Here is a 144,179-nt window from a genome sequence, read left to right on the forward strand (position 1 = left end):
TGGGTAGGAAGGCTGCGCTTGCTCTCCGTGTTTTGATCTTCCTGAATTGGCCCCAAGCTTTGGTTTTGAACCTCGCAGCCGCGCCGCAGTCATATTAACGACCCCAAAGGGTTTGCGAGGTAGTGCGGGGAAACGTTGGGTCTCAGAACGGATCCGAATTAATCATTCCGCCGGATTGTTTGATTCCTCTGCAGCCTCCTGGGAGCGCCGGCGTGGGGTGCGATGAGGAGTTACTCTTGGGGTGGATGTGCTAAAATTAATCAAACACATCAATGGCTTGTTTTTGTTAAAAACCGTCTTGTCTACTTTCTAACCTCCTTCTCTCCGACTGCTCTCCGACTGGGTGGCGCCGGTGAAGATGAAACAGAAAAATCGCGTTTCCAGATCACACCTCCACGCAGTAACAGCGAAAGCCAACACGGATTCTGTAAACACACAGCTGAATTTATTTACTAAAAAAAAAAAAAAAACCACCTCCAAAATCACTCATGTTACAAATGATCTGTAACAAACAGCTGAATTTATTTACTAAAAAAAAAAAAAAAAAAAAACACCTCCAAAATCACTCACGTTACAAATGATCTGTTCAATAATGAAAATAGACGGGATGTACAAACTTTTGAACCATCGTATGTAAGTGCCAGCATCTCCATCTCAGAGGCACTGAAACTCACAATATCTTATTTTTTTTTTTTTTTATTTAACAAGTCTATTCTGAATCACTGACATCAAAGTTTTCCTGCATTCCATATTAATATTCATATGTGAAGAAGAAGAAGAAGGAAAAAAAAAAAAAAACCCTCATAAAATAAGACATGAAATGCAGATTAGCCTCTTGTGAGAAGATATGCAAATGGGAAAAAAGCCCAGACACTCGGAAAGCTTTTCTTCTTTGCACACGAGCAGACACTCATTTGCTCACACAGACTGTATGTGCTCCTGTATTCTACCTACACGTCATTTAAATAGTTTTAAAAATGCATAAAGTCACAACCGTCTAAGGACACCGTTATACTTCTGTAAGGCCAAATATAGAAAACAAGAAAAAAGAAACGGCGAGCGTGTCTAGACAGCCACAAATCACACAGACGTATCGAATTGTAAGAGCAGACTGGCTTTGAATTAAGGGTATTTTTGGCGGTAGTCTATGAGGTAATACAGAGTCAACAGGCAGCTATAAATAAACGAGGGTCTGACGTGGAAAACTCTCCCAAAAACTTCACATCCACCCTCAGAATCGTGTTGGATATTGAAATGCACACAGCCTGGGAATCACTCGGCAACAAGAATAACTGTAAATTTGAGGGCTGCTCATGACCCAGGGTGAGAATCGCAGTTCCAAATGTTTTCAACAGTTCTACAAACATGGTCTTTGGCGTCTTAAATAATGGGAAGACCATGTTGTGCTGAAAAAGGATGTCATTATTTTTTTTTTTACTTCTTAAAACCGATTTGGCCCCCCAAAAAATCCCTCAGTTCAAGACCGTCCGCACATATGCACGTCATTGTGCTGGAATACCGTTCTGCAGGACTCAGCATTAAAAGGAGCATTAATTCATAGTTGAAATCCAGTGTTTGTGCCTCTTAAATGGGCGAGGAGGAAATTCAAACTCGTAATTATAACATTTGCAATATTAACGAGGTAATGATACAAACTCAGAAACATTTATTTTATCCATAACTGAATAAACAAGCTGTTTGCAGAGGGTCCGCCACATATAATCAAAGTGAAACACTATTGTATTGTGTCGTCCTTTAAGGTCAGTTTGTTCATTCAGTCTACTCAGTCAATAAAATAAAGAGAGTTTGTTTATTGAGGTCGTTCAGACACGAATAAATCAGTCAATGATTCAAATTCCTTCCCCACAACTACATAGTGCACCTTTAAGAAAGGAACATTATACGTCTCTGCGTCTGGGTCTCAAAAAGCTCAAGAGAAAGCTCCTTTCTTGCGACAAATAAAAAATACATTCCCCTTCGAAACCTAAATAAATATGACACTGGTGGACGAAAGCACGAGTGAGCCTCAGATAATTTAGGGGTCTCGTTCCACTAAAAGATGAGAATAAAGCAGACATAAAGCTTATCTTAATAAAATATTCTCTCACTAGCTTTAAATCGTCTTAATTCATTTTAAATATCATATTCGGGTAAAGACTTCCGTTCCACATATAATGTTAATTATCTATGTAAACTGTATTTACAACTTTTTAGATCAGACTCTGCTTTAAATGTCGGCGTTTCAAGCGTCACATCTTACAACTCGGCTCAAACGGAAAACACGTCCCTCCGCAATGATTTGGCTTTGATGGGAGCAATCGCGAGCGAGCATCGCTTTGTTCGCGTGATGGCTATCTCAACGCGGGAACAAGAGTCGCGTGTGAACTTACAGCGAGATAATTAATTGAAAATGGGTTAATTCCTCCCACTGTGCAAGTCCACATTAATGGGAAAAGAGATAAGAACAGTCTTAATAGTTGGTCAGACCCTCTTGGTGAAGTGTAGCCAGAGCAAGCTTATCTAAATCCTCTTGGCAGAGCTCTGTGGATGGTGAGAGAAGAGGGCAGAGGAGTGCTTAAATTTGCCTGAAAAGCAGCTCTTATAAATAAAGCAGCAGCAGGAAAGTTCTTCTGATAGCGCTCAAATTCACTTCCCACTTTTATTTCAACAACAAGCACATATTAAGCCACAGAAGCGACGTCACTTCATGATCTATTTGAAAATCTAAAAAACAGTGTTCTTTTTGAGCCTCTTTCTCCGTCCTTTGCCTCTGGATTCCTCTCTTGCTGGCTCGCCAGGTGGTGGTGAAGTCGAGGGGGGGTACGAACCGTGTCCCTCATTTTTGCGTTTTCGACGTCACCGCAAAGCACCGGGTGACCTGAGTTTGGGTTACGATGCGCCCTCTGCCAAAGTGCCTTCGCCGCCGCTCTGCCTCGGCGACTGCCCGCTGGAGCCTCTGTCCGCCTCATCTTCTTCATCAGATCTGCCAAGACCCAGGTGTCTACGGCAAGCGGGAGGGCTGCAGGGGTCAACACACACACAGACAAACCATTATATCATTACTTGGCAAGTTACAGTAGAAAAAAAAAAAAAAACAGAAAGGTGGGGGCTGGAAAAAAAGGTTGGTGTAAAAAAAGATGGCACGGGGACGCATGAGCAATTTAGGCTGCAGAATGACACTCTTCCCTAGGCAGGAAACAACGCATCCCCCCTCGAGGTGTGCATAGCATATGTGCGCATATATTTTTTTAATGGCATATAGAAAAGATGCATTGTGTATATTCTTGCTCCATCATCCTAGACACAGTTCTACCAATCTACCGAGATGAAAACACACAAAAAACTCTTATATAAATATTCACACTTTCCATGCACGAGCAACGTTCACACGCGGTATTAGTAGACATTGTGTGGAGTTAGTGAGGTAAAAAAAAGCCAAAGGGTCGAGGTTTCTTCGGCGCTGATGAGCTCAGGAAGAATTCAGGTAGAATTAGTGTGTCCGTTATTCTGCCTTGGCTCTACCCCACCACCGCATTCATTAAAAAGGTCATTTAAAACTCAGGTTCTTTACATCCCTTAGATTATGTTGTCATGACAACACATGGCATGGCAGTCACTTAATGCTTTTTTTGCTTGACTGGCAACTTGATTGTCACGCATGCAGAATGTAATACAAACCCTGAGGATGAGAAGAAAAAAAAATTGCAATATGTACTCAACATGTCATTGAATTCCGCCCCACAAACGGCCGACGTGCTTTTGAAATATCAGACACAAGGACGTCACTTTGTGTTGAGCAGTGGTGAGGACATGATGACTCAGAGGAAAGAGTGTTTTGGGAACAGTCTCCAACATGCAGTACGTGATTTCAGCCGATGTAATTGGAGGATGGTGTTGTGTTGGAGGTTGGAGTAGATGTTCATGGCAGGAATAAATCACATGTTAGCTAAAGATAATAAATCTATGTTATTTTAAAGTCGTTAAAGGTGTGATATGTAAGAAATGGCCACCTGTTGGGGACAGCATATCACCAGAGTAACCGCTAACCGTAGCTGCTATTAGCTGGTTAGCTCGGATGGCCTTACATCTAGGGAGGTGTTCTAGCTAGCAAGCTAATCAGTCCATCTAATGTATTACATTCTGAGTTTACAGGAAAAAAAAAACGATCACGTATTCATCCAATGAAAAAGGGTTTTACTGCACATGTCGTCGGCTGTAGCTTAGCATCAGTCTGCATCAGAACCGCCAGCACCCAGTTTTGACTGGAGGTGCCGATGGAGAGCAGCAAAGTATTTTGATTTTTCAGAACATTTCTAACAAATGATGCTTTCCAAGAGGTGATAGGAACAAAACTTGCCATTTCAAAAAAGTGGTTGAGACGTACTGTATTGGGGTCCTTACGTCAACCTCGTTTCCTGAGTGCCTATAATTTCACATCAAAACAAGTGCTGGGGATGAGAACTGAAGTGTCCTGATACTCAACTACGGGCACGCTTATGACAGTTGAAGTGACACTTTGTTCGAAACAAGTATTTCAATTAATTTTTCAAGTTTAGCTGTTGTTGTAACTATGCATGAGAAAACAGTGCTCTTGACAAACTGGAAGCCTGGAGGCTCTGTGAGCATTGTGGTGTTGGTGAGATGGGATTTCAAACACAGAGTGCTTAATCTCCAAACTAAAACACTGTTTTGGCAAACTGTCATTGAGTACTGTTATGAAAACTGTTCTATCATCAACTTGGCCACGTGATGCAACAAACCGGCACGTTTTGATCCTCAGTCCGTTCAGCCTGGCTCTCCAGTTTAAAACTAGTAGGGCAAACACGTTCAAGGACAATTGAAAAAACAATGAAAGAGAAAAACTCGAGCGCGCTGTCTTGCAATGTTTTTTTTTTAAATCACAGAGGAGGCAGAGATGCTCAAACTGTCAGATAAATTACTTTCAAAATAGATGGGCTTTTGAAGCTTAGAGCTAATCTCAGCGTTTTTAATTATGATGCAAAGTATTCTCATATCAGCAGTCGCGTCACTCCTCTTTAAACTCATGTTAAAGCAAAAAATGGCGTAATTGCGTTTTTGCCTAATTGCCAACATCTGTTTGTGCTTGAAGAACAGCCACAGTCAGAAAACCCTCTCGCAAAACACTATGTACTTACAACAGCATCAAACGCAACATTAGGAGAAACGCTCTCGTCTTGGAGTTGTGTAATTCATCTCTGCAGAGTGGAGACAGTGGAAGTGACGCCACTTTACAACGCTGGCATGTCTGATGACTGGTGTTTCGGTGCGCTGCCTCTGATGGGACGAATACGCGTCGGAGCAACAAAGAGAAAAGTCATCTTCACTGGATTGCGATGATGAATTACACCATACTTCTCGATAAGAGGTATCCATTGCCATTTAGAAATAAAACTGAAGCGACTGGAGTGTGCCGGTAATGCAGACCAGAGGTATAACTACAGCGTACGGCGGTAAATTGATCAGCTTTTAAATGAAGACAAATGTTGACAGGAGCGAAAGAAGAAAATCATTGGTGGCATGCATTAAGTGGCCAACGTGACTTTTTGAAAATGGTTGCCAGTGCTTATCGTAGTCGACGCAAGTGTTTCACAAAGGTCATTCATGAATTCAAAACATTCACACGCAGCAAACGTAGTTAGTAGAGTAAGGACGGGGTTCCGTCTGTCTCGGTCTCAGTTGCAGTTATTTCAGGCTCCTGAGTTATTATCACACCAGGCGTCACCTTTCACTGCGGGCATCAGTCACTGTCAGGCCTGTAGAGGTACTTCATCACCATGTTATCCATCTTCTTCTGCTTCTTCTTGGTGTCCTTCTTGCTTGATGGCCGATGACCTGCAGGCTCCTTGTCATCGTCATCTGACGGATGCTTCGGGCTCCTTTTAACACTGCTGGAGCTGCGGTAGGAGATGGTCGAGCCAGATGACGAGGAGTCGGACGTCTTGGACGAGGAGGAGGAATCCTCGGACTCACTTTGCTTCTTCTTGGATCTCTTTTTGGGCTTCTTGTCCTTCTTCCCCCTTGAGCTCCTCTTGCTGCGGCGATCGTCCGAGGAGGAGTCGTCGGACAGAGAGACTTTGCTTTTTTTATCCCTGCGACTGCGGGAGCTGCTGGAACTCATGGTGCTGGACGGCCGATTGCCGTAGTCCAGAGCAGAGCCTGACGAAGACCGAAGCAGACTGGATGTGCCGAGGCCCTCGTCTTCTCCCCTCCTCCTGCTGTCTTCGCTTCCCGGCCCCTTCTTCTCATCCTCTTCCTCGCCGCTGGACTCGTCGAGTTTGCTGCGCTTGAACTTAATAGGTTTGAAGCTCAGCACCTCGTTGATTGCAGCCTCCAAGTCAGGGTCCAGGTAGTTGCGGTGGGAGATCGTCTTAATGTCGGACGAATCCGGCAGAGCGCTGTCCGAGGAGCGTGTTTGGCCCGGGTTAGAAAAGCTGCGGCTGAGGGAGCGGGGACTGTAAGCTGACGTTCCCCCTTCACTAAAAGCCACGCTCTTGCCGCCATCATCATCGTCGTCGTCATCATCTACATTGAGGCCGAACTCACTGAGGCCACAGCTACGGGCGAGGGACAGGCGCGAGCTACTGCGTCTGTCGTCTTTCCAAGAGGTGCTGCGATGCAATGCTCGGGGGCTGGAGCGGCTCACGCTGCTGATCGTCGACTTGTTGTCGTCATCCATGTCCAACATGCCCCGCCTGGTGGACATCCTGCTGGGGGCCACGGAGGACACCATGGAGTCTCTATCAAACTCAGGGCTACTACGGGAGGCCCAGCGGGACTCCAAACCCTTCCTGGCTCTGCTGGTGGCTTCAGAATAGGCCTGGGAGATGACAGAGCCTTTGTCGTCGTAGTCTTCTTGTGCGTCTCCAGACTTGGACTTGGCTTTGCGGATGCTGGCGTGGTCCGGTGTGTCGGGCTGTTCTTTGAGGGTACTAAACAGGGAGCTCTCATCGCCTTTTCCACCGATGGAGTCCTTCAGGTTGGAGCGCTTCCTGTAGCTCAGGGTGCTCATGACGGACACCGATCTGAGCTGATCAACCTCTTTCCCATCTTTACTGCCGTCGCTCAACTTCTCCTTACCTTCTTTCACATCCTTGACATCTGCATTTGCTGCGTTTCTAGAAAGGTTACGTGATAAAATCAACACCAGAGGCGACCGACAGAACACAAAAAGAAAAACAAGCAGAAACACTGGGAACTCAAAGGAGTATATTAAAGGTATAGCATGTAATTTCTGCCACTAGGGGTCTCTCAATCAGAGCAAAACAAAAGACATGGGCAGCATGGAATCATCGTTTTCAGTGTTAAAACCAACACCATTGCAGATAAAAAATCTGACATGACTCGGACAAACTTGTTCACAGATGAGGTTATTTTCTCAAAGTTCTATTCATGTTACATTTAGTCACATTATTTCCCTCAGCGGATGTTTCCCTGGATGCTATAGCAACAGGTAACCATAGAATCACACTGTTACCTTGAATAAATGATTTGTTGGGGGTTGACCACTGTTGGAAACATTTAGGATAATGTTAATGAAGGTTCTCAGTCATCAAGGTCACGGTAAATCTAGGTGCTGTATCATTGGCAACTGGACTTGTTTCAGTTTCTTGATTTGGGATAATGTAAGTACAACATCCCAAGAAGATAAATAACCAAGGTCCAGTTGTTTTGCCGCATTATAATGCACAAATGTTACATACTTTATCTTTAAACCTCACCTCATGAGGTAACTGAGACCCTTTGGTTTTGGTACCTTGACTCATCTCTCTCATGTCAGACCGCTACAGAATAAATGAGTCATTTTCATTTTTGTCCTTGGGACCAGTCATGAGTCAGGGAACATATACAATACCTCTGGCTATCGCCGCTATGTACAGTACACGCTGTAGAAAGTGAGGCAATCAACCAGTGAGAAGATCTATCTAGCTGTGGCAGAGGCGTCATTTAGCAGGCGTGCCAACTGGCCATGGGCCACTTCAATAAATTTGACAGCAGCCGCTTCCCCGTTCCGCCTTCTGTCATTAGACAGATTACAGGGAGAGAGAGATGACACCTAATCACATGAAATACCCATCCTTCTGTTACAATCTGCCCCAGGTAATCCTAGGGCCTTTTCAAGGCTGGGATTGTGGGTAGTTTTATCTCTACCTTACCACGGGCATGTACATGGTTATCTGTCACAATGGGAAAGGATGTGAGCACTAACCTGGTGCTCTTCAGGCTTCCCTCCTCTGACAGGGTCTTGCTGGAGCCTTTGTTCCTCGAGAGCCAGGACTTAACTCCATCCACACGGTCCTCCACCTCTGAATCCGTCTCTGTCTCATCCCCACTGGGAAGACAAAAAAAAAAGCAGTTAAGAGTGGATAAGAAGCGCCTGGGACTCCAACACCACTCAAACTAAAAATCTTCATCTTCACAAGTCATTTTGAACATCTTCAGTGCAAAAGTGCAGAAATCTTGCAATCAAGTGAGACACTCGCTCTTGTCTCTAATACGATTCTTTGAGCAATTTTCCCAAATCCTCACTCAGCTTCCTCTCAGAATCAATTTACACAGAATCTCAAGCAAGACATTTGACTAAATGACAACTTGTCATGTGAATAATTTTATACAGTGTCACATCACAGGCAAAATAACGGTTAGCTTTCACATGCCAGAAGCTTTTGTTAGCAATCACACAGTTGCATTAATTGTTTTATAGCCAAATGGGTCAGTACGATGCAAGGCAATACAGACAGTGTGAATCAATAGCATCAACGAAGTCGAGATGCTTCTCGGCAGAACGTGCAGCGGACGTGGATGAGTGAAGCCGATGCATTATGTAGGCAGCATGTAGATGAAGCTGTCGGAGGCATAATTAACTTGTTTGGCTGCTTCTGGGCTGCGAGCATCTGTGTGGCGTGTCACCTGCTGCCTGGTGATTGTTATTGGAGTGGAGCCATGAGACAGCGCCGCGGCCCTACGCCTGACATAACAATCAATAGACAGAGACCTGTGGATCCAGATGAAAAAGCTCAGTGGATCCCATCTGAATAAGGTCACTTCTCATTCATTTAAAAATCCGCGGAGAATTTTCTGAATTATTCATCCCCGTTGTCCAAGGTTAATGTGACAGGAAACAGTGGAGGCAGAGGAGAATGGAGTGACACAGCCTCTAAGCCTGACCTGCCATCATGGCTGAATGCGGCACTGAATGCTTTATTTGAGAAATTCCTCCACTTGTTTTGAGGACTGCGTGTCTGATATCGCTGCGTTCCGTGTTGATCTGACAACATCGTAACTCATGTAGTCTCAGGACCAGGAATATAGTGGTGTAGTGATCACTTCATATTTACACTAATTCACTTGTTATCTCTGGCTGAGAGGTTGTGTATTTTACCTGCGTCCATTGTTTTTTTGGTTTGTTGGTTGGTTTGTTGGTTGGTTGGTTGGTTGGTTGGTTGGTTGGTTGGTTGATTCACTTCCTACAGGATTCCACGTAACTTGGACGTAAATTTGGGGAACCCTTTTTTTTTTCCCTCACTTTCTTTACCATGACAAGATAAGGCGTTTTCGAGATTTTTGTTAATTTCTTGTGATGGAAATTTTGTACCGACATATAGGGACATTTGAATTGAAGTCTTGCACCTCTTAATGTAACTTGTTTTGCTACCCTGGTTTAAGGAAATGAGTACTCACCCCTCTCTGAACTTTCACGACTTCCTCTTTGCATGCAGACTCAGTAGCAGTCGCAGAATTAGAGTTTTAAGACACACCCACAGAGACGGATATATATACCAAGCTTTCCTCCTCGCAATCTGAAACTTTCCTCTGTAACAAACCTTTGTTGTTGCTCTGTGATTGCTCCTCTTGTAAATTAAACTTTGTTAGCTTTGAGCTGGCTCCGATCTCCTTCCTCCAGTTCTAAATGATCTTAGAGTTATTTTAGCAGAAATACGCATGGATCTTGCTATACAGAAATTTGGCCTATTTAACTGGATGGTATATGGTTTAGCATTCATGGGTGGTTTCAATTTTGTTGAATCCGCCTGTGTTCATTATTGAATTAGGCTTGCTTGAATTAAAGGAGACTGTTGCGCCTTGGCAGAAGTACTGCTCCACTTTTTTTCAGGTTTCTCACGCAGTTTGCTTAGGGTTTAGCAAAAGACGGTGTGAAACAGTTTCCAAACAGACTCTTTCGCAACATTAACCATGTGTTTGAGACGATAACTCCTCTCATGTGTGTTCTATTTCCATCTTCTCCTCGTCCCTCGAGTTGAAGAAGCGACGACATTACACAAACGTTGCCCAGTTGCCGTGATAGTCCTGAAGCAAAGCACCAAATCGGTGATATCGTCGGAGTCCTACTTCGGTGCGAGATACACAGTCCTCCTTGGCTACGCAATGTGTGAAAATGTATTTGCACATTTCACAGGAGACAGTTCAGACAAATCATATTTTCCATTATAGAGTTTTTGTTCCAGAGCAGGGTGACGTACTGTATATTAAACACACTGTGGCGGTGGGTTGTTGTAGGGGAGCTGCAATTTTCCATTCCTCTTGATGTATAACGGCCTTTGAGTTTCATCTCGACTATTATTCATAGCCTTACCTACCCATCAATCTAGAATATTTGCCGTGTTTATCACTGCGCTGTACACATATTTCATCCGGCGTCTACAGACAGCTGACTATCGCTACAAATGAGGAACAGCGACGCAGGTAACAGATCCCAATTCTTGGACAAGCTTATCTACCTGAGTCCTGGAACACGTTGCGAAAAAATGCTCTTAAGGAGCAAAGACTATATTCAAAGGGGTGTGAGATGACAGGCAGGCTGCCGAGCTCTGTCATTTGTCCACATAACACGTATCCATCTTGTGTAGGTGTGCCTGCAGAAAGTGTGCGAGCTCTTTGTCATCGAGCTCTGTGTCGCACATTCAGTCATGTTTTTCTCAGAGAACAAAGTGTCCTCTCTGCTCCCTTCTTTTTTTTTTTGTTTGGTGGTCTGCCTAAAAAGCCATTTTTTTCACACACAAAAAAGGTGGTGGCGGTGCTGCTGGTGGTGTTTCGAGTATTGTGAGGGAGCGAACACAGGGAAAAAAAGAGACGCCTCGGATTCTTGGACTGAATGGTAGCCAGGCTTTCAAGCTTTTCCAAGAGCATGAACATATTTAACTTTCTCATCATCGACCTTAATACCAGGCTTTTTTAGGGGGGGGGACGGTAATGATGATCTCAGAAAAGACTAAATGGCCTGATTATATTATTTTCCACTGGAAAAACCTGCTCATTCTAGAGTTTGAGAGGTGCTTCATGAGGCAGCGAGCAAAAATTGTGAGCCCAAGTTCAGCTATTATGTGTCATCCCTTTTTTTTTCTCCCACCACCTCTCTTCTCCACCGCATGCTAAGTACAACTGATAAAAGCCCAGACGGAAAAAAAAAAGGTTCGTTAATACTCGAAAGTTGATTACGCGCGCTGCCCATTTGTCATCTCCGTGATACTTTGACTCCTTCACATGATACATTACACAACAAAATACTGAAACCAGCCCACAGCAAAATCATCCCCCTCTTCCCTCTTTCCCTAACACACACGCAGACACACACACACATTCGAAATAGAAGGTGGCTTGCAATAGAGTGCTGTGCAAATGGTGTCACAAACGATTTGTCCTTGGCCCCACAGTACTAGCTAACCAGTCCTGAGGCTCGCAGATACAAACAAGCCCCGAGAATTTAGAGGCGAACGTTAATAGCTTCTGACAATCGGCCCGCGCTGGTTGTAAATCTATGTCACAAATACTTACAGTCAGCATCAAATCTCGTATGGCTCGGTTCTATCAGTTTAGCACGTGCGGTACCGACACCTTACTTTGATGATGTCTGCTAATTTGTAATGGTACAAAAAATCACATAGGGCATCGAAATTTTATACAAAAATAAGTATACTTTATAGTGATTCACACCTTCCGCTGGAGGTGAAATGGACGGGTACAGACGGAGGCATTAACCATCCGAAGGACATCCTGTTAAAATAGAATCAAGTATCTGATATTAAATGTATTAAAAGTATCACGTAAAAGTAAACTATAAGTATATCAACATGAATGTAAACACTGTATATCGACCATGCCGATTGTTGGATCCATTACTCAGTGTGTTTATTACCACTGTTATATTAATTATTATTAGTGGAATCAGCCTAAAATAAATTGCTTTTAAAGAGACCTATCGTGCTTTTTTTTCGTTCAGGCTCTTATATGTCAGTAGTCCCGACTTGAATTCTGTGACTTCCTGACACAAACCGCATCACCATGTCTCACAGAGACATTTTAATTGATGCTACAGAAAAAGGGGGCTGTAGCATTCCCTTTAACTCAAACCTAAAAACACCCGAGTGCAGGCGAAAAACAGAGAGAAGTCTACAATTGTCCATTTGCATTCACTCCCACGTCGTAGTTCTACAAAGCTGGCGGAAAATTGTCAAAGTTCACGTCTTAGTATTGGAATAAATGTACTTATTTACATTCCATTGCCGGCATTTACATACTTTGCAATTCACAGTCCTGTATTATACGCAACCCCCTATACTTAAATAAGGCCTGCTGCAGTCTGCAGGGAGGTCCAGCTTGAAAACCAGTCATTTAACCTTATTATCTCCTCCCACAATAACGAGAACTCAGCCGGCGTAACCTCTGTTTTGAAGCGCCGAGTGCGAAATATCGAATAGTAATGTAAATCATCTGGAAAATCCACCTCATAATTAGAAGGAAAAAAATCACCTCATCCATTACTGTTCATCGGTGCCGCTAATGCAATGATGTCGAAGGAGGGGAAAACGCAATTAAGTAAACATGGGAAAATCATTGCTCCTTTCCTCGAGTTGCACAAACAGAAAAAAGCGGCGCGCTCGCCACACGTGGCTGGTTTGATGAGAAATGGATAACAAAAAAAAAAGGCAACGTGATAAAGAGCGTGACGCCACGTCTCCTTTTGAAGAAGCAATCAGAGGTTAAAGCGGGAAAAATTATGGATCGGCTGCAAAGTGAGGACTACGTTTCTCTTTCATACGCTCTGGTGAAGGTTTAAATTATCGAACATGCCACAAAAACTCCTTTCACTGCGTAAAGACTGCAAGAAAATGAGGATTCACTTGAGTCGGTCAAAAGAAAGAGTGTTTAACATTCACAAGCAATGACTACACATTTTAGAAAGCCAGACAAGGTGAACGTTTGTGTGTAAAGTTAAACGTTTCACAGCGCCGCCTGATGGGATTGGATGAGCGGAGTGGTTGCATGCGCGGGAAAAACGAATGATTGGTGCGCGGCGCCGACACTGTCAGCTCGTTGACGGTCGCATGCATCACTCACGCAGTTGTGTTTGAGGCTCTTCCAGGTCACATGCGAGTCAGTCCCCACCGTGCCAAGTTTGTGTGAAGGGAACATGAGATGACTTACATGTTTCTGATGTTTATTGCGTTAAATCATTTACTATAGTACTGTACAACCATATTTCTAGGATATAGCTTTGTTTGTTTTCAGGTCTTACCGTCATTGGAGTATGTCAAATAATTGCATCAAACATTTTCTTATTTCTTTAACATAATAGAACAGAAAAAAACACATTAAAGTGTGTTTACAGGTCCTGGGGAGTGACTGCTTGTGTGGCTCCAGAGGAAGCTGCATGTAATCTGATAAATTGCCTTTCAAACTTATACTGAAAATTACTTTTGATTGCACGTAGAGCTATCATTAAAGGAAAAAATAATGAGGAGTATATTCCCAATACAAACTCAGTGAGAGTGAGACTCCTTGCATGTGCTTTGGAGAAGCCACAGAGGAACAGACGATGGGTAAAAAAATCAGTGGAACAGCTTTAACCCCTCGATCCAAACAAATGCACGATGAAGGTGTCTAATGATGCTGCAAATTTAGGAGGGGGGGGGAAAAATGGCGTCGGATAGATATTCATGGAGACAATGATGCAGTATCACCGCAGGTCTGTTTCATATACACTCTGCTACTCTTGAGTCATATTTTGGGAAAGTATGAGCAGCAAGACTCCAGTTTACAGTCTCTCTAAAGTATCCCGGGTGCCATCAAGTGTTCCAAATAACTCGTTGTTGCTCTGGAAGTAGAGAAAAACAAGCCCCTGCAAACGTCAGACGAGGCCGACTGTGCGCAGACACCTGCAGACACTTGGTACAAAATGAAACGAAACTAAATGAAACACCCGGGCCGGTCCATTAAGCTTTTATCAGAGATGCACAGCACAGACGGCAGCTTTACATTCGATTTTAAAATTACCTCTCCTCTCAGTGTTATTCGGAACAACACTGGCTGAAGGGGGATGAAGGAATACTGCATGATTCTCTCCTGCTCTTGAAATCGGCGAGTGAAAAAACACACACAAGCAACTCCCCCCAAACAAAAACAACCATGACGACAAACAAAGCATGCGTTTTTTTTTGTTTTTTTTCTTCCATTCTCACGTTTTGTTCTTTCTTTTCTGATATTTTGTCACCATGTCTTGCAAACTGGAACGCACCGAAAGGGGAACAAGGGAAAGGAAAAGAGAAACAGAGGAGGTGAGATACACAAACAATAGCGTGAAAAGAGGACAAAACGAGATAACAGTAAATAAATAGTTTTAACGCTAGCACATAAAACAACTCTCCGTTGTAAAGCAGTGACTCTGTAAAAAAACAACTCCCCCCCCTCTCTCACGCGGAGCTGCTGTGTGTAATGCCTTCCCCTTTTTTTTTGTAGAGGTCTGTATTATTTCAGGCTGTGTTTACCTCAGCGGGCTCGGAGCTAGCATAACCCCTCAACCCCTCCGCAAAGAGCGTTGGAGTAACCAAACAGGGCAGGCTGCACCGAGACAATAGATCAGAAGGTGGGGAGTTGAATTAAACCAAGTGAGAGGTATTTGGAGAACAAAGTGCATTATGACTCGCAGAGTACAAAAGACGTGCTCTGTGGGAAGACGTGGAAGGCTCAGAATCAAAATAAACAGGTTGTGACTGACAGGCTACGAAGAAAAAAAAAACTGCAGTTCTCTTTTACTGGGTTTCTTGCAGTGTCTTGGTAAGGCCTCCCCCTGATGTACCAGGCGGACAGTACAGTGAAGCAGAGGCAATTACATCTTCATCTGTAGGAGATTAAAGGTGCGCTGTACCTGTTGATCAAGTCGTCATTGTCATCGCTCTCCATCTCGTCCTCTATGGCGGCCTGCAGGTCGCCTATCCTCTTGAAGGCCAGCTTGAGGTCCACTTGTAAGCTCTGATTTGCCGCCTCCAAGCTCTCAATGTCCATTTCCTGGTGAATGGATCACAGCACAGAAGAAGCACGTTTACCTCCCCCGGTGCAAACTCCAGCCGATCGTATCAACTCTCCCAGCACCCCTGCGAAACCTACCAGTTCGTGTTTCTTGCGGCTCGCCTCGCCCTCTTTCTTGGACAGCTCTCCCATTTCTTCTTTCATGTCCCTTATCTGCCGCTGCATTCGCTTATTCTGCTCCTTCTCCCTGTTTTCTGCAGCGATGCGCTGGTTTCTCTCCTCCGTCATCTTTTCGAGGTTCTCCTTCAGGCGACCCACCAGGCTCTGCGGAAGGATCACACGCATGTCATATCAGGATTAACCTATGAAATATCCAAAATGTTGTCAAATTTTTTATTATGATCTGCTTGCTTTGTCCAACCAACAGTCCAAAACCCACAAACTTCATTTACTATCATATACGACAAAGAACAGGAGAATTATTTACATTTAAGAAGCTGGAGCCATCAAGTTTGGGCCATTTTTGCTAAAAATCTATTATCAAATTAGTCTGCAGTTCTAGAGTATCAGTTGTATCTGATGTTGTGAGGATAAACAGCAGCCCAGGTTGTGAGCTCGAGGCATCGGGGATGTGTTTGTGTTAGCACAGGAACCATGGACTGGTACAGGCTAGGGTTAGCTGGTTAGCATGCTAACTTCAGTAGATATCGCTGCAACACAACACGTAGAAATCGTAATGGCAAAACTGTCGTTTCCTCAAATTATATTAATAATTTTAGTTAATTTTGTAACGTTTTCAACTAAAAGTCTAACATGCACCTTGTCTGGTATCATAACGTACAAGCTGCAGTAAGTATCAGTGTGATCCATCAGGGGCCCTGATGCAAGAGCAACATATTCTTAGCCTCAACTGTGAAACTCTCTTAACTGTACAAGTTGGCATGAATCATTCATTTCAGTCCGATGAGTGCTGCCTGTCGGTGCAAATTTCACGAGATTTCATCATTAGCTTAATTAACGCCACCTAAAAGTGCTATATACAGTGAACTGCTCACATTTGTTGGTATGTTTCATTCTGTAAATGTTATCGGAGTGTAAAAAAAAAAACAAGAATTCCACACCGTGGAGCTTCGAGTACTGCTCTCAGAGATCAGCGTATTGAAATGTAATGTTACTATTACAGCTGTCACGTAATCAAAGGATCCACGGAGTGAAAAGAGGGGAGGGTTCAGGCTACACGAGGTCAGACACGTCTCTCCAAAGCGAAGCAGTCGGTGAATAAAATAAGAGATATCAGACAGAATGATTTTGTAGACAATGATAGAGGATGTTGGACAAAGACCTGCATGAAGACCCCAAGGCAGCTGAGGGAGAGAACTTTACCCTTAAAACGTAAATTAATTCCCACTTAAGCATTGTGATTTCAGGTCAGTGGACAGGTCAGGAATAATGTTCATACCTCTGAAAGAAATAACAGAACGTCAATGACAGGAATTCTTACTCACTATGCTGCCACTTCAGAATAAATGGTTGTTTGTACAAGTGGTTCTTGAATGAGGCCCCATTGACTTTGATTAGAGTTTATAATGTTCACAGCCGAACCTGTAACAGTAATGCCTGCTATAAATTCAAGTCATAGTCGGAGATGATTGAATGCATTTAATAGTCCCGTTCAGCAGCACACTGTTATTTTTTTTTTTTTTTTCATTTATACTGTACAGTAAATCATCAGCTTCCCCTGAGTTGAAAATTACGAACTCGACCTTTCAAGCATGTAGAAATCACAACAGTACTGGACATGGTTCTTTTCTCAATTACGAATAAAAATGCATTTATTCCCCACTGGATCGCTTTTCTTTACCTCAAAGATACAGAGCAAGGGGAGACTGTAACCCTCCCCCTTTATATCGCCTCTACCTCTTGATAAATGTGAAATGAAATGTCAAATTTTGCAATTATCGCTTCACAAAGCACGTCTTTCCCATTTAGGAGACACAGAGGATTATCTCACCTCCAAGCGTTTGATCTGTGTCCTTTCATACTCCAGCTTGGTCTCCAGCTCGCGGATCTTTGCCTCCTGACGGCACACGAGAGACTTTTCCACCATGGACTGTTCCTGGAACTCCAGCTGGCTCTGCAGCGAGTGGAGCTGGAGGAGGGGACACACACACACGTGCATACAAACATATGCATGAGCACACACGTACATGCCTTGAGGAGCGGCGCACCTCTACGCTGACCTCTGCGTTTCCACTTCCTCTGTGAAACTTAAGAGGGGCTGCTGATGTTTCAGTGTATGTACTAAAACTGAGTAAATGTTCGCTTTTTCACCCTCGTTTCTGTGTATAGTTAATCCATCTTGGTGCATGTAAATATTGTGCATCCAGTCAAAGTAATGAGGTCTAGATAAGCCCCCCCCCCAAAACCCCTCAATCTACCATAAATGTTCAAGAGAAGAGCTTGTGGTTCAGCTTGAGTAACGTCGAGTCGCAGTAATTTCACAGGCTTTGGGAAAGAGCCGAGCTTCATGCAAAGCACGTTTGTTCCATCTGAATCATTTTCTCATGACTGATAAAAGGAAGAAAGATACGTCACAACAAAACCGGCCCAAAGGGCAGCGTGGCACCTAATGAGGGACTTTGCATCTGAGACAAGGCGGATTTGGAGTTCTCCTTTGATATTACTAAAGAAGCCAGACTTCCCTCCTACTGGGGATGTGAGATAACCACTTCAAGGTCAGATGCTTTTGATGGCTATCGCTGCGTTCCGTGGCAGGTTTTAACAATGCCTTGCAGCCTGCTGTGTGTCTCAAGTGTAGCCAAAGATATTCTGATGGGTGGGCCCTGCATAAAATTGACCAGAGATTTGGCACAGGTATGGCCTAATCTAATCAGAAACGGCGTCTGCTGTCGGAGGGTGGCAAGGGCTCCGCTCTGTCATCTAGCGAAATTATATTTGCAACGCATTCTGTTCCAGGCAGATGCTTTTGTTTGTTTCGTCTACCGCGTGTCAACATTTCGGAGTCCAGTTATTCCGAGTAATGTGCATGCAAACAAACACTTAAGATTGACAAATGCCGGCAACTCTGAGCCTGCCCGCGGCCCCCGGGAGATTCACTTTGAAAACAAATGCATCAACAAGTTATAGGCTTGCATTAATACACGACACACATGACATGTCAAGAGGTTATCCTCTGAACAAACACGGCTCCGTCGGGAAAAAAAACACTATTATTAGAAAAGCACTATTATCGGCGCAGAGACAAATCAGGCGCATTAACCTTTTTGCCACGTGGATCCACATTTATGCCGCGCCTCAATCACTTAGCTGACAACTCAAGCCCAGTTTGCAGCAACTAAAGGAATCAGCTCAGAAATTGGCTAAATCAAGTGAGGATCACTTTATCACCCTTAAGTTAGGGACAACAATGTGCTAATGCTAACATGCTAACAAGCTCACCATGGTAATCTTAGCAAAGTATACTGTTTCCCAAGTTGTTCTATCTTAGTCATTCACTACAGGCATGCTAACCCTTGCTAACTGACACTACTTAGCACAATGTACAGCTGAGGCTAGCAGGTCGTGAATAAAAGTACTGAACATAACAAAAAGTTATGATCTGATGATTGTGCTACTGTAGATAAATCTCGTGTTACAGTTCATTCTGAGGGGAATATATGAATGTGCATGTAATGTCAATCCAACCGTTGGTTATTGGAAAAACTCCACCCAGAACCTCAAATGTCAACCACGAAATAAGGAAACTCAGGTGATCGTGAAAGTAAAACGATTCATCCTCTGGGGACCATGAATATTTGTACAAACTTTCGCTTTCATCCATCCAGTACTTAAGGCATTTGGACTAAGTGGTGGACCGGCAAGCCAATATATTTATGGGACTATCTAGAATAGAAAGAACCAATAGCTATAGGCCGACAGGTTAGAATGACACAAAAATGGCTTTCCATTTCCTGTCTTTGTATTTTTCTCACATCCCAGCCTTTGTTCCCCGAGTTTCATCATGGTTGGTGCTTGATTTAGTTTCGTATTCCTCTTTAGTTTGTTGGACTGGCCCCAGGGTTGTGAGATAAAGTCATCTTCAAAACATATCTTTATCAAATTTTCCTCGCTAATGGTTTATGACTAGCTAGTTAATGCAGTCTTCTTGTTCTTCCTTACAACAAAGTAAGGAGGCATGCATGTATTGGCAAGCCTGCAAAAAACTGACCTATGAGCTAAAATTCTTTCTTTGGCACACAGACAATTAATTCTCACATCGTTTGTGACTGTTTATAAATATAAAAACGCAGCTACAGTCATTACTCATGCCAGAGCTAACCTTAGCTTGAGCACAAAATCTACATTCTAAGAAACACTGATATTTATCAAAACAATTATTCATATTTATTCAACATCAACATACAACATACCACTGCCTTCAAGCAAAAGCTCCAGAAGGCCATTTACCTATATAATACACGCAGCAAATATTCTGCGGTGGTGATGACATCTGACTGACATGTCTCCATGGTAGTGGAGTTTGACATTTTCAATAAGACTCTGCTGTTAGCATCAGTCATGAGGACATTTTTTCATGTGTGAGAGTAAAGCGGCGCTTTTCAATTGATTGCAGTAATCATGTGAATCACGCATGAGATGGGCAGTGCGCAGTGACTGTTATGTCCAATTACCACACTTTTTCACAAGCCCTATCATTATTTTAATACTTGTCTTCTATTACCAACCTTCTCATTTCGCTGAGAATTTTCTGATATTTCGAAATAAAATAATGCATTGGCATTGGCGATGACAAAAAAAAAAGACCCAACTGAGATAAATCCCTGAGATAGAAGCTGCTGCATCACGCTGAACGATAAGTGCTGAAAGGAAAAGAAGGAATAATTCAATTCTAATTTATGAAACCTCTGAAACAAGGCATTGACTTTATGTACATGACCCTTCCTTTAAATACGAGCGCTGAGAGACGAAAAGAACAATTTCTCCCCTTGACTCTAAATCTTTGCTGATTCCTACTATTTAAATGCAAATTGCGTTGCAATTTTCGAGAAGAACGCTTCCACGGAAATGAAGCTTTTTTTTTTTTTGTGGTTACTATAATCACAGAACCTCTGCGAAAAGCTGCGGTCTAATCAGAGAGGAGTGTTGAGGCAGCGGGCAGGTTGCTGGCAGGCAGCTGCAGTGCTTTTTGAACGCTTCCTTGTACCTTTTCCTGGATCTCCTGCTTCTCCTTTGTGGCCTCTTCCAGCTGGGCCTGCAGGTCACTGATCTGGCTCAAGTCCCTGGCAGACTAGTGCAAAGACACACACACACACACAATTTAGCTGGAAAATTATTTTTTATGTATATGTAAGACAGAGGATATGCAAGTGTCAAGGTTTGTGTCAAATATCAGTAAATGACATTGACAAATAAACATGACACATCCATGCCAGATAATTTGTCATGTGATCTGCAGCAGAACAGATTGCATCTCCCTGATTGCAGAGCACACACTGTGTTTAAAGGGGAACATGTCCTCCAAACCTCAAAGCCGCCCGACTTGAATATGCAGAAAAATAAAATGTGAATGCCAGGGTTAGAAAAATGGCACCCCACAACTAAATATCATTGAATCAATACAAACAATCGAAAGGAATCACGCAAGTTTTCTATCTCTGTCATGGTCAGTTTCACTTCTTTTCAGCGTTGGATCCTGCATAGAGGAGTAAGTCTGAGTATTAATAACAAAGGGATTCTGAAAATAGTGTTCTCGAAGGTTTTTTCGAGCTGCCCACCGAGGCGTCAGGCAGGTTGTTACCTGGGCAACCGCGGCTTTGTGTTTCTTCATCAGCTCGTTCATGTCCTCCTGATCCTCCTCCATCCGGGACTGCAGGTCATTCTTCTCCCTCTGCAGACGGCTGACCTGCTCCTCCAACTGAAGCATTGAGAGGAACAGGATTTACACACACTTCAGAAGAAAATGACAGGATTTTATTCATGAGCTATTGAATATGATAAATGGTCATTAGCTGGCCGGGCCGTGGCAGTCCTGGAATCTCATCTAATGGCAATGAAACACAATCTGGACGGAGGTTCTGGCTGGAGGATGAGACCAATTGGAGATAATCAATTGGCTCATTTAGGCGGGAGAAGAGTGCAGCCAGTGCAGCATACTGGTGATGTCCTATTTAGAGTTCATTCGCCGTGTTCAGTGGGGGGAGACTCGGGGGGCCCCTCAATATGCATTCTCTAATCTGAGACATTTACAAGACCTTCCCTCGCCATAAATGCGGCAATTAACAAGCAAAGCAAAGGCACACAACACTCTGTGTGTCATCCCCAGAGACACAAACATCCTCAGTCTACGAGTGTGAAATGCAGACAGTGCTCTCCTGAGACAGCCATTAATGAGCAGATGGAGGGAGAAAAAAAACATTCGACAAAGCTTATTTATCCATTAGAGCAAAATGTTGGAATCAGATATATGCCAAAGGGCATTTATTATTTTAATGTCCCACTATGGCTTGATGATGTGCGCATATTAATTCTAGAGCCCTGCTGCACTTTAAAGAGTGCAAATTTGATAGGCAAAAGCCCTCCATTAATTAAACACTGTTTGTTGTTTGTTGTTGTCGCCTTTTTAATTTGCGCATGAAAGGAAGGGTGCGGAAAACACTTCCTCCAACAACTCCTCTTTTGTTGCAAAAATCTGTTTCTCCACTGAGATTAAAAAAAAGGGGTTGGAATATTGTACTCAGGCCTCGATGCGTGATGCCATATTAATGATTGATTATGAACAAAAACATCTGCAGCACTGATTGGCATTCAATTTAGTGACTGAAAGACAATTAGTGAAGTTCTGCTCTATTATTATTTTTATTCTATTCTAATTTCAAATCTGCTTCGGTGAGAGAGGGTTATAAAACAGTCTCAGTTTAATGACAACTCTATATGAGCTCCATAAGCAAACGAGACCGTCAGCACAAGGAAAGGCTATTTCTGAAGGCCTCTCTTAAGGGACAAGTTCAACATCGAGTCCTCATCTACTCAATGTCGTGCTGATGGAAACTCGGGTTACCATGGTGAGCTTCACGGTCAACGAAACATTTCTGGAGCTTCGCAGCAAAACAGCGATGCAGCATTCTCCTAAACAACTGGCTGTAGATGGGGGCTTGTTTTAAAACGTGAAAAAAAAAAAACGACTGAGTTGAATTCCGACTCAGCTTGGTCGGATAAGTCACACAATTTTAATGATTTTTTCATGGTGGAGTGCTGAGGATGAACTGAGGAGTCTCACAGCCTGAGGAAAGAAGCTGGTTGTCTATTTTGTTTCACGGCTGGAAATGATAGAAGCGAAAGGTCCTTGTAGCAGCTTTAGATATTTTTATACATTTGACATTTCATCGTGCAGTCCCGTGTTGTTAAATGACATGTTGTGCACTCAGGCATCGTAGCTGAAAGATTAAAAAAAAAACTCACTGATATCTTGTTTTTGGCCACGTCCTCCATTTGGATGTGCAGGTCCTCTATTTCAATCTCCATGCCCTTTCGGGCCTTCACTGCCGCAGCACAGGTGAACTCTGACTCCTCCAGCTGTGAGAAACAGGAAGGAAGGAGAAGGTACCGGATAGGAGGCGAGGGACAAACATTAGTGGGACAAGATTAAGGACTCTCTCCTTCATGCAGAGGAATGAGGATTAATCAACCTGTGAAAGTGTTATTTAAATGTGGTTTCAAAGCACCATCTCCTGAGACACAGTGAAGCGTTCAGTAGAGTGGCATACTTGATTTTTGAGCTGGGCGATCTCCCTCTTGCTGGGAGCGTTGCTCTTCAGGTGGTCCAGCATAATCTGTGCATCAGCCAGAAGGACTTTGGTCCTCCTCAGGTCTTTCTTCAGCCTCTTCTCCGTCTCCACATCCCTCTGGCTCACCTGAACGGCAAAGCACCGCTGTTAACGCACACGCTCTGCTTTTCCCCATCCTCCTTCAGAAAAGCCGCCGCAGCTCTCGAATTCCGAAAAAGGCAGTTTCTTTCCAATCAAAAGAAGTGCCACACACTAAATCGCACACACTTAGCCGCACTGACAGAAACCGGAGGGCAAGAGTGATGGAAAAGTACCTGGTCCTGGGTGCTGAGCAGTTTGGACTCCAGCTCTCTTCTCTCGCGCAACACTTTCTGCTTGTCTTCATACTCCTCCTCCAGCTGCACCTCCATCTGTTTCAGCTGCAGGACGCACAGGCAAGCGTGTCAGGATGCGGGAGCAGATGATGGGCGATAAACAAAGTCAGACATAACACACCGTGGAACCATCCCGTTCCACATGGCTGCTCTCACACATCAAAGACACGAGAATCGCCCCCCTGAGCAGATCTGCCGGCCCCCACGCGGCTTTTCAAAATAAAATATTCTATTCTAGCAATTTGCTGTTTTCTTCACCTATGATACAGATACAAATACAAATATTTGGATTTTAATTTGTATCCAGTTTTGTGATCAATATGCATGTACCGTTTCGGATTAATGTATGATTTTGAGGAATATTTAGCGCTTGTTGTTCCTCATACATAATACTATGATAAGCAGCCTCTGCAGGGTTTTTTATTTATACTTTTTTCTGGCGAATACAGCAAATTTGTGTATCACATGGGACGCACTCCTAAATCCAACATGAACTTGAAATGAGAAATTCAAGAACTAAATAAATGAACTAGCTATGCATGAATCTCTAAGTACAATGAACTTTAACACACACTGTGAATACAAATGTTGTTTCTCCTCAGTTCCTTCCTCGACCGGGCCTGAGCAACTGCTTTAAGTTAAAGACGGAGAGCTGTTCAGACCCGCCGTCACCATGCTGCTCTGAGTGATCCGATCACAGGTGGACAGTTCTAGGCACAGGTGTGAACGCCACCGAGACGCACTGAGGACGCAAGGAGAGGAAGGCAACCACAACAGTAGACAGAATGGATTACACTCTGTCTGATTTCCACGCGGTTCGGTGAAATACAAACTACTTGTCCGGGCTCTCTTACCCTGCCAGTGTTTATATGCTGACTGAAATCGAAATACATCCCCAGACTCCCTTATACACTGCGCTATTTCGAGAGCTGTTGAGTGAGAAGAGAAATTAAGAAAAAACTTCGCTAACCCGCTCCTGCAAAGTGTAAATTTGTCACTCAGGCCTTCTTGTAAATCCTTGCCGTTAAATTGTTTTTCTATTCTTGTCAAAAGTGTCAGTTTGCTGTCAACTTCTGTGTCTAAGATGCATCTTACACTTGCTGACAGACGCACTTTCAACTTATTACATAATATATCACTACATTACGAATGATGACAACCTTCTGTTGATGTTAGACATGTCAGATGTAAAAAAAAAAAATACAGGAAATATAGGCAACTTTCTTTGACGTCCAAAGAGCAAGTTCCCTTTAAATATCTCTCGATTTTATAGGTTGGTGAGTGAGGAGAAACTTTATACACTTTGTGAAACGCCATCTACAACAAATGTTTTACTTATGGCAAACGTTATACGGGAAGTTCTTTCCCCCTTAGAGTAAAAACTTTGTGTTTGTCTGCGATGTTAATGAGGGGCTTGGAGCTGTCCACTTGTGGTCACATCACTGAGGACGGATCTTAATAACCATGTCTGAAAAACTTTGCACGGATGTAACAGTGAATATGAGCAGCACCCACCTTCTTACTGCAGGACCGTCTGATCTCGTCAACCTCCTCATCCTTGCTCTCAATCTCTTTAGAGTGGGTCTGCCGGCGGCTCTCCATCTCCATCTCAAGCCGCAGCTTAGCCTGAGTACGTGCACAACGGCACAACGGCACAAAAATATAACAGGATGTTAAAAAAAGGCACAAACAAATTTGAGAGACAGACATAATATGATGGTACCTTTCAAGAAAAAACGTTTTCTTTGAGTTTGCGCAATTAAAGTTTACCTGCTCTAGCATCTGGATGGTTCCCGCCTGTTCGTCCAGCTCCTCCTCCTGGTCTTTCACCTTGGCCTCCAGGTCGCGAAACTGCTTCTTGACCTTTGCAAGCGACGCTTCGTCCTTAGACTCCTGGGAGGACAGATCCTGTAGCTCTGCCTCCAGCTGCTGCACCTTCATATTCACGTTGCACAGTTCGCTCTCCTTGTCCTGCGGGCGGAAGAGAAGACAGTCAAGCAGCCCCCCATCTGGACCCAGCCCAGTTATGTCAAGCAGAGAACAGGGAGACCAGACATGTGGTCCCTAAGAGAGGACATCAGAGAACATCTGTGGTGCGTGCTTTAAAGTAGCTTACCTGAATCTGCTGGCGAAGGTTGAAAATCTCGCCGGTCATTAAGTCTTTGTCTCGAGCCAGCTTCTCCCTCTGGCTCCTTTCTCTTTGTACCTCGGCCTGAGCCTGGTTCTGCTCCAGGTCAAACCTGGAACAAACACACACGAATACACACACACATACACAGCTCAGCAAAACGTTGCTTGAACATAGAAGAAGGACAGTTGAGTGCCACTCCGTGCCAATTTCAAAGAAGGCCGTGCTTATGTGGCTTTCCTCGATGCTGTTCAGCACTATCTCTGTTTCAGCGCTCCCCTGTTCTCCCCTTCCATTAGCCATCAATTTACAATTGGGTTGCAATAATGTGCAAAATGTTTTCTTCAGTTGTCTGGGGCAGAAACACTTATGGTTAGTGAACTTAACAGCTAAGTGTTTCATGCTGTCAGCCCGCTGTAATTCCCTGTTTTTCTCTCTGAAGCGCGGCTGAAAATAATTTCACCCACAGAGCATCTTCAATTAGCCACAAGGGAGAGATCACATTCTGCCACAGCGATAGCTTCTCAAGTGCTTAAAGTCTGAGTCATTTTCTCGGCTAATGCAATTCCACAGATTACAGAACATTTCAGTCACTATTCAAATGAAAGAAAACGTTAGTGTTCTGCCGAGTGGGTCAGAGTGGCCTTTTCGGAAGAGAGGGGGAAGCAATATGTTCTCTGTGAGAAAAAGGACAGACAGAAAACGGAGAGAGAACTGGAACTGACTTCCTCTGTTTCTTCTCCAGATCGTGGTTGCGGCTCTGCAGGCCCTCCAGGTGGAGCTTGGTGTCCTGCAGCTCCGCCGTCATTTTCTGGCACTTCTTCTTCAGCTGCTGCACAGAGCGCTGCACATCCTCGTTATCTGTCTGCAGATCAGCCATCTGCAGCGTGCAAACAAACACACGCGCTTTTCTATTATTCCTCCATGACAGCTCAATGCATATCATTAGATTTGTATACCTAAGTGTGGCAGCCAAACAACTTGATTTAAAAAGTGCAATATGTAAGAACTGGCCACCTTTTTTCGAATTCATACTGCCGACTGCCACTTACTATAGACGCTGTTAGCTAGTAAGTTCAGATAACTGAGCATTTGGTGGTCGACTTAACTGACTGTGTCACCCTTTCAGGTACAGAGTGGATGGGGGCTTGCTGGTTAGCCTGCTCACTCCAATTAATATCTCGGCAACATAGTACAAAGATGCTTTGACACCACGTCAGCACTGTCATTTCCTCACATTGTGTTGATAATTTGAGTTCATTTTTGACTGTTTTCAACCAAAATCCTGACACATTGCACCCTTAATGATTCAGTATCGTAGGAAAAAGCTTCTTGCCCTTCTCTCCAGATGTCTTTTGGCCTGCTGCTCCGTCTCCAGCTTGTCATCAAACTCCTGCTGCAGTTTCTTTTTGGTGAAGTCCATTTCACGAATGGCTCGGTTGTACTTTATCCGCCACTCGCCGCCTGGAGGAAAAGTGTACAATTTAGAAAAAAATGTCCGAGTGACATTTGGCTGTCTCCCGCGTCTAATGCAGGCCTGGCACCGCATACGGACGGGAAAAGGGCTCAAAAGCTCGGAAATGATGGATGCTGTGGATTACGGAGTGCAGTGTACTGCCTGTGATGGTTATCGCATTCAAGGGCTGAAAAATAATAGAATCTTTCAGGAAATAAAAACTATTTTTAATCAAATCCCGACCTTCTAGGGTCAAAGCAATGGACAGGAAACTAGAAAAGGAGGCTTTTGCATTTCAGTTCTAATCTTGGATAAACCTGGGGTAGGGATTCAGAGCACGCCACAATAGTAGTTAGAGAAGGACATGTCTAAGTGGCACTTTCCACAGTTCTTAGCCGGGCCTAATTCTGGAGCTGTCAGAGGCTATCAGAACTATAACAGCGGCCGGGCAGACATTCAGGTTCAGGTTCATTTCCAAGCCTTATCATTTTAGAGGCTGTCCATTTCTCCTCCACACAGCAACACCGGCTCCTCCATCAGTGCTGCTCATTAGCATATATATAGCATAATGACAACTTGCAGGGCCACCGGCTCTGATCCCAACGATTATTTTCTCATTCATCTAAGAATTCTGATATGCTGTGTAATGGCTTGTCTGCTGAGGTGGGTTGAAGGGGGTGTAGGAAAGCAGCGGAAAAAAAAAGAAAAAAGAAGTCTCGCGGACAATATGCTCTCAGCGGGAGCTCTCTTACCCAGCAGGTGGAGACCAATCAGCAACAGGCATTAGTTGTATGCCTGGGAGGGAACATCTTAATCCCCTAGCGGTAAATCCCAAACTTGGAAAATATACTTAATAGCATAATGCAAGATGGGACCGAGTCTCACTGCCATGTCTCCTGCCGAAGCAGTCGAACAAAGCCACTAATTCCCGCAGCCACAATTAGTCTAAGAGAGATTTTTCAAACTGTGCACATAATGCCGGTATGAGCGGTTCAGTAAATTATGCCTCTGACCTGAGCTGACATGCCCATTAGGCAGGCGAAGGCATGCCGCAGCCACATGTCACACAGCACAATTAATGAGGGAGTTGAAAACAAATGTTTAAAAACAGTGATGGAGAAAAGAGAAAGGGCATATACACAGAGTTCCTCAGATTTTGAGCTTAGAATTGAATTCATCGGTAAGATCACAGTCTGCACGATCATCAGAACTAAGTGACAACTGGCTCGACTGACCGGCATCGTCGTCGTCGTCGTCCAGCTCCCCATTGAGCTCCGATGTTTTCATGAGCCGAGCTTCTATCACCTCCATCTCCTGTGACTCCAGCTGTTTCTTCATGGCATCACTCTTTGCCTGTTTGCAGATTCAAACAAAAATCCAAAAAAAGAGCTTGTCAGCACTGATGGAATGAAACTAAGTACATTTTCTTAAGTACTGCTCTTAAAGGGTAAATCCACCAATTTTACACATAAGTGTGATTACAGGTGTTGTGCGACAGCATATGTGGCAAGAGTAGTTCAAAGCCTTCTGTGGCTCCAATTGCCTCCGGTGATGTAACCCACTGACATCCATCCTGGATCTGACATTTTCTGCTTAAATCAGTCGCTACACATGTCACCGCGGCATGCACGCATGCTTGCATGCCACTCGAGATTAAGAGATGAATTGATAAGTTATCACAAGAAAATAATCTTTGTTTCTCAAGATAACGTAATGAATTAATTTGTGATCTCGAGATAGTGGCATTAAACAAAATAATGAGTTGGTCCATCAAAAAAAGAGAATACTTAAACCCTTCATTGGTCCACCAAGGGTTTATAGTGTATATATACATGAAAATACATCTATAATTTACTGTATTTTTACTTGAACCTTAAATACTAGTAGTAGTCTAGTCCAGTATGATTTTTGGGTAACTCTTACAACACTGCTTGTCAGTCAGATTAGAATCTGAATCTTTTCAAATATTGTGTTGTCACAGCGGGTGTGTCAGTTGTTATTAGTGTGTTCATATGTGCCTGTAGATCCTTCAGGTCCTTCTCCAGGCGGAGTCTCTCCGAAGTCTCGGTCTCCAGCATCTGGGACGCTGACTCACTGGTGCTTCTCTCATCAGCCAGTTCTACCAACAAGTCTGCGATCTGGACACAAACACACAGAGAGAGAGAGAAATACACAAGGTGTTAATGCTTTAACTGAACTGAAAGAGTGCCACTCCGCCACCGATCTCAAATGCCGTCCTCCCAGCATGCGAGGTAAACCCACCCTGCTCTCCAATCGATCCGTGTTCAGTCTCAGCTCATTTCGCTCCTTCTCCACCCTCTCCAGCTTCGATTTCTGCAGCTGGATCTCCTCCTGGAGCACAGAGCGTAGCAACATAGGTCACGTGTAATATTACAGGTACAAACTGTGATGTATTAAGTATTACAAGAATTATTAAAAATGAATAACACGAAGTTCCCCTCTCTGCAGTGGCAGACTGAGAGGAATCTATAACGCCCGGGTGCACCACACTGAAAGGTCTGCTCACGTCTTTGCTTCGCATCTGATCCTCGGTGAGCTGGACCTTAATGAGGGGCTGGACTGTGGTGAAGAGCTTCCACCATGGCCAGTCCTTCACGCCGCGGTTCTTGTTGATGTTTTTCTGGATGCAGCGGATGGCCAGATCCTGAATCTTAACACACATGAGGAGAAATTGTCACTCCAGAGAAACATGCACAGAAATGCAGGGAAGAGACACACGGGCTGCATCTTGATCTAAAAAAAACGGAGATAATAATATATTTATTGTGGCTTCATGTCCATGGTGTTGAATTTAATATAAACCAACAGATGGTTTGAAATGCAACACAGATACTTCATCATACGAGGGCAATGTCCACAGGTCCGTAAAGCAATGCCAGAAAATCAGAAACATTTTAATTACTCGCTGGAATAAATGCTTTACAGAGCTCATCCACTGTGACTATATCATCCGCGGCACCACTAAACAATATTTGAAAAACATTTCACTCCTCATTCTCATGTTTTATTGCCTGTGCATGGGCTAGCAGCTATCCCAGGACTTGCCAGCCTCCTCTGGAGAGCTTCTGCAGCCTGCGTTCCAAGGCTGGAAGCTAATTTTTGATTAATTAAATCAAACATGTTGGCAGCTAATTCCAAGTATTACACATTTTCCATGCTGCTTATGCATGAGGCTCTCTAGCAGCAGCAGATTACAGGCAAACCCAATTAGAGCAACACAATTCTCAGCATCAGGTACATTTCGCCCTGAAGGTACGCTCTATGACCAATTAGGATTTGTCACACAGTGAAAGCCTTAACGTGGAGCAGAATGCAAGCAAATCTCTGACGGAAGATTTAAACAGGTCTCACTTGTCATATTTAGTCGAGAATGAATAGAAAACAAACAAAAGATTAGACGACGTGAAGACCGTAGATAAACATTTTAGGTATTCGCGTCACATTACCCGAATGTGACAAGTGGAAAAACTGTGGGATGTGAATGAGGGATTGCGTGCCAAGATTTAGACTGGAACATGTTTTCCCATTCTTTTCCTCGCGCATTAAATCTACGTGGAGTGAGCTTTTAGCGTGCGTGCATGTATATAAGGACGCAGGCATGTCTGCTCCCATGTAAGATACCTATGGTGGGCTCCATGTGGTGGATTTGGATGGATGGATGGATGGATATTGCGATTGGGTTATAATTCATGATTTGTGGGAACTCTCTTTTTCTGCATCAGTTATTTTTGTGAAAGCAGTTAGTTAATAACTGGATATTTCTTTAACACATGTCCAGGAAACTTCCAACCACGTTCTGTCCAACGCCCCTTCAGCAGGCCAAAAAAACTGTGAGTGGTCGCAGCTTGCGTGCCAACTTGCTCCAACTTCTTCAGGTCAGTAAATTAAAGTACATTTTTAAACCATTTTCAGCTGGTATTAATAATTTCGTCAGGTCAGTCCAATTTAGGAAACATTTTCATTGCCAAATACTGACAATTACAACTTCATAATCTAGAACCAAGTGACCTAATTCTCATTTTAAAAGTTTTTTATTCCTTAATTGCCTATGTAGTGGCTGATTGTTAAATTGGTGAGAATTGTTGCAGACGTTAAACTGAAGTCAGCTTCTATTTATTAGCTGCTTGTTAAAAAACAGCAGAATACTATCATGAAACAATATCAGGCTCATTTTTAATACATTTGGAGGTAATTATTGTTGTTATTCGGAGGTAAATCCAAGGAAACTTCATATATGTTGTGTTGCTTGTCAAGTACCACCGCACCATAAAATTGTAGGCCCAAACAAGCATGTTTTCTTACACGTGGATGACAAGATTTGTCGGCGAATGCACCTCTGCAGCACTACAGTACTTTATTACAATGCTTATATGTCACACGTCTCACCTTTACCATTAAAATTCAGTTTCAATAATATTTTGATTAATCGTGGAGCCCTGAAAACACCTGAGAGCTGCGATATCTGATCATCTGATGCTACGTTCATTCGACTGCAACCTGCAGAAAATGTTAAAGACAGCCACTCTGATTTGTCATAACATAACATAATCCTATCAAATTTGATTTGATTTCAGCTACAGTCCTAGCTGCAGCCTTCCAAATTGACAAGGGTTCACACTATACAAAGAAACGTATCTCATACCGATGCAGAGCACATCCACGCCTTCGCAGCGGAGGTATTCATGTTTATTCGATATGGAACGATGGGATTGCATGTTCCAAATGAATGAAAATCCCCTGTCTGATAAAAGTGCGTCTTAACATTCAGTGAGCGCGGTTGCAATGAGGGGAAAAGGTTCAAATGAATAGGTATAGTACCACCAAGTCAAAGCGAGCTACACGCATGCTGCTTTACATTGATCTCAATGCAAATAACTGAAAAAAGAAACGCATGTAGGGTACCTGAAGGACAAAACTCCCAAAGCGGTGAGTGCCCGCTGAGGCAAAATAACAGACTTTTAAAATGTCAGGTTGTCCCCTTGAGCAGACAGTTGAAAGAGGGGGGAGAAAAAAACAAGAGAAATTGTGGCTTTGTCATTTAATGTCACATGGGGCTTGGCACAGCTTCACAAGGGTAAAAAATGCCAGGGAATATCAATCCAGGGAACTTGTGACTTTCTGTCACATCCGTATACATCAACCAACAAGAGTCTCAGAGGCTTTACCAGAATTCTACCGCACTGTTCACATTATCATCTACTGTGGCTGCTAAGGACTGGATACTTCAAACAATGTGGAAGGCAACTGAGCCCATCAATTGTCGTGAAGGGGATTGCAGGGGAAACAGCAAGGGCGCAATTGGCTGTTATTATACGCTGATTATTCGAAGATTGAACAGCAACACACTCTGTAAATCTTCTGCAGGGAGAGAGACGGGGAGATGGAAATCACTCATCACAGCCCTGCTTCTGTTCCATTACTCTGGTGTCAACTAATTGAATCAGGAATAACATTTAAAAAAAAGAAAAAAAAAAGAAAGGAATGAGATTCAGCTGGAATAAATGCCTCTCAGGTGATCAGATGTGGCGCTACACATTTCCACATCTTGATTTGACACTGCGGATACTGACCTCATAATGAGAAAAGCTCAGGTTTACATTTTGACGATTTTAAAGATCGCCCTCCGGACATGTTTTAAGATTTAAATAAAGTTTCAGAGGTTTTGCCCACAAAAAAAGTTGTATAAACTTATTAAATCGCTTAATAGTGCATGTACTCCTTCTCCCTCAATAAAAAACCTGAATATTAAAAAAAGGTTTTACTGCCTCACAGGCGATGTCTCCTACTTTACGAAATAAAAAAGTTAATTTTCAGTGTTAGTGCCCCGGTTGGTTTTACAAGCTGCACCTGACACTGGGCTCTGTACTGTATGTTTAGACACAGCTCAGCCTGAATGGCTTTTCTTTTAATCCAATTATCTTATCAGTGGTCTGTCATCCTCTGATATTATCACAAGTTATTTTAATTACACCGTGGTAATGAAAAGAAAAAAGGCCTGGAAATTAATTAATGAGAGGAAATTGTTGCTCAGACATAATCGCTTCAGTGACTCACCACTATTTTTTGAGAATGATAGATATATACATGGTGGCCATTTTTCCTCTGACATCAAGCTCAGATGCTATTATTTAGAGGAAAAATTATATTCTTCTGTCTTCCGAGGTGGCAAATCGTATAAACACAGAGATTCTGAACGATTCCTAATCATTTCAACGCTTCTTAATTGATCCGCAACTGTTAGCAACATTAGCATTCGACCAATTCCCAGCTAACATTACCAGTTTCGTTATGTCCAAGATGTGCGTTGATATTTCAGAAATGATTTACATCTTTCCAATCACACTGTGTAACACTAGCAAAACAGCAAATTAGCAATACAAAAGCTGAATGCTAACATTAACTGTTGTCTAACGGTAGCTATTTGGTTATCAAATGCGATGCAACACCTTGAAATAAAGCCTGACGTATCCCCAGATTTACACTATCCAGTGTTGTTTCAGTTTCTGATTAATCATGGCACAATGAAATAACAATATGTCAGATTTGCTGTGTTTATAGTCTCTGACTTGTAACACAGCAGAACAACATAATCCGTTTGAGCTCCCAAAGTCAAGGAAAAATGGTCGCCATGTCCATATCTATAAATATTGGGCTACAGTTAGCAGTAAAATTAGCTTAGCTTAGATTAGTTTAGTTCAGCTCATTGACAGCAAACAGGAGAAAAGAGCTAGCGGCTGGCTGTAGCTTCACATCACCATTCAGGCAGAACACTGGCATTAATCTTCATTTGACTGTCTGCACAATATTGTTTATCTAACAATTCTATTTTATAGAATACTCTCTATTTTGTGTTTTATTGAAAAGTGTGCGGTTGTGCGCCCTGCTGTATATACTTGTTAATTGCTCTGCTGGGGATAAACTGTTTTTTTCTTTTTTTTTTATAGAACTTTTTTTAGGGGTAAACTTTGTACAACAATGCAAGTAATGTGCACAGTCATGTTTAGATAACACCGCTACACAGATCCTCCTGCGGCCCTGAGCTGATACTATCTATTAGAAGCCGCAGCTCTCATCACTGTCATAATTACACGTTACATCTTACCTTAGCAACCTAAACTGACTTTAAGTGCAATGAAATTACTTGATAAAATAAATATACGTCTTATCTTTCTATTACAGCTACATTTGCGGGAGATGGGTGATATGTGGGGGCAGAGGGAAAAAAGGGGCCCTCTTCGCTAATGGATTTTGTAATTGCATGGCTGCCAGGCAATTCTGAATAGTTTTTCTCGCTGTTGATTTTCTTCAAGTTCAAGCGGATTATGAAGCACCAAGCTCTTAGCCTTCTTCGCTGTGTGACGACCTTTGAACTTGATAATGAAAATAAACCCCGGCCTCTATTGGTTCCTCATTTTCACCCAACGTTCCATTACTCAAACAGTCAATACGGTCTTATGGTATAAACATTAATAGCAGACGAGGAGTCGCAGTAACATAAAAGGTCATATTGATTTACCTTATTGCAAGGATTTAATTGTTTTGGTGGATTCAAATACAAGTGAACAAGATATTTACTCTCTAACAGCGTGTCATGCTGCTGTGCAGCGGTGATGTTGACTCTGCTGTTTCATCACTGGCCAGCTGAAGCGGCACATTCACTTAAATAGTAATCACAGAGCTGGAGAGGGACTGCAGGGCCCCATACATCACAGGGGGACACGTATGAGGTCCAGAGAGATGGACCCATCGCAAGCCGGGAGAAAAATGGAAGATGGGTGGAGGAGACGGGGAGTGTGAGTCAGCAGCACGTCTGATGAGGCTGCATTTAAGGGGGAACAGTTTGATGAAATGCAACGTAAATGGACGTGTCACCATCAAACATCCCCCCCCCCCCCCCCGAGGGGAGCCGATTGGATGGATTTGAGTAGAGGAGGGAGGGGTGAGGGCCGATAGATTTAGAGAACACATTTATAATTAGTTGAAGATTTACAGCAGAGTTGGTTAGATCTACCCTCGAGTGCAGAGCAAACACGCGATAAAATTAGCTCTGGGAAAGAAAATCTCTGCTCCTGGCGGACTCCACGGCAACAAGGCCTCTTGAACTCACATTCCTCACCCGCTGTTTGCTCGAAAAAGGAGACAAATAGACTTTGAAACGTGCTTTGTTCGCTTTAGCAAAGTATCACATTGTACTTGATTTGCATGAAATGTGTGATAAATAAATACGGTATCTCCTTTTTGAATTTGGATGAATATACCCTTTGTGTGTTTAGGGTTTGGACAGCTCACACTGCAAAGCAAAACAACATATTCGTTCTGTTCCCTGTCGTGCTGTTTATCCATCTAGACTGTTTCAGTGTGAGTTGTTAAGTTTGGGAGGTATCCGCCATACAGATGTGCTGCCTTCTATAGAAAATAATGGAACTAGATGAAGCGCCAAAAAATCATGACCCAATTACTCAAGATTATCCAAAGACCTTTGTTGTTAGCGCTTTCATCTCAGAGCTTTCCTTTCTATTCCTTTCCATATCACCGTAAAAGAAGGAAGTAAGCGATTAATAATACATTTAACGGGCAGTAGACAAGATTTTTGGTTTAATGAATCAGTTAATGTCAAATGTTGATAATGTAGGTTAGCATCATAAGAACAACGGTTGTGTTGTTGTTAAATATATATTCTTCAAGTAAATTTCATGTCTTAGAAATCGCAACCAATTTTTTTGTCAGATGACCCCGATAACACAGACGCTGCTCTCTGTCTCTGTGTAATCTGACAAAGATATATTGGATTTTTGGGGGGTTAACTGTCCCTTTAAGACAATGCCGTCCCTCCCGATGTGACCTGTCTCCCACCTTTCTCTTCTTGAAGGCCTGTCGTGCCAGGTAGCCTCTGCAGGAGGCTTGGAACAGGCTCAGGTTCCGCTTGGTCTGCTCATCCCTCTGCTCCTCCAGCTTAGCCAAGGTGCCAGCTCTGAAGAACAACTGGAGCAAAAAAAACAAAACAAAAAAAAGAAGAGAAAAAGACAAACACACACAGAGCAGCAAATTAGCTTATTAGCAAAGGATACAATTATTGAGAGATCATGCAATGCTTATTTTAGCCGATTATATTTAGAGACAGGCCTTTTAGTGTGGAGCACGAGAGCAAAAATAAATAAATAAATAAAAAAACAGGGCTGAGTTAAAAAAAAAAATGCACCGGAGCAGCAAATCAATAAGAAGCAGTGTAATCCATGGACAAGTGAGTGTTATCTAAGTGAGGGAAGCGGTGATTACGTTATTATCTCTATTATCTCAGCCCTGTCTGTATCTAATCTGGGCCAAAGGTAAAACACAGGTAAACAGCCAGCAGAGAGCAGATCACGTCACCGGCTCTCTGCACTTCAGAGGGATTAGTGGGCTGTGTATGCGTGCCAGATATGATGGCGGCGAGCTATTAAAATGGATGGACGATGAAGTATCTCTCCACCCAAGGTCTCTCTTGACAAGTCCCAGTGATTTATTAATCACCAGATCCATATGTGATCGAGCGGCTCCAAGCAGGAGGAATGTGCAAAGCGGTCGGGAAGGTGTGACGCGTTCACCGAGATGAGGGGAGTATTGCTTTTTTTCTTTTTAATCGCATCATCTGGCTCGAGCAGGCGTTGTTTTGTCTCTCATCGTGATCAGATGCATGTAGCGCTTTCCGCTTTCATATGTGTAAAGCGGTGCTTGCTTTTTGTTTTGCAAAACGTTGCTGTCTAATGGCAGATTTTTGTTCCTGTCGAGAGCTGTGTCATTTCCACCGCTATAGGGTTATTCGGGGCTGGTGTAATTGGCATGCAAGTGAGGCAGGTTGCTAGGGAGCCACTGGAATGCTTTGTGAATGGCCAACTGTGCTTGTCTACTTCTGAGCCCATTTCACACTCCTAAGTGTGGCACCATGCTAAACTGCCTCCGAACCCATTCTTGTGCCGTGTGTTTTTTTTTTAAAAAGCCGGCCCTGAGCGACGGCGCACGTATCTGGGAGCATAAGTTGCACTGTTTTGTACATTATTGTCTCCTTTGATTTCCTTCTTGGCTGATGGCCACTTTTCCCGGCTGATAGGATTAGACCTCCGTGTGCCAGGCAGTGTTTACTGTGATTACTTTACAACGGTCTCGCTGAAAAACAAAGAGGGCCATCAGTTGCGAGAATTTGCTCCGATGACCTGAAAAAGGAAAGAGGGAGTCGCGGTCACACACTCGGGCAGGGTAGAGACATGCCTCTCGGGTAGCCGCTGGCTAAAAAGAGTGGAAGGAGGGGTAAGGGGCTTGGCCAGCGTCCAAAAAAAAAAAAGGATGGCAAAAACAAACCTCAAAGAGGGACAGGTGTAATGAGACACACACTCCCCCCAGACAGCGGAGAAAAAAAAGGGATAAAACGAGCCGTGTACTGAGCTTCACGGGGAGGGAAACTGGCGGCGAATCACAGCGACGGTTTATTCAGTCATTTTTAAAGCTGTCAATTTCTTTGAGGTGTTGTGGTTGCACTCACCCTACTCAGACCCATGTGGTAGCTGCTCTTCTCCAAATCCAAGGACTCCAGGAGCTCCTCCACAGCCTGCGTAAAGGCACACATGTACACAAACACACGCACACGCACACACACACACACACACACACACACACACTTTAGTCTTTCAACGGCTGGATCCGGTGGGAACTTCTACTGACACCGCAACACTTCAGTAGTCCACAGCTCCCCTAAGTTGCCATGCTGAACTAATGGTACAGTGCAGCTTCCTCTCTTCTATCACATCCATTCCCCGGCTGGATTTTTTTTTTGTTTCTGAAAGGAAGTCGCTGAGCACGGGAGAAAGTTTGGCTCCCTCTGAACCAATTACAAACTTGTCCCCAAGAATCCACCTGCTCCTGGCTTGTTCCTCGTGACCCCTCCGCCCCCCGGTGGTCTTGGCCCTGAACACATAAAGCCTATGCAGAGAGGAACCATTAGCCTGCCGGGAGCCTCTCCCCGCGCATCGACCAGCCTCTGCGTACTGTAGGTGTATTATTGCCTCGGCCTCTTCTCTCTACTTGAGCCTCCAGCATGAAAGACCACATCTAGATTACACCAGGAGAGGTTTGCCACGAACACTGAGGGGCTTTTGTTTGCCGGTGTTTCCACAGAAACTCAGCGCCCAGCGCACAGACACAGGGGAAAAGAGCTTTTCTCTTTCTTAACCCCATTCTTTCACTCTCTCTCTCCCTCCCTCCCACATTTCTCCCCAGAAACAAACTTCTGTGTTTTTTTTTTTCCTCTCCACTACACTTCAACCGTTTCCTGTCTCGCAGAGGACCAATGCACTAATGCACAACACGTCCTCACTGATAGTTAACTTTTAAGAATAAAACTTTCTCCTCAAGGTTTCTTGTTTCTACGATCATTGTTCATAAATTAAAAAACAAAGCCCTGAAGAGGGAACACACCCACGCTGTCAAAGCAACGGGGGGAAAAAAACCTAGGCAGGCTCGTCTGCTATTTCAACATTATAAAAGATGATAAACACATCCACTCAGGGTGGTTATTTGTAGCTTTGAATGCATTTAAGAACATCCCCAGCCACATTAACGCTCTGCGTTTTTAGCAGGCGTGATACTGATAAGGTTAAGTTGATTAGATCATTACAATGGCTCTGATGAATGAGGGTTTACTTCTCCGTCAGTTGGCTGCTGACAAATCAGGGGCAGATGTAATGAAGCTGCCTCCTCACAACATTAATCTTGGCCGTGCTCGGGCACAGGCGGAGCCGCACCTCCGCATTCCTCTCTCGCTGATTGACTTACTCTCTTCTCGTCCTTCACAATGTAATTCCTCCCGTGCTTCTTGGTGAGGTGCGGCGCCAGCACATCAAAGCGTCGTCGGAACTCAGAGAACACCATGTGATCGGGGTAACCTGTGAAGGTCAGCGTTGGATAAAAGCATTATGTTCTGGGGACTGCTCCAAGAGTGTAATAGATATTTTGGGAAGAAGAAAATAGATTTTGGTGAGGTTTCTTTCTCAGACAAGGAGGTCTGTGTCCCTATTGCCTGTCCTCAGTCTTTGATTTAAGCAGCTGCCTCACCTTGCCTGTAGATCCGGAGAGCGTCAAGCAGCTTGGAGCCACGCAGCTGAGCACGGAGCAAGGCTACATCCAGCTGCATTAAGCAGGGATCTCCAGTCTCCCCCTGGGCCTCACATTCCCCCCCTTTGAACAGGGATCCACTCAGAGCCTTGAGGGCATCCGCCTTGGGCAATATGCAGTGAACAAAGTGAATCCTGGACCTCCGCACCATATCAAGGAGGGCATCCTGGAAAAAGACAGAGCACGCTAAGGGACTCTGGTAGGGAACAGGCCAGCACCAAGTATAATATATTTCACCATATGTAACACGTAGCATTAATTATTTACTTTAAGGACATTTATCATGGTCATTTTCAGGGTTCATAATCTTATCCTGGGTTACTAGTAGAATGGATTTACATGCTTTAGTGCTCAAAACAAACATCCATTTTCTCACACTGGATGAAAATACTGTCAACAGACCAAAAATATTTTCACCATGTTTTTAGGGATTAAATGTAAAATGAATCAGGCTATGAATGATACATGAACAAACCGCTCTGTAAAAAAAAACCTTCAGAATGTAGACAGGAATAAAAAAAAAAGTTTGGTATGTGTGAGCATAGTTTTAGCCAAGTTTTCCAAAGTTTTATGCTGAAATATGCAAATGAGATTTATCCATTAAAAAAGTTCAGAACAGATATCTGAACTAAAATCACAAAATGTGCTTTATTTTTTTTACCATTTTGGACTTAAAAAGAAGACGTGTTACGGAAGCAAAATAGCCCCAGATCTCAAAAGTCGTGTAGCGTCTCCCCTAAAATACACCATCTTAATTCTGTATGATGCTGCTAACTCTATGACAACACCGGGGGTAAGTTAATAAAACACTATTATGTCTATGTTTTGGTGTATGTGCTTCCTCCTCATACTATATTCAGTAAAAGCTTAATGTGGATCTTCCAGTTTTTTACCAATTTGTGTTTTCATGTCGATTTTATATCCCTTCTCTTCCAAGGTTGTGTTCCGCTGCAAGAGAGAATTCCTTATTTTATTTCGGCTGTTGCTACTACTATTTTATGAAGCATCCGGTTTTCGGGAGCAAACAGCCCCCGTATTTCTAGGAATTTTAAATCCACGCCTCGCAGCTAACATCCCCTGACCGTATCTCGATAACTGATTGGTCGGAGCAATTCCAATGCGCATAAATTGTAGAAGGCGAGAATTGTTTTTAAAAAATGGCACAGCATTGGACTTGAAAAGCAACAGCTGCAAACGTAATCCAGGGTTTTGCGGAGTCCAGTAACAGCGTTTTTTGGTCAGGCAACCGGGGTTGGAGGCAACATAGCTGCAGACCGGTACTCACAGCATGTCAACACCAGGCCTGATATTATATTCAAATCCATCTCTGGCCGTCATTTTTATCCATTTTCCTTAAATGTGCACTAAGCAATTGTGCCCAAGTACACTACAATACGATTCCAGAACTGTGAGCCTCGATACACTCATCACATCAACCTGTTCCCCTGGAAACTGTTGGCAAACCAAACAGGAACCCGTTTGAACTGTTAGACTGTTAGACACTTAGTTCCATCCTCCCCTCTCACCACTTGAAGCTTTATCTGGATGCACAACGACTTCTTCTTGATCGCAGCCACCCCCGTTGTGAAAGTCTTCCTCATGCTCGTGGCCCGTCGCAACGACAGCTGGGAAACACCCTCGAGGCCTGCGATGGAACCGGACAGAGCGTTGGTTCCGCCCGGTCGGCCCATGAACAGTGAGCTGATGATCTTCCTGTAAGAGACACTCTGTGTCAGTCTCAAATTTCATGCCACAAGCACCCTGAGATAGACTCTTCCTGTGTGATTCTTACTTTTGGGATTCCTGCAGGAGATATATAGCATTGATGGAGGCAGGATTCTGCTTGGCGTAGTTGAGCCATCCGCAGGCGTCATACTCCACCCAGTCAGTTCCGTGACTGTGGCCCAGCAGGAAGTGTTTATCCTTCTCACTCTTCAAGAGGAAAGTGTGACCTGGTAAAAATACAGGAGGCAGTGTGAGATTCCCTGGCTCATTACAAATGCAGAATGACGACAAATATGAGCAGTCTCCTTCGGGGGAGTTCAGGGAAGTATTTATACAGGCTGCATGAAGGGTTTAGAGCGGGCTGATTCATCTTTTCGTATGTACAGTCACAAAGCTTCATAAAATTTAAAGGTACAGTGATGATAATAAAAGGCAATCTGTTCCCAACCCAGTGGGTAATGGCTCCGTGTGCCTGTCCACGCAGATTTAGTGAGAGGCGTTTAAATCCATCGCACTGTGCTGTCATACATTTATTCATGAATTTATTTTTTATTGTGCAGCTCAAACACAAATGCTGCCATTTGACACACTGCGCCAGATTGTAGCTTCAAGCTAATTCACATCAATAGTCAAACGGCAGGTCAAAGCAAAGAAACAGCACAATAAGAGACAGCATAGAGAAAAAAAACAACAACAATAAAAAAATGCACTTTTTTCTAATCAATCACTTTTTTCTTTTCAGCTCGGCAACCGAGTGAAACGTTGACTCTTTGAATCTCTGACCCCAACCTTACTGAATATTAACTGTGGCACATAAAGCACCCTTATGTAGCTGTTGTCAGTGTCTTCTGACGCTTTGTCAAGGCCGCCATCAATCGTAACTTCAGTGAGAGGGTCGGATCACGGCGTTACGTATGTGTTCACTTCAACATACAAGTTCAACATAACATTGTAATGATTTAATACGTTTTGTTTGTAGTTAGCGCCTACATTACGTCTGACAAGCTGTTACAGAGCTGCGATTTGTATTTGCGACAGTGATGTAGCACTCAAAAACTGTGCGTGTGTGTGTGTGTGTGCCAGTTTCTATATAATGTTGCTTTGAAGCCAAGCATTGTTTGACATTACAAGACGCTTTTATGGAACACTGTCAAATCATGCTGGGATAACATGAGTCACCGGGTTGTGCACAAACCTGTGGAGCTGTTATTGTGGAAGGCTACAATGACACTGTGGCTGATATTCTCTTCTATTAGTTCTGTTTAAGCTAAATGTAAAAAAGCAGTTACCTTGGCAAGTAACAGTCGTCGAGGTTGACAACAATATACATATAAAGTGCTCTTGTGACACTGGTTCATCTGTTAGATAGTGCTTTGTGCACAAATTGATACAGAGATATGAGGAGCTCATTCTCAATGATACAACATAGACGACAATGGCAAAAAAAAATGTTTTCTTGGATGGCACTCTGTAGAGCGCCCTAACCCCAACCCTAGTCCTCTTTTGTGCTCACTCATATAGCAGCCATCGAAATATTATTGAACTTTATTTGTCAGCATGATCCATGCATCATTGCCCTGAGAAATGAATGTAAACGTCGCCCTACACGCACTTACTCGCAATGTTTAAAAGAAAGTGAGATACAAATCTGCGAGCCGTCCCTTTACTTGGATCCCCACCAAAAGTTAATGGGGTCGATTCTGGATCCTCTGACCCATTCTCCGTCCAGGTATTGTTGAAATCAGTTCATTGGCTTTTGCGCAGTCCTGCTCACAACTCGACTGAAAGACGGACACGGTTGAAAAAACAGAACAACTTAACTGCCGAAAAAAGAGAGTTAAGAAGGATTCTGCTGCACACAAATTGCACATTGTTTTTCTTTAATAATTCAATAGTTATGATTATTTCAACAACAGAGATAAAAGCATGTTTGTTTACACCATCTTAATTGGTTTGGCAACATCATCAATATTAACGTGATGTCAAGTATATTTGTATTCTAATATTCATATTGGGAGTTTTTAAGTCTTTTTCAAAAGATACACTGACATTTTCTAAACGAGAATTTTCAGACCGTTTCTTTAAATGCTATGCTACGATGGGGGTCAAGTAGAAAAGCTTGTCATTTGTGTGTGTGTGTGTGTGTGTGTGTGTGTGTGTGTTTGTGTGTGTCCCCTCCCCTTGCCTTTACTCTCTCCCTCAGCAGGTCCGTAGTAGCTGAAGAGACGTCCCAACAGGGTTTCCTCGGATCCCCCTGGCTGCAGCGCCTCCTCCTCCATCAGCCACAGCAGGCCTCGCGCCTCATCTGTTCGCACTGTCCGTACCTGTCACACACACACACACACACACACACACACACACACACACACACACACACACACACACACACATACACATACACAGACACACACATGCAGAAAGGTCATGGGTCCTTAGCGCAATCCTTTCTTTTTGCTCCTCTTTACTTATATGTCTGCCTCTGAAAAGATTGCCTTTTACCAATAGCCCACCATACATGAGTAACAAGCCGCAAGGACGTTCAGCTCTAGCTATTTAATGAGAACACATTGATGAATCAGAGGATATTTCAGCCTTTATGTGTAATCCACCTCCTGGGTACAGGAAGAAAAACACATATTGCTACAAAAGATCATGAAAAAGTATCTTGAGTGCTGCCCTATATACTCAGTGTTCCCTTAAAACAGTGTGCTGAGCAATATGTTTTCCCCAGTCTGAGCTGGCTGTCGCAGGGCCTGATAGAAATACAGACGTCAGGAATTAAAGTTTCAAAAGCATTTTAGGTCTGTGCACCCTCCAGCAGTGCTGCGATAATGGCATCATCAATTAGGCTTTTCCGTCTAATCGAAATGGAAACAAAAAGGAGTTCATGAATACGGAAAGTGGCGGGGGATAAGGGATTAAAAAGTAATACAATTAGTGACACAATTAGAGTGAAAATGGAGACGAAAATAAAACCCAGCACTGGTGAACATAGAATAAGTACACGGGGGGAGGTTTTCTGCAGTTTTCAAACAGGTAAATGTGACTTTCCTGGGATTTACTTACTTCAAGATCATACTTCAAGATCGAAAAGCTCCCCAGAGTCCTGGGTTCAAATGATGCCCTTTTTATCAAAAGACATCTGGAATAAGCCACTTTTGTTTTTGTGGACAACAATGAGCTCTACACTGAGGTAGGCAGTTCGGCTAGCATGGCTAATGCCTGAATCCACCCTGGGAGCAAGAAAACCCCGAAAACAGTTTTTCCAAGCTATCAGGAAGTTACACTGGAGACATCCTTATCTGCAGTGCACACTACACTGCCTTCAAATGCAACACAGACTATCGGTTTGGAGGAGACGTACGACAACTAAGGCGTCCGAGACTTGTTTGTGATAGCGGACATCAGAGCTCCAGCAGGAGAAAAGAAATACGTGAGAGAAGAAACATCCGTCTTTGATCAGAATGCAGCAAATCTTCAGAGCTGACTTTAGAAATGACTTTGAAGAATCAGTGTTTTCTTTCCCCTTTGGTTTTTAGCGTGATGTACTACAGTTCAGCGCTTCCGATGACATTCCCATTAGAGCGCGGACCCTTTAGAAAGTAAAGCACTCAAACCAAACACATTTGAATTATACCAAAGTGATCTATGACTCTGAACTCCACCATTTATGTTTCCATGGTGCGGTTCACGGGGCTGCAAAGGCCACACATCGATTTTCTTTCTTGAAGTCAATTCTCTAACCTTTCTTTCCCTGCTGCTACCCTCTCTCTCTCTCTCTCTCTCTCTCGATCCTCCGCTAAACACCTTTCAATATTCAAAAAAGAAAACCTCTCACGACAAAAGATGATATTCACTGTTGTGAGAATAGATCATTAAATGGATTCAAGCTATGACACAAACGGCAGATTCCTGCGTGAAACTACGAACACATTCGAGACAGAAATGAAGACATCAGACACATTAAAACATCGAACTTACCAGGGCTTGGCTGGAGGCTTGGTCGACCACTGCTACAGACAGAGATGCGCTGGGCTCTGAGTCATCTAAAGCGAGCTCTATGTTCTCCTGAGGGAAGACAGGCAGATGGACAGACTCTTTTATGACTTGTGAGGATGCTAAATCAAAGAAAAACACAGCAAATGTCCAGAGGTGTTGTTTTTTGGAGAGGAATGGAAAAAAAAAAAAAAAAGAACAAAAGAATCTGCCTAATTTATATTTGGAATCCGATTTTTACAAGCTATTTAGTTGATTTAAAAAGCTAAACTTTGTATGGACACAGATTGTTTTATAAAGAGGGACCTGATAGTCCTGAAATGGTAAATAAAAAGGAATAAAACAGCTCTTTCAGTGTGCAGTCAGAGACCACTCATGCTTTTTAATTTTGTCCTCTCCTTCAGTCTTCTTCAACACCAACGGAAGCTCCTCTTTCCCACAGAAAAAGACAGCTCCTGAAACGCCTCGTCTGTATGTCACCATGTCACACATTCGCGTAATTCATGCCTGGCAGCTCGTTAGGCACGTTCGATTTGATTTAGCATGCATTTGATTTGGCTCAGGCATGTGTGCGCCGTCCAATCAGAGCAGACATGGTATTTTGGAGGCGGGGCCTTAAAGAGACAGGAGTTAAAAGAGAGCATTTAAGACATTATGAGAAAACTGATGTGTTTTTTGAGTATTAAGGCTTCTATACCTATTCTAACAGCAACTGAATATTAGCAAAATATGTCTTCTTTAATACACACAAGTTCTATGCTTGCTTAGTTTTGTGAGCTCTTATTATTCTATATGCTTTTTATCATCTTTGTGCTTATTTCTTTCAAAAAAGGCTGATCTTGTTTTATCTTATCTTCAGTACGCTGTCCCTTTTTCCATGAACCCAGGAGTCTATGGAAACACAGTTTGACCACAAAAGCCTGTTTTCGGCTGTAGTTCATGTCCCTTAAAAAAAAAAAAAAATCCACGGTTTTAGATAGCAGTGTCAGATTAGGTACTGTGGAGACCGCATGACTGGACACTGCTGACTGGTCCCACACAACCCCTTATCCCTGAGCCCTGAGACATAGCTGATTAATCCTTTGGTCTACAACATGTCAAAAAATTGTAAAAAAATGACCAACATCATTTTCAAGAGCCCAAAGTGATCCGAAGTGAACTATCAATGGATTAGCTGATCAACAGAAAACTGATCTGTGTGGTTATTTTGAAAACGGATTCATGTTATGAATGCCAAATATTGATTTAGTCTTTGTGACATATGATAAAGTTGATGAATATCTTTGGTTTTTGTCCCAAATTAAGACATGTGAACACATCACCTTGGGTTGAAGTAGTTAAACATACATATAATTGCAAATACTTTGAGACGTTCTAACAAAAAATTGCGTAAAAAATAACTGTTAGATGATTTAATAATAAAACCTAGTGGTGCAGTAGCTGCAGCAGTTGGAGGGTTTCACTCCCTATTTGTTACTGCATAGCAGCTGAAAAACTCCCCTCTAAGAAAACACATTTAAATCTGCTAGATCTGGGTTTTTTATTATATCTCACAATGTTACAGTAAGTGATAAAGAAATCCCTGGATCTGTCCCTTTACCCAGCTCTGCACTAAAAAGTTAATGGGGTCTATTACAAGAGACCCGTCCTCCATCCAAGTGTCGTGGAAATGTGTTCAGCAGTTTTTCTGTGTAATCCTGCTGACGAACCAACAAACCAAACAAGAAAAGGGCTGGTTTTGAAAAAAACATCACCTGCTTGGCGGAGATGATAATATCATCATCAAAGTAATCGAAAATGTTTATTTCAATTTATCATGGTAAATGTAGTGGCGGTGCGAGAGCGACTGTTACGGATGCTGAAATGAAAACAATAATAATGGCACATTAGACGTAAAGAAGCTACAACAAATCCATTATAATAACAAGAACACTTGGCCTTTACGAAAGACTGTTTTTCCTTATAGGTAAATGGAAACTCTAAAAATTTCATTACTGTTGCAGATAATAGCATTTCTGGGGATGAAGTGGAAAAAAATATACTAAATTACCTTCACCAGAGCAAAACAGGCATGCAGCAGCTTGCAGTGCAGGCTGCACTGGAAATGTGGGAAAATGTTGGCAGTGCTAATAGTGTGGCCCTGACAGATGCCAGTGTTCGAGTTGACTGTGTGTGTCTGTGAAGTAGCCTAAATGATTTTTGTTCTCTGCAGTGCAAAAACAGAAAAAAAAACATCCACACGGCACTCGCTGCATTTAATTTTAACAAAAATCTAAAGCACACGCCTGTTGTGTCAGTTTAACCTGCCTGTCGCTGCCATTGTTGATACGGTGTGCCGTTAAATGAGTTTGACCCAGTTTTCAATGACAGCCTCACAGATCCTTATATCTTTCGAGATGCACCGACAACAGAGAATTACACCACACAGATTTTATGCAACGCTTCATTTTGCTCCAATTCCCCTTCTCCCAGGCAGGGGATGTGGGTGGAGATGTGGGTGGGAAATCCCAGGATCCTTGTTCACAGTATTAAAAGTAATATGGCGAGGATTTGTGCTTAACTTTAGTGCGCCATCAGCCGAGTTTTGAATAAGGGGGATATTTTCTGAGATTAGAGCTGGGACGGCAGTAATGGGTGGATATATTGATGTAAGTAATCTCTGATATTTAGCTTCAAACATTTTTTAAATTCTCCGGGATGACTGTGCCTGGTTGTGGTCCAGCTCTGTTAGACAGAAATCAAAGGAGGGCAGAAGAAAAATAGTTCCCTCATCAGGGAGCAACGCCGCGGCGGCGCAGCTGGGCGTGTCTCCCAAAGGCAGTTGTGAGTGACTTCACTTTGATCTCGGCAGAAGAGGCGAAGACAGGCATCGCTAATGAGAAGGTCTAACACGTGAGCTTGGCTTGTCATGGCCTGTGACAGGTGGAAGGGATAGTGCATCTGATGTGTGAGCACAGCGCACACACGATTGGAGCTGATACATCAGAGAGGAAGTGGCGGTCAAAGTGAGAAGGGGGAGGATAACGACACAACGAGGCCCCACGAGTGCACGGTGCAGAGCGCTTCCCGTGACCTCACCTCTTTGTATCTCTCCAGCTCCTGAACGAAGGTCCGCTGATAGAAGAGGCCGTGCAGACGCTCCTGCGTGTAGTTGTGGCACAGGTCCTCGAAGGTTGCGCTGCACTCGCGTTTAGCCAGCCTGGGGTTTTGAAAGCCTGGTGTGTCCACAACGAGCAGAGAGCACAGGGAATGCTGGCTGGATTTCAAGGCCCTGAAGCGCACAGTGCAAAGACACACACATATACACACAAGAATAATGTTAGCACTGTGATACAGAGGCAGCACTATATTGATTACATTCAGTGCATATAACCTCTAGCTTTAACCTTAGCTCTGCACCACATGCCTAACTTTATCCCTCACTACGCAGAGGCTGAAGTGCAGAGACTTGGACTCCAGTGGATTCCAGATATTGTGACTTGGACTTGATGATGGCTTGACAGAAAATAAATTACTTGAGCCCCGATTTGGACGCGGAGGTTAAAGACTTGTGACTTGTCTCAAGACATGATGACTGGAATGTCTTGTCAGTGTCATTTTATGTTTTCAGCTTTAATTTTAAAAGTACTTTAATGCCTCAATACAACCTACCGTTGTTATAGTTTTCCTTAATACCTGTCACTAGGTCGAATTCTGACTTATCGGGGTCTGGTAAGGTAAGACACAACCCCACAAACCTGTGACTTGACTTGACTTGATCTGACTAGGCCAAGAAAAACAAATGTCTGCATTATTTGCCCCCGGACTTTACCCTGTCAGCTCCCTGGTCCTAAGTCTGGGACAGCCACATGTGTGAATAGATATAACGCTGTGCATGATTGACACGTAACTGGAAGAATACAAGTATCCAAGGAGGAGACACTGACAAAGGAAGAGAAAATGTCTGCGAAATTGAGGGATGACTAGGTTAAATTCTGGCAGCTCAGGCCGATGCCAAAATCGTCTGTCAGATCCAGTCGACAGCGAGAGACTTGTTGTAAACACTGAGGATTCCTGCAGTGTGTGTTTTGTGTCATATCCTGCCTCCTGCATGCAGGTGGTGCCCCTCACCCAGACAATAAGCGGTATTTCCGACGTGTGTATGAACACATCTGACATGGACAATCTCCTGATGTGTGCCGCATGTGTGAACATTCAAAGATAGACAAGATCCTGATCTGATTTATTGGATATTGTCCGGCGTTCATACATGAAAAGGGGCTTTAGTGTGAGGATTCTGAAACCTAAACCCCAGCTCTAAATTCGAAACAGCCTCTTTTTACCCCTCAACTACTAAAGGAAATTATGGTAATCAAAATTGGTGCCAAGGATTTTTAAAAGATATCAAATATCTCCAGCTGAAGGTATTAAAGGTATTTATTAAACAATGTTTGAGGCAATTAAATAAAGGTGCAGCCAAAAATCTCCAATTCAACACAGCGGAGCTTTAGCACTGGTATCAGAAGCACTGACCGGTTTATCAAAGAAATGAGGATGGTGAAGAGTTCCGAGTAGAGCCCAGATGCCAGGGCCTCTAAACACTCCCCGGCTGTGGCCTTGGATCCTGGTATGAGAAGGGTTCGCATAGAGAGCAAATGAGAAACAGCTAGTAACATCTCTATCAATAAAAATTAAATACTGGAACAAGTTGAATTGGAAGCAGAGCTGCTAGACTAAAAAATATGGCCACGACATTTGCCAGTAGAAGGACGTACAACAGCATCATATTTTATGCATATTAGGCCCAGAAGTATTCAAACTGGGCCTGAAATTGTGTCATCCGGGACTCAGGTGTTTCCGAACCAGTCAGATCAAAACAGAGCACACTCGTGTCTGTGCCTAGCGGCGATGGCCACCTGTTAAGCTCTCCTAATTCGTCCCACTATCAGACAAAGTAACGGGTTTATTGTGCCTGAGGGGTATTTAAATGCGTGCATACACATCTACGACTGTATGCTGCAGTCTCGTGTGCGTGTGTGTGTGTTGGGGGGGGATACAGGAAAGGTGAAACGGAGGTGAGTTCCGTCCATCCCTGCTGTGGCAGACTTTTAACTGTAACCCCGTGCCCTTCAAAGTGTGTGGCAGTCTTAATGGAAGACCGAGGACGCGTATGTGTGAAAAATCAATGTGAGGCAATTATGATTTCAAGGACAATGAATGAAGAGAAGATCCAAAATTGCTTGTCCCGACATAGCGTGTGTACTTATCTGTCAATAGCCATTGTTAAGCTCTGGTATTCATTACTAAGATAAGCTTTACTTTCTCCACAGCATGCAATTTCCCTCAGGTGACGAGCAGAGGCGTATGTGTGTGTGTCTGTCTGTGTGTGTTTGTGGAAACAGAGTGACAAAGAGAAAGAGGGGAGGAGGGAGGGAGGGAGGTTCAGGAATGTAGAGGCGAGACTCGGCGGGTAAATGTGCTGTGTGGAGTACCTGCATCTGCTGTGCCATTTTCGTCAGAAGCCTGGCGAACGGAGCTGGCTCTGGGCAGGGTGCCCTTGGCCTGGTGCTTGAAGATGGAGGAGGAGAGCTCCTCCAGGGTGCAGCCCAGCAGGTAGGCCGCCTTCTGGGCCCACTCGTGACGTGCAAATTGTTTCCTGCCAGCTGAGACACGTGCATGAAAACCTCCATTAGCCCTTCTGCCAGCAACCCCGGGCACACGGCTAGCCGGGTAGCTTTGTGACAATCCTGTCTCTGACAGGGTAGGATTATGTCTGTGGTCAAGCTGACACAGACACAGCTGGGGAGAACATGCACTAAAAGCATACTCAGAACGTTGGCTTGAATACGTTTAACTACAGTTGAAGCGAAAGATATTTCCACTGGCTTCGGCAACTCATGTTCATAAAAGTCTATGAAGTTGAAGTGATAATTGCCCCTTTTATCGTCCGGGGAATGACAGCAAAACTTATCATTCGGGGACACAATTCATTTATTTATATAAAGACCTCTGTTGGGAGACACAAGTTTCTCTTTAATCTAGCGGCTGAGTGATGGAAACACGCAGATATGAGCGCAAACATCAGTTTTAATCCGCCGTGAAGTGGTATCTTCTAAGACTTAAGAGAGAAACTGGGGGATTTCACACAGAGTAGTGGGCCCTATCTGTTTCATCAGCGCTGCAGAGGCCCTGCATGCTCCCGCTGACGATAAGCAGGATGGCTGTGGAGGCAAGTGAAGACATTTAAATATTTGCTTTGATAGATTTTCACCACCACAGTTATTTAAATTGCGGTCAGACATCAGAAAGAGGAAATTGGATTTGCCAATATTACTGAATCAAACATTAAGGAGTGTATGACTCTTAAAGATTGCAAAAAAAAAACATAGGTTTAATATTTGCTCTTAAAAAGCAGACTCACAGCCTTTTTCTTCTATCTTGTCAGATATAACTGTAGACAGTACACTATATGGGGATAAGTTCATGTCATGCTGTCCTTTTTAATTTGGGTTTGGTGGATTAGAGACCAGTGCTGCCCTCTTGTGTTGCACCGCGAAGCTGCACAGTCACTAAACAGAGTCATTAATACAGTTTATATTCTGTGTGACAGTCCAGTACACAAACCAAGTCAGGCGAGCAGGGCAAGCTTTTTTGTAATTAGAGTATGATTATGAAAAAATATATATAAGTGCCATGAATGTGTCATGACTTTCATCCCATGATGCATTGTCGCTTCATGAGAACCACTTGGGTTTTATGGGAGGTCAGCAGGCGCTAAATCCATAAGTCACCAAGTAAGTGGTTTATGATCTGTATTCCAAATAGCAGATTCTATGTGGGGATGGATATCATATAAAACTGTTCCTGGATGGTGTTATAGTGCCATTAAAAAAAAAAGACTGTCAGCCAGCTGGAGAGGATCACCGAAAATAATTTGGCAAGTAAGTCTGATTATGTGACTGGCAAGTGTGGAAAAAGAGTGAAAAAGTGAACAAACTAAGTATGGAGTCACTGCTGCTACTCCTTCCTTGTGAACTCTATGTTGACTTATATTCTGGTACATCATAGTTTGTTAGAAATTGAGTTAATTGATGCGGTATCCTCGGTTTGACTTCTGAGGTGCCGTAAATACAGTTCCAACGCATGATATACAGAGTTCAGTGTGTAAAGTATAAGCAAGAAGTCAATCTCTTTATTTGAAAAGACATGCATAATTCTATCCTCCGGGCAAGGGCGCCTTCATACAGAAAGTAATCTGAGTAATCGCAGCTCACCGATAATAGAAACTCTTTTCGACACCCTCAACCTTTTCAAATGGCAGACATCCAATTTTTTTAAATAAGAGCAAGAATGTTGCAGGGAGGCAGATCTATTACTTTAAAAGCAAAAACCAGTCAAACTCTCTTACGTTAGGTGTCATCATACAAACAGCTTCAAAGACGCGAACAAATCCTCATGTTTAAGAGGACTGCTCCCTTCCCATTAGTCCTCTGATGCATTCTTATGACAAGATAAAAGGTTTGTCACGGTTTAAGGCCAGAATCAAAATGATGTTTTCTTTTTGTCCCTGAGCTGGCAACAGTGTTTCCTCACAATTATGAACTCTGGGATTTTGCCAGTAGTACGAGCTGCTGCAGCATAAACAGCGTTTGGTTTATTCAGTCTGATCGTTCAGGAAGGATTAACAAGGTCAAACCTGACAGAGGTCCAGATCTAAGGAGATAAAACACAGTGTAGTCCCCAGAATAAAATGTTGGTAATTCATTCTTGCAAACCACTGATGCGTCACATTCGTACATGTCATATGTACCATAATGACATCTCATTTCACGTTCATATTACATGTTTATAACCTGACTTTCACATCAGGAGGTGGAGGGGATGGTAGTTGAAGAGGTACCTAGGCCAGTGACTGTTGATCGAGACTGTGTTTCAACATTTTTAAGTGCGAAACCGGTGGATAGTTTTAAAGCGACCCAGTGACCATCTCCAACTGTGCTTGTGAGAGCTAAAATATGATATTATGGAGACAAAAACAGTTATTCTAAGCCAAAACATCATCTTCTTCTGCGTTACCACAACACAAAATTGAAAACTGAACCTGAAGGGACGTAAGGTTGCAACGTAAATAAATAAAAAGCTTCAACATATCCATGTTTTCTTTGCAGAAACGTACATTGCCAACATTTATTCTGCCGATCCGGGTACCCAAACAATGAAGACGAGATCCAGCAGAAAAAATACATCTGTGGCAAGGGGTCTGTGGATATTGTAAGTCACTGAATGCTTTCCTGCCTGTTTTTTTTTTTTTAGGTACAGATCAGTGCAGTAGAGCAGTTTAACAACCTGTGCACTGTGCAACATCTTCTAAAGTGCAAATGCATTATTGAGCTCTCTGGATTACAGCAGTGTTGCATCACACTGAAGCTGTTACCTGCAGTGAGATAATGCAGGTTTGACATTTTTGAGATTACGCCACGTTTCATTAAAACGGTATCAGCTAACTTTCGGCCATTTTGGCTGTTTCACCGTTCACTGTCGGGTGAACAAATCCAGGATGATCCTTTGCATGCAAATAAAAGATGCAGCTACGAAATGAAAAATTATTCTGGGGGTACTCTTACCCTTAGTGGCTCCTGCAGCCCCGAGATGGTAGATGGCCCCGAGGACAAGCCAGAAGGCTCTCTGCTCATCAGCACTGATCCCCAGAACCTTCATGGCTGCTTGCAGCTTGGAAAACTGCTGCGAGGCCCGCTGCTTATCCTCAGTCTGGCAGATAGCACACATCAAAAGTAAAATTCATTTTTGAACTTTTTACCGATGAAAACTTCTCTTTTTATGAGTTAAAATAGGATTAGAACAAGCTGACTCCATCTGCCGTGGTTCAGCGAGGTTATTGATAAATATCACTGATTGCTCTGCCAGTTGTTGAGATTGCACCATCTTTCAAAAACACGCTCTCTGGCCCGCTCTCGTTTCTATTGAGAAAATTCTTTTGAATTATTTGTCTGTTATAAGGGCACCACATGTATTGAGCAAAGGACTGATGACTTATTGCTCTTCTGAGTGACGACAACGTAGAGTCTATAATATTCAGCGTATCTTGGTGTTTTGTTAACTCCTATAATCCATCATAGGACATCATGCCTCTGTGTGAGAACAGGTGAGTAGCACTGTGCACAGTGTATTGAAAGGATAATAAAACATTTCAGTTTTACCCTTGGAGTGCTGGTGCACAACACACAGGGATTTGTTTTCAGCCACGCTCACCAGAAATAGCTGCATTCGTATAAATCAAATCAAATCAGTTTTTATTCAAATAGCAATTAGCAATCACATCGCCTGAGTGGGCTTTACAATCTGTTCGGTGAACGACATCCTCTGTCCTTAGACCCTAAATTCAAGCGAGGAAAAACTTGGCATGAATATGCATATGAAGTGCATAAACATTCAGCTTTATAAAAGGTAAAAGTGAGCCAGTCTTCCATTAACAAAAGATATTTACCTTAGCCTGAGGCATGATTGTGAATGCATGGTTTTCAGCAAAGTGGTTCAGATGCAGCTCGGTCCTGATGAAAAAATTAGAACACATAAGACATAAACATCACTCATGTCTGCTAATAACTACATGTGTAGAGTTACAGAAGCAGTATTATGTCATAGCGACATATAAACATGCATGTATAAAATCCTGACCTAAGAGAGCTGTCTACCCCAGCCATCAGGTAGTAAAAGACATTAAATGTCGACTCTCCGTCTGGTCTTCTTGTCACCCTCATCTTCTCAAGGAGCATCGTCTGCAGGGCCACAGCAGAACAGGATATTAGCAGGATAAACAATAGCATTTATTATAGGCAGTGCGAGTAAACATAATAACAAAACCCGCTGGAGTTTGGTGAGAAATCTATGCTACTTTATGACACACTGTCTGAGATCATAGCAGATATTGTACGCATGAGTAGGAAACTCAGAAGCTGAGCACCAGTGACTTGAGAGATGAATACATGAATCTCTTTATTCCGCCCAGTCACCAGAATAAAAATGTTGGCATTTTATGTTTATGCAAACCCACGGATATGTTCCAACTTGTACGTGTCTTTCGTATCATATTAACATTTCTACAATATGTGTCACATCCACATTTCATGTGTGAGCGAACTTTCACGTCAGGAGGTGTAGTGGGATTGTGGCGCCATGACAGCTGGCCGAGGCGGCTTCCAAGCCAGGGAACAATGTTTGAGTAGACATTTGTGGATAATTTTAACAAGAGAACACTGTTCGGAGCAGCCTTTCAAGATGTGTAAGCACAAAAACCACAAAATATTTTTAACAAGAAGTCAGAACATTTTTTAAGTTGCGTTAGAGGCAACAAAACTGGCTATTTTTGACAAGACGTCGGGACAATTTGTCAGTGTTTGTGGTGACACAACTTTGTAAGCCCAAAAAATTTTAGTTTCCAAACTCTAACCAAGTAGTTCACATAAACATAAAAATGAACACTGAACCTAAAGGAACGTAGAGTTGTAATATCATTAATCTGTAGTTTGCAGAAACATTACATTTAGTCTGGTGGACGGGTTAGCTTGTTTGTACCTGGATAGAGGCTGAGGTCACCAGGCCCGCCTGGTCAAAGTCCAAGGAAACAATGTGAGAGAAGCGACTGGCATTCCCATTCATACAGGTAGAGGCATTCCCAAATGCCTCCAACACTGTGTAGACCGCCTGCCATTTCTCTGCTACAGACAACAAAGAAAATAAAGTCATTTGGTGGGTTAAAAACATTAACAACAACTTTATACAACACCATGTTTACATTCCCTTTAGAGTTTGGATCCTTTCCCAACCTACTGGAGAATGTTTTGTTGGTGCTGCCAGCAATGGTGAGCAGGTATTGGATGATGTGTTGACAGTTGGTGGTCTTGCCACAACCACTCTTGCCCAGCAAGACAATGGATTGATCCTGGCGAGTGGTCAGGAGGTTCCTATAGGCAGCCTGGGCCATGCTGTAAATGTGCGGGGCTGTGTCCTCCCTCCTGCAGCCCTTGAACATTTGCATCACCTGGAAAGAAGGCAAAGAAGCAGTCAAGCAGAGGACCAAATAGGACAAAGGTTGTACATGTCAATTTATATATTCACTGTGATTCCCATATTCTGATTATTCCATAAGAGATGAGTCATTACATGAGCACAGGCAGCAGCTTACCTTCTCGGAGTACATGGAGGGGGCGCTAATGGGGTTAATGACCACCATGTTGGGCCCAGCGTGGGTGTGCACCAGGTTAGCGCCGTACCGCTGCCTCAGGGAGTGCATCACGCTCGACTCATTCAAATATTGCAGCGAGGCCAGGTCTTCCACTCGGTCGAACAGCGGAGGGTTCGCCTGGAATTCAAAGTCAGAGGCGGTCAAATACTCACCCGGTGTCATCTGTAATTGATGCGGTTCAGAGTTGATTTGATGATTAAATACCTTCTCTACATCGTCTTCGTCCACATCCAATAAAGATCCATCACTCTCCAGGCGGATTTTCACCTTCCCCTCTGGCAGACTGCCTGCCTCTGTCTTCAGCAGGGTTGCTGCGTGCAGGAAAAACACGGGAGTTAATTTATCATGATATGATCTCGACCCTGAGTGCAAAATCTCCATCTTATCATACAAGTCGGTTAATATGGGGCGGTTGTATCTCTTTTAATAATGTCTGAGCTTCATTAAAACTGAACGAGCATTCAATGTTGCAAACGTGTTGAGTCTAATTACACACAGCCTGAGGGGAAAACAGGGTAGTCTAGCCTGGTTGCCTCTTTTAACATTAAAATATTAGAAGCCTCCAAAGCCCACCTCTACAGAAAAGTCACCCAGAAACAGACGGGATAGAGAAATGACAAAGTTTGACTCACCCAACGAGAATCCATCCTTGTGGACAAGCCATACTTTGTCTGTGTTGTACCAGGCTTTCTCTGCCGTGATCTGCTCCTCAGTCTTTCCCTGTTGGAAACAGATCGAGACAATGAGAAAAAAAACTTGCAGAATCAATAACTGCACGTTAGAAAAACTGATTGGCAGTTAAATCAGACACCTGCATTACTGACTTCCACAAGGATCCTACAGATGACAAGCACGGATTAACATGCAGTTCACACTCATTAGAGAAATACTATGAGGGGGACTAAAATTCCTTGGGCAGAGTTCTTCTTTCGGTGGTGACAATTATACACCAGCGCTGCACAAAAGAACTACAGTACCCGTGGTTGCCACCTTTTAGAGAGACTGCATTTAATGTGTTTAGACGCACAGACAGGAGGCGAGACGGATGTTTCGTCACAAAATACATTGCACAGAAATAAACACCACCAACAGCCAAATCAAGTGGCGTGAGTCATGCATTTAAACACACATACTTCCCCCAGACATGCAATTAGGCTTACATAATACACATCGGACATCTGCACCAAGAAAGCATGTTCTGTGTCCTTTCTCCCTCTAGTTACAATGTGGGGAGAGCAGGAAGAAGTAGTGAAGCGCAGAGTGCTCCGTGACACCACAACAACTGTAGGGGATTTCCTCACTAACTAAATTATTCGTATTCTTTTTCTAGTTCATCACAGACTAAACCACAAAACACACATCACTCTGAAAGACGAGGGGATGCAACGAGAGCTACAGTCAGCCGTAGCCGCTGTCAGACCTTAGCTGCAGCGGAGTGCGCCGCCTGAAGGATCGCCACGGGGTCCTCGACAAGCTTTGACTGGAGAGGAGGAAGGGAAGGAGCAGAATTCAACTGAGTCAGTCAGTATTTTTAGCGATTGGGATATAATTAAAACTTTAGGCCGAAGTTTGACAGCACGCCTTGAAGTGCACGATCAAAAACAGGACGGCGAGCAACTTTTATAGCACGTCGTCAAATCATTACGAGTGAAACACACAATACAAAAACGCTGCAGCGGTTCAATGATGCACTAATAAGTCAAGCAACAGCAGCAGAATGAGTCATTCAAGTGATCACCATAAAAAAAATTACAATATCAATGCATTAATGAGCAGGGATTACAAGGTGCACTGAAGTGCAGTGTGTGGCTCTGTGGGGAAATTCATGCTAATTCATACTAACAGTCACAGTTAATAAGATCAGTTGTTCACAGTGAGCTATGAATTCAGGGAACCGTGCAGCTAGGTGTAAAACAATGTAATAGTCATTGCTAATGAACCCGGCTATAGAATCAGCACAAGGATATACTGAAATATAATGTACAAATATAGTGAATCACTGCAAGCAAAATCAGGGATTCCTCGAGTTGTTTTGTTTTGTTTTTAAGTCACAGACACCCATTTCATCAGAATAATGTAATTGAAGATCCGTAAAAAGCGGTTTGCTGTTGCATATGAGCACAGTATAACCTCAGTATATACATGTGAGTGTAAAGAACAAAAGCAGAGAGAGAAAAAGACAGCTGTGCATTGAAGTAAATGTAATCTATTATTAATCTTGATCAAGAATCCCTGACCCAACTTTGGTGACCGCTGTTTTTGTCACTTTACAAAAGTCCGGGCCCATGAACCAGACAAAGTCAAGCGCGCAGCCACACACAAAGTAGGGCAGAGACGGGTCAGTAGAAGAGAACAAACTACAGGCGAGGGGAGTGCGGCGGGCCCGCGGTCGAGCAGGCTGTACCTGAGCGGATTTGTGGCCTCTGGCACGCTGGCCATGCAAACAGCAAAGAGGACAGCAGCAAGTCAGGATCCAATGACCCACGGAGAAGCAAAAGCACAGACATGGGACACAAATTGAGACAACAGGAGATCAAAGCAAGGAGCACTCTCCACTTTGAGAGAAGAACTGCCTCATAAGCACAGCCAAAATAATCACAGCAGGCGAAGAACATCGTCGTACAACACAAAGGTGCTCCTCTGGACCTGATAACGAAGCAATTATTACCACAGGATGAATGAGAGGAAGGCAATGAGAAAGAAAAACACAGAACTAAAGCTGCTAAATTAAATATCAAAAGGTTTACAATTGAGTTCAAGTGTTACCAAGCAACCTCAGAGGATACAATTTAAGATAGCATTTATTGAAGATAAGTTAATATTGAGAAGTGAAAATTAAAATCAGCTTATCCACAGAAAGTTTTTCCCGTTAACCTGAAGGGATTGTTTTAACAAATCAAAATATTTCTTTCCAAGACATCTCCTTCTCCTGAATTAACGCTGAAGTATGAGTCATAGAAAATATCCTGCAAACTTTCAGATTTTACACCAGGTAGCTGACAGTGCAACAATTATAACCTTAGAAGATTATCTGTGTTTTAGGTTCCTATATTCCCCAGGTCCTATATTCCTAGGGACCTATGTTCCCAAGGTCCTATGTTCCCAGGTTCCTATATTCCCCAGGTCCTATGTTCCTAGGGATCTATGTTCCCAAGGTCATATGTTCCCATTGTCATATGTTCTCAAAGTCCTATATTCCCGGGCCCTATGTTCCCCAGGGTCCTCTGTTCCCCAGGTCCCATGTTACCAAAGTCTTGTGTTCCCATGGTCCTATATTCCCATTTCCTATGTTCTCAGTTCCTATGCTTCTAGGGTCCAAAGTTCCACAAGTTCTATGTTCCCAGGGCCCTATGTTTCCAAGTTAAATAATCTGTTGAAACACATGAGCCTCCTATTGAACTTGGGTCGTGAAAACTAACCCTAACCCTACCACACAGGATTTTGACGAAGCAGATAATGTTGTATCAGAAAACATAGACTCATTTCTCACGTTCACCTTATGTGCAACATAAATCTGGGGAACACAGGGCCCGGGGAACATAGAAATGACATCAACCCGATTGGCAGTAGGACCTGGTCACAGGGTGATCCTTAGTATACAGTAGCAAGGCAGTTGCAAACCAAACAAATATAGGGTGATAAAAGTTACATCTTTGCCATCAGTGGTGAAGATCCTCCTCACGCGCTTGTGATCTTCGTCAGTGGGAATCAGCTCTTGGACCTATAGTTAGATAACAATTGCAATTGCAATAGCCAGAAAGTGAAATCAGTGCTCCAGGAGTAAGTGCTACAATCGTCTACTTTCGACAAACCGAAAAACGAACGAGCACACACACGCATTCCGTGTTAAAAAAAAAAAAAAAAAGTTTAGTGATTTTGAATGTGAGAAACACACACGGTTACATGTACCATTGCAGCCAGATGCACACACACCTGTTTATTTGGTGCAGGTTGAGCCTTGGGTGGCTCAACGGAGGAGGGTTTACCATTTGGGGCCACAGGGGGACAAGGTGTCTCCTTTACCTTCACACGATATATGCAAATATTCACAGACACACAGTTTGACGTACAGACACGCGTACACAGATGGACATGAAATGGAAAGATGAGAAAGACATCTACGTGTTGAGCTTTTCTTTTAACTCTGGATACACACATCCAACACCACAACCAAACTTCAAAGGAGCATTAACAACCCTAATTTAATTTTCCAATTAATTCAACCAGGAAATGAGTCAGGGAAAATGACTATTAAAGAAAATTGGATCATTAAGCACTGCAGCAAAAGAAGGATGGTTCAAGGCTTTTGTTTGTCAGTGGTTACTTACTAAAATCTGTTGCAAATAATTAATTAACTTAGTGTTGTCTCAGCGGAATTCACATACAGCTGCATCCACATCCAAGAGATCTGGTATTAGCACCTGAAATTAAACCATCGGGTTTTATAATTTAGCACCTTCGTGTATGCAGCTGTGGCACTAGGATCAATGTCATTTGTTATGCCTCATATCTGCTTCTGTTTTCATCTCAATCGTATTTAAAGTTGAGGTTGTGCAGTTAAAAACTTTTCTAATCATGATAAGATCTTTACTCGTGATTCATTTTTACTTTTTTGAGATTGGCTGAGTGGGACGATTATAGAGCTGGGTTTAATCTAACTCTTTCTCTGTTGGGCAATATGCTGAAAGTTAGAATTCAACAAACTTTTTTTCCCAGGGGAAGTTTTGTTGTCACTCATAGTAATGGCTGAAATTGTTACATCCATGTGTAGCTCCAATGAGAGCAGAAAAGTCACATATAAATGTACATTTCAGCCAACATCTTGATCCTGCCCTAAATATCAGAAGACTAAATATCTCCCTAGAGCAGTTCAAAACACAATATCCCTCAGCACAAATACAAGGTCCCTATCTCAAAAAATCCAATCCTTCACTGCGCGGCCAAATTCCAGCTTGTCGCCAAATTTCATGGACATGTGTTGATAAAATTTTCAGATGGCCTGCTGACAGACAAAAATGCCAGAGACACTAAACAACAGGATAAAAACATAACCTTGTCTGAGCTACAAATTGAAAGCGGTGCCATGACAGCTTATGAGTTTGAACCGGGAGAGCTGCAAAATGACATTGGCGAATACGAGTTCCAACCTGCACAAACACATGACAGGGGTGTCATGAGTTCAATTCTGCCTTAAAAATCGCTCAACATTAGCATTCGTCTTCAGTTATCAAAACGAAAGCAGCACTTCTCTCGTCTTTACCATGTTCAGCGTGTGTCTGGAGAAAAACAAGAATACTGTTGACTCTGTTTGTTCTGTTTAACAGCTTGTTCCCCATTGAATGCTGCAATACTGTTATTACGTGGCCTAAGTTTTTAAAGAATGTGAAAATGTGAAGTTGTCAGAGCATAAAACCAATGGAATGCTGATTTTTACAAATCAAGTCTCGATAGTTTAACAATGGCATACATATCTGAAAAAGGACCTTAAAGGAAACCTACCATGCTTTTTTTTTGTTTTTGTTTTTCCTCTCCTACAGTGTTTTATGTTCGTTTGCAAGTAAAAGATCTTGTAAGTTAAAAAGGTCAAAGTCCTCACCAACAGAAGCTCCTTGTCATTAGTCTTGCCCTTAATTCCGTGACTTGGTGACATCACACTCTGTCACAGAGTCACACATTTTCATAATTTATGCCTGCTGGCAAGTTTGGTATGTAACAACTGATTTAACTCAGCTGCTCTGTTGTTGTCAGTGGTGCTGGGTCAGGCATGTGTGATCTGACCAATCAGAGCAGACTGGGAATTTGGGAGGGGCAGGCCTTTAAGAGACAGTTGCTAAAACAGAGCAGCTGTCATGCTGACAGACAAAACTGAAAAAAATTAAAATTATAACCTCAAAATTAGCATAATATGTCTACTTTAAAATCAAAAGTTTATACAATTTGTGGATTTGGAGAATTGTGATACACGATCATCTCAGATCTGTATTTGAAAAGGGTTGTTTAATTTGTGAAAGACCTACTCAATATTCATCAACATCATTCATATCCTGACTGCTATTTCTTCAAAAAAGCCATCCAAAAAGATCCTTAAAGCCTCATCCTCAGTGGTCTACAGCAGTCAGAGCCCAGCTTCAATGCTCTGCCTGACGTAAGTGACAGTAATGAGTCACAGCTCAGCGCTCAGAGACAACTCCAGCTGACCAGTCGACCAGAGTGCAGGCCATTAGTACACCCTTATGCCCACTGATGAAGTCTGATCATGAGCTGGTACATGCACCCTGCTTCCCTTCACTTATTCAGGCTGGCTTCATTATATCAAGGCTCGTTTTTGTCAGCACTCAAGAGCAGAACTTGTACTTTTGGAGAAAAGTGTAAAAGGTGTCATTTGGTTGTAGGCTAATTATAACTCCTAGTCACGATGATCTATATCCAAAGGGCCAATCTCAAGTTGAAGATTTCTCTCGGGGTAAACATTATGAGGAGGGTTATATGAGCAGGAATGTCTGTGTTATTGTCACGCTGCATGCTCCACTCAGAGGTTAAGTAAAAAACATGCTCCTCTTTCGCTCAGTACCTCCGGTTTCTTGACAACAAATAGGCGAGGCTTTGGGATGAACCCTGCAGGAGGAGCCAGGGGGTCTGTCTTTGTGACAGGGATGAATCCTGGGGGTCTTGCCAGGGCATTTTGTTTTGGAGGGACAGGACTGGATTTTCTGGCAGGTATGAAACCAGGGGGGGGAGTCAACAGATTCTGTTTGGGGGCAGGGATGAAACCAGCTGGTGGTGCCAAAGGGTCTGGTTTGGGAGTTGGAGCAGGAATGAACCCAGCAGGAGGGCTGAGGGGGTTGGACTTTAAGGGTGCAGGGTTTGGTGCAGGTGTGGCCTCCTCTGGTTTTTCCACAGGAGGTTTTTCCTCCTCTTTCTCCACTTTTTCTTCACCTTTGACCTCTTCTTTGGCGTCCTCGCTGCGGTCTTGGGTTCGAGTGCGAGGCCGGTGTTCCTTGGTTCTACTTCTACCCATTAGGCTGGTAAGGCCCATGGAGATGTCATCCTTGTCCACCTTAGCAGGGAAGGTGGTTCTGACCACAGATTCTGCAGCGGAGGCAGCCTCGGAAAGAAGAGGCCGGGTCTGCTGTTCCGTCGCAGCAGGAACCACACGTCTGACAACTCTTCTCACAACCCTCACGACTTTTTTGGAAGTTGCCTCATCTTTCGGATCGTCCGGGCCGCCCATGTTGGCGTTAATGTTGGACTCTTCAGCCGCAGATGCAGTTGACTGTGGACCACTTCCGGCGTCCTGCGTAGGTTTAGTGACTGCCTGAGGTTGACTACTATCTACATCAGACTGGATACAAATAGAGCAAGGCAGATGATAGCACAGTTATTCCCATGGCTGATAAGATTAACTGTCAAAGATTCAACAGCCAGTTCTGGGCACAGAAACTCTGTCAAGGATTAATCAAAAACTGATTTATGTGAGCTTCTGTATTTCCATTTATCTATCTTAAAACCCTCACTCAAGCTAATGCATGGGAACAGGCGAGTTGATAGAACATTTTTTTCATTCTATCTTATTGGCAAACTGAGCAAAAAATGTACTCTGTCTGACCTCAAATATGTCAACATCAAAGATTTGGCTGTTATGGATTATAGAGATGTGTGGTATATTGATGCTAGTATCTTTATATGCTGGATAGCATGTATCAAAGGACTTAAGAGATTCATTATTTCCTAATTATTGTGCATTATATTCAAAAGTGAACTGGTCAGCATTGCCGTCCAAGTCACTGAAAAAAAGTCAAAAATCTAAATCTTGGTAAGTGTATTTGTCTAATTTCTAGTCAAAATATCTAATTACACTAGAAAGTAGCATTTCAGTGAATTAACCAACAACTTTTTTGTTCAACTTGTTCCTTTGGTAGATTTTTCTTTCTTACTGCAACCAAAAAACACCTTGTTTGTGTGTTTTTTTTAAGATGTGATATAAGAATTGGCTGCTAACATACGGGGGGCAAATATTGCTGGAGTAACCGCTAACTGCTGCAAACTGTAGCTGCCGTTAGCTAATTAGCTCTGTTAGCCATGCATCTAGGAGTCCAGTGTGGGAGCATGGAAAAGTGTTGGGGTTTACAAGCCCAAGAGCTTCGGACTGGGACAGGACTGGACTGGCTGGTTAACATTGTAAATTCGGTGGATATCTCTTGCAAAAGAATTAATAAACAGATGCCATAAAGTCATTCTGATGATTATTTTTGTATTTTTTAACTTTCTTTCTTAAACTCTTAAACTTATTTTATAAAGTTGTTGGGTTTATTTTCCAGGAAGCATTTTGGTCTACTTTGTGAAAGAGATCCCTGGTCGAAATGGGACTTAGTGGTGTTTTGATATCAGTCTTGTCCCTCAGAGGTCTAATGCTTTTACCAAAGTTTCTAACGAGCCAAGTGATGCTCAGTGTTGACAATGAAGAGACACAATGGTTATAAAATACTTCTCCAAATTTCTCCAAACAGAAGTTGTCCTGAGATTAATGAACATTACTTCAAGAACTATTTCTACACCCTTAATAATGATTATGGACTGTATTTGTCCTCACTGTTTTCCAAATTCCTCACATGGTGAACTGACTTCCCAGGACCGTGGCAAATGAAGCTGACTTCATCTTGCAGAGTGTTGTGATCATAATTAGTAGCCATTTTTTTTCTCTTTAATCTCGCACACAAAACATTTTCAGCATCATGCGAATTGCGGCGCCGGTGAAAGAAGCACTTACATCTGGCTTGTTTTCAACTTTGACCTACACAAGAAAAAGCAACACAAAAAGAAAAGATCAAACCGCATATTCAGACCAAAGCTTAACTCCATCAACATCAAGGAAACATTTTCACAAATTCAACAAGCCACTGCATGCAAGATACGAACTGAAAGGCAAAAACAAACAAAAAACAGAAAAACCACAGAAAAAGCAAGAGACTTCCCTTTTGCTCCCAGAATGAAAAGCGTGATTTGTACGCCATGGTGATCGGCCAGTGGTCATGGAACAAGCTGGGCGACGTGGAGAACAAATGTATGGAATGATGAGAGGATAGTAAAAAAGAGACAGTCGGAGAGGAGAGGAGGAGGGGGTGCTGCGCAGAGCGATGAAGAAATGGGATTTTTTTTTAGGGGTGAGCGGTGGGATACTGGGAACTTGTTTTCTGCACACAACAGGTCATACACCAACAGGGCAGTGGGACCATGCAGCACTGAGGACAGAGCACATGAACAGCAAAATGAAATGGTTTGCTTTCATCAGACAACGAGAAACAACTGAACAAACAAGAACAACACACTGTGTAGTACGTGGGCGTTACACTCAATACACCATGTATGAAGAACTACCCTTTACCTCAGTGAATATATGTAATGTTGGTCATTTGTTTCGTGTGTAGCGATCAGTCGGGTCAATCAGGAAACACAAGTCCATTTCATATAACAGAGATTGTTTTTAAATTAAAGGGACAGTTCACCCCAAAATCAAAAATACATATTTTCCTGGTACCGTTCGTGTTAGTTATCCATCGAGATTGTTTTGGTGTGACTTTCAGAGTTTTTGAGATATCGGCCGTTAAGATATCTGCCTTCATTCGAATATAACGGAACTACATGGCACTCAAAACGGCAAAAATGTATATATTTGAAAAACATCATGCCCCAGTTACTCAAGACCACAGACCTAGTTGTGAACTATTTCACGCAGGAACTATTTTCTTACCGTATCGTCACACTGATGTACGAGCTGAGCCCAGGACCATTGAAGCAGTATTATGTAGTTTTAAAGAAGAAATTCAAACTCATAATTGGAATATTTATAATATTGATAGGTAATAAAAACTAAAGGAATATGTATTTTTCCTATAACTGACATAGACTATTTAGTTTGTTTAAGCATACAAACTTTGTCAAGGAAAATCCTTCTTTTCTGATTAAAAAATTTCCTCCAAAACTCCATATTGCACCTTTAACATTCACATCCTACAACAATGTCTCTTTCCGAAAATCAAGACCTGGTTTCTCAAGATAATCTACAAGCCTGAACAGCTTCATGTGGGAACTATTTTCTCTCTACCAAAGTACAACATATCATCATTCAGAAATATGCGCCCATTTGCTCATGGGCGTACAAACCTCTCACAACAATATCTGTGGATTATCTTGAGTCACCAGGTCATGATTACTGGGAAATTTAAATACACTTTTCTCACGCTTTGAGCACCACGAGCTAAGTGCAATCTAGTTCCATTGTATTCGAGAGAAGACAGGCAGATATCTCCAAAGCTTTGTCACTCACACCAAAACAATCTAAAAGGATAAATGGCACTACAAGCAACGGGAAAAATATGCGTTCTTGATTTTGAGGCAAACAGTCGTCAATATTAATGCTCGACTGACAGAGGAATCAAACAAACATACTTGCAATTTTCACACTTAAACATCACTCCACGTAATGACCAGGCAAACATGCAACTTGCGCAAATGTGTAACAATGCCTATCACAACTTTTCATCGACAGTTCATAAACTAAAGTTGGCCTTTTCCACATTTCCTCAACGTGTTTCACCATCTCTGGCCCCACTTTCATCAGAGTCCACTCCTATAAATAGTTTTCAGCAGGAAAGGAGGCCATTCTGAGACGCCATCAGAGCCCAAATGGAACTGCTAAGCAGAGCATGTACACTCTGAGCCGATTCACACTGCTCGCCACACACACAGTCCACCAGAGGCCCGAGCCCATTACCTTCTCTCTAGGCCTGGTTAACCTTCCAATCTTCGCTTTGTCACTGGAGCGGTGCAGTCAGGGCTGAGGCAGGCTAGGACCCGGGTCTGGCAAAGAGCACACGCTCGCAAGTCCAGAGTGAGTGGGAGGGCAACCTTGGAGGGCGGGGTCACAGTCAGCACAGCACAGTAAAGTAAAGCTGTGTCTGGGGAGTGGAGGGCAGTAACGTGAGATGGTGCTGGGCAGGGAGATAGAAAAGGGACAGCTGCTGAGATACGGCGGGGCTATAAATAGGATTTGCAGACCCACATCAATTAACACAGACACTTTTCCCTGTCACTCACTTCTGCTGCCGACAGGGAATCAGGGAAGGTTGTGTTCCTCGCCGTGTGACGTAACATTTATTTCCATTCTACAAAAAACAACAACAGCGCTGTTGAGAGATTCATCTGTGGTAACATTTCCCTGCTCCAGATTATTCAGTCTTTCATTCTTCTCCACAATGACAGGCTGAGTAAGACATTTGTAACAATGTGAAGCATACGGATATCTGCAAACTAAAGGTGCACTACGTAGTTTTAGGGAAGATTATTAGTTGGGTTTTTTTGTCTAAACAATACAAAGAAACAAACTCTCTATGTTTTCACGACTGAATAAACTGAATAAACAAACTGACCTTAAAGGACATTTCATACTGTTTCAATTTGTTTATATTTGGCGGACCCTGCCACCTTTCTAGCTTCAAACAGTGTTCTGGGGACCTTATTCTCCTCCTCTGAGAACAGTTTGTTTCCTCAGTTATGAAAACGTTTATTACCTAATTGATATTGTGAATATCACGATTCTGACTTGGAACTCCATAGTGCCCCTTTAAACAAGAAACCCATTCTTTCCCTGTAAGCTGCGCCTATAATGGGGAAACCTTTCTCTCTATGCAGCCACAGTAACACACACTTGGAGACGGATAAACATGCAAACACATGCAAACAGCCAAAGTGTTTGGACCTATTATCCAAGACCACAACATGTCTGTCATATTTGTGTGAGGTGTGTTCCTCACCATGCCTTTCGCGCCACAAGAGGGAGCTATAAACTCATCTAAGGGTCGTTCCATTACACAGAGGCACACTACTGACCTAAATTTGACATGCTGTATTGTCCAGTGACAGACCTTGGTAAGAATGTCGCACCAGACACGGAGATTTTGGCAGAACAGCCCAACAACGCCATTTTTCTTACAACAAGTCTTGCCCAGTAATAACACAACGTTTAAAGACACGGCTTAAAGTGAAGGTTTTGTCAATACTGCGTTGCTGTAAATCCAGTTTGGTCAAAACATGTGCTGCGTCGCCTGGAGGTAGGCGTTCAGCTCGTTCGGTGCCACGGAGTGTAGCCACACAATGAAAACACAGAGATGTGGCAACAGGCTCAGCTGGGGCAGGGATGAGCTAATCCAATCTCACGCTCTTTTCCTCTTCATAAACTCATGAACCTGTCATTTTTTCACATAAACAATGCTTGTGTGCAAAGTGCAAAGCCACTAAGTGAGTCAGCAGAAGCGAAAGAACCTTTGACAACAACTTATTTGTTCCTAATTTAATTGTGAGGTGCAAAAAAATGCAGCCTTCCTGCAAAAAGACTATAATCTACTATGAGGCGTTTCTTCATAATAAAGTTCACATGTTAGCACTCGGGCAAGGCAAGGCCAAACACAGCCGAGCTGCTCTAGCTAGCACAGTTTGCTAATCCCCAGAGTCAGTTACTGGGGCACAGCATCTTGTCGGCTGTTTGTCTACACAGAGCTTGTGCAGACCAAAGATTAAGGACTGCACACCATCAACACTGCTGATTCCGTCCCACTTAAATCCTTCGTCCATACTATGAAAGCTGTTTCGAATCGTGTGGCATTGCTGTGTAGTGTTAAGTGCAGTGAAATACTACATTCTTGGAGTATATCATAGACGGTATATACAGAAACAACATAGATTCTCCGGTCCTCCACAACAATATCTTCTATATCTTTATTTAGGAATCCCTTATTAATCTGGGCACTGAGGTAAAACGCCAGATGGCTGAACATCAGAATGTATCCCAGAAATAAAAGCATTACATTACATCTATTTATTCATTTAAGATGATCATTTCAGATTGAAATCTGCGATCAAGAAGACATTTGACCTATGTCCATGCTTGGGGAACTACTCTGAGAGCATAAATGAATCATGGGACATCACGTCACAGTCAGCAGTCTTATGAAAAGTCCAGGATGTGACCCAGATTTGATTCACTAATAGTAAATAGGCCTGAGAACCAGAACTTTCTTTCCTGAAAGTGGGACACCCTGCCACCTTTCTTGCTTCAAACAGTGTTCTGGGGACCTTATTTTCCTCTGAGAACAGCATGTTTGTTCTGTTATGGGGAAACTAAATATTTCTGAGTTTATTTTATGACTTCATTAAGATTACAAACATTAACATTCTGAGTTTGAACTGCTTCTCCAAAACTACACTGTGCCCCTTTAAAACAGACATATCCATAATCTCAATACAGCAACAATGTATCGTATGTATTGTATCTATAAATCAAATAAATGATGCCCTGTTAAAATATATCTGTCTTATTTATGGCTTACAAGATGAGGGTGTGCCTGACAAGTGTCAGTGTCCCATTAACTGACAGTCATGCTATCAGTCCCACACCCAAGAATGTCAACCATGTCTTGCCTCAATATGTCGAACAGCAGTCAAAACACTCGCAGTCACTCATTAAATGAGAGGGCGGCCTCTGAAACTTGCTTCGCTGTATGCGTCAAAGCAATAAAAAATATTTAGTTACAAAATATTAAATGCATGTTAAGAAAGCAGGGAAGGGAAAATGACATCTTAAGTACAGCGTTTATCATCAAACAACCGGCTTTGTCCTGAGAAAGCCCTACCTCTTTCTAATCCGCGCCTGCGCTAATACTGTCTGTTACTGTAACATAACCCTGCTCGAAAGGGGGATGACGTGATTTAAATGGGCATCCTGGGGAGGAGATTACACCATTTGCTAATTTCCTAATGATAAAACTGTGTCTGGACCGCAGAAAGACAGGAAATGCACGGACTGAGAGATAAGTGATGCGGGGATATTAGACGAGACATTAGGCAGCAGCAGGTCAGCCACGGGCCACCCTGGATCTCAGTGATATCAAATGGAAACAGGTGAAATTAGCTGTTGAAAGGTACGATCCGGGGACGTTATTGAAGGATCATATGTATCTGCTTGTGCCTGTGTGTTGCAATGCTGCCACATTGTTGTCAAACTATGTTTTTAGATGACATCTGAGCACTCCCAGACTGATTTTGGTTGCTTTGAGCTTTTTTTAAAATTACTATTCTGCTGTGTCATTTCAGCAATTACATGTTCATTGACCTGAGTCTAAAAACCAGGATGAAGAACTTACAGTGAATCACAAAAAAGACACTGAAAGTATTGGGAGAAAAACAGAAGAGTAGCTTGTTCTGGCCTGTAGAGTATTGTGGACGGTGGCTGCCACCCAATGGACAAAAAGGTTCATGTGCTCTGCTGTGCATACTCCGTCTTGGCATTTAATAATTTAAACTTGGGCCCAGAATAAATGTAAGGGCACATTTTAATTTCTTTTTTCTTTTCTCTTGAGAAGTGACCTGCGGTAGTACCGAGCCTATGAGTAGCAGATAAGCCAATGTCCGATGAGACAATTAGATTTAGTGAGACAGACTTACGTGTAATTGGTGAGGGGTATATTATTCAGCCTGATGCAAACTATCTGATGACACCGTAATCAGAAACCATATAATGATTACAACAAAAAAAAAAAAAAAACACTTAAAGGGACAGCAGACAGAGCAAGTGTTCAACTGATGCCAACTCTGAATAGTGCGTTTATGATCAATAACACATCAACACTGGTTGCCTGGTAACCTCACGGTGATGACAGGTGTCCAGGAAGTCTCTGCACCCAACCATGAGATAGTCCAGCCCATTAAACTAGCTCTAAAACACAGATAGAGCTAGTTAATGAGTGAGTTTTAGAGATCCTTAAGAGATTTAAACTAGCTATATCCTGCTTCCAGTGTTTATGCTAAGCTAAGCTAAGAGTTGTCTGGCCGTAGCTTAGTTTTTAGCAGACAGATATGAGAAGAAAAGTAAACTTCCCATCAGACACTCGAATAAGAAAGCGATTAAACATATTTTACCACCAACATGCATTGCATATGGTTGCGAACTGTGTTGCAGAGCTCCAGATTCAGAATCCACATCTTATTATAACCACCTATAAATAGTGCTGTTGCTTCTAGGTCACACTCACATGCACATTTTTCCGCTTTTTTAAAAAAATGGCCTGTCTTATAATGATCGGGATCGGTTGAATGTAGGACAAAGCAAAGTGAATGAAGAGGGTGTTTTTTTGTCCTGGCTGATAACACATTTAATTCCCGCAGTCTCATGTAATTCCAATTGCTATAAGGTGGATGGAGGGAGAAGACGATGTGACGAGCACACAAAAGCGCATATCAAGGTCACACCTACTGTTTAACAGCGCACTTGACACCATTTCTGCTTTACTTATGTTTGATCACACTAATGGCCCTTTCCCAAACTCAAAGCACGTAAATCCTGCATGAATCCTTGTGACATATCGTGATTATTTTTGACAGATATAACAATTCCAGTATGATTCAGGATTAGTGGGAGTGACCTTTGAAAAAGCTTTTGAAACCACAATGATGTGACATTCGTTGGGGTCCATACCAAACAAACATGTTTTCTTACATCTGCAGAACAATATTTATAGGTCAGAATTTCTCCGCAGCACTACAGTACTTCATTATAATGCTGTTTTGCCACAAATTCTACTTTAACTAAAGTTTGACTTGTGTTTTTCACCTTGTCCCAGTGCCTACTGTCATCTGATTTTTCTGGTAACAGAGCAAACCGACTATCATGGTTCTAAAAACAAGTGTGCCTCAAGGAATGACACCGGTGACGCTGGTATTGTTCGCATATCTGTTGTCAACGCTGTAAACCTGTCAATGTCTAAAGTTTCTGCACACCAGCCTTGTACAGTGCACCTGTACACCTGTGGCCCAACGATATGGGTCAAGCACTGAACTTTCACACCAAGCTGAACAAATCTGATCACAGTCACAGTCTCCCTGAATACAACGGCAACTTTATGAGTCAGTCTGTGAATTATGAATTCACCACACTTAAAATATACAATATATGTACAATATATACAATATAATTCTAAACAATTCTGTATCTGACAATCAGCTTAATGTGGTGCTTTCAAATGAACAGTCTACATATTATCAGATTTCAGGTATTTCTAAAAATACCTGATAATAATTAGAGTTAAGTTAGGGCAAGAATACCAAACCATGTTTTTTTTTTCTTTTTTTTTCTGGCAAATATGCATACTGATTATTAATCATTAATGAGACCAATAGCCAATATTTGCAACAGTACAACTGCAGAAAAAAATGGAAATGGAAGTAAATGGAAGTAAATACAATGTACTCAAGTATTTCCATTTTATGTTACTTTACAGTTGCACACCACTATATTCAGGAGCCATACATTGTATTTTTTACTCCAGAATATTAATTTCATTTCTTTGATTCGGGTTACTTTGCAGATTTAGATTATGCAGTGTTGATAGGCTATTACTTGTGATGCGTAACTAATTAGATAGTGTTGTGGCTGGGACATCGGGTGAGATCACAGAGTGGTGACTACAGACAAAGAGGCGGCTGCATCAGCGCCCAAAGTGGTGCATTTTCAAATTAATTTATTCTCTCAGAAGTCAGAGGGAAAAAATTCTGATTACAATAATCACAAAAAATGAGAAAAATCATAAGTCAAACCTTATAGTGTGATCAATATGTTTGGGCTTTAAATTATTACCGTCTATTCCATTTTGTTATAATTCTATGATTAGAAAATAAACCCTAACATAATGTTTTTTTATATATTTATTTATTTTATTAAATTACTGTAAAGACATTACTGGGAGACCTCAAGTAAGAGTGTACTGCCCAGCCCCTAACCTGACCCAAAATGTATCTCACCCACTTTCTAAACTGTACCACAACAAAACAAAACACTTTAGACCGCTCATATTCAGGTGTTTGTTGCGCCGGCTAATAAAGAATTTAACTTGATGCTCCTCTACATGATTATCCGAGCGAGAAAGAACTGAATGGGCTGCCTGCCAAGTCTTAAAAGACCATATGGCCGTGGTCTGTGGTGGCGTTTGGGCCGTTGTTTCCTTCAGCGTCCTATTGTTTGGTGTCAAAGGACTCTGGGGGGGAGGGGGGATTATACACCAGAACACATTCTCTCTTTCAAAACACACACAAACACACTCCCCCATACGTACAAGCAGAATAGCACATTGCCAGTGTCATTAACAGTTCCGCCCATGATCCAGACACCCCTTTAATCCCCTATATGTGGGTGTACAACCGCATATTTAGAATAAAATAAAGTAATAGTAGGTGCTGATAACTGTTACTCCATGCATACATGCATTTAGCTATGATTATTCCAGAAGCACCAGTACAATGCAAACATTTGTGGAATAATTTATCTAATTGTCAAAAGCGCTACAGGAAAATCATAGCGAACAAAAAAGGAGCATTTTGGAGATTCAAGCATGAAAGAATTGAAGAAACTAAATCAGTAACTGTGGAATTTGTGTTCACAAGCTAGAATCACTTAACACATACAGCTTTTCGGGGAAAAAAAGGCGGTTCAGGTGCTGGTTTAGAGCCAGTGCTTACTGTGGGACCAGTTCTTTGCGTTTCAACAGCCCAAAAACTGACTCTAGGCCAGGAAAATTGGTTCCAGAGCAGCACCAACACTGCCTGGTCTAGTCTTATTGCGACCAAGGACTAACTAAAACTTCTTAAGACCACCATTTTATTAACCAGAACTAGTGTAGTGTGCTTTCACTTATGCATGGGAGAATAAATAAAAGATTGTCACTATGGCCACTAAATCATAGCAGCAGTAGTCCGAGGACCAGACATGCTTGAATGCCAATAAAGTCATGCAAAAGAAAACTCGTCCCGATAAGGTTCGCAGGTTGAACCAACTCCGAACCAACACTGGCACCAGAATCAGCTACTTGGTTTGTTTTGGTTGCAAGGGGGAATTCAGTGGACTTTGAATGATTCAACGGCACTACTTACATCAAAGATTTCCTGGTGCGGACCTTGAGTCGCCCTCAGCCAGCTGCGGTTCAACTCACTCAGCTCCAAAATCGTCTGCACCTTCAGCCGGACCGTCTCACCGGACTGACGGATCATCTCCACGATCTCGTCCCTGTTCTTGCTCTCCACATTGATGCCATTGATTTCCACCAGCCTGTCTCCTGGCACCAGGCCCAGAGCCCGTTCCTTGGTGCCAGCGCCCGGTTCCGCAAAGTGTACCACGCGCCGGCACACTCCACCGTCGGGCTTCCTGTCGAGCATGGTGGTCCTCCGCAAAGAGAAGCCAAAGTCCCCGGTGTTGCGCCGCTGTAGCTCAAGCTCTCTTGGGTCTGGAATCGGTGGAGCAACAAGCACAGGCAACTGTAGATCCGCACCAGGGAAGGTCTTCTCCACAATCTCAGGAATGTTGACCACACTGATGCTTTTTGTGTAGGGGTGGAACTTCAGAGAAGATGTAGTCCAGCTCTTCCCAGAAAAATTCGAAGCCTCTGTAGAATCTTCCTCTTTGATCTTCAGGGAAAATGACACGTGCCTCTGGACTGCCACAGAATTCAACTTGGCCAATTCCCCAAACTTCGCTGCCCTCTCCTTCACAGAGCGTCGATGATGCTCCAGTTCATTCTCCTTCACGTTTTCACCGGAGGTGCTTGCACTTAGTTGGTTGGTATCCTGCTCCAGGGTGTTCTGAAGGCGCTCAGCCTCCAGGTCTGTCAAGCTGAGCTCCGTGTTGCTGGCCACCTTAATTGGAATAGGACTAGAGATCTCCAACCTGCTCCTGGAGTCCCTCTTGGAGCTCCCTCGATTGAGGTTGAAAAAGCCTCGGCGTATGCTCATCTCCTCCAGGCTTTTCAACTCAGCTTGAGACATGCGCTCTTTCTTCTCTTTTTTGTCTTTCTTCTCCTTCTTGCCCAAGTCCTTCTCCTTCTCCTTCTCCTTGTCTTTCTTAATTAGGTTAAACATGCTTGAACTTTTCGTCCGTCTTTAACCAGTTTGAATTGTTAACACCAAGAAGAGGATGGTTCCATGGAGATAATTAAAAGACGTACCGGAAATGATCTAAAGTGGGTATGAACCTATAATGTCATCTGTAGGGAAGAGGAAACAGAGGGGTTAGGGAAATATTTGCTAAGAAATTTAAGGTCCAATTTCTAATTAACTATTTGACAACTTAGAATTTTAATAGAACCATCTAACTTAGTTTGCATGCCGATTATTGGACAATACTGACTGATCTAGCACATGTGTAATGAAAAGTACAGTTTGATGACAGATGGGCAAAAGGTAACTGCAGTAGATAAATTCAGAGAATGCTTGGAAAACCATTTCTTGCATCTTCTTTATAATATGTTAGTTATATTTCTGCATTTATCTAGATTGTGATACTCTTCTTCTTCCATACATCTTATGGCTGCACCACAATATCATTTAATAGTTTTAGCTACTTGTTACTTTTAATGTGGTGATTTATGTGTTTTATTTAACCTATTTGGCTATTTGTTGGAGTTAACAGCTCCAACAAATAGTGATTTTTCCCTGTAAATATTGTTTCATTTCAATAAAAGTTTAAATGATCCAACAATCAAAGATTAGACAACAGAAGAAGAAGACATTATCAGATTAATAATTTTATTTAGGGTTCCTAATAGATTATGTTTACTGGCTTTACTTAAAAAAACACACATCAGTTTCCTCACACAGCCAAACTGTATTCCTTATCTGTCTCTGTTTTAGCTCCTGTTTCCTCACAAAAAAAACCCCACTCTGTTCTGATTGGCCAGCTCGCACATGCCTGAGCCAGCACGGCTCACCGTGTCTCCAGCTGGCTCTGTCCTGTTCTCAGCTTCCAGTTAGCTTCACCTCTACCCTGAGCCTTGGCATGAATCATGTAAATATGTGGCACGGTGACATAGTTTGATGTCAGGATGTCAAAGGATTAAAGGCGGGACTACTGACGAGGTGTCGGGCACCTTCTGTGGGACAGTAGAGTTCCTGCTAGAGTGGATTGTAGGCTTTTTCTCTTTCAGAACCTTCTGACAACACACTGCAGATGGTCTGTATATCATTGCTTTTTCGAGGAGCTACACATAATATATCAAATATATCAAAGCTAAACACTAACTTCAATTTGCTCCTAATACTTAGTACTTTTACTCAAGTAGAATTTTTATGCAGGACATTTACTTGTAATTGAGCGCTTCCACGTCACACTATGGGTACTTTTACATAATTGAAGGTAACCCTAAAGTGTGTTAATTCAAATACTTCTCCCACCACCGCCTCTCTTCTTTTGCAGTTTAATTGGAATTTCTAAACAAAATCAAAATCATTCACATCAGAGCAAAGTTACTGTGTCAGATGAATTTTGGGGGGAACTGACAGCTCCCACTGATGCATTAGGCTGCAGACAAAACAAAGGAAATGGCCTACAAATACCAGTATAGATTTGGGATTTATTCCCTTTAGTCAAATACACTGGCACATTAGAAGTTGCCCTACTTACAGACACTGTTTGGAGGTGCTTTGACCTCATCTGTCTTGCTGTCATGTCAGCATCACCATTAGAGTGAACGTTTTGAGCATGAGGGTTCTCCATGCCCTGTACACGCATGAAAGCCTCCGTGAGAACATAGCAAACAGTAGATTCGCACTTAATCCACATTTAATCACACGTCCTGAGCTCAGATATATTAAAACAGCAATTACAATCACTTCACAGCACTTTTGCAATTCTGTTTATATATTCACCTGGTGACTTTTGACAGGAAATGAGAAAACGTTCTTGTTTTTTTGTCTTTTCTTTTTTTTTTTTAGCCTTAATGCCTTCACTGTACTCATGGTAAGCTACAGCTAGGTTGTCGCTGCTACTGGTCCAGAGCTTGGCCGTAATGCTCTCCCTTTAAGCTGCTTTGCCCTCATTCTCTAGCACCGGTGGCCTTAAGGGAACACTTTCAGTAGAGACTGGAAACATGTCATTCATATCAAATAACGAAGTAAAGCCTGTTAGCAGACATGACACTGACCTACCTGTGACTGCCCCGCGGAGGACCGCCTTGATGTCCTGCTTGAAGTTTGCAGCATTTTGGAATTGACAGTAGGTGCGAGAAATGTACTTGTGGTGCTTTCGAATGCCTCCCGAAAGCTCCGACTTTCGAGTCTCTCGTCGTACTTAATGACGCAACCAATGTTGAACGTCCGTTTTAATTAAAAGCAACTGCATTTCGTTGTAATTTGGTGAACTAAGAGACGAAAAGAGAGAAATACGAATAAAATTGGTGCGCACTTTGGTCGTCAGTGCGTAACTGCTCGCAGACCGGATGATTCAAACGGTACATGAAGGCAGCACAAGTGTAAACCGGACAGCAGTGACCCCTCCTGGTACTTTCAGTAAATGGAGCACTGGATGTGCAGGTGCAGCACAAGTAAATACTGCCAGGCGTGCTGCCCAGTTCTGCTTATCAGGACTCACCTTTGGACTCAGCACACAAATCCGCCATCATCATCTTTCTGTATTTAGGGATTTGATGAGATATGGCCAGAAATGTTTTAAATCTTTTTTTAAATGTGACGTGGCCCAATACACACCACGTTGCCCTAGTTAGTGCCTTTGAGACTTGTCACATCACACTCAAATTCTCAAGTGTGAGCTCTTAGAAGCTTGATACATTATGGGACGTATATCACGCAGGACAGCCAATGGACCGTTTGCACAGGTAGCCTACTGTACAGGTTACACTCAGTTGACTTTGTCTGCATTTGTTAGAGCCATTTGTTAGAGCCATAACACATAGACCTCTGCACCAAAAAAGCCTCAATGCATTGCTACTTAGAGCGCAAAAAACAATTAGGTGTGGCCCCAGAGGACCTACCCTGAAAATTTGTCTCCAGCGATGTCCTTCAGTTTGCTGCACAAGTTGCATTGTGGGTAATGTAGGCACCAGGTTTTAAAAAGGAAGAAGAATGCATTAAAAGGTGCAATATGTAAGATTTTAGTGTCCTGGTCGAAAGCCCCTGTGCTGGCGCTAAACACCATTTCTTCCCCCAGTGCTCCGAGGTCCCAGTCAGAATCGCTAGCTGCACGGCTAACTGAGCTAACTAGCTAAGGGTAGCTACAGCTAGCCACCCCCCGTTTGTAATGAGTATGAATAAAAAAGGTGATATCTATGGTTCTTCTGTATTGAATTTTTAACATTTGTTTATATGCTGTTCATAATAACAACTGGCTCCAACATTACCCAGAATGCAACTTAGCCACTGAAGTTGCTGATGTTCTTTTTTTTATTATTGTTTTACATAGGATCCTTTATGGCACTCGTTTCCTCAACAAGGGTAGTGTAAGTATAGGAGTAAGTGGAGGTACAAATAAATCACAGCAACTACATTGATTTGACGATATTTACAGACACGTTTTCATAAAATGTTGCACTACAGTAATATCAGCGATTCCCTCTACAGTACACCTAATAAACCAAGAATGGTAAACTGCAATGTCTCCAAATCATTCCAAAATTCGATTTTCTGAGGAACAGAATCAAATACACTGAATCTATACAGTTTCATCCCTAAAAACCTTTCAATTTCAATCAATGTAGAAGTACATGTGCATTCATAGATAAAATATCCTGTATGTGACACCAATTTTGACACAATTCATAGCCATGATTTTTTGCCTCTTCCTGTTTTGGCCATGGTGTGCAGTTTAGTCTTTGTGCGTTCCTTCTCATCCAGATTTCTCTTCGAAGTGCACTCCAGCGTAGAGTCCGTCTCAAAGGAGATGGCCGGGGCCTGGTTTGGCACGCTTCTGATCTTGTCCCGGGACATGGGAGAGGTGGTCTGCAGGACCACCCTGCCGCGTAAAGAGTGTTTGAGCTCAAGCAACAGTGGGTTGCTGTCCGAGTACAATTCCACCTGCCGCAGGGGGCCTCTGTTTGACTTACAGCATATGCAGCATGCAGAGAACAAGACTCTGAAAATGTATATCCAGCCTAGATAATGCAGCTCCACAATGTTCAGGATGAAGCAGCCCAGACTGACACTGAACATGAAGTTGAGGAAGATGGTCTTCTCCGTCGCTCGAGACACGAAGCAGTCGGTTCTGTTCGGACAGGGGTACGTTTCACAGATGAAAAGGTGTGGAACTTCAAATCCAAATAGGTAATACTGCCCGATGAGGAAGATCAACTCCATGATGGAGCGCAGCAGGACATGTATGATGTAGATAAGCAGGACTTGGCTGGAAAGCTCGGTCGGGTCCTTTCCTACCTCTCTTCTTTCCTCATCCAGCTGGCTTCTCTCTTCACACTCTTCTCCCCGAACACACCACTCCTCATTGTTATAGGCTGGGTTATAAGAACCGCCAGCTTCCACCGTCGTCTCTTCTCCACCTATGCGTTTGTCCCTTTCGAGTGAGGGCGAGGACCTGGGCACCATTTCGACCTTCTTGACCTCTACCTTTTCATTCTTGGTGATTTTCTGCAAGACGTAGACGATGTAGAAGATAGAGGGCGTGGAGACGAGGACGATCTGAAAGACCCAAAAGCGCAAGTGTGATACGGGAGCAAAAGTGTCGTAGCAGACGTTATTGCATCCGGGCTGTAGGGTGTTGCAGGTAAACTTGGACTGCTCGTCGCTGTAGACGGCATCCCCCACCAGGGCCACGAGCAAGATGCGGAAGATGAGCAGCATCGTCAGCCATATCTTGCCGATGACCGTGGAATGGTTTTGAACCTCCGTTAGGAAGCGGCCAAGAATGGACCAGTCTCCCATTTCTGTGAGAACACAACAGTTAAAAACACTACTTAAACTGAATCGGTTGTTCAAAAAATATGACTCTCACCAAGGCAGCTGGTGCATGAAACCACATGTATTTGCACATGAAACATTATCCAGATTCAAATAGTGAGCTAGAAATCCCTCATGAACATACAGTAAATATCATAAAATAGCTTTCTCTCTGTGTCTCTGCTTCAGGATAGTATGTCACAATCTGGCATGACCTTATCCAGATAGGAAGAGCGCTAATGCTTTAAGCTTAGAGGATACAGCAAAGATTCCATCTTTAAAGGGGGTTGCTTTAAAAAAAAATTGAAAACAAGATCCCATCCCAGGGCTGTTTTACTGTGAAGCTCCGGAAACATTTTGTGGACCAAGAAACTACTTTTCATCCACACGAGGAGTGAGTAGATAATGACTGACTTTTCATTTTTGGGTGAGCTGTTCCTTTAAGTGAACCTTCCTGAGTGATAATCAAGCATCATTTGCTCACATGTACACTGCATTAAGCTGTAAGTGACTTGCATTTTCTCATTCGCTCAAAAGTTTACCTTCTCAATGAGACTATTGCCAGTAACAGAAAATCTTTTTTTTTTTTTTTCCACAAATTAACTCCTAAAGTATTATCCAAAGTCTACTCCTAATTCATTGTGAGATTAATCACGGAAATGTACCGTATGAGAAATTAAAACAAGCTTAAATGTAATCAACCTCTATGATGTTAATTCTGTTCTCCTGTCCAGGAGGAGCTTACCTTCGGAGAGTCTTCCTTATCCAAAGCCGGAAAAATATCAGAGGAAGCAATCTGCATAACTGTATTTTCAAGTGGAGCCCATTGCTGGATGTTATCGTGTCTTTTGAGCTGGATGAGCGGAGAATGGGCTGACCACACATATTCCCCAACTCTAACTGAAACGTTCATTGCACTGTATGTGAATAAAGGCTTTCAATGTACAGTGGGACAAAGATTGGAAAGTACAATGGGGGCACCTTTACTGAACAGCCATTCGCGGGCGAGCAGAGTTCAAAGAACCTGCTGGAAAGAGTGTGCACAATACTGTTTCAAGCACGGTTATTTGTCCACTTTGATTTTAGAGCTGAAATACAAGTTTTCCAGGAGGATTTTCAGACTTTTGGCCTCTGTGGATATATGGAAAAATGCAATGTGAAGAATCCCTACAGCGCTGTGATTGTGAATTTTGTCATTACTTACGATGAAAGCTTTCAGAATGACAAGCAATTTGTCTCTTTGTTCAGATTTGATTTAAAGTGAGTAGTCTGCGGTGGAGTTTTTTTCCCACCTTTGACTGCACGCAGTTAAGTAGAGGATTCTACATTCGTGACTTGTCACTGGAATACAGATAATCTTTTTATTTACCTATACATTGGTCCTTAACTCATGATAAAGTCAACACTGTCTGGCTTGCAATTTGGGTTACTTTGCTTAGGTGATGGTAGCTTTAAACTGCGCGCATTTTTGCTGCCTTGAAACTGATTGTTTTATGGAAAAAAGAAAAAGACGTTGAGGCGACATCTTACATCATCCGGATTTAAATGAAAAAGTTGGAATGACATACAATCGTGCATGTTATCCAAGCCTCTAGGACCGTCCTTGTCGGTTATGAAGGTCATCTGGCATTACCTACTGTAACTCCAGATGCCCTGTGCCGTTCTATTGGCTGTCCACAAGGTTGAAGGTGTCATTTGACCTCACACAGGCATCCTAATATTGCCGGCCTGCATCTAGCGAGACCTGTTATCCTGCTCCAAGAGAGACATTTGTCATGAATTAATCAAACAGCTTGCAGAAAGATGAGTGAAACATCTTTGAGACAGTTGCAAAAACACCGGTACATCAGAAATAATTAAAGGCAGCTATGATTCAGCATGAGTCACTCTTCCTGAGGGTTGAGTCAACTACATGTTAGTTAACCATGAGGTATACAGCGAAGGACAAGTGTGCACTTAGCTCTGAGACAGTTTGTGAATCATGAATAAACAATCATGAATGAGCAAAATTACAACTTGTCCGTGGACCGATTGCTAACAGGATATGGTTGAATTTCACATTTTTGTGAAGCGCGTTCACCTATGTTGTTTTTCCCGACACACCCAACTTTCACTTTGACACATTTTCAGCCTTAAGATGCAAGTGAAACTGTTTTGTGTGGCAATAATCCTAAAAATCAATTATAGATTTTTGTCACCCAGACCAGAAATAGGGTGATTTCCTGAAGTAAATGCACTGTTACTAATTTCTGTAATGCATAACGAACAAGTGTATTATTAAATCGCATTTTTTTTTAAATGTTTTAAGGGGTTATTTTTCCCAGTCTGGGATCAGACGAATATATGCTATTTTGGTCCACTAGAGGCAATACGTGCAATTTATGAGCTCAGTCGTTTTCATTCATCCCCATCCCATGAATGAAAATAAACTGCTACGCACGCGGACCATTTCCTGCTCGGTATAAACTGAAACACCTCTATTTTGTGTAGAAAAGAAACTCCCCGTGTGTCCTCCCCCACGTTGTTTCCCCGCCATTTTAATGTTCTTATAAAAATAAAAACGGATGGAAGGTTTCTGAAATACAATCAAATCCCAGCCACATGCGACAGTAGTCGACTAACAAATGCCCCTCGCAGAATCAGCGAAAAACCATCCAGAGGGGTGTTGTAGACGTCCAAATGAGTTCCGTGACGGGAGAGGATCTATCCAGGTAGCCTCTTGCAAATATGTTTTACACTAGATTTCATGTTGGCTGTCTTCATTAAATTTTCTATGTTATACAAGCCACATAAACGATTAAACGAAATCTTTTTCAACACTCTAAACAGAACACCCCGCCCCCCGAATAGTATGTAAAGTGGTACAGCCCGCGAGGTTACCGGAAGTTGTTTCAGCTGCCATGTTTGGTTGCTTTGTTGTAGGCTTCTACTTGGTTTCCTACAGAATTAGTAAGTGTGGAAATGGAGCCGAGCTGGAGTACGTTTCTTTTTCAAGTAAGTTGACTCGTCGGGAGGGGGAAACTGGGATCGCTCGTAAAACAATCTCGACAACGTGCGCACAGTTTATTTTAGCGGTAAAAGCAGTTTTTCAACGAGTAACGCCAGTATCAAGTAACCAAGCAAAACAATGGTATATGAATCCAGGCTTCCAGCTGTGAGGCTTGGGAATGACGCTAGAACAAAAAATCAATTCTCCCCAACGAGCGGGTTGAAAAATATGGCTCGTTCTCCTAATATAAAGAAAACTTGGACCCTGGATGTTGAATAACTCGACAGCGTTCGTGTTTTTCTCAAAGTTTGTTTAGCCAAGTCGAAGCTAGCAAAACATGCGGGATCATTTGAAGTAAAGGCTGGAGACGCCACTGCACCGTTACAATCGAGACAGACCTGTTTTTTTCCCTTCCCTGTGATTGAGGGCTTTGATCGGACGCCGTAGCATAATGAGATGTAACGCCGTGGAGGGTTTTTTTTTTTCCTTTGTGGCGAGGATAATGCCACAGATAATTTCAAGATTTTTAAGTAATCCGTCTTTACTACGGTCGAAGAAGTGTACTCTTAGGTAATTAGCTGCTGAGATTTACTAACGGCGATTCTCAAGTCCGCGGTGAACTTTCCGCTTGCCTCAGCCGGCTCGGCAGTTACTAGCCAAGTTAGCTAACGATGTTGAGGCAGCCTTTTTTTTTGGGACCAAACTCGCTGGGTAATTTAGCTTAATTTGGGCGAGGCTGCCGCACCGAGCTTGCAAAACTAAACGTTACACGACCCCCGGTAATGAGCCCCGTAAAGCCCCCTTGTTTATTAACTCGCTATTTATTCTGGGAGACCGCGGTGGAGGAGGAATTCAAACTATGCACACAACATCGGCTAACACTAGCAACCGAGGGGGGAGCACATTTGAAAATTAGCAGAACGACATTACGCAATTTTTATAAGTCCATTTTGAGCCAGGAAAAAAAAAGTGAGCGCCGCTGTGGACTGATATCTGCCACGGTTTGGTGGTTTCCAACCGTGTGCTAAGATGGAAGTCCATTGTTCGGTGAAAATGAATGAAAATGTTGGATTCCCATGGCCTTTTACTTCGGCTACAAGAGGGGGAAAAAAATATTCAGTCTAGTGTGGAGAGAGGGAGTGTTGGAGATGATTAAATGTTTTGCCGCGGATTCTATTGTTTGATATATTTTTTTTTTTTTTAAATGCTGGTTTCTGTCCGATTTCGATCCATATATGAACCCTTAACTCAAGTCTTGTGATCTCGGGTGTATTTCCAAGTCTTAAGAAGATTTTCTCCCCCCCACACCACACACCACCACTACCCCCTCCATGTATTATCTATGAAGTTATGCCTTAGTATGAGTCTGGAAAACTCCTCATTGGTGGGGAGGAGAAAAAAAACTTCCTGAATGAACTTTTGCAGCAGTTCAGTAAAACTTCCCCTGCACAGAAAAAAAATGCTTTATAGGAAATTGATTATTTTTTTCTTTAAAAAATGAAGCGATCAGACCTACAAACCCTCGCATGTTCCACGACAAGAGAGCTGCAGCCTGCTAAATTCATTTTACTGCAACTTCAGATGGGCGACTGTAATCGAGAGCAGGGTCGGGTATAGATCATGAGTTCATTGCCGGTAGTCCCTTGCCAGTGCCAGCCAATATGTGTATTTACTACTCGGTGTAGTACACAGGGAAACATGTTTACTTTGCACCACTTGCCATCTGCTGCAATAATAAACTAATTAACAAAAATAGGTTAATAAAAAATGTGTCAAACAGCTGCTGAGAGGGATTAACGGGGTGTAATGTAGCAGAGCGGACCTATAGATTAAAGTCAAAGTACCTTGCGTGCCATCATTAGCAGGCTACTGGAGCTGGATTCGCGTGAAGAGTTTTGTAGAAGTGCCACAGGGAAGCACGAACAAAAAATCTGTTTGAGAACGTCTCTTTTCTCTCTCTCTCTCTCTTTCTCTTTCTGTGGATAAAGGTCTTGCAGCGCAGGCCAAAATTAACATTGCTCATCCAACGTTAACACTAAGGCTGCCTAGTTTTTAAGCAAGCGAAGAGTTGCAAATTGCATGAATAATGCACCGTGGGATGTTTTTTTCTTCTTTTTTTCTCCACTCATATACTAAAGTTAAGTTATCACAAGTGTGAGGGTGCATCACCTTTTTCTTTTGTGATATGTGTAACATTTTGTTGAGCTGTCAGAGACTGACCGCTCACTCACATTTTTAAGCACAGTTTTTTGGGGGTTTTTTTGTATGAAAAAGGCAGCTGGACAGTGTGGCTTGTTGTGGAGTATCTGGCATCTAGCCAGACGCCCTGCATGTATTATGTACCTCGCACTGTTACTGTGTCAATCTCATGTAAATCTGTGTTTAGTTAGCATTCGGTCACTTGACGTAAGGAGGGCAATATTTCTAGCGTGCTGTGCAGCCTTTTTTGTTTGTTTGTTTTAAAGTTTTCCACTCTAGCCGTTTTTTGTAGAAAGGTATTTTTATTAAGAGGTGTAGATAAAAAGATGATTTACATATTCTTGTTTCAAATTCTTTGTCAGGCTTTCTAGATTATCTATATTGTTGTGTAAATGAGCTTGAATATTACCATAATCGCAGCTGTATCGCTTCCCTATTTTTGATAAATCTTGCAATATATTAAAAATCCAATATCCGACAGACGACAGTAAAAGAATCGTGTTGTTTGGACCAGTTTGAATCTGGATTAAACCAAATATTCTGTAGGGATAAAGCAAAAAAAAACAAAAAACAGGAAAAAGCGAAAGAGTGCCCCAAAGTGAGAGTCACATATTGCAATCCTCATGTGCCTTTAACTCCATTCTGACTTCCCCAGGAGACTGCAATAGCCTCTCAAGCGCTGTATAAATGGTATTATAATAACAGAAACATTTATTTTTGAAAAAAGTGCTGCTAATTTATTCATTCCAGTTGGATCTGGCCAATTAAAATGCATTTGGCCGACAACTTCCCAAATGTCTAAAAGAGAATGATGTTCAACAGGTCGACACTTTCTACTGAAAATGCGAAAGGGGTTGACAGATTGACTCATGTTAGACTAATAACATTGCCTTTACAAGGAGACATACAGCATAAACTCAATTCAAAGAAAGCTGCAGGGTGTGCACCTGACATTTGGAGGCCATTTTGTTGACTTGCTTGGTATAGGTCTGTTTCTTAATCCAGTAAACAACCGCACACATGACATTTTAGATATTCACATTCAGTGCAGTTCAAATTACATTTTTAAATTGAATTAATAGATTTTTTTTTTTTTTCCCACAGGGGCCAGAAACGCATTAAGTCGAGCTATAATATAGACTGCCAAGTAATGACTTGCATGATAGCAACCCCTTGCACTTCAAGCAGACGTGAAGCAACATTATCAATTATTGACAAAGTCCAATGTTTTAGTTCTGCTTTGTTCACTACTAACACCTGGATATACCTAGACAGATAGATGCTCACCAGCTAGCCACTAACTGCTCCTGTCTGCCACGTGGTGCTGAGCAGGTAGCTTCTCCGCTGGATTGTTATCAGCGCTGGTTTTGCTTGACATAGGTGCATCCTAACAAACAAATTCTATTATGAAAGTAATTTAGATTCTGTTCGTATAAATATATTAATTGATGGTGCTTTAGCAATAGTCATAAAACCCTGAAGTTTAAGTTCCTGCGACGGAGAATCGTTCTCTCGCCGGTCTCGTTTGTAAATTTAGAATATGTGAAAATAGGCTTAGTAATGCCAGTAGGAAATGTCTCATCAGTTTCATGTATTGAACTGCTCATTCAAGTTCTAGGTTTTTATCAATGATCTTTTTGCGAGGTAGTCACTGTGACTTGTCATGGCAGGAAAAGCCTAGCGAAAAACACATTTTGTAATCGTGTGTCCCCGGTGAGCCAGCATGCACGCCTAAAAAGGAATGCAGCGACTTCTAATGTAACAATTACACATGTCGAAAAATCTGCTGTGAAGAAATGTGCATTATCTTTCAGAAGTGTAGTAATAATCACCTCTGGGCAAACAAAAGCTGATAACGATGGAATGTCGGTGACTGCACAGCACAGGTTCAAATCATCGAGAACTTTATCGGTATTTTACATCACTGTTTACAATGGTCACTCGCCAGGTGTTCTCATCACGGTTTGTGTTAGTTACTGCAGTGAAGTCACCCGCGTAAGGTAGGATTTGAAGTTTAGATATCCACCAAGATGAGCAATTTGATCACAGCTGTGATGCCCAAAATGTCAGATCAGTCCGCATCATACGTATCGCATGCTTCACTCTAGATGTATGTCAGATACCGGGTTGCTATTTTAAATGCTCGATCATTTTTGATCAGTTACCGTCTATCTGAATGTTTTTCATGCATAGTCTCTCCTTGCAAGTCCCGGTTGTGGCCACTTTTAAGAAATGCTTGCAGTTTTCTTGAATCAAGAGAGCTCTTTGTGCTCTCAACTGATACAAGTTTCATAGATTTTTAAACTGCGTTACATCTCACAGCTGTTAGGCATCTACTCTGTATTCCTGACAGGACTGTTTGCAATGGGATGTTGTAATAAATGCCATCACTTTTTTTTTTTTTTCTAAAGGTTTTGGCTCATTGATTTCAGTGTTATGGGAAGACGGATGACGTGGGTAGAAATGGCTTATATCATCCTCTTGCGTGATGCAGTCCAACCCCAGGCTAAAGAATTAGTATATCAAAAACCTCCACAAACATTTTTCGCTCACCCCTAGCAGAACTGAAAATGCCTCTCCCTGCAACCGACAGCAGCATCAAACATTGCGCTGAATTGCTGCAGTATTTGTATAGCTTTACAGGCTGTGAAAAAAAATCCACAAGGATTACAAACATTACAGAAGTGATGTTTTGTAAGGACTCGTGTCAACTCAGCAAAGGCCCTGAGTAGCAGCCAGATTTCAGAACTTGTAAACAACCTAGAACAAACTCATAAAATAGGGGAGAGAAAACTTCACATATCCCCTAAAAAATAAATAATATATTTATACATAAGTATTAAGTGTCCTTCAGCATTATTTCCCCACCTATCCTCAGTTTTTATGTCATCAATTATTGTTTTGTTTAGTAAAAACAGGGATTTCTTCTTTTTTTTTTTTTTTCTTTTTTTTTTTTTGCAAGCAGCTGTAAAGTGTGACACAAAAGATTTCAGAGACAGTGCATAATCTGACTCAGACCATGAGCTCGATTCAAGTCTACAGTGGCCCGTGGAGCCATCAGGACACTCCCTCCATTTTGATGTTATTTATGAGGGAGCAGCCCCAGTTGTCAGAGCGCATTTGTGTCAAAATGGTCAGAGCTGCATGAAGGCACAGCAGCTTACAGGCCCTGCACCTCTGTGTCGAGGCAGGCCGTCTGCAGCGGCTGTGTCTGCTGCTCACAAGCCTCACAAAGAGGGTTCCCGGCTGGTACCCCCCTCTGCCCCCACCACCCCCCACCCACCCCTGGTGTGCCAGCGGACTGGCATGATGATGACTAATCCTGGAAGGTGGCAAGTGTGAGCAGGTGCTTAGACAAATGGATGGGTGGGCTTTGGTGGCCTTCTCCACGAGTTCCCAGGTCCCATTGCACATGAGGGAATGACGGCAAGTTTAGTTGAGTAGTGTGTGGATAAACAATGTCCCTGTCTCATGAATAGATGAGCCAAATCAATGAAGATGAGCATACAAAGATCCCCCGCTGAGGCATCACTGCTCAGATTTGTGTCTCTCACAATAGGCTAGATGACATAAGGAGGACATTGTGTGGTTCATTTTTCTTTTCTCTCCACTGCCTCCTATTTTGCAACTCCTTTCTTGGCTGGCCTTCTTCGATGGATGATTGAACCTCAAAGGGAAGGGTCAAGCATTTCACCTTGCCCTTTCTTGCTGGTGGCTGACAACATTGTTGTCTTGACTGTGTCCGTTTTACCGAAACAGCAGTGTTAACGAGACACAATTTTTTTTAATGTAATATGTTAAAAACAATGCTGTTTTAAAAAAAAAAGATGACCACAGATAACCCTGCACTTAAACAGAAGTATGAAATCAAAGCATTTTTTCCCCAAAGGCTTCGGCGGTTCTGCAGGAAAGTTTGAATTGATAGAAACTAACGATTTACCAAAAACACTCATCCTTGCCAGTTCTGTGTCTGCATTCCCTGTTTTATTTCAATGCATGTAGGCAGGCTAGTCCTGAGGTTAACGGGAAGCTAAGGAATTTTGTAATGGGGGTTACCAACTCGTTAAAAAACTGACCTGACCTGTGTCCGAATGTAGGTTAAGCCCTAATTTCTAACCTTAAAACCGAGCTAATCTAAGCTGACGAACACCAATCTTTATCAATAGCTGCTCCGCTATAAGAGCCATAATTATTTTTGCTGCTTTTACTTTTAGGGGACTGCGTAGGAAGTGTCGCATTTGAAGGCAGCTACAAGAGCCATGTCTTCTCACTGAGCTCTGTAGCTGAGCTAATGGGTTGTTCTCTTCAGTGCACTGGTCTCTGCCATGCCTCTAATTTGGTATGCTTGCTTTGCAGTCACATGATGAATCAGCACCGTCATGATGGGATCGTTTTTCATTCAGTATATTTGGATTCTTTTGCATTAGTGGCACGCTGCGTGCTCCAGTGCCCATTTTGTATTCTGTAAGATCTCCCTCTATCCTTGTTGTTTTCATGGATTAGTCATTCTCATGCAGGCATTGGGAAGTAACGACACAGTAGGGATTTATCACTGTTTTGAGCTGGGCTTGACGAGTGATGGGTTTTATTTGGATGTTTGGCATTTTTCCATAATCAGAGTCTGTTTTTTTTTAATAACATTACAGGGGAGGCAAATTGATTAAAAGTAATCTTAAGTAATCTTCAACATCATATTAAAACTCTCTATTTGTGTGTTTTGTTTCTTTAGCAGGCCAATGAAGCCCTCCACCACCAGCACCATGTGGCCCAGAACAGCCTGCTGCCACTACTTAATGCAGGAGCTGAACCTATCGACCAAAAGCCTATCCTGCCCATCCAGCTAGACCAGAAGCCCCCTTCCAGTGCCGCCGATCTCCTCAAAGACAATGTGGCCAGCGGAGGAGGCCAACGTCCGCCAGTGCCTGTCATAAAGAAGGAACACAAAGGCAAGACACCTTTCGTCTGTGGCTACTGCAACAAGGCCTTCCGCGACAGCTACCACCTGCGGCGCCATGAGTCCAGCCACACCGGCATCAAGATGGTGTCGCGGCCAAAGAAGACCGCTCAGACAGCCCCCACCATGGTGCCCATGATCTCCACCATGCCGCGAGAGAACAACGGCAACCCTTCCTACATCTCCACGGTAGCGGGCATCCTCTCCACAGCAACCACCTCCGTGTCCTCCAGTATCATGACATCATCTGCAATGGGCAACCAGCCACAGCAAAACATGCCCAAGAAACCCGCCAAACCTGTCAAGAAGAACCACGGCTGTGAGATGTGCGGCAAGGCCTTCCGTGACGTCTACCACCTGAATCGCCACAAGCTGTCCCATTCAGACGAGAAGCCTTTTGAGTGCCCTATCTGCCAGCAACGCTTTAAAAGGAAGGACCGGATGACCTACCATGTTCGCTCTCATGACGGAGGAGTCCACAAGCCCTACGTTTGTTCTGTGTGTGGAAAAGGCTTTTCCAGGTAAGGATGCCATTTTTTGGGGGCTTTTCAAAATGAAGCCTGTTTGATCGAGGTATCCTGTGACGTTGTGACTGATACTCAAGTAAAATATGAAGTGTTTCAAAATTGGGAACAATGAAGGCTTTCAGTATTACCTCGGGTAATGCAACTGACAAGCGCACACTTGTTTTCTGAACAAGCCTGTTTTTCTCTTTAAATCTTTTTTTTTTTTTTAAGTGTCTTACAACAATAATATGTTTATCGTTCCACAACATAGTTATTCAAAGCTCTCCAATACTCATTCTTCCATAAAATGTACTTTTTTACAATATTTGAACTATCGGTAAAATGTGGAGAAAACGCTAGAGTGACTTTTAAATGTGTAGACATACTCTTTCGCATGCTGCCAGACAGACTTGATAAACTAAGTCTGACTGGCAAACCCTCAGCAATGGATGGCTGCTAAGTGCTAGCAACAGATTTCATGGGGGGGGGATTATATTACCCGTTTCAAATGTCTTTCTACATTCCTTATATAGCTCTTGAGGTTGCAGAATAAGTTATGTTCCCTCCTAGACCAATTACATTCAGGTGAAAAAAGAATGACACGCTTAGGACATTAAAAGGCAATTAAATTGGACTTAAAATGCCCTAAACTTCCGCTGATATAGTTACAAAAATACTTGGTTTTGTTTGTTAATAGACTTTACTAAGTCGAATGGAGTCTCCCTCAAATCCATAGTGGAGCATAAACTGAAGCATCTGTTTCTGGTATTATTCACTGCTGTTTTCCAGCTAAATCAGCTTCTTGAGACAGGTCCAGTGCGGCCCTGAGACTCCCACAGACATAACTGGAAGTGTTTTCCAATGGGGGGCCAGCTGGGGATCATGACCTTGTCGCCGCACTAGCCACTGGTTTGTTGGTAATGTGTCCTAAATGCGAGCGTCCCGGCCGGTGAATCTCTGAGTTAAACTCTCCCAGAGAAAAGAAAAGCAAAAACAAAAGGCTTGTAGCGCTTCTGTATGAATCAGAATTTCTGAGTGTGTCTAAGGAGGTGTTCGCTTGGTAATGGGATCAGCAGCAACACTGAACAGTGACAATAGCAAATACTTAAGTGGTGAGAAAATGGGGGGGGGGGGGGCCAATGCAAAAGCAGATTGTTTTTATAACTCCCCTAGTTTATCCGTAAGCTTTCAATCAACATGTTACAAGGCTATTGTAAACAGGAAGTATGCTTCTGAGATCTCATTTATTCTTATGTGAGTGTAGACGGAAAGTAATTTCACCCTCTGATGGTTGCATTGAAGGGTCAAAGAGGAAAGTCTAAGCTTGTCGGCATGGAATTTAAAAAGAACATAATGACAAACAAATTCTAACAAACATACCTTTTTTGACTCTGCTTGGCAGTCTGAAAATTAGCTTTTTGATGTGTTTTCAAGTCAGAAAAACATGCTGACTAAGCTGAAGTGTGTCCTTATACTGTATATTTATACTGTTTGCAATTAGAATGTTTTTTTGGCAGCGAATACAAAGGGAGGATTTATTGTAGCAAAGAATGCCATCGCCAGATGCTACATTTTTTTTTCTTCTGCTTCATCAGCGGCTCACTGAACAGCGACCCTGTTGCTCGTAGCATGACTTGTATGTTTGAGTAATTCAGTCGCACCATGATCTCATATAGAGGGGTTATTGTATGGCCAGTTACTATTCACGTAGCCTCCCAGAGGCTGCGTTTCCATATTTATAGTTGTGTAGCAGTTTGCATTTGTACTTGTACTGACCCCCCACGCCATTTTAACCACATGTTTAAACAGTCGCACATGGGAGAGCACCAGTGGTAGAGTATCAAGGGAGGGGGAGGCGTCACTTGTCACTTTGCGGTTCCCGCCAGCATGTCACAGACTCCCTTTCCCCTGGGAATTCAGTGAACCAAGTAGTAATGTTCAGGTCAACACATTTACTATGATATTTTGTCTCTAAAGGTGGCTTCATATTTAGATTTATCGACACTTTGCTGTCTATTAAGCCAGCATATCTGGTGTGTATTAGTCAGCATGCAGTGAATATTAATAACATCAGATGAGTTCTGTGCTGAAACACAACTTCAACAAAAACATCAGCAGTGTTCCCTAGTCAGCCAAGCTGTAACATTAGCACTGTGCTTTGTAGGGCAGTTTCAGGCATGCCTCCAGCACAGTGACGTGGGGTAGGGATTCATCAGCATACTGGAAAGTGAGAATGGGGACTGAATAACAGGGCACTGAGTCACTGCCACTCAGCCAGATATGTAGGCAGGCACTGTCTGGAGTCTGCGCTCCTCGTCAGTGGGACAAAAAATAAAAGAAGGAAAGAAAAAAAAAAAAAAAACCTGATTCCGGTTCATGGCACTACTGAGAAGACTCCACTTGACTCCTAGTTTGAAAAAAATCCAGCAGCATGAAACTTCTTTCCGGTTTGGGAGCAGCTGCCAGCGCTGTAACCCTTACTCACTCCATTATGGCACTTCTAACATGATTCAGCTCACAACTTCAGTAGAACTAACAAGCTGACCGACGAGGATCAGTGCCAAGAAGAATTTGTGAAAGCTGGAGTTTCAGTGTAAAGGTCAAGAAGCAAAGAACAGCTTTCTTTTTTTCCAAGCGCTGATATGCAGTGAGCAGCAAATTATATAAAGAACGCTGAGATATATTGTCATCTGTTTTTTTTTTGTCATTTTTAACTTTTATTTATACACAGATTTGTTTGTACAAGCGCTTACTTTAGGACACCACAAGTATTTGAATTATAAAGATAACATTGTGTGGGTAAAACTTTATGTAGTTGTTTAAGTCTTAGCTGTTATTGCAAGGAATTTGTCAATTCATTCAAGGTTTCACGTGAAAGAATTAAGCACATTTTTGTCATCAACTTAAGTTGGAGAGCAGAAAGTAATTTGCATTCATATTTACAAACATTCAGAACCAGGGCTGTGACTAACTCTCGTGTTTTTCATCACTTTCAACATGCTTTTAATATTTTATGAAACCACTACAATACAATAATCTGATCCTCAGAGAGAGTTGTTGCGCAAATTCAGTCTAGGATTTTCTTGGAAACTACCAACTAAATTCCTGGAAATACTCAGTAACATTCTTTTCATATTTCTGTAAGTAATGCCAAGGCTGCAGGAAATAAACTGTACTAGTGTAATGTAATTCTTAACTGCCAGTTAACGCTCAGTAAACGCTCAGTAAACAAGTGGAACATGTTCAGAAGTGCCATCTTGGTGCGGTGCGTTTTTGAAACTAGGTCAAACCAATTCATGCTTGATTGATCACGGAGAATTGACCGCTATTGACTGAGATTTCAGGGATTTCTTTTTTTCTTTTTCTTTTTCTCGTGCTCGTCCCCTCATTATCACAGCAAACAGAGCACATCCGAACACACACTTCTGTTCTTGCATGTAAATAAAGGTCAAACATTTGGCTTTCTAAATATTAAACGTGTTATTGTTTTCCTTTTTTTCCAAATCTAGGCCAGACCATTTGAGCTGCCATGTGAAGCATGTGCATTCATCAGAAAGACCGTTTAAATGTCAAGTAACGGTAAGAGTCATTACCGTCGGCTTCAGCATTATTATTATTGGTGTTGTTGTACTCCACTGACCTTTGACCCCGTCTGCAGGCCTGTACCTCTGCTTTCGCCACCAAAGACAGACTCCGTTCCCACATGATCAGACACGAAGGCAAGGTGACCTGTAGCATCTGTGGGAAGATGCTCAGCGCGGCCTACATCACCAGCCACTTGAAGACTCACGGACAGGCCAACTTCAACTCCTGTAACAAAGGTTTGCCCGTCAGAAATACGTACCCCTAACATCACAATACCGAGGGTGTGCAGTTGAGTCAGGAAAAGATGCCCCAATTCTCATTATCAGTTCTTCTTTTTACAGGCTTCTGTAACACTATCTCTCAGTGTGAGTTTTCTCTTTTGTTTTTGTTGTACATTACATCACACAAATTATTTCAAAATAAATGTAATTTATGTAGCGTGGAAATACCTTGTTATGATACGAAGCACTTTTATGACGATAAATTCACAATTTTACTGTAAGATGTTAACAGTTAAACAATATTTAGAAAAGTTTCTTGCTATGACACAAGTTTTGTGTTCGTGCTAACGCGAAGACATCTTGTAGTAATGTAAAAATCGTATCATTTGTCATTGATCCAGTCCTCTTGTTCTTGTGTGGCAGCAGTACGCTTCCTTAGTCATGAGGGTGTTGCCCTTTTTATTTTACCTTTTTATCTCTTATCAATGAACAACTATTTTGAATTACTGCAGAGCAACATTTAAATACTCTTTCCGATCTTGTTTTTCCCCCCAGATGGAAACGATGTCTGCAACTCTGCCTCAGCTACACCTGTGACCATTTCTGCCCCCATCACCTCGGCGATGAACCGGAGCCACAACAACAACCCCGTCACCATAGCTGCCCAAATGAACATTAGCACCAACACGGTCAACATAACATCTCCAGTCAGCCTTCAGCACCCAGTCACCATCACCGGGCCTGTCAACATTGCCTCCGTCAACATCCCTGCCTCGGCGTCCATGAATATAGCCCACCCGGTCGCAATAACGACCCCCATGCCCATGAATATGGCCGGGCCGCTCAACATCGCCATGCGGCCAGTGGATAGCATGTCTTTTCTCTCCCAAGTCTTGCCTTCTTCCCCACCTTGGTAAAAAAAAAAGGAGAGAGAGCGTTGAACTGGCCAGAGAGAAAGGGAAAAAATGAAGTAAACCAAGAGACTCCTGTCCAACATGATTTGCACCTCGAGCCGAGCTCTTTCTCCTCCCTGAACCGCGTTTACTTCACCAAACCCCGGAAGTGAACATTTACATGAGCTGTGCGGCCGGTAGGAGCTCCACCCCCCCCAAGACACATCTGCATCCCAACTAATGTAAAGAGGCTGGCACGAGATGCAGAACACTTGAGTAGAAATCGTGTAGGATTTACCTTGAAATCAGGAGACTTAGAGTAGTCAGTTAGAATGATGAAACTGTGATTTGTATCTTGACAAAGGAGAGGTGAGGATCCCTCAAGCACCTTGAGGACCCCGTAGGAAAACACACCCGTGCTTTTGTAAAAGGGAGATGAGACATGGACTAAAGCAATAACTATAAATTGCTGTTTTTGATGTTTTACAAGTTCTCTCCCGAAGCCTCTGGGTGTTGCTTTGTATGTTGTTTTTTTTAACTATAGCCTGCTAATCACTATCTATTTAATGTTATAGGAAATGAGTCTAGTAAAAGGGACAGCAGCTTCCACTTGCATGGAAGAATATTTTTTCACAGTGCTATAGCATATTTTTTTTTTTTTTTTCTTCTGAGATAGTAGGTATGCTCTTGAGGTACAGTGACTAACTTGTACAGTTGACATAGTAATGTATTTTCATGTCAGCGTTTTAATTTTTTGCTTTTGTCATTCGAGGGGATAATCTCGACACTGTCCTCTCGACAATGAAAATATTTGTACTTTGTTTTTCTGTTTGTACGGAAACGCAAAGGTTTGTTTTTATTTGCCTATTTGTAGTTTCTTCTTTTTTTTTTTTTTTTTTCTCCATGAAGTCAGAATGGAATGAGTCTTGCACTGAAAGCATATCCTACATACAGGTGAGCAGCAGTATTATCAAAGATCAAATTGGAGTCTTAAGTGTTTTGGTTAGCCAGCCTGCACTTAAGGGCCATCTAGTGGCTGACCGTGGAGGAGAGGCCTGGCCTTGTAGTGAAGCTTTTTTCAGGCTGTTACTGTCATCATAATGGTGATTAATTAGTTTTGTCTGACTCTTCTGTACACTGTTTTTATTTTATTTTATTTTATTTTTTTAAATCATTTATCTCTCATAGCCCCTAGATGATACTAAGGACCCCTCACTCAGGAAACACACCTAAAAGCCCATAAATCATGAATTTGGTTCCTGTTTTAAATCTACCATTTTTCTTGATTCTTGACTTCATGTTCTTTTTTTTAGATTTCCAAAAATCATTCGGCATTTAGGTGCTAAGATTTGTCCAGCCTTCCATTGGGGACAAGAAGTCCAACAACTATTGATTTTAAACATAGCCGTCCATTTAAAAACATTGTCAAGTTCAGCTCTGGCTGCACAGTTATGTAGCTGAGATCTGAATAGGTTTGATGAAATGCAAGTTCGTGTCCATTAAAGTAATGGGACAAGATTGATGTTGCATGATCCCAAACACTGTAGCTGTTGAACATTAAGTATTTTTAATGAATGCCATGTGATCTCAACAGTGTTGCAACTCTTTTGAGTTGAGACAGTTTATACTGAAAAATGCAATATGCATGTTTGTCATTTTTCCCAAGTTTTGTTTTAAACAAAATGTTAGTGTAGCTTTTTTGTTATTATGCATTTACGTAGATACACTATGATAGCCTGTTTGCCAAATTTGATACAAAAAATATGTTAAACTGAACAATTCTCGTGGAATCGAACATCTCTTTATTTTTAAGGAAAACAAATAATTGGAAATTCCAGGACCCTTGTGGAAGCAGTTGAATGTATATCTTTGTACAAAACTATTTTAGTTCCAAGGATACGGTAGTTACAATAGATGTGAAAGATAAGATAACCTTTTTTATAAATCTTTTGTATTAGAACATTAACAATGGTAATTTTGTATATATGAGAGGCTAGGCTTTCTGATTAGCAGAAAGGTCAAACATTCCTACATTTTTTTTAAATGTACGTTTGTCAAATTATTACATAAACATGCGCAATGTTATGTGCCTTTTATTTGGGTTGTCTAAATAAAAGAAAACTATCAAATGTGTTATGTATTAAGTAATTGAGAAAGCACGGCTTCAAATAGATGAGTTTATTGCTTTTTAATTTCTTTGGTAGAAAATGTCCTGTGTTTTCCACTTTTTTTAAGTTTGTTTGTTTATGAGCACTTACCATTGAATACAAACCTTTTAATGCCTTGGCAGGTATGCACAGTGTACCATACCAACCAAGAGCTGGGACCGCTTTGCAGTGTTCAGTGCTTGAGTTTCACATTTTATAAACAAACAATAAAAGAATAACTAGACTTAATTAGGATCATCAACTCAAGGCCAACTTTGTTGTACCACTTCCTGTTTTCAAACACATTGCTAGTTATTGGCTGGCTTGCAGCAACTATGGTTAGACCATTTGTTGGTCAAGTGTTGGAGTTTCCCCACTGGCCGTTTTCAGTTTCTGAATGAGTATAGAGTCCTTTGACATTACATTATTAGGACCACACTGACTGTACTCTATTTATCAAACAGCTGGTGTTCATGTAAGCAGTTAATTTGATTGAAGGTTTTAAATTAAAAAAATAACATGCATTTTATAAAATACATTTAACAGGTTACCATGTTTTTTTGGCTTGTTGACGATTACCAAAAAAGAAAAAGACATGTCTAACTTGAGCCCTGTGTCATGTTACATACATGCTGTCAAATGTATACTCTAAACTGCTAAATGTAGCTACCATTAGCTAGGTATCTTAGTTAGCAGTGCAGCTAGCAGTTCAGACTGGGAGCTCGAGCACCAGACGCATCTTGGTGTTTACGTAACTGGCATAGGAGCTTTGAACAGGTATGGAGCTAGTAGGTTAGCATGCTAACTCCAGTAGAATCCCTGCATGGCAATGTGTACATGCTGTGATGACAAAACGGTTGTTTCTTTACATTATGTTGATAAATTAGGTTAATCTTATAATGTTTTCAATTCAACTCTGTACATATTGCACGTTTTAAACAATCGTCAGTTTCAAATACATTTTTAAAAGACAAAATTTCAGTTAAAGAGAACGAGAGTGCATTTAACATGTTTACATTACAATATAAAGTTACACCGTCTGCGGGTTCAGACTGGGTTAATGATTCAAACCAAGAAAAAACCAACCGTATCCCCCGCCACACATTTAAACCAGACCAACTGCTGAACTGTGCTCATGTTGAATCGCTCTTGCCCTGTCTTTCTCTGATCTCACTCATTGACAATTTGTTTTCACCCACAGAGCTGCCTCTGTCGATACCCAATTCTGAACGGCGTAGCTCATGAAAATCCCTCGAGGGCAGCTGTTTTTCTGAGACGGCAGCGCTCCCACATCTGGCGCAAACCATCACACAGCATTCAGAGTCTCTTAGATCATGCAGCTTGCCCTACTGCCCGCTCAGATTCGCTGAGGCTCTCGTGCTGCCTGCGTGGTTACTGAGTGGCAGTCAAACAGTGTGGAAGCCCATCAGCCGCTTTATTAAATTGACATTTACCTTCAAAATGAAAGTGTAGTTCCACGAGCAGGTGTTCATGTAGGCCATTGATGTCCATTGTAGGTTAACATGATACATTTTATTGAATGTTTCAAAATAGATGCTTATTCTAGTTCAAATCATCTTCTTTAACACGTTTCAAGGAATCAAGCGTCAATGGCTGGATTGAAGACACTAATTGGTCTTCTTTCGCGTATGATTGATGTGAAAAGACGTTATTTACGGCCTTTGTTTAAGATGGAATATTCACTGTAGCGGCCAAGCTAAAAGCATTGGCCCTCAAACTGTCTGTAGCAGGTGCGTGAGCTTGACCCCTGGAGGGTGTCGGTGATCAAATCAATTTCGGGATGTCTGGGAGTTCTGAAAACCTGGATTATGCTTAACGAGTTCATGAAACCATTTCATGTCTTTTTTTTTTTTTTTTACATATTAAAACAAGTCCCTGTCTACTTCCGTTGCTTGGGGGACCAAAAAGACACACCACGGGCATGGAGCCAAGTAGATAACGTCTAAATCTTTCACTTTTTGGTGAGCTTATCCTTTAATGCTTTTTGCAGTACACAGTTGTCCAGCAGATGGTGTTGTCTGTGCATATTTCACTGCCCTGTGCCACATGAGTCCTGGTTTTATCCACCCCGTGTTCTCACTGTATGGAATAATCCACATGGTCTCCAATGTGGGCATTTTGACCTGCATTCTTACGTGCGATAGCGATGAGTTTACCCACCTAACTCAAGTTTGAATTCTATTTGGCCTGGATGACGTCTATCCTGTGGCGTGTACGCTGACTGACGCAGCTGACACTCCGGAGAACAGTATCTGGTGGAGGATATCCTAGAGTCGAGCGCATAAGTCAACATTCTAATCAAACGTGCAGAGGCAGTTGTCTCTTTGGATTGCAGCGCGAGGCGTGGCAATGTAACATCCTCCTTCATGTCATATCCATCTGAAGGTATTGACAATCCTAAAGGTCAGTGAGAAGAGACAGGCCGGATGCAGCTCACAAGCAATGTCTGTTTGTTTTTCCTCTTGAGAGTCTAGTGGAGTTCAGCGGCTAAGGCTTCACGCTTGTACAAGATCGAGCCCAATACTTTTTCTCTGGTCCCCCACCACCACCACCACCACCACCACCTCCATGTTTCCTCCACCTTTGTTTTGCAGCTGTATGTATGCAGTAAAAATAGTAAAGGCTAGAAGACTGCCTCGTCCCCTGGCCGCTCTGTAGGGTGGAGAGTTCAGCTGGAGTTCACGGGAGGCCTGCTCTGTCCGACTTCCTGTTTTCATATTAATGTAATGATATCAAACAAGACAATGGGCGTGGATATGTGCTCTAGATTTATGTTGATTTTTCCCAAGGGGCTTTAAAATACATCCAAATGAAGACATTTAAAGCTACTGTGCACTCCTAAAAACAACACCGACTTCTAGACTGCGAGCGTGTATTCGGACATTTGTAATTTAACATGCGAGTAAGAAAAACAAATAACAGAGATTCAAATAATATTATTATTACTGTATGCTGTGGTACCAGCTCCCACTGTCCCGCACCAAAACACCAGTTGGCATTTAATTCGGCTTGAATCACAACAAGGGCCTGCATGGTCAGAAACGTGGCCATGGCTGCTCAAAGCAGGGCCCGTGGAACAAAGTTTGGCCTCTGTGAGGGTTGATTAGGCCCGCCACATGTTTCTAACAAAAATAACAAAAAGAAAAAAACGTTATAATATAAATCAGCGTGTTTAATGTCCAAATTATTATTCTTAATCTTTTCTGATGATCTGAACTTGGTGGGCAGAGTAACACTTTGTGCAGGAAGTCAGTCAATTAAGGTCATTTGGGATCCTAGTAGCATTTTGCATGTAACAATACAATACAATAGGTGTTTCCTTTTGGTGCGTTGTCCACATTTAAGTTTCAGTTTTGGCCCTCCAGGGGAAACGTTTGGGCACCCTTGCTATACAAAAGGGAACTGGGAACCTTGATGCATAATTTCCTACCAAATACATGAAGTGAATGGGTGAGGGTAAGGAAAACGGTCTTACACTCATGACTCGTATAGCTATTTGTAAAAAAGTAGGACTTAAAAATGTAGTTTTAATGTTCACTTTCATCAGGAGGATGATAAAAGAAATGTTCGATTGTGTGATTGTCAACTGCAGTAACTACTATGTGTAGTGACATGACTACAATAATTTCTGGGTTAGAAATTACCCAATAATAACCTGAATTTGCCCTTGGTAAGACTGAATGAGTCAACGGCATGACTGCAGGGGTCTGTGTAATGGCTTCAGGCACGCATTATTGTAGAGTTTTTAACACTTTTTTTATATTTAATTGTTCGCAGGGAAAGCTCATGTAAGATGTTTGCCTTACAGTTATGATAACTTATGAATATATGCTATTTGAAATAAGTTAAAGAAGGATCTGGTAACCATTTGAAGTGATACTCGTATACTTATATAAAACGTTTACATGCTTTCCTGATTGTCACTTCTATGTTTTGTTATTAGTCGTCCCTCAAACCCGCCAGAGCTCTTGTATTTCTCAGCACAGCTAATGTGACGCATAAACCACATTATAAAATTGATAAATTGGTTTTAATATGAAGATTTGATTGTATTTTACGCTAAATCCATCGTGTTATGGCTGTTTCGTGACACTGTGTGAGCTTCGGAACAGACAGTGTACCTTTTAATCAACATGTCGTCACACATTTGCAAAATATGGAAATTCTGCAGCCGCTGCCTCTGAAGGTAAGTCTTCGCTGACTTAGGAGACCTCTGCTGCTCTCTTAAATAATTTGGGAGCTGTGAAACAAGTACTAACACTTTAGGAAACATTTGCCTACATCTATATTTGGCCCTTCGTCTCAATTCTAAGAATAACAGAAGAATGACATCATTTTTAAGAAAACAGAATGTGACTCTCCGCAACTTTATGCACACCGAGGCATCATTTTTTTTGGGCTACTTTAATAGCACACGCTAGTATTAATACACGCACATGAATTATTTGAAGGAAAATGCAAACAACATTTTCCTGTTTTTTCCATTTTAAAGCAGCAGAAGTTAGATGATTAAGAGGCATCTATGAGAAAATATTTAATGATGATTATCTTTCTTATGTTATTTATTTCAGGGTTCCTTTTTACATTTTTTAGAAAAATGACTGGCAGTCAACTGAGTTCTACCTTTCATTGTATTCGTTAATCAACATAATTGAAGTCTATACTAGAACAGATTTAAACGTGCACCCTGAATGTGTCACCTTGAATTACGCAATGACTGGACCTGCATCAAAATCAGTTATTCAGACGGTGTCGTTTCAATCTTGGCTGCAAACTATAGGCTAACGGCTGTGACTCTACAATGATCCCGTCAGGGCTCAACCTTCCCAGAGACCTTAAGGGTTAGCTCCTGGAAATCCTGGCCAGCAAAGACGATGAAGTCTGACTGTCCACAATCTAATTTAATCTGAACACCCCTGAGCGCCACGTTGCATGTGGCGTCTTGGCTGTCCAATAGTAACAACAGTTTAGACGGCTTAAGAGACCGTCAGGCTGGGAAAGGATCACGCTGTCCTCAGCTGAGTGAGTCGTGTCAACAAGCTGTCAAGTGCCTGTGACCGTTTCTCGTGCATCTTTTATTTCACAACATTGGTATTTTTTTTATGAGCTTGCCTGCATGATGCATGTGATTTGTTACTGAACAGAGGTCAGTTGTCCTCAAGTATCAGGAGGGGAAATGAACTGTTGGGAAGCTGCAGCAGAAGGACGGAGGAGGAACACGCGGTGAGACATTGACGTGTTTTTCTATAAGAGATGCCGGAGTCTTTAATGAAATAAATTGCACATGGGATAAGGAGGTCGAGGGGAACGGCAGCATCAGTTGCGCTCACATTACACCTGGCTGTGATCTGTGAACTGAGTGGTTAAATAATCACAAAGATGATCACTTTCTCACTACCAGGGTCCTTATGCTGCAGTTATGCAGTCGATGATGAGCCAGACATATGGAGCCAAAGAGGTTTAAATTAATATTTCCCCTAAATTGCAAGATTTAACTTGCTCGCAGACTTGGCTCTTGTGCTACAGCAATATTATGTTGGCTGAATTAGTTGCCAATATGTTGAACGGCTGGAATAGGACTCATAAACCTCAACCCTGTTGGTGTTTGTACAAATTATACAGTCTTTGTTTGAAGTTAGATAGTAATGCTTTCTAAGAGGTGGGCACATACAACTAATATTTCATTTTTCCTTAAAGCCTTAGCTCCGATCCCACTGTTGCTACTTCAGTAACTTCATTTTGGAGGCAAAGAAGTGTTGAAGTTGGCACTGTGCTCTGCTGGCATGTCACCATCAAGTCTGTGCTGTTAATACAGCAGGACAGAATCTACAAAGTAGCCTTGAGGACCAACAACAACAATTAGTTCATGGTCACGACTGAGACTTGGCTTCGTGTCTGTCTCATTCCATTGTTTGCACAGTTTCGTGTTATTTCAGAGGAATTTATGTCACTGGTTTCGGTTTAGTTTCAACCTCAAACTGGAGGTCGACTTGCGGTGCACCAAAACACCCTAACCGAGGTTTCCAATTCCTTAATTTGGTTTCTCACTCGGATCCCCATACGTTACCGTGCAGGGGCTGCGATTCGGGCCGGTTCACGTCTGGCCGGCAACAGATGCATCGCAATTTCTCCCGCGATCAGAGTCTGAGAGGAGACAAGATAGACAGATGGAGAGGAGGAACACGGGGCTCTATGAGAAGTGACTCACGTCCCATTGTATAATCAGGGTATATTAAAGGAAGGAACATCACACCCTCATTGCAGCAGTGAGCCATGTGTACTGTTGCTTCATGGTTGTGGAAACCTGCACACCCCTCCCACCTCCACACTTAATAACATGCACCGTCCTGATATGACGGTGCGTATCTGTGAAGGCATGGCACTGAAGTTGCGGCAACTTCCATCGCTGTCAAGATTTGTAACATTTCTTCATTTTTGGCTGCATGCTTTTGTTTTTAGTCTGGGAATAAGACCGAGTGGGAGGAATTAAGTGATCAGTTTTAATTTGACCACCTCATTTGTAGTAACTCTTTGAGCTTTTGGAGGAGTGTGGTTGTATGCACCAAACAACAAAATAAAACGTGTACTATTAAAAGCCCAGGAGCTCTTTAGGTGCTGCACCCTTTCAAACATCACATCATTGTGGAAAGTGCACAGTCCGCATTTGAATGCAGACCATGTACACTCAACTACATGCAAGTGGAATGTCAACTATGTGGACTTGGACTGGTGGGATGGGAAGGGAAGAGAAGGGGGCTGTGCTCTGATCACAGATTGTACCTATGATAAAATACATAAAGGACCCCGTCCTACTGCTAAAAATCTCTATAGTCGTCCTGTCCGCCTTATGGTGCATCTCTTTTGCTCAACACCGAGTATGTACTGACAGTGCATGGAGCTGCAAGCGAGGTGAAAGGTGGTGATTATTCTTGGGGCCCAAAGCTGCTCTCACATTGCCAGCCCTGCCTCTCCACACGACCGTGCTATTGTTGCTGTACCAGTGTAGGAGAGAGACAGAGGAGTGTTCTGGATCCCAGAATTCCTCACAGCACCCTGTTGTTGCAGAGCCTATCATATTACTTCATAGCACCATTGTTTATCAGCAGACATGTTCTACTTGTTACATCAATAAAAGCACAGGTGAAACTAGTAAGTTAATTATGACTATTCCACTTAAAGGTACAGCTCATCCCCAAATCAAAAACATATATTTTGACCTCTTATCTGTTTTGGGTTTTGGAGATATCACCTGTTCCAATGTCTGCCTTTTGTCGAATATAACGGACCTAGATGGCATTTGGCATGTGGTGCTTATAGTGACCAAAAAAAACAAAACAATGTCCCTTTACAGAAATCATGATCTGGTGCTCAAAATAATCCGCAAAACTTTTTTTGTCAGCGGTAACATGCAGGGACTATTTTCTGTCAAACAAACTACACCCACCAACTATATCACTGTATGGAAGGAGGCATGGAGTTTGTGCTCCTGACAACATTAACGACATCCTTATAGGCTGAGCTGTCACATTAGCTAGTTAGCTCAGTGGGCTAGCCTCTACCATAAGTAGTTGCATGCTCCCTTCCATGCGGCGATATAGTTCGTTGAGTAAGTAGGTCATGATTTCTATAAAGAGCACTTAGAGCAACACAAACCATAAACCATAAACCATAAAGTTCCATTATATTCGGGAGAACGCAAACTTGTCTCAGCAACTCGCGCCAAATCGATCTAGATGGATAAATAGCATAAGAGACAAATAAATAGGAATCCAAAATATTTTGGATTTTGGGGTGAACTGCCCCTTTAAGCATCCCAGCAAGCCACACCAGTGCAGCATGTACAATAGGCCTTTTTCAAAGCACAAATTCTGACCTGTCAGGAAAAGCACAGGTGTTACCGATGACATTAACAAGGGCTCCATTCTTTTTCAAGTGTCCCAGGAGGCCATGATGGTTTGACAGTGAGCCAGCATAAAACAGAGTGCAGCAGGAATTAGTCCTACAACCCCGAAATAATTTAGCATATTTTTTGCTCTTCTGATTCCCCTCGTCTCAAAGTCAGTGGGTTTTTTGAATGTGTAAGATACCTGAGATAAGATCTGTGGTTAACACAGGATTTAGGTGGATTTTCATGTTTTAACGACATTAAACACATAATTAAATACCCCACTTCTGAATGTTAAAGCGTTCATGTCTTTAAAAAGGAGGTTTCTAACAACTGGCTAAATATTACGGACATTCCACGTCATTCCACTGAACACGGAAAATCATCTCCAATTGAAAATGTGGTCTGCTTTTTGCCGAGGGTCGAGGCTATCTTCCTGATTAGCCGAAAAAACCTTGAAACTTAAGCAGCGAAATGGAATTAATCCATATTATTTACCCGTGCTATTAAGGCCCTTCAATTTAATTCAGCAGTTATAGAGTGGTGTAGCCATGACGTGTTTTTGTAGGCTAACCCGAAAGCTAGCATGTTAAAAAGCATATGGGATTGTTGGATTGGCTCTTTGAATATCGATAAAAAGCTGTGCGGCAAAGACAAGTTCATGATACTTACACATTTTGTTCAGCAAGATATCTAAATATCACAACCACTAAGCTCCTCAGTACACATTAACTATACACATTTTTCTGTAAATTGATAAATCTACAAGTTTTAAAGTTGTAAAGTCGCCCTGTGAAGACTGACTAGTGAGTAGATGAGTCTCCTTGTTTGGTGTGATGCCTTTTAACGTCCCTGAAGACTTGTAATCTCATTAAGCCACTTGTTAGCCAACTGTAGTTTTTTTTAAGACACCACAGCAGTTTATAATTCAAATGTGGGACATTTAATTATGTTTTTTTTATGTCGTAGAATAAATAAATGTAACTTAGGCCTGTGGTAACTGACAGGTCTTATTTCAGGCTTTTAACCGACAACAAAATTCAAATGCTAACTGCTAAATGCTAACTGATTTCAAGGTTTCAGACACCAGCAGAGGCAGCTAAATGGAATGCAGACATATTTTTTAGCTGTAATATATCAATATTAAAATGCTGTTATATAACCTTTCAATTTAATTCAGCCGCTGTCTTGTTTTAGCAAACTTCCTGTCCCTGGTGCAGTTAGCAGTCCCCTCTGTCCCTTTTCATTTTAATAATATTTCAATTTTGCTTTTCCTGTAATTAATGTTTAAACCTCACTGAAGAAGTTATCAAATCACCATCGTCAAATGCTAAATGCTGATTGATTTCAGCGGAAGCAGTGAAATTCAATTCAGTCATATTATTTCGCACTTGTGCCTTCCTGTTTTAGCATGTTAATATTAACATGGCACTATATCAAGGCCCTTAAATTTAAATTAACCGTTATATAGCTCCATCATTGTTTAAGCTAACTTCCTGTCCCCGATGCAGTTAGCAGTCCCCTCACTCCCCTTATTATTTAAATAATATTTAAAATGTGCTTTTCCTCTTATTAATGTTTTAGCCTCGCTTGAAGACGTTATTAAATCACCTTCGTTATGAGTCAACTGTCCCATTTCTTCAGCTGTGTGTGTGTATATGAGACAGTGGGGGGAGGTTGACGGGATGTCGCGGTGAGCAGTGCAACCCGTGTGACTTCATTTCCCACACTGCACCGCGCCCCATGATGTTCCCAACAGCTGACAGACGGTGAAAGCCTCTGCCAGAGCTGTCGGTGGAAGAGAGTAGCCTCTCGTCGGTGGTAGCATACACGGACCGAAAAAAACACAAGTCGCGGCATTAGCTTGGACTTCGGACCCGCTTCGACAACCCCGAGGTTCGTCGTCGAGCGCTTTCTTTTGTTTAGATAATTGAAAAAGGAAAACAAAGCAGAAGAAGGAAAAGAAAAGAACAAACTGCTTTTCGCATCCTGACTCTTCCAGATTGGGAGCTGTAGGGGGGACAATCCGCTGTCAGCTAACTTCCCCCACGATAAGGTCGCCACCGGACTGCTGCATATGTTGTATTCGAGCTTAACAGTTTGACTCCAGCCACCTTCCAGCCGTGCCCGATGCTGAGGAATGGATAGTGTGTCTGCTAAAGGTGGGAAGATGGTCGAGAGTGATGAGCAGCCGAAGAGGGATAGTAGCGGCGGCGGCGGCGGTGGTGGTGGTGGTGGCGCAGCGATGGCCGCACTACATCAATGCGAACTCATCCAGAATATGATTGAAATCTCCATCTCCAGCTTACAGGGGCTACGGACCAAATGCGCCGCGTCCAACGACCTCACACAGCAAGAAATACGCACTTTGGAGGTAAAGGAGCATTTCCCCCCCCCGTGTGTGTGTGTGTGTGTGTGTGTGCGTGTGTGTCTGTGTGTGTGTGTGAACCGCAAAGCAGTGTAGTCAAATTGCGGAGTCATGAAGCCCCAACGCGATGTCCGCCTCACACACACACACACACGAACATAGATATATTTATATAGGCTGAATACTGGCTGCAAGCGAGGCGCCCTTATCCCTGTAAGTGTCAGTGAGCTGTGGGCACATTTTGTCGCTGCTGGGTCGATGCATGGAGAGGTGTGTGTGTATGTGTTTGTGTGTGTGTGTGTGTGCATGGACTCAGGAAATGATATGCAAGTGTTTTGAGCTCTCTTTGTCTATTCAAATATACATCCCCCTTAAATTGAGATGTATCAGTGGTGTGACCTCTTTTCTCTTTTGGTGGAAATTATTTGTGAGGACCCCCCCCCCCCCCCCTCCCTTTTGGATAGTTGCTGTGCAGCTGAATTCAAGCCTGGCCTAATGGCACACATTCAATAATCTAGATGCTGCTGCTATTAGCTATTTATGTCCTCCCCCCCTCCTCCACCTCCTCCTCCTCCTCCCTTGTTCTGTTCCCTGCACAGGATTTTCGTGTGTGTGCGCGCACCGTGAACGAAATGTACGACGTGTACCATGTGTGTTTGTCCGCCTCCCCCAGCCGTGCAGGGGGGGAGAGAGAAGAGATAGAGAGAGAGGTCGCTGCTTTTTTTTTTTTTCCTTTCCTGCATCTGGATGCAGATTCGGTTCAGTCCATGTTGGGATGACTTGACATTGCTTTTTTTTTTTTTTTTTTTTTGCGCAAGAGCCACACGGCTGTTTGTAGGCCCTCAGCATGCCCCTACTATAGTATGGCAGTCATGCCTGGTAGCATGCAGGCATCAGCGAGAGGGTGCACTTGGTATTTTCACCCCTGCATATCACGCAAAATGACGCTCTGATGGAATTCAGATGCAGGTTTTTGAAAATCCACGTAGAGCTGCAGCGATTAACCGATTTAGTTGTCGATTAATGGCCTAAAATTTGGATAACTGATTGAGATCCTCTATGACAGTAAGCTGGATACCTTTGGGTTGTGGGCAATGCATGACGTTTGAGCTCAGTGTCCCTTTCAACCATTTGTGACCGATCGACCGACTAATCAACAAAGACTAACGAAATCATAGCCGCCATCGTTCCCGTGTCGCGTTGACGTAAGGGTCACTTCTTCTTTTTTTTCTCTCTCTCTTTCTTTCTCAGGCCTGCATGTTTCCACCCATGGGATGTTTACAGTCACGTAATGTTTTTGTAATAATCTCAGCTGCAACATGACTGAAGGGATCATGTCACGGAAAGTCCGGCATCATGTTGTTAGTAACAATGCCACGAGCCGACAGCAGGCTGAAAGGGGGGGGGGGGGGGGGATGGGAAGAAGGGGGTCGGACGGTGGGGAGGCTGAGACGTTGAGTTAAACGGTAGAACAGCACATGGGTGGCAATACAAGAAAAGCTGTCGAACGTATCGTTTGTATGGGCACCAGACATGCCGACACTTCGGGGGATGTGATAGATGGTGACTGGGTTTTCTGGCTCATGCTTTATTTAAACTTTATACCTTGGATAAAAGGAATAGTCCACCCCTGATTGGCTTGAGGCTATCAATTATCCATGTCTTGTTTTATTTCTGTATAACTGAACACCCCACGAACAATCGTGCCGCTGCCCCTATAAACCAATGTTCCAGAAAGCTCAGCGCATTCGGTTTCAGCCACGCGGAGACGCAACGTAAGCCTGGACTGGGCTATTTTGTTTACTGACCTTCAAACTGGTCAAGAATCATGGCTCTTGAAGAGAGTAGCCCTTTTATAAAGCAAGTCGCATTGTATGCGTAATCTTGTTCCTGTCAGACGGTTTTGCATCAGCCAGTGACTCCTTCTCAAAAAGACGCGTTTGTGTTTGTGATGTCTGCAGGACAAAAAAAAAAAAAAGAGCTAAATGTTAGAACAAAGCAGAGTTGACAAAGCAGTCCTTTGTCTAGCTGCAGCTTTTTATCCATTTTCATGATATTAATGTCTGCAAAATAATTTGGTAGCTCAGCTGGCTGGCAGGCATCAAGTGCAAGTTGGCAAGCTACTGTGTGGGAACACATTTTCACAGGCTCAAGCGAAGAAGCCCAGTATTAAATGAAAAAATTCAAAGTATTAACTGGAAATGGAAACCAGACCCCAGCAGTTTGCATGTTTGGAGTCGTCCCCCTTTTTATTCCTCCCGATGCTTTCCTGCAATGAGTGTGAATTAACCTGCTGTACGTTGCATGCTTCCTCGCACGGACTTCCAAGTTACGGGTTAAAACGTTAGTCTGGATGCAGGTTCACGGCCTGTTCCCTGCTCCACACGCTGCTTCAACCCCTTCTTCATCCGCTGTCATGCGTGCCTCCTCGCTGCGCGGAACAGGACGTGATCTGGCAGAGTACTTCCTGAGGTGCGCTTGTCTCATAGGTGCATTTTTGGACGGCATTGTTCGACACGACAATGGGGCAGGCCGCGCCGGTTTCATGTGTTTCTTGAAGGCTGTTAAAACTGTTCCGAGGTCTCTTTCCTGTGGTCGGGGGCCGTTTTTAGGGGGGAATCTCTGAAAGTCAGAAGTGCAAATAGTGGGTCCGGTTTCCCTCGAGTTGGCTTTGCTGGTTTGTGGTTTGGGGAGGGTTCAGTATCAGTTCAGGATCAGAACAACTAGGAGGCTGCGCTGGACACAGGTACAGTTGGTATTCTCGTGTTTTGACAGCACAGCTAAACGGTCTCAGTGGTACATTTATTTACGTTTTCTTTCTCTGTTTTCTGGTCAGTGGCGAGTTCGGAGTGCAGCTTACTCAACCTAGCTTTGGTTGAAGATAACGTGTGACTAAAACATCCTGATCAACACATGAGCGGCGATGTCTGAGCTCACAACTCAAGACGAAACTCCTAGGAACTTCCCTTGAACTGATTATTCGCTGCTGGTCTCATAATGCATCAGCAGAATTGTCGTACGTGTCCAGATCGCTTGTCTGTTTTAGCTATGTGTGCGTGATACAGTCGGCTTGAATTCCCTTTGACCTCCAACATGTTTTACTCTGAAATGAACTCTTACTTACTGTTTTACTGTCATCTGATTCTTGCCTGTTTTATTCTTCCTGTTGAGATTCTTTGAAACCACGTTCCTGTCACTCGAACGAGGGTACAAGTCACAGCTATTTAAAAAAGGCAATCGCATGTTAAGAAAACCAATGGAGGAGACGGTCGTGAAAACGACGGGTTGATGTGTTTTAACTTCTAAGTTTAAAGGAGCAACACGTAAAAGAACTGGCTGCCTGTCAAGTTCATACTTAAAACAAACAGTGAGCAGAGTAACCCCCAACTGATGCTAACCCTTAGCTCGTCAGCTAGCAGGTTATGTACATACTGCCCCTTTAAGTTGCGCCGTTAACGTCGTTACATAAACTGTCAGATGACACATGTTCTTTTAAAATATGACATTTTGAAATGTTTTGCAAACGCTGTTCTGTAACTGCCCTTGACCTTTTGAGCATCCTGCGAGAGGAGGCACGGGAAAAAAATGATTTGGGTTGAAGATCGGCAACACGTCATCCAAATACAGAACGTTCAGAACGTTCATTGTCGTTTCGAGGAAGCCTGGCCTGGGTGTCTTGCGACACAGTCTTTCAAGTGGGGCTCGCATGGCATGTCTTGATCAGCAGTCTTACTTCCTATGTCTTTTACTGGCACGCCGTTTTGAAACCGTCTTGCCATAAGTGTGCACTTTCACTTCTTGCTTTAGCCCTCATTGAGATTTCCCTTGCCACATGCCGCGAAACCGCTTCATGTCAGCAGATTGTGGAAGCTAGTAACAGTTTGATTCGGCGGGCTCACAAGACGTCCCGAAAAAGCCCATCCCTGTTGGGTCTGAACCGTGACCTCTTTAATGTCAGAGTTGTGAAAACTCCCACTTTTGTCATGCAGGTGACCGCCACCCTGTAGCGGAGGTAGCCGGACACGATGGACGTCATTTCAGCCGCTCTTGATTCATCGGATGAGTCCGAGCGAACCGTGTGAGGGTCGGAGTAGTTGTCGCACTCGTGGTGCAAGCGGGTATCGCTCCCGTATTGCGCTGGAGTGCCATCGAGAGGGGCTTGAACTCGGTTTATACTCTCGTTGAGAGAGCTTTATTATTCCACTTGAACTGTGTGTGTGTGTGTGTGTGTGTGTGTGTGTGTGTTTTTTTGCCTTGCCAGTGAGAGGATAATGATACTGGCCTCTCAAATGGAGTGCTAACTGGTACTTCACTTTTCACATGTTAATCCCACTCAGCCTGGTCTCTGCCTCTCACGCTGTCTCCGTGTTACTTTTACTGTAGCTCTGTACGTAGCCCTGACTTTGGCTTTATCATGTCCTCCCTTGTGTTCCCCCAGTTAGCACCTTGTTTCTTTTAAACCCGGGGTCCAAATCCGTCTAGACAGCTAGAAACATGAGCTCATAACACCCTATCAACAGTAGACCTGAAGTGATTTTACTTATGTGCTGCGTTTTTAAACGGCCTTGATATTCGTGCATCGGCGTAAATCCTTACATAAAAAAAGCGGTTTCTGTTTTAATCACTTGCCCTCGGTAACGATCAGCAAACAGCAGAGCGTCACTCTGTTTTGTCTCCTCATGGTGTTGGAGAGAGTTTTTGCTGTGCGCTCGTGGTGCGAGCTGTTGTGGCTGCATCTATATTTAGACATCTTTCTTCCTACGCATTTTCAGGGTTGGTTGTTAAATAAGAAAATCAAATGACGCGCAAAGAGCCTGTGCGAGAGGGGAGAGCGGGGAGGAAAGGGGAGGGGAGAATCAAAGCCAATCCGCTGGGCCGCTTCTTGTGACATGACAACCGCTGCGTGTCTGTGTCTGTGTGTGTGTGTGTGAGTGTGTGTGTGTGTGTGTGTGTGTCTCTCTGTCGGAGGCCGAGGAGAAAGACAATGGAGAATGTTGCTCACATGAGAGAGTAAAGGAAACACAACTCTAGTGAGTGTAGCAATGCCGACCCACTCTTCGTTTCCTTTTTTTTTTTTCTTTTTTTTTTTCCCTCCTCCAGTGCGAGCGGTGCAGTCAATAAGAATGGACGGCGCGATGTGGGACTCGGGATGAACAGTGTAGGCAGGCCTCCATCTATTCTTAAACTGACTCAGGATGAGTTGCATTACATCCTGTAATTTTGAGGTCTCCCGTGCCTCTTTTGCGGGAAAGGGGGCATTTGCTCATCCCAGCTTCAAATTATAAGTACGTTAGCATGGCGCGCCCGCTTTGTAAATGGTTAAAATTGCCACCGTGTTGTGCTGCTACTGACGACTGTTTTCGTCACAGCGATTAATTGATCTGTATAATGTCAAACAATTGCTGACCCAGACTTGCCAGAGCCCGAAGTGACGTCGAAGTCGCTTCTAAACACAAACACTCCATCCATGCATCCAAAAAGTGTTTCCTTGCGATCGAACACGTTTTATTGGTCACACCAGTGCGCCTGTTATTCAGTAGATCAGATTAAACACTAACTGGGTTTGTGGGCCGTTGCCTTCCAACAAGTGTACTCCTGTTTCCAATCATTTACATAATTTGCTAAGATATCCAATCAAAATGGATTGTTAGGTGCACCTAAGTGAAAAAATGAGGTGCACCAGAGTAAGAGTTTTGTCTGGAGCCCTGTTCTGTCATAAATGACAAAGAGAAGCATCAAATTGCTAATTTTAAGAAGCTGAAATCAGCAGATGATCTTTTTAAATCGACTAATCAATTAATTGACTAATCGTTGCAGCCTCAATCACGATTCCGATAGAGATGGATGCAGCGATTCTTCTCACTTCGAATGTTGCTACCACCGGATTCAGACTGAGCGTGAATTTTCCGTGGCGATAAGAACGTAATCCACATTAACTGCATTCTGTGTTTTACATTTCACGCAGCCTCCCAGCTCTTCTGGAATATTGGTTGTACTGTATATCAGCACTTAGAGTTGGCCGATTTATCGATTAGCTGTCAACTATTGAATTAATTACCAGCTATTCATCAGTTTTCACAAAACGTGCCTGATGTCCCATGTCGTCTACTGTAGCGTTACAAATTGTGTGTGCTGGTGTACGTTTGAGACGCTTAAAATGGCCCTACGGACCGCATGTCCGTCTGTCACAGATACGTCACAGTGTAAGCCTAAACTAGGCCAAGGTTCTGTCTGTGTGTATGCGTGCAGGTTGTAGGCCGGGACATACACTATCCTCGCGCAGCCCTTGCCGCGGAGAGTCGGAGGCCACTTTATCACCCCCTCCTCCCTCCCAGCCCAGTTGAGGGGTCAACTTGCACTGGTGGTAACAACAGTGATGGAGGAGGGGCAGCAGGCCATTGTCTGCGACTGTCAACCATGTACGTTCATCCTACCGCAAAAAAAAAGTGACCTGGCCTCTGCATAACTAGATCTGCCTGGCTCCATTGTGTTTTTGTCTGTTGGCGTTATCATCATTTTTTTTTTTTTTTTTTGCGCGCTGATAAAAAATGTGCGTCAGCCACGAAACAACAGCGTACTCTCTACAGCTTCCGTGCCTGATCCTGTATGAAACGTGTCCTTGAAAGCGATATTAAAATTAGCCCTCATATTTGCATTATCTTCAAGCTCCAGTGCTGCTGTTGCTACTGTCACATTTCATTCGGACGGTGACACTGACTGGAGCTGCCACATGTAAAGACAGAGGAGACTACAGGCTACGACCAAAGAATAACTAAAGCACCCCCCGCTCTCCTCGTCCCCCCTCACAGTGACGATATTGTGCGCAGATCTGAGATCTTCTAGGTTTTTTTTTTTGGTTTTTTTTTTTTTGTTCTGAGGCACTTTTTTAGTCTGAGAGAAAACAAACTGACCTTCCAGTGCAAATATCATTTTCTGGGATAGAGCGTTGCTGCTCAGTTCTCAAGATAGGCCAGTGCTATCCTTGGCAGGTGCGCCAAAGTTGCCGTGTCAGCAGGAGCCTTGAGAAAACAATTGGAGCGGTGGGATCTGCTCCCCAAGTCTGCTGTGTCAGGCAGGTCGCTCGCTGCTGGGACTCCTCTCCCCTCCCCGGCGGCCGACGCGCTGGCTGTCACTCATCTCCTCGCAGCATTAGGCCGTTGCCATGGTGTTGTTTAGCTCTGCTGACAGGTGGGCTCTGACGCCATCCCCTTCCCCCTCCCCCTCCCCCCCCCTCCTCCTCCTCCTCCTCCTCCCACCTCCAGGCCACACGTCAAACGCTGCTTTTCTCCACTCTGCACCAAAAACAATATGCAACGGGTGCCTGTCATCTTCTGGTTTGTTGATGTGCCCGACTGTGCTACCCACCACGAACAACACACATTACTGATATCGGTGAGGGATTTGGGGACTTGTGTAATCCTATCCGCCTTATTTACCCAGGATGATAATAGGCGTATTGAACGCTCCGAGTGTGACTCGAGATCAAAGTGCCGCTCGTGTTTTGTAGGCCACGACACTTTTGCCGTCCAGCGGAGACCCGCAGTGACATTTATGCGTCGAGATGCATTGTGTCTGAGCCCCGTGTTTCACATGTATGGGGAAAATCCCACTGAAATGTTGCTGACGACTCAGAAGAGGGGTTGCTAGGTAACCTGACGTCACAGCACTGCACTGGTGTATAGGGAGGTAGAGCAGGAGGCTAGCTCATTAACCACAGCGAGTAAAGGCCTCTCTCGCTGCTGGCCGTGCTAGTCCGGAGCTGCGGAAACGCTGGATTCACACACACGACGAGAGCACGGTGAATAATAATAATCTGCGTGTTGAGCCAAGCTGCCCGTCTCTGTCTCATCCACCCACAGAAGGAAGCTGCTCTTAACTGGCTGGGCTCTAAGGTCAAATGCTCAAAGGAGCTTCATTTTAGACACCATTTTGAAGGGGCACTCCAGCGATTTATTGTTTCACTGGAGATTCGGAAAAGAAAGATTGTGAAAAGAGCAACAGAAAAGACATCCTCGCTGCTGCTCCCTAATATGGACTGAGCTTAATTAAAAAAAAAAAACACTGGATCCTACGTTACCCATAATGCAGCTCAAAAGTGTCTGTAATTACACTCTACCTGCCTCAGCATATCATACATGATTGCGCACAGTTTGTTAGGCAGACTCTTTGTTAAAGGTGCGATACGTAAATATAGGCCACCTGTCGACACTGTTACTTCTTCACATAAGTTTGATTTTTTTTTTAACTAAGATTCTTACAGAGTTCACCTTTTTAAGTTATCTACAGGATGTGAAGAAATAGCAGTGTTGACTTCACGGTGTCTGTGCATTATTTTGAAGAGATGATTTCTCGAGCTAGCATGCTAACTAGCTAACCTCGGCCCGTACCCGCTCCAGAGCTCCCGATCTAGACCCCGATCTTCTCTGGTGCTCCAAGCAGCAATTGCAAGCGATTACTCTGCTGAAATGCTGCTCCCTTTTTGGTTTGAGTTTAAATTCTTACATATTATTATTTTTTTTACTTTGGAGTGTTCTTTTCAAGGCCACACACGACATTGTGGACCAGTTGGTACTGTAGTACTGATCATGACGAGCAAACGGAGCTTAATGTGTAGAAACGATTGAGTGCCTCTTTATTTCTTAATGCTGATTTGTAAAATATGTTGTAAGCGTCGACATTTAAGTCCTGAAAGTTTGCAGTTAGCACACACGGGGTTGTTATTGGCATTATATTTTCCTTTGGACCCGTCAGATCTTGCTTGTGAGTTTTTAAAAAAAAAGCCACCTTTTTATTAGTTTGCATTCAATAATGCATGCTGTATTATTATTATCTGTATTATTATTTCATAATGCTCTCAGTGCAGCTGATAATTGACGAGTAAAAAGCTGCAGTCGGAGTCGACACGGAGAGCGTTTACCTCCATTCCATCCTCTCTCATCTCTCTAGCCCACAGTGGAGGTGCTTTTGTTGGCTGCCACGAAGCAGCCTTTTTACATCCCAAGGCCACACTTTTTCTGAGAGCAGCGAGCGCGGCTGTGTGAGTTTTTTCCTGTCTGTTCGGCGAGTGAATGTGTCAGGGAGAGAGCGTTGAATGAGCAGAGAAAGACACCCGCTGCCTTCATTGTTGCTCAGGCACTCGAGAGGTGTGCGACGGGGTCGAGAGCCGGCTGGTGTCACGCGGCTCATCTGAAGGCGCGGCCTGCTGTAATGGACTCTTACAGATAGTCGGCGAGATAAGGCGACACACTATACGGCCGCGCCGGGCTGCACAGCGCGGGCCGCTGCAAACCAATACCGCGGTGTTCATTGTAATACTTACTCACAGGACCACTGCACTTGACATCGGCTTGGAAAAAGTGGGATAAAGTCTCCCGGCCTTTATTTGTCGTTGATTATTTGAGTGTCCCGCGATCGTCACAGGTCCAGCTGAGGGGTTTGGGACGTTCTTGTCATGTTAACTGATGCTCCCCCACGTTATGAGACACTGCAGCAAAGGTCCTCACCAGGGCTTTGGTCATTAATATGCTGATCAGCAGATGCAAGCGTGGAAGAGGAAGACAAGAGGGGGGTGTTGCTGTGTAAGCAACTGGTTACCACCTTGGGGGTCCTAAACCCCATTAGGGGCCTCCAAAGCTTCAAGGAGGGAACAACACAGTTTCATACTGTTTGACTTTGTTTATATGTGGCGGACCCTGCCACCTTTTCTAGCGACAAACAGTGTTCTTGGGGCCTTATTTCCTCTTGAGAACTGCTCTCTTATTCAGTAATGGAAATTAATAGATATTTCTGAGTTTGTGTTATTACTTCATTAAAATTGTAAATATTACAAATTCTGACTTTAAATTTCCTCTCCAAAAAGTACACGCTGCTCTTAAGATACAAAAAAATCTCACAGGATAATGGCACAGTGAAGACCTGAAACACAAGCTACATTCACAGAGCCTTCACTCTCGGCTAAACGGCCTCGTCCTGCATGAGAGCGCACAGCTCTAACAGGCTGAGCTAATAGATTAATGACACTGAACACTAAATTTGTCAAAAACGAAATAAAAACATACAACAGGGAACTTTCATCCAGTTATGAAAGGGTCTCGATTCAATAGTGATGCATCCACATGACGTACACGAGCAAATCGGGGGAGAGGTTTGGTTATTTCTGTACGACAAATTACAGTAATTCGCAATGCCTGTGATGTGGTTGGAATTCCAACTTATCTGGTCTGGAAAAGCCATAAAATTAAAACCTTTTTTTCATGGTGGAGAGGATGAACTGAGGAGTCTCGCAGCCAGAGGAGAGAAGCCGCTCTGTAGTCTGGTGGCACTAAAAGAAAGTTTACTTTGTCCAACCTTCGTCATCTTTTTGTCTCCAGTGGCCGCCAGCGTCAACAAACAATTAAGGTTCCCTGGTAGTAGCTTTAAGTATGCGTGATTTTTAAAAATGGAAAAAAGAGAGATAAATGTGTAGATGTTTTTGTAAGAAAAAACTCATCTGTGATGCGATCTTTCCAGGAAACTATTCATCCAATAATTTTTCACAATAAATGACTGCAGTTTTTAAATCGGCTCACGCTGGAATCATGTCAGATATGTATCGCCGCAAAGGGTTCAGGTCTTTACCATGTCTTCCAGGAGCTGGTGATGAGGGACAGAACACTACAGTAGCTTTGTAATTAACTGGGAAATTGACCGGTCATGTGGCACTTTCTTCCGTCATTAAGTCACTAAGTCGCTTCCTTGTTCCAAGCGCACTAGTGTTGCTGTGCCAGCACCGCAGACGCTCTCACTCATTAGATGACCGGCTCGTTGTTCCCCTGTATGATGATAGCTGTTTATATCTAATTAACCGTCTTGTGCACTGGGGGCATTGGGGAAATTGGGTTAAACAAACACTGGAATCGTCACTGCAGGTACAGCTCCGAGCTCGGAGTGGAAAGAACGGTGCGAGTGTGCAGCACTTAATGCATCAGGTTAACCTTTTATTGTATTGATGGAAAACATATGGCGGCGTGTGGCCGGCTGAGGTGATGAATGTGCACACTCTGCCCTCTCTGAGGTCACTTTTGTGGAAGCGGCCAGTAGCAACTGTTGCAGCAGCAGAGATTGAGTTATTGTGTGTGTGTGGTATTGCAAGAACAATAAAACGCGCACGCTGCCGACACACAGAGGTGTGACAGATATCCTCCTCAGTGGAAGGCCTGCTCCTTTAGCTGTTAGCTCCTAGCACCCTGTGAGTCTCTCCTCTATAACTGCCCCTCCCATCTGTGTTGTGTTCTCTATTGCTCCCTGCAGGTGAAGCTGATGAAATACATCTGTAAACAGCTGCAGTGCAAGCAGAAAGTGCCAGAGACGGAGAGGCCCGAGGCCCTGGACAGCTACCCACACTTACGAGACTGGCTACGCACCATCAACCTGCGACCGGAGCTCATCGAGGTAGGGTCATTTCTCTTCCTCCCCCCCCCCCCCCCCCCTCCGTCACTCTGGCCTGGGTAACTGTGTGTGTCACGTTTTATGTGGGTTCAGTTTGTGTACACTCACATGTGCATGTGGAATACTTGACCCACTGACCATCGCAGTGTCTCTGGAGTGGGCAACAATTCTGGACCCGAACCTGATTTAATTTTTCTCTAGACAAACTCCTCGTGGTCGCCTCAAAGTCTAGTACGCAACCCGCTGCCATTTATATTGTCGTGCGACGTTGGCGAGACTGGAAAGTGAGTGTTGTACAACTGTGTGAGGAATTTGTTACATCAGACCGTTCAGCAATAGTTTGTATCTTACAGCAAGTTGGATGATTTCATTGATCCGGAATCTTTATCAGAGAAAAAATATGTAACAACGCCAACTGAATACAAAGGAAAGAAAAGAAAACCCCCCAAAAAATCAACAGAGAAAAATTGGTAAATAGAATTCAAATCTAAAAGATTTAGAATATAAATAAACAGGGTGTATTTATACAGTCTCTATAAGTCATAAACCCCCGACTTTGCCGCAGCAAGCAGATCAATGTGCATCTTTCTCACTGTGTATTTTGTTAAAATCGAAACATGTATTTGATAACTATTCCATGTGTTGTCGTCAGGACACGTTAGCTCAGACGGGTGACTCGTCTAGACGGCCTTTATTCATGTTCAACAGTGCGTCAGTCCAGACTTGAATATGTGGAGCACTACTGTCCAATTTTTGACAACAATTCTACTTGTTCTCACAGTTTGCACGACCAACTTAGTCATTCTATCCACATTACTGATGATTGTTTATCAAAAAGGTAATTGTGTTGATATTAAAGTACCAGTTGGCTTCCCTGAAATATTGTTGCGACGTCGATACTGAGGTTGTAACATCCCCAAGCTGATGGAAAGTCAGGTGAAGTTTCGCATTCCACGAAACATTTCTGGAGCTTCACAGCAAAGCAGCATTGATGCCTTCTCCTAAGCAACTGAATTAGTTTAGACTGTAAAATAAAAAAAAAACAACTGAAAGAAAAAGCATAAAATGGCTCCAAACATCTTGTCTTCAGAAAACCTGATTTCCCAGACTGATTTGATAGATGTCATATACGCTGATATCTAAAGCTGATATCTTCACTGCAGCTGCTCGGCTAAAAGCGTTAGCACACATTGGAACGAACTGTATGACTCCATCTATTGTACTGTTTAGCTTACCAGCTGTAACTCTGGATCTTAAAGTCCTCTAGTCATAATATAGCACAACATGAATGCTTCTGAATAAAGCCTGACTGATACTGATATCATATCTAGCAACATCGCACTTAACGATGTTTGGCAACTTCACACCAGCTCTCAACCACCGGATGCTCACACACACCTGACAAAAATGAATCAGACAGTTTCGTGCAGCCGTCATCCAACCGCGTGTTTTTGTTTTTGTCATCTTTTGGCGTCATTTCCTCGCATCCGTCTGGCTCCGCTTCCTGCGCTGATGTCCCTCTCGACTACTGTATGTTTTCCTTCTGTCCTTGTTTGGTGGCCTAACCGCGATCTGCTTATTTTTACGCGTTTCTGCACTTGTTATTCTTTAATATGTCTCTACTTTGTGCGCAATCTGTGTTTTCGTTTTCACCGCCTCGTTCCGGATCAGATTATTTGTCTTGTGTTTTATCGCTTACTCATATCGGTTTACTTTGCAATTTGAAAACCTCAACGCTTTCCCGTCAAAGAATTCAGCCAAGTGCTGGATTAAAAAAAAAAAAAAAAAGGTTTCTGTACTTGTAGACCAACTGGGATTTCCCAAAACACGTAAACCCGTCATAGCACGATGATGACCCATTTAGATTAAACATCATCAGATTGTTATTTCTACAGTGCATCCCCCTCACTCTATAGCGTGAGAGGATGGATTATGTAACGAGTGGTCCAAAAACATTACAACGATCGTATGCAGCTTTTTTTTTTTTTTTTTTTTCCAACCTGGAAACCAACCTCTCTGTTCCTGTGCTGCAACTGACAGAGAGCTGTTGCATAATGTTACACAAGCGTGTGGCTGCCATGATGGCGAGCCTCCTAAATGGTAATCTGTGCCTTTCTGTCAGCTAATTAATCTCGTCTCTGGCTCAACTAAGTAGCCTGGTCATGATTAAAGGGACAGCTCAACCCCCAAAATCAAAAATGTAAATTTTTCCTTTTGATCGTTTGTTTTGGTGCGAGTTGCCTTATTTTGGACATGTCTGCCTTCTGCCTTGTGAGTGTCCACCTTCCCTTAAATATAAAAAAGTTGGCACTAAAAGAGGCGAAAATGTCGTTTGAAAAACTCGACATCGATCGTCTCATTTTAGAAATGATGCCCTGATTACTCAAGATAATTTGCACACCTTATTGTGAGCTCTCTCTGTGTCACCGCGCGGAAGGAGGCATGCATCTACTCATGGAGCAGAGGTTAGCTAACGCGAGGACGCCGCCATCGGTGTGTACACCCCCGTAGATGTCACGACCACGAGCCCTCCCAAGTCCATGAGTACTTGCACGCTTTCTTCTGCCCATTGATACGGGCAGGAAATAGTCCCTACGTGAAATTGCTCGCAATTGAGCGCTAGAAGGAGAGATTCCAAAACTCTCCTTTTCCAAAAATCTTGTTGGATTAATAGTACAACAGGTAAGAGGGAAAATATGTATTTGTGATGTTTATGTGAAATGTCACTTTAACACCTGGCTCACCACAAGATAAAAGGTTGCCAAAGAATCTCGAGCCAGGCCCAAAGCGAGACAAAAAAACGTCTATGTCTAACTACAGCATGCACACGTGAGTTATTGTATTTTATTTATATTCTATTCTCATGCCAACCAGCGCAGGGCCCCATATTTAGGCTACTAAAAAAAAAAAACCCACTTGACTTAATCTGTAGAATCAACAATAATGTGACGTTAATTGCTTTGCCAGGCCACTCAGCAAGTCTGACCAATAACACCGTGTCAAGGAGGCCCGCAGCGCAGCAATCACGTATGCAAGCTATGCTGTTCACGGTGCTAAAATTGTAATGTTATTATGAAGCGAGTAGGTGGTAGGGGAGCGGAGGGCCCACAGCCACTTTGGAATATCACATCACTCACCCTCGCCTGTGTGTTGGTGTGTCTGTCTCTGTGTGTGTGTGTGTGTGTGTGTGTGTGTGTGCGCTCGCTTCCTTTTTGCTTACAGTGTACACACGAGTGTGGGAGGCTGCCCTAGTTTTCTGATCAGTGTTTGCCCTCTCAGAGCACAAGGGTTTAACCTGACTGATAAGCGATTGCGTACTTCCCATGTCCAAAAAACATCCTAAACTCACTGGACTGTCTCCCATTTCCTCCTGCGGCCCGCGTGTTTGTGCCGCCTGTCGCTTCGCCCGCCGTCTCACTAACAGAACATTCGCATGGACGGTGAATGCGTCAGGGCCTGTAGGTCTGTATCCACGTAGCTGCAGTTTTTTTTTAAACCCTGGTTGTCAGCCACTCTTCTAACAGAGAAAAGTCTGCACACGTGTGGGACTATAGCCAGCTTCGGAATCATTTCTTACATGTGCGAGAGCGTGTTGCGAGTAAATTAAATGTTTTTTTTTTTTTGTATTCATCACGTCCTTTGCAATGTGTTTATCACGCATATTTATATCTGTGAAGACAAAAATCCAACGCATCAGTCTGCACTTCATGTTACACTTTAGATTTAAGTTCACATTACGGCTTTGGCATGCTGGCATATTATGTCATGATCAAAATCTGCCACTTACAAACAGTGTTGGGCAAGTTCCTTTCAAAATGCAATGTATTACATATCACCAGTTGCCTTCATTTGAAAGTAATTTGTTACGTTACGATATCACTGTCTGCGTAGATATAGTATAGAAGGTTAGCATGCTGCATTGATTAGGGGTGTGCCAAAATATCGATACTACGATATATCGCGATATTTCGTCTTGAAGTACGTTATCGATACACTGGTGCCAAATATCGATATTTAAAAATGTAAAAAAAAAATATATATATATATAATAATTTTTTTTGGCCAACCACCCCTCTTCGGAGGACAGCTTTATCTTTATTCAAACATAGGTATACAACCAAATAAAATCAAAAAAATGGTTTAAGTAGCTCTGAAACCCACAAATATAGATCTAATATAGATACTGATTATTGCAGAATCGATGTATCGTGATATTATCGTTATCGTGGGCAAAATATCGTGATAATCGTATCGCGAGGTACCTGGTGATACCCAGCCCTAGCATTGATAATTGCAGATTCACTGTTTTTATGCATTTTCAGCTTTTTAGTTTATATAAAAGTTTACTTTAAGAAGAAGTTGTCAGCTACAAGTAGTTGGATGCCACTTGTCACATAATGTAGGCCTTTTGATTTTGGGGGAAAATGTTTTTAATTCTCTTTTTCTGAATATGCATATATTTTCACACACGCACACACACACACACACACACACACACACGCACACGCACGTTCAATATATTTGTCCCTGGCAGTAGTGTATCTGTGCCTTCTCCAAATTGTAGCCGTCCAGCTCTAGCCAGTCTGCCTCCCACTCTGATAGTGCTCGACTGAGGAATGTGTCTCCACTACTACGCGTATTACATGTCTGTCTCCTTCCTCCAACTCATAGATGCGTTGGTTTGGAAACCCTTAGTGAATTTTAATGAACCATAACTAACTCTCAAGCGGTGGAGTATGAATACATTGAATGGGAACTGATAAAACCGCAGTTAAAGCTTGAATCGGACTCGGCCCTCACTCGCCTCGTACCCGGTGGCCTTGACCACCTCGGATTTCGTATTTTGCTCCCATCCACTGATATAGGCATAAAAGTCATGTCTGCCGTGCTGTATAATCTGCTCTTATCTCCCAGATAAGTGGAAGAACTGGTATGTGAAATGCCCCAAACAAACAGGATTACACTGTTTTCCAGGAAAGGCGCAAGTCAGAGGTTGCGTGACCCATTTAGTGGGCGACCACGCTGCCCTTTTAATGCTGCAGCGCCCGCCTTCTACGTCACTTTAGCCACGATGTTAAGACCACTGCGGTGTCAGAGAGAAGTTTTTTTTTTGTTTGTTTATGGATGTTACGATAAACCTTCCCTTTGCTTTCACCTGAGCCTCTCTCACTGATTTTCTCATTCGTGTACCGTTATTGAGTTTCCCCCACTCTCTCTCTTTTTTCCTGGTAATGCTCCTCTGCAGGGAGTTGAAGCCAAGTTGTCCCTGGATGCCTTGCTGCAGATGACAGGTACTCAGGTGAGGGATACTATGCGAAGACTGGGCTCCAGCTCAGAAGAATGTGCCAGGCTCAGTGCTGCCCTCTCCTGTCTGAAGAGTGCAACTGAATCGGGTATGTTTTTCCTCCACGAGCAAAATGCATCACGTTGTGTTCTCTCTTTTAGTTTTTGTAACCAGATGTTTTTTTTTTATTCTGTGCCATCCAGGAGGTGAGATGAGGGAAGATGGCGGCCCCTGGCTGTCGGAGCCCACAAGGAGGGACAGTGGCTCTCTACTGACTGCAGACCAGCTAACCAACCTGGGCACTCCACTCCGCCCTCACAGTCCGTCGCCTCTCGCCCGCCCATCCACCATCCAATCCACCCCATCCACCCCCTGCGCCATATTCCCTCACCCCCGCTCAGGGTCGGTGTCGGCGGTGCCCACGCCCGAGGCACTGGCATCATACCTCCACTGCGACAGCCCTCTCACAGATCCATTCCCGATGTCGGCGGCTCGGGCAGCTCGGCTCCACGGGCGCACGTCCACCCCGCCCATCACTCCGCCCTCGAAGAGGCGGCACCGACTGAAGCCCCCCTGCACCCCTCCGCCTCCGTCCCGCAAAGTGCTGCATCTGCTGCCCAACATCACCCTGACGCGTAGCAAAAGCCACGAGTCCCAGCTGGGCAACCGCATCGAGGACCCACCCACCAACAAGTATGTGCTCAGGAGGCTGTCGCAGAACTCGCCTTCTCATCTCATCTGTTCTTTAACTCCACTACGCAGACTGGGTTATCCATTACAGCCGGCTTGAATGTCTCAATCAGTATTAAAACTTCAATTCCTTTGTTCTAATAACTAATCCAGTGTATATATATTTAATCTAAGGCTCCATTGACCTTAATACACACGTCCTGCTTGGATCTAAACAATTTTAAAAACTGTTAGCTTTCTCGTTTAGCAGATTATTCCGGTGCTGCCACTTATCACGAGTAGATGAGGGGAGCATTCCATCAATGCTCAGTGACGTACAGAACGTTTGTGTAACGGTTAGCCAGTCAAACTGATTCAGGATTTCACTGATGCACACAGATTGAATTGACAAGGATTATCAATTGCGCATCAAACTGGCAAAACATGATCTAGTATTTATGAGGGCTGCAACCAATTATTATTGTCATTATCAATTAATCTGCAGATTAGTTTTTACTAATAATGGGGAAATTGGAACGAGCACTATTCAGTCGTTTTGAAATTTTCACATACGGATCCCACCATTTACTGCCATTAGTGAGAAAGAAAAGCAGCAAATTTTTACATTTAAGATGCTGGAACCAGCAAATGTTTGACATTTTTCCTCAAAAAGTGACTGAAAACAATTGATCAAATTTTTGATGAATTAATCAAAGGGAATCTAAAACGTCAACTAATATTCTCTTATTCGATTAATTGACCAATCGTTGCAGTTCTAGTTCAGACTTTAGATTTGAGTTCATAAGCTTTATAAATTGTGTTATTCAGAACTGTATACACGATCAATTGTATAACCTATAAATCACTGAGATGAATATTCATCTATACAAGGCCAAACTTGGGCAGGTAAAGGTGCAATATGTAACACTTGCCCATCTCTGAGATTCGTACTCCAAACAAATACGGTGCAGCATTTAAACGGATGAACTGCTAACTGTAGCCGTCATAGCTCGTTAGCTCAGTTAGCAGCTAGCTGTATGGACTGCTGAATCAGAGCGGTATTAGGAGACAGGACGGGCCAGGCCGGGGCGAGTTGGTCAGCATGCTTAACTTCAGCAGATATCTCGGCCACACAAAATATCTTTCACATAACGTCTTATTTCCTCACGTTCTGTTGATAATTGTAGTTGATGGTTTTTCAACTACAAGTCTTGCATAAATAAAATGTCCACACACACACACACACACACGGGTTTTTCTGAAATTCCAATGAATATCAGTAGTGGGTGCTGTAGCCCATCTAAAAAGAAGCATGATCATGGTGGTGTCACAGTCAGTGTGTCACTGCTGTAGCCTCATTTTCTCTCATCACCTGCTGATGAGAACAGTCGCCGGTGCAGTTTTCAGGACAGAAGCCGAACTTTTTTTCCCTCATCGCATGCGTTCTCTCTCCCTCTTTCACATCCTTTCACATCCTGTTGCTCCTTTGCTCTGACTGTGCGTGTCTGTCTATCTGTGTGTGTGTGTGTGTGTGTGTGTCGAGCTAATCTCCGCACAGATTCCCAGAGATTATGACTCATGTCAAAACAGGAAGTATTTCCTAGGACTAATGCTCGGAGGTGGCAAGACACACAATCTCTCTCTCTCCCTCTCTCTCTCTCTCTCTCTCTCTCTCTCCCCCCCCCCATTTCCCCCCTCGCTCCCTCTATTGTGATTGGATGCACATACACAAACAAGCCACATGTTTATCTATAATATCCTGTCTGTTTATGGAAAGCTTTACTGAGGAGGGGCGGCAGACTGGCAAAGGCAGAAGTAAATAAGGCTGACATAGATCCAGTGCATCTAACACACGCGCACACACACACACACACACACACACACACACACACACACACACACACACACAGAGACATACACACAGACAACCCTGCTAGTTTGTCTTGGCTTTTTACAAACTGTACAGTAAAACAGGTCGGAGCTCTCATAACTGGTCAGAGTCAACACATGAATTCATTTTTCTAGCTAGGATTGCTCACGTGCGTATGTGCATGTGTGCGTACAAACCAGAGAATTGGCACTACTCGCTCCTTGTGACATTAGTCTGGGTGTTAAGGATGTCACCCTGCCGATCCTGTGCCAACGCTATTTACGTACTGCCAACGTGCGTCTCTCTCTCTCTCTCTCTCTGGCTCTGACATAACCTCCCCCGTTGCAGTTTGGTGTTCAAGCCGTCCCGCTTGCGGTATCCCAGTCTAGCTTTTGCCCTGGTCCTGACTGCTTTTTTCGTCCTCTGCAGGTGTGTTAAAAAGAATAAGTTGCTCCTGAATATGCAAGTCAACGGGAATGGATGCGAGGACTCGCCTTCCCGTTACCCTGTCATGCCTGCGCGCACCCCTGGAGTCGCCCCAGCTGCCACCACAGCATCTTACACCCTGCCTGGCACGCCCACCCTGCTGGAAGAGCACAGCACCATCAAGAGTGAGTCGCGGGTGCATTTTTTATTTTGCTGATTTAGTAAATTTTTAAATTAGTAGATTTGTCACACAACTTGTACTTGTCTGTTATTCAATATGATCTGTCCAAGAATGGATTTCTAGACCGATGCAGCAGGTTGTTTGTGGAAAATGGTTTTTACTTCATATGTATTCGTGTGCAAGCTCGTGTGTTTGTGTTTTGCGCTCGACTGTGACGGTAACATCGCCGCAATCCTTTCACTGTAAGGGGATCACATCCCAAATGTGGTTCCACCGTGTTCTAGTGACAACATCCAAACTGTTAAATCCTCAGTTCTTTATGTGATTAACCACCTAATGAGATATCAGTCTTTTCTCGTCATATCCCAATGATCTCTTTCTCCTTGGCTTCCCTTTTCTTCTGTCTCTCTCTCTTCCCTGGCCAGATAACGTAGCGGCGCATCGCAACTCCCCACAAGCAGTGAGGAGGGACATAGGCCTAGCAGTCACACACAGGTAAGATCTTTCTTTCACACACAATGTGTTCTGCCCTGTTTATAATGAGGCAAACGAGCTAGATGTGTTGGTAATGAAATATAAAAAGTATCTGTAACTTAAAGGTGCAACATGTAAGAATTTTGGTTGAAGGAGTTCTCGACATTACGACTTTCTGTATTGTCTTTGAGAGCATGTTTAGCATGCTAGCTAGCTAAGTAGCCCCTGCCTACTCCAGTTCAACACTTCCCTGGTGCTCCAAGCTCCCAGTCTAGTTGGCTAACTGAGCCAGCTAGCTAACAGCAGTCACAGTTAGCAGCGGATAGCAGTCACTGTGTTTGTTTTGAGCATAAATTGAATTCTCTCCTATTGCTCCTTTTTAAGAGCGACCTAGTACTGTATTTGTGACGCCATTTCTTGGGTTCATGAAGGTTTTCCACCAAGTCCTGGCTGTCCCAGACGTGTCAGGTGTGCCAGAAGAACATGATGTTTGGGGTGAAGTGCAAACACTGTCGGTGAGTTGAGCACTTTTTATTTAGAAGGGTGCGTCACTCACTTTATTGACTGAAACAGGAGAAAGCCTCAACAGTGATCAGTCTTTGCCTGATATGCTGCCTTTCTGTTTTTTGTGCAGGTTAAAGTGCCACAACAAATGCACAAAGGAAGCCCCATCCTGCAGAATCTCCTTTCTACCAAGTGAGCTTCGTTTTAATCCTCAGGCTGTGGCTGATGGACACACGCCGTACGTTTTGCATATTCATCGTGACATTTTACTATTTTCTCTCCCAGTCGCCAAAATTCGGAGGACCGAGTCTGTTCCGTCCGATATAAACAACCCCGTGGACCGGCCGGCAGAAGCACCGCAGTTTGGCACACTACCGAAGGCCATTACAAAAAAGGTAAAGGTGCATTACAACGCCGAGTATCAACAGTTTAAACAGTTGTAAGTCATTACATCTTGATATAAACTATGTAAATCCCTAAAGCCAAAGAGTTCGGTTGGAGTGTTTGTATATATGAAAATTAAGACCACATTTGTCTTAATCCTCCATTGGTTCCTGTTGCACAGATGACCTCTTGCTGATCCTCTTCTCTTTTGGAACAGACAAATAATAAGTCTGCGACCATCCGTCAGATTTCAGTCTTTTTACCGTCTGGAAAACAAAAAAACTACTGATGTTCTCCAGATTTCATGCCATCAAACGATCCTTTTTTTTTTTTTTCCTGCCAAAACATAATCCAGCAGTTTTCCCACGTTGCTCATTGGCTGCTACAATGTGAAGTGAAACCAAAACAAGTTGCAGAATCAGCGGGAGTCATCTTGAATATAATGCAGTGCGACTGTTATCGATGAACTCTGATCCGTGTTTGCCTGCGTCCGTCACCCACCCCACCAGGATCACCCTCCAGTGCTAAACCAGCTGGACTCCAGCAGCAATCCGTCCTCCACCACCTCGTCCACGCCTTCCTCCCCCGCACCCTTCCAGCAGAGCAACCCCCCCAGCGCCACTCCGCCACCCAACCCCTCGCCCAAAGGCCATCGGGACAGCCGCTTCAACTTCCCAGGTAAGAGGAAACACACCAGGTGGAAATACACCAGAAACCAGACCCATATACAAAATACAGATTCTGTTCCCTGGATCACTTTTTCAGTAGCACACTCCACAAACACTCTTCTCTTCCCTCCTCGCTCCGTATACGACATTAACACTGAACAATAACTGCTCTTTTTTTTTTTTTTTTACAACATCTGTTAATCCAAAGCTTCTCTAACCTGATGTCTCTCTCCCCTGCCATCCTTGTCGGTCTTTCCCTCTCTTTTCTTTTTTTTTTAATCGCTAAAAGCTGCCTGTTACTTTCAGCATAGACAGCAGTTTATCTTCCCCGGTGAGTTGACGGCTGCAAAGCGTCGCGCTGCATTGTTCTTCTCCCACTTCTGTAAACCTTCGATTCACTGCCGCGCTCTCTGTCATCTGCATGTTTGCTTTAAGGGTTGGGGCAGTTAACTGTAGTTGTGTCTCGCTGTGTGCTAGCACAAGGATTGCATGTTGACAGGCTTTTGACACCATCTGGTGGTGGTAGTGTGAAATTGCATGAGCAGTCTTGTGTATGTGTGTTGGGCTGCGAGGGGTTCCATAAAGGGAGGAAATGCAGGAAAAATTGGATTTTTGTTTGCGTCATTCCTCCAAAAAACACCTTCATTTTCCCCTACAGATGTTTCCAGTCCTGCACATTTGCACCCGGATGTCCTCCAAGACACTGTGTAAGACATTCATATCAAAAAAATAATATTGAATATTAATTACGTGGTTTTGCCTGGTGTTTACCCTTCCGATATCAATTCTCTGTATCGCAGCACTGAGATAGAGCAGACGGACGACATACATGCTGAGTTGGTCGAGGATGAAGATGAAGAGGTAATGTTTTCAACATAAGAAATTCATTTATTATATTTTTTTTCAAGCAAGCTTGTATAATTAAATGTAGTTTGTAGTTACTTTAGGCTAATCAGAAATTATACAATGGAATAAATCATGAAAATAAAACTGGTGGTGCGACCGCAGAGACACTAAAAGTGATTAGGATAAAACATTTCTCACCCTGAACTTTCCCCCAATTGATTACTTATATTAAGACATTCTTTTTGTATAAAAAAGTATATGTTTATATATGAAAATGATGCTTGTCTAGGTAAAATGCACAAATATGCATTAATCTTCAGAACAAAAATCTGAACATTGGATCTATAAATCAAGACCGAGACGTCATTTGTATCACAGTTTCAGTATTACCCAGATTGCTCGGACATGAGGATAAGAAACATCGCATGTACAGCAGTCACAGTTACCAAGAGTTATATCACAGTATCATAATACTGCACAGTTCCCTCAAGTTATACTCTTAAAACAAGTCAGTGCCGGTATGAAACTAAAGTTTAATCATAGTTCGTCTCAGGTCGGACCTCCTACACAGAGCCACAAAAAAAAACAACTGAGGGAATTTTGGATATCTTTTTCATCACTCCATAAATCAGAAAATAATGTCAACACCCATTAGAAGAAAAATGTTGAGTGAATCATTGTTTCAGTTTCTTTCCAAGAGGCTCCTTCAGTTCTAACTCAGAACAGCGTTGTAAGTGTGGAGAGAACTCAGTCCAGCATTACAGCTTATCACCCAAACAGCTTAACTACCATTCACACCTGGGCTCACCTGGGCTCACCTGGGCTCACCTGGGCTCACCTGGGCTTAGCAACGCCCATAAAGGCCGGTTGGACCGACAAGTGGCCCTAACGACTCTGAAACTCAGAGTTTACACGCGTCCTTAACGACTCTGTAAGAACGCTCCCACACAGAGTTTAAAACCCGGCCATGTCTCTCCAGTCAGGTAGAACTGAAGAAGCTTCTTGGATGAGAGGTGGAACGTCTTCAGGAAACGGAAACAAGTCCAGTCGCCTGCGATACAGCGTTTAGATTTAAAATGACCTGGATGACTGAGAACCTTCATCAACAGCCCCCCTCGGTTAGAAGTGAAGAGTTGAGTTCTGAAGTGGAGATTTCTGGCTGATGTTTCTTTAACTAACAGACATCATGTAAAACTTGATTTGCATACGTGAATTAAAACAAACACCTAAATGTGTATTTTGATTTCCACCAGTTCTAAAACAACCCGTGTTATTGAAACCCCAAATCTCAAAACTGATCAGTGCATGAAAAATAGTGTTTTCACCTTTAGCGTCTCCCCTAAAATAACATTTTTACCGTCAGCGGTTGTTTAGAGTCACATTTCTAAAAATGTATCCCGCATCACAATGTGTTCAATTTGTGGAAACTGATATTTCCATCCATCACAGGAAAACACAGGGATGTCAGAAGCAATAAATATGAGTCGATGCATCCGTCCCAGCGCCCGGCAGGATCTGAGTAATAATGAGCGTAAACAACCTCTGGAAGGAAGCACTAGACCTGTGACACAGGAATGCAGATGGCCTGTTAACCTGAGACAAACATGAAAACGGTGGCGGGGGGAACATGGCGATAGTTACGGCACCAAAAATGAGTTTTGAAAATCGGCTGTCAGAGCGGGGGGGGGGGGACGTGGGTCAAAGTAATTTCACTGAAAACGGTGTTGGACTTTGAAGATTGAAAGGGCAGAAGATCTGTTCGATTAATTCAGTTACAGCAGGTCACTTTTTAAAAGGAGAAATGTAACATGATGATATCAGTTTTTCACAATATCAGGTATCTTGTTAATAATTTCAGCGAGACGTTCGCTCCTCTGACAGTTATTTTTCTGTTTTTTGGGACCCGGTTGACTTGTTTTGCCAGTGATTTTATTAATTTATCCCAGAGAGCCTCGCTGACACGAAAATATCACTACAATTTACAACTGAGACTGCAACACAAAAGCTGGAGACACAGAAAAAATAAAACCTTAACCTTAAACCTTTAATAATAAAAAAAAGTCCAACGCTTGCTCACATTTACAGATTCTATTGAGGAGCATTGGGTAGACTCGCTTCCTCTCGCTCATGCGCGGCGGATTAACGATGCTGTGCCCTTGCAGGAAGGCGAGGAGGAAATTGAGGTCGAAGATGAAGACCCCGAGGCGGAGGAGGAGAACGAAGACGACGAGGAGGAGAACGATGATGAAGGGGAAGAAGACGACGACGACGACGATGACGGGGAAGACATGAGGATGAACGTGGGCTCGGACGGAGAGGTCGACGAGCTGGACGACCTGCCCAGCTCTCGGGGAAACCAGTGGAAGGGCCCCATTTCCCGCAAGGCGAGCCAGACCAGCGTCTACCTGCAGGAGTGGGACATCCCGTTTGAGCAGCTGGACCTCGGGGAACTCATCGGAAAGGTGAGCCATCGGACCTAGACGTTTAGAAACGCATGTATTATATCCCGAAATGGCCCTTTTTAACTAAAGCTGACGTTTGTTCAGGGCCGCTGGGGCAAAGTGCACAAGGGCCGGTGGCACGGCGAGGTGGCCATCCGACTCCTCGAGATCGACGGGAACAATCAGGACCACCTGAAGCTCTTCAAAAAGGAAGTGATGAACTACAGACAGACCAGGCACGAGAATGTGGTCCTCTTCATGGGGGCCTGCATGGCTCCACCCCACCTAGCCATCATCACCAGGTGTGGGCAGGAATATCAAACACACCTCGAAAAATGGTTTTAAACCCAAAATCCATGTTTTTTAATCTTCGATTAAATCTTTGTTCTTCTCTCTCCCCACAGTTTCTGTAAAGGGAGGACACTGTATTCAGTTGTTAGAGACACTAAAAACACTTTGGATATTAATAAGACGAGACAAATCGCTCAGGAGATTGTAAAGGTAATTTTTTTTTTTCTTTTGTGAACATCTTAAACGTCAACATCCCCTTCTGATATAACAACAACGCTTCACGGACCGTCTCTGTTTGTTTTTCCGACACAGGGAATGGGCTACCTGCACGCTAAAGGCATTGTTCACAAAGACTTGAAGTCGAAGAACGTTTTCCACGACACCAATAAAGTCGTGATCACAGACTTCGGGCTGTTTGGGATCTCCGGAGTTGTTCAGGAAGGGAGGTAAGAAACGCCACTCAAGAGGCCTTCAAAACACAAACCTCAGCTCAGAAGTGCTGTTCACACTGCTATTACCTGGAGAGGTCCGGTGATTTGTAATAATTGCTGAGGTCCACTGCGGCTCCAGTCCTGCAGGCATCTCCCCCTGTCAGCCAGTGTTCGGTGCAAAGACTGAAGTCTACAACTCTTATTTCATTTGTTACTGAAACATGTGTCCTCCCCCCCCCCTTTTTTTTTCCTTAGGCGCGAGAACAAACTAAAACTTCCACACGGCTGGATTTGTTATCTCGCACCAGAGATCGTGCGCAGGATGAGCCCGGGTAACAACGAGGACCGCCTCCCCTTCTCCACCTCAGCGGACGTGTACGCCTTTGGGTAAGTCCCGCACACTCACGCATCTTAGATTACTGAGGAAAAAAGGTCCCATATCTGTGGAAAGGGAGAATTCTTCAAACGAGCCAGACTTCGACATATGCGTTCAGTTTCGACAATGCAGAATCGTATTTTTCAGATATCCTTTACTGATGAGAAGAGGGTTCACTCATAGAGAAAAAACTGAACCCGAAAACACTGCCAAAGATCCTTGATTAATTTATCAGGGAAGACGGTTTGCTGACTTAACTTTGTAACAAACTGAATTTCTATCTTTTACCGTTTGTAGTTGAATCACCAAAGGTTGGTTAAACTTATTTTTGATGCATATTATTTGAACTTGTTGAATCCTAACCTGCAAAAAGCATCCAGGACAAACTCCACATCTCTTTTGTAAGATACCCCTTTTTTACAGAAGAATGTGAAAATGTAAACGACAGCTGTCAGGGCATAAAAGTCGACGTCTTAACAATAGCAAAGATGTCGATGCGGAATTTTTCTGTAGCCGAATCAAACCCCTAATCACAAACTATACAGTCGCCACTCTGAGAAATTACTGGTTGACAGTCAGGCTCAATCAGTCAGCTTGTTCATGTTTGCAAAGACACTGGCAGAGCTGATTCAAAGACCTACTGTTCTGTTACAGCGAGCGAAAAGAGCTTACTTTACCGTTTGACATAATAATCCTACTTTTGCCCCCCCCCCTTTTCAGCACCATTTGGTATGAACTTCAAGCTAGGGACTGGCCAATCACCAACCAGCATGTGGAAGCTACCATCTGGCAGGTGGGGAGCGGAGAGGGCATAAAGAAGGTCTTGGCGGAGATCAGCCTCGGCAAGGAGGTCACTGTGAGTTGAGACAAAAAGCGCGAGCGTGTCAGTCGTTCAGATGATAAGTGCATGTTCATTCTGCCAGCGATCAACCCATTGCTCTAATAGCGGTGCAGAGATATCATGAGCCGAGTACATTGACTCAAGGTTGGTTTGTGTTCTCAGGAGATCCTCTCTGCCTGCTGGGCGTACGACCTGAGAGAGAGGCCGACCTTCACCCAGCTGGCCGACATGCTGGAGAAGCTGCCCAAGCTGAACCGCAGGCTGTCTCACCCCGGACACTTCTGGAAGTCTGCAGAGTAGGTATCCAGACAGGGAAGGACCATGTGAAGACACTGGATATGTGAAAAACACAAAGAAAAAGCTCCCGTAGTTTTTGCTGTGTGTTTTCTGGTTCCCTGTGGTACAACGGCTCATAGTTTTCAGAGTATTTCAGAGGTTTAAAGAGTCTTATTTATAGTTAAGATTGATAAATGGATATTTGTTTGCTATGTTTTTAAAAATAAGTTGAATAGGTTTTGAATTAATTCATTTTTTTTGTTCTTTTTTATCATCGCACATGATCCGTATACATTCTGTCACTGCACCAAGGCACAGCTCGTCTCATGAAATGTGAACTTTGTTGTTTTAGATGTATGAATGTGAATTGTAAACTTTAATTTATTAACTGTCCAAAAAAAACAAAAACAATCCTGACTGGTTGTTGGACAGGAATGCTGCATTTTTTATTTTTTTTTGCAAACTTGTCACTGTCATCACAGAATTTAAAGGACATTGTGAGCGACATCACAGCCTGTCTCGCAGTCTGATTGGATTAAACACGGCAGGCAGGACAAGTTAAACAGCCTAACGAGACAGATGCGCGCTCATGTACTCATGAAATGGACTTGTATTCATTTCTGTCAAACAACAGTAATTTTGCCACTAACTGTGAGATCACGTTAAAAATCATTCCTTTGTTCTCGCCGTCATCGAGGTGTAGATACGAGACATTTTACGACATTCCATCTTAAATTTGAGGGGAACAAAGGAGACCTATTATGCTTCCTTTCCTTCAGTGTGTTCAGTGTTTAGGTTCAGGTGCTTGTAAAACATCTTAATAGTTAAAAACCGTACGGGAGCTCCCGTCTCCCACAAAAAACACTGCTCCTGAAACGCCTCATCGGCAGTCCCTCTTTTGACATCACTGCGTCACCATGTCAGATACTTATAATTTATAATATATACCTATATTCACGGTAGACAGTGAAGGGAGCTGGAAGCCAAAAACACAACAGAGCCTACCGGAGACACACGGCAAGCAGTTCTGGCTCAGGCATTCGTGAGCTGACCAATCAGAGCGGACTGGATGGTCGGGGGTGGGGCCTTTTTTAAAGAGACAGGAGTGTTTCAAACGGGGGGAGACACTGCCGCGGCACTACAGACACTAGAAAACTAGAAAAAAACAGTTTTGTAAGCCCTAAATTACAAACCTGGAAATTAGCATAATATGTCTCCTGTTGAATACGTACACAAAACCTAGAGTCTTTAAAATTTCTTGACCTAAAAAGCCATGACAAGAATATAAGTCTAAAAAAAAAGCATTTGAACTTACACCTCACACGCCATCTCATCGGTCTGTGGTAATCCTTCATCTTCTTTTCACCCAGATCAGCTTTTTCCACTACCTTCTGCCACGCAGCATCGCTATGTTTAATTTCACGACTTCATCGCAAACTTTGCTCTCACGCCATGTTTTTCCCCACTTTTATTTTTAACTCCTGATTCATGATTTGCTTTTTTTTTTTTTTTCGCAAAGTTCTGTCGCGTCTGATCCGAGGCCCCACGCGCAAGTCCCGATCACTCCCACGTGGTTGAAATCTAATTCTGTTTAGCTGGATGATGAGAAGAGACGGAAGCATGTTTTTCTTCAAAAGAGAAACATTTTCCACCAGGTCTGCTTGGTCATGAGATTATATAAAAAAAGAAAAAACGGATCTTAAAATAATGATTCGATTGACCTCGCACGTTTGCAAGCGAATGTCCTTTTAACTGATCTGAAGTGTGTGTGTGATATGCTGCTGCTTTTCTTCACTGTTACTCTCACTAACCGTCTAACGTTTGTGTTTTTCCTTTGCTCTCTCTTTTTTCCCCTTTTTCTCTTTTTTTTTTTTTTTTTTTCTTCTCTAATCTAGGTTGTAGCAGTCGCTCTGAAAACATAAGCAATGCAAAACAAAGCCTGGGTCTGCCTTGCATGCTCCTGTATCCTTAACTCTTACAGGATTGATCAAAGCATTGCCGCTGCCTGAAACAAGACACTGCTTCCACTAATCCACAGTCTGATCTTCCATGTCTAACCGTTTTCTTGTCGGAATGGGGGTGGGGATGGTGGAAGAGAGGGGACCGGTGGAGCGAGGCGAGGAGGGGGGGAAGACGGCGCACCTGTCGTCCTCCACGCTCTCCCCCTCCCTCTCGTCTAATATCTTTGCCTCCCTCTCTCGGTTCTGTTCCGTAACGTCGTTCGGGGGGACTCCGCGGAGGCTTGCGAAAATAACCGGCTTGTGCTGAGACTGCCCGGCGTGCTGTTGGTCCGTGCCCGCTGACGGCTGTGTGCCCCGTCCTCGGCCCCTCCATCCACCGGCCGCCTCCCGCTCACCTTCTCTGTGCTGCTGTAACGTGGTCGCTCTCGCCCGGGCTCCTACCACTCTTTCTCTCTCGAAAAAAACACACACACACACAAAGAAACACACACTGCTGGACATAAAAATGGGACCCTTACGACCAAAACGGACCACTTCATTTATCTATGTTCGCCCCCGAGGGGTTGACACACGTCTGACAGGCTGCTTGAGTGATGTTCTCGAAACCACCTGCCTCTCCTCTCCTCCCTCGCTCCTCTCTCTCAGTTTTTAATGTTTGTGCGACGGCATGTGCTGAGATGGTCACCAGCCCATGTCTCGACACAATATGCACTTTGTCAACAACGGAGGGGGGGGGGGGAAATAATCATGAACTCTTTCTTTTTTTATTATTATTTTTTTTTTTTTTGTTGATGTTGTTTAGTTTGGTTTTTTGAATAGTCATATTTGCAGTGTTTTTTCAAAATATTTTTCTTCGGGAGGCTTGGACAGTGTGAAGTGCTCACTTTGTGTGTTGTCTTTGTTGGAGTATAACCCCGGTAAATTCACTGTTTCATTGGATCGCATTTGGGAAAAAAAGCAGGGCACTGATGAAGACCTTCTGTATGGGGATAGAAATTAAAAAAAAAAAAAAGAAACAGGCGGAAATATTCCCCTCATCGTTCAACAATCTGCGTGGGAATTGGAATGATGCTGGCTGTTTATGATTCAAGATTATTTTTTGATTTTTTTTTTTTTTTTAAATAGCAATGTCCATCCATTGAAGTGTTAAGTGCACCTTATAAAGAATATGAGTTATTAAGAAAGATCCTCCTCTCGAGAAGCGATTTCAATTGTCTGCGCAGAAAAGAAAAAGAAAGAAGGAAAAAAAAACAGAAATCAGGAACCTGGCGCAAAAGTGTCCTATATCTTCCTAAAACATTACCTCTTGTGCGCGCTTGTGTATACTGTTTGTGATTGCTGGCTTCAGTTGGCGTGCTTGTATTTATGTGTTTGTGTGTGCGTGTGTGTGCGCGTGTGTGTGTGTGCGTGCGCGTGCGACTGAGTTGAGCGTCCTGTGTTGGAACACGTGGGGTCGGTTTTTCTCGTGAAAAAGACTGCGGTTAAATGTCGTGTTGCAAAAATCCAATGGTATGTAATGTACATACATTATTTAATGTATAGCAAATGAAACCCGATTCTTCTAATATTTGTACAAACATTTTATATGTAAAAAAAGAAAAGGAGAAAAAAAAAAAAGGAAGACATCACGACATTTTTTGAATAGGTACTGCTATGGCTATTACAGATGTGTATATATATTTATATTTTTTTCATGTATAAAAAGACTGTAAAAACAAAACAAAAAAAACGCTGTACAATTTTTTTAGAATGGGCCAATACATGTTTTTTTATGTTATTGTAAAAATTCATATTTTTGTATTGCATGTGAACTACCATTCTGTACACGCAGTTTCTGTTTTCATCCATGGAAGACAATAAAATGAGGCTTGTCATGTAACAATAACGTGGGCGCTCTTATTTCCCTGTTGTGCTGCGGCGGCGGCGGCCTTCTGGCAGTAGAAGGCTATGAATGATTTAGTTTATTTTTTTTCTCGTCTCATTTTCCAATACAGGCTTAGACGGTGCATTCCAGTTCCAGATGTTGGATTTTTGAATATGTGCACTGGCTGCATGCGTTGTACAAAGAAAATAACAAATAGCGGCAGATAAAAAGAAGCAGGACTCGCACTGCAGAAGAGAAAGACGAGCATAAGAAATGTTAGAAATGCCTTAAGAAATTCAACTTTACTCAACTTGGGGTTTTAATAAGCCCACTTTGGTTCTGACACTTTCACGGTGAGTACTGCAGGTGGCAATTACCAAGCACCATATTTGAAGTTTCTTAGAAATGACCCCCCTATGACAACAATAATTACCTCAAAATTGATTTAAAAATTACCCCCAATGTTCCTTAATGATATTCTGCCGTTTCTAACAAGCAGCCAAGAAGTAGCTGGTAGTTTCTTTAGTACATTTCCAGGAAACTTCCAACTGATTTGCTGTTTAACTTCTGCCGATCGTACCATTTTTTAATTTCCAACCAATTTCTGTCTTAACTTCCTCTCAGCAGGCCACTGAGGCCCTCGTCCACACGTTCACGGTTGCTTCCAAAAATGGCCTTTCGTACATGTAGACGCCGTTCAGGGCGTCCAGAAATGATCTCTTTGGAAAACTCCAGCCAGGGTGAAGATATTTGGAAACTCACTTGTCACCGGCCTGCAGAATGTGTTATGGTATCGTAGTATTTGAGAGTGTAAATCTGCCTCCTGTTTACATTGCCCAGGGTACACGAACGGCGATGGGATATGCGTTTACTGAGGATGAAATTCACAGACCTGAAAAACATTAATCAGTCAAATATGTTATAATGCGATATATGGGAGGCATATAGATTCTACATTTTAATAATAAAGGTATGGCAGTTTATTTAGATGGCACTTTTCATGATACACAAAGAGACAAACACATTAAAAACATAGAAAAACACGGACAGAGATTAAAAGCAGTGCTTATTTCTGAGCAGGTAAGCCAGTGGGATCATTAGTGCAGCGGGTAGACGAGTGAAAATAGGCTTGTGTTCGTCTTGGGAAAATGAAAAAGCACCACTCTGGAATGTGTAGGAAGCAGAGCTCTTCTCACTCATCTGAGGGTTGATGCACATAACAGGCTTATGAGAGCACACTGGGCGGGTTTCACGTTCCCTAATGGTCCCACTTGAGGCGGTTAGCCCCGCAAACACAAACCGAAACAAAGAAACCGCTCTTTTCAAGGTCAACAATGAACCCTCGAGCTCATTTGAGCAGAAGGTTACGTCCTTGGAGCAGCTGCATGATGCTTGGTATCCCAGTCGGCCTCTAGGTGGCATCAAGAGCCAACAGAAAGTGATCACGGTCATCTTTTAGCCTTTGTGTTGTGAACTGTGGTGCTATAAAGTGGAATTCTGCCCATTTTAAATGAAGTTTGGTTAGATTTTTACCCCCCTTTTTTTGTGGTATGGTATTCTTTTCTCATGTGTGTGCTGTGCACAGAAAACCGGCTGTGAAAAAGTCATTTATCTGAATCGGCTTGAATCAGAACATCTAAAAATGAAGTCCTGGCTCCTGAATCTGGGAGCCACTCGGAGCTGTGTGCTCTTCAGCAGATCAGTGTGGACTCAGAATGACTTGTATGCCTTTTCTCACACTTCTGCTTATGCAGCTTTTCATGAAGGCTTTATCAAAAGTTTACAAAAGGAAGGCCTTGGGAGCTGTCAGTGGGATGATGGCTGCAGTCCTTGAAACCTGTTATCAGTAAGGATGCATCTGAAGTGTGCCTTTTTAAATAATGTAAAGTGATGAATAGACTTCTGTACACTGGTATCAATCCAGCGGGAAAAGAAAAGGACCTGTATCTCGTATCCCCCCTCCGCTGGCGGTGCACTGCAACCAAAAGCTCTTTGACTCCAACTGGTACCGGATCACGTGAGCAGCGTTTGGTGAGAGGAAACTGGGAGGTCGGACACAGAACGGCCTTTCTTCCCCGCCGCCTTGTAATCAAAGCGAATGACAATCAGTCGTTTGTTTTTTTTTCATGTTTCTTTGCCAAATTTCGGTGCCTGATGATTTGAAACATCTTTGTAGAATATGTGCGAAACAGGTGCCAGTGATTAGGATCGAGTCGCGTCACGTGATTCAAACTGAGAGATGATCATTGTTGCAAACGCCACATTTAAAGGGACGCTTGGCGTATGTGTTCACGGGAGGCCTGTCGTGAGTTTAAGATTGCGAACTCGCCGTCCTAAAATAGCGTTATGATTGAACACAGATCACAAATCCACAATCCAGCAGCATTTAACGATTTATAGAAATCGTCCGTAGGCTTGTGTGGGTGCTGGCTCAAGCGTGTGTGAGCTGACCAATCAGAGGAGACTGGGTATTCTTGAAGGCGAACCTTAAAGAGACAGGAGCTAAAACAGAGTGTTTCAGACAGAGCTGCAACACTGGACAGTATGAGAGAACTGATGTGCTTTTTGAGCATTACAAAATGTAAACCTCTTCTAGTAGTAACCCAAAGTAAAATTATGAACCTGAAAATAGAAAAAAATATGTCTTCTTTAATAGATCGCTACATACTGTACAGCTCGAGTTTCCTGTAACAACTAAATAAACTGGATGGATTTCAATCACCTACTCTGAAAAGCTTTTTGTAGTAGCAGTAACGTGGTGGGCGAGCGACAGAATTTTTGGACTGCACTACGCCTCTCGACAGAATCGTTGAAGTGCACGGGCTGTCATAAATTGTCAGAGATGATGGCCGTGCTGGAGACAAGGGGTCCGTGCCGGAGGAGTCCTCTGAACTCCCCGACACTCGGCCGGGCGCCTCCTGCCAAGCAAGTTCGTTCGTCAGAATTCGACCGGACACGATTTTAATTGGGATGGCTATCTCTAAATGACGCCATAACTTTCCCCGAGACTCACTGAAATGAGACCGGCGAAGTCATTGTGCTGTGAACGCGGACTCCTAGCTGCGGGGATTATCTGGGTGCCAAATCTAACGATAAGTGCCAGACTTTACTGTTACAAAGGGTCAAACTTTATGGATTCAGTTCAGTTCGACAGACTCCCGAGGACTCGACACGTGGCGAAGCAAAACCTAAAAGTCTGAAGTCTGAAAGGGATCAGCTACATTGATAATTTCAATCTGTTCTGGGGGCGTGGGCATCTTGTCGGGGGCAGATGGCCTCCACCCAAGCAGATCTGGAATTGATGCACTAATGGGCCTATTTTTTTTTTTTTGCAGCCAAAGACAAAACACTACAGCCTCAATGTCAGCATGTTGTCAACCAGCTTGAGGAGCAGTCTCCTAATCCCCTCTCGCCCTCGTGGGATTTACTGATAAAATGGAGGGGTTGGTTAACACCGACATTAAATTCCCCCCCCCCCAACAGTCGCATCCACGTCATCAGCCTCCACCCCAAACCCCGGCACATTCTGTAACACCAACCTTGCTGATAACAAAAACGACTAAAAGAGAGAATGGCTCTCTCTCCTGCCCAGGCGGACAAGGCAGATAAGAGCGGCAAGGTCACCTAAAAATTTGCCTCATCAGTCTCCACCCCCCTCCCCTCCCATCCCCTCCCCTCCCCACCTGCCTGCGTGGAGACATCTCTAACAAACTGAGGTTGGAGATTAAGGAACCCAATGTGATTGTTAATAGATGCCACTGAATTGACGGAACCGCATCTCAAATGACCGCCGCCGAAATCAACACCGAGATAATCGGCCCGGTATCAGCGCGGACAGAAGAGAAGACAGGGTGTTCGTCCCCCTCATGTTCCTCCTGAAAGACCTTCATTCACACGGAGGCCATTTTCCTCCCAACGTCACGCTCAGGACGGGATCGCTGAGATGACGTAATGCTGCTGCGGTTCAGGTTGCAGTTCATGTAAACATTAAGTTATTGACCTGTTTACCTCTTCACCCTTATTTACAGCTTCCCGACTGATCAGCAACCGAAAAGAAAATGAAGTCATCCGGAGTCCAAGATGTGTGTGGATATATCTGAATTAATTTGCGCCTTTCCTACTCGAATCGCGTCGAAACAGTGTCGTCCCAAACGGTAGCTAGAATGTAGCTGAATGCTAACACTAGCTGTTGTCTAATGAGAGCTAATCGGTTATCAAACCTGTTGTTCCACAATGAAATTCGGTCCGATGTCCCTCCTGATTAAACTATCCGTCGTCTTGACGGTTGCAAATAAATCAGGAAGCGGTCAAATGGTAACGATTTGTCGGATTGCCCGCGTTTATATGATTTGCACCCCTCCTCGTGTCGAGCTGCCATCTATTATACGTTGACCTTGCACTTATTGTTGGGGATTTTTAACATTTGTGTTGACTAACCTCCAGAACAACAAAAAGAACTGTGTTGTATTCTGGACATCCACTCTTTGACTTCCACACCCTCCCTTTGCTTGTGCCTCAGTAAGTTCAGTTCTAAAATTCCAATGTTATTGATCTCATTGTCCCCGCTATGGTGAAGGGAGTCTCTGGTAAGAAAATAATACAAGAGAGTGAAGGGCAGGGGAAGAAAAACAACTCTCCAGGTGCACTGTGACATCTAGTAGGAGAGACTTTATATTTATAGCTTTGAACTGAGAAATACGAGGAGTCCTCCTTCTTTGACATCACTGCCAGAAACAATAATCAGTGCTGACAGGCTGACAAACCCCTCCAGTGTCAGAAGCCCCTGAATACTTTCCAATGAGTTTGCCTCTATTTGCAGTGACACAATGGAGAACATTTTTTTTGACATGCTATCAGTTCCTCCATATCAGCATAGGGAACATATTGTACTTGCATCAACTTAAAATCAATTCAGATTGTATGAAACAATCGGCTCCTATCAGAGAAAGACCGTCGGAAGAAATTGTGCAACATCTGAAATCCCCCTCCTGCTACCGTGACATTCTACCTACTCAAAAGTAGCCAACACTTCACTCTCTCAGGTTATTTCCCACAGGCCCTGAAAGCTGGAGTTAATAAACCACTGTTAACTCACTAATGAACAATTACTGGCCCGTATAAAACTTCCTATTTTTAAGTATCATTGTGTTTTCTTTCGACAGCTTAGCACAATCTTGGCCCTTGAGAATTGTTTTTTATGTTTTCCATTTTCTGCCACACCACTGCACCATGACGGCTGTTAAGGTCTTAAA

General features: G+C 43.1%; 4 protein-coding genes across 12 annotated transcripts; 2 read left to right on the top strand and 2 right to left on the bottom strand.

Moving 5' to 3' along the window:
• Positions 1-501: 501 nt before the first annotated feature.
• On the bottom strand, positions 502-77,453 carry LOC115593889 (unconventional myosin-XVIIIa-like). Of its 3 annotated transcripts, XM_030437566.1 has the most exons (46): positions 66,945-67,067; positions 64,941-64,964; positions 62,745-63,515; positions 60,107-60,196; positions 59,823-59,894; positions 57,594-57,653; positions 56,806-56,893; positions 56,378-56,484; positions 56,114-56,290; positions 55,759-55,969; positions 55,504-55,646; positions 54,607-54,707; positions 54,416-54,479; positions 53,535-53,679; positions 50,403-50,573; positions 49,444-49,534; positions 48,010-48,202; positions 44,917-45,003; positions 43,121-43,259; positions 41,003-41,162; positions 40,737-40,923; positions 39,151-39,376; positions 38,872-38,981; positions 37,583-37,648; positions 35,920-36,048; positions 29,573-29,716; positions 29,308-29,397; positions 29,064-29,183; positions 28,281-28,398; positions 26,926-27,053; positions 26,315-26,469; positions 25,578-25,701; positions 25,232-25,432; positions 24,977-25,087; positions 23,402-23,506; positions 23,067-23,213; positions 22,762-22,875; positions 21,101-21,217; positions 20,507-20,590; positions 17,294-17,431; positions 15,421-15,606; positions 15,182-15,321; positions 14,496-14,540; positions 8,228-8,350; positions 5,744-7,136; positions 2,883-3,019 (listed from the first exon to the last, which is right to left on the bottom strand). In XM_030437566.1, the coding sequence occupies exons 3-45, from the start codon at positions 63,402-63,404 to the stop codon at positions 5,759-5,761; spliced, it is 7,245 nt and encodes a 2,414-aa protein (XP_030293426.1). In that variant the 5' UTR covers positions 63,405-63,515; positions 64,941-64,964; positions 66,945-67,067; the 3' UTR covers positions 2,883-3,019; positions 5,744-5,758. The 3 variants fall into 3 exon arrangements, with proteins under 3 accessions (XP_030293427.1, XP_030293426.1, XP_030293425.1); XM_030437565.1 differs by lacking the exons at positions 59,823-59,894; positions 60,107-60,196; positions 62,745-63,515; positions 64,941-64,964; positions 66,945-67,067 and adding exons at positions 13,375-13,392; positions 74,147-75,252; positions 77,188-77,453; XM_030437567.1 differs by lacking the exons at positions 5,744-7,136; positions 14,496-14,540; positions 59,823-59,894; ... (2 more) ...; positions 64,941-64,964; positions 66,945-67,067 and adding exons at positions 74,147-75,252; positions 77,192-77,453 and having other exon boundaries at positions 502-3,019.
• Positions 77,454-78,517: 1,064 nt separating this feature from the next.
• Positions 78,518-94,334, bottom strand: LOC115593892 (gap junction delta-2 protein-like). 3 transcript variants are annotated; one of them, XM_030437571.1, is made up of 2 exons: positions 94,234-94,334; positions 78,518-79,932 (listed from the first exon to the last, which is right to left on the bottom strand). In XM_030437571.1, exon 2 carries the CDS (start codon positions 79,928-79,930, stop codon positions 78,815-78,817), a length of 1,116 nt encoding a protein of 371 aa, XP_030293431.1. In that variant the 5' UTR covers positions 79,931-79,932; positions 94,234-94,334; the 3' UTR covers positions 78,518-78,814. The 3 variants fall into 3 exon arrangements, with proteins under 3 accessions (XP_030293431.1, XP_030293432.1, XP_030293430.1); XM_030437572.1 differs by lacking the exon at positions 94,234-94,334 and adding an exon at positions 84,779-84,837; XM_030437570.1 differs by lacking the exon at positions 94,234-94,334 and adding an exon at positions 80,691-82,564.
• On the top strand, positions 82,822-97,425 carry LOC115593891 (vascular endothelial zinc finger 1-like). Of its 2 annotated transcripts, XM_030437568.1 has the most exons (6): positions 82,822-82,939; positions 89,863-90,608; positions 94,103-94,172; positions 94,252-94,414; positions 94,520-94,543; positions 94,955-97,425. In XM_030437568.1, exons 1-6 carry the CDS (start codon positions 82,907-82,909, stop codon positions 95,314-95,316), a joined length of 1,398 nt encoding a protein of 465 aa, XP_030293428.1. In that variant the 5' UTR covers positions 82,822-82,906; the 3' UTR covers positions 95,317-97,425. The 2 variants fall into 2 exon arrangements, with proteins under 2 accessions (XP_030293428.1, XP_030293429.1); XM_030437569.1 differs by lacking the exon at positions 94,520-94,543.
• Positions 97,426-107,084: 9,659 nt separating this feature from the next.
• ksr1a (kinase suppressor of ras 1a) lies at positions 107,085-138,948 on the top strand. Of its 4 annotated transcripts, XM_030438289.1 has the most exons (21): positions 107,086-107,719; positions 119,003-119,143; positions 124,386-124,533; positions 124,628-125,117; positions 127,393-127,574; positions 127,996-128,065; positions 128,476-128,559; positions 128,679-128,740; positions 128,834-128,943; positions 129,442-129,610; positions 129,890-129,931; positions 130,259-130,307; positions 130,401-130,461; positions 132,609-132,908; positions 132,993-133,189; positions 133,292-133,388; positions 133,491-133,624; positions 133,865-133,996; positions 134,706-134,841; positions 134,989-135,122; positions 136,998-138,948. In XM_030438289.1, exons 1-21 carry the CDS (start codon positions 107,486-107,488, stop codon positions 137,002-137,004), a joined length of 2,979 nt encoding a protein of 992 aa, XP_030294149.1. In that variant the 5' UTR covers positions 107,086-107,485; the 3' UTR covers positions 137,005-138,948. The 4 variants fall into 4 exon arrangements, with proteins under 4 accessions (XP_030294148.1, XP_030294149.1, XP_030294151.1 ...); XM_030438288.1 differs by having other exon boundaries at positions 107,085-107,719; positions 128,679-128,943; XM_030438291.1 differs by lacking the exon at positions 129,890-129,931.
• The last annotated feature ends 5,231 nt before the right edge of the window (positions 138,949-144,179 follow it).

The sequence above is a fragment of the Sparus aurata genome, chromosome 13 (genome assembly GCF_900880675.1).
Source record: "Sparus aurata chromosome 13, fSpaAur1.1, whole genome shotgun sequence".
NCBI classification, from domain to species: domain Eukaryota; kingdom Metazoa; phylum Chordata; class Actinopteri; order Spariformes; family Sparidae; genus Sparus; species Sparus aurata.

What these genes read in the sequence shown, in the direction of transcription:
- LOC115593889 (XM_030437565.1), bottom strand. Translation starts at nt 75,127, where the DNA reads ATGTTTAACCTAATTAAGAAAGACAAGGAGAAGGAGAAGGAGAAGGAC. An exon ending in ATCAGATGCGAAGCAAAGAC is followed by an intron (nt 29,398 to 29,572) that starts GTGAGCAGACCT and finishes TCTGTGCTCCAG; the next exon opens with GAGGAGATCCAGCTGCAGAA. An exon ending in ACCTTCGCCAGCAGATTCAG is followed by an intron (nt 25,433 to 25,577) that starts GTAAGCTACTTT and finishes TTCCGCCCGCAG; the next exon opens with GACAAGGAGAGCGAACTGTG.
- LOC115593892 (XM_030437571.1), bottom strand. Translation starts at nt 79,930, where the DNA reads ATGGGAGACTGGTCCATTCTTGGCCGCTTCCTAACGGAGGTTCAAAAC.
- LOC115593891 (XM_030437568.1), top strand. Translation starts at nt 82,907, where the DNA reads ATGGAGCCGAGCTGGAGTACGTTTCTTTTTCAA. An exon ending in TGTGGAAAAGGCTTTTCCAG is followed by an intron (nt 90,609 to 94,102) that starts GTAAGGATGCCA and finishes TTCCAAATCTAG; the next exon opens with GCCAGACCATTTGAGCTGCC. An exon ending in CTGTAACACTATCTCTCAGT is followed by an intron (nt 94,544 to 94,954) that starts GTGAGTTTTCTC and finishes TTTTCCCCCCAG; the next exon opens with ATGGAAACGATGTCTGCAAC.
- ksr1a (XM_030438288.1), top strand. Translation starts at nt 107,486, where the DNA reads ATGGATAGTGTGTCTGCTAAAGGTGGGAAGATGGTCGAGAGTGATGAG. An exon ending in TGCGACCGGAGCTCATCGAG is followed by an intron (nt 119,144 to 124,385) that starts GTAGGGTCATTT and finishes GCTCCTCTGCAG; the next exon opens with GGAGTTGAAGCCAAGTTGTC. An exon ending in GGAGTTGTTCAGGAAGGGAG is followed by an intron (nt 133,625 to 133,864) that starts GTAAGAAACGCC and finishes TTTTTTCCTTAG; the next exon opens with GCGCGAGAACAAACTAAAAC.